Source organism: Bombina bombina, chromosome 1, assembly GCF_027579735.1.
Source record: "Bombina bombina isolate aBomBom1 chromosome 1, aBomBom1.pri, whole genome shotgun sequence".
NCBI classification, from domain to species: Eukaryota; Metazoa; Chordata; class Amphibia; order Anura; family Bombinatoridae; genus Bombina; species Bombina bombina.
The window spans coordinates 56,730,718-56,874,896 of NC_069499.1; the positions used below are offsets into that span (position 1 = coordinate 56,730,718).

At 40.0% G+C, this 144,179-nt stretch overlaps 1 protein-coding gene across 6 annotated transcripts; it reads right to left on the reverse strand.

Moving 5' to 3' along the window:
* Positions 1-14,290: 14,290 nt before the first annotated feature.
* Positions 14,291-87,875, reverse strand: CIPC (CLOCK interacting pacemaker). Of its 6 annotated transcripts, XM_053697382.1 has the most exons (7): positions 87,354-87,874; positions 84,240-84,291; positions 80,869-80,990; positions 77,292-77,389; positions 69,857-70,005; positions 53,126-53,271; positions 14,291-15,809 (listed from the first exon to the last, which is right to left on the reverse strand). In XM_053697382.1, exons 5-7 carry the CDS (start codon positions 69,963-69,965, stop codon positions 15,081-15,083), a joined length of 984 nt encoding a protein of 327 aa, XP_053553357.1. In that variant the 5' UTR covers positions 69,966-70,005; positions 77,292-77,389; positions 80,869-80,990; positions 84,240-84,291; positions 87,354-87,874; the 3' UTR covers positions 14,291-15,080. The 6 variants fall into 6 exon arrangements, 4 of the variants coding, with proteins under 4 accessions (XP_053553357.1, XP_053553358.1, XP_053553355.1 ...); XM_053697383.1 differs by lacking the exon at positions 77,292-77,389 and having other exon boundaries at positions 53,156-53,271; positions 87,354-87,875; XM_053697380.1 differs by lacking the exon at positions 77,292-77,389 and having other exon boundaries at positions 87,354-87,871.
* Between the last annotated feature and the right edge of the window lie 56,304 nt (positions 87,876-144,179).

Here is a 144,179-nt window from a genome sequence, read left to right on the forward strand (position 1 = left end):
GTGAATGCTTTTAAAGTAACAGAGAAAAGTTGCGTCTTGACTACATGGAGAGAATCGCAGATTAAACTATCCCTAATGACCTATTTAACACCGGCTAGACTATCTAGATGGTATAAGACAAGGAACGTATGCTCCAGATGTAGTGCAGCTAGTGCAGATCTGCTACATTGCTTCCGGGCCTGCCCAAAGATTGATCAGTTTTGGTCTAAAATATTATATTGGATGAAGGTAACCCTTAAATTAGACTATGATATTCAACCGATAGAAATATTTTTCCTAGTAAAACCACAGATTGCTCGGCAAAATCTTAAATTAATTAATATGATTATATTGCTGGGTCATACCTTAATACTAAGATCATGGAAGGCCAAAACAGCACCTAATCTGAAATAACTAAAGAAGGCGTTAGCCACACAATATACACTTGAACAATATAGTCTACAAAATCCAACTGATGAGCGGTTAGCACTGTTTTTTAGACATTGGAAAGTGTTTATATTATCGTGTCCACCCACGGTTCAAACTATGTTAGTTAAACCATTTAAGAAAACCTCATATGTCCAATTACAAGTATTTGCTGGCCACTTTCCAAGTGCATGGCTTGAGGAGAGAGGAGAGTTGGGAGAGGAGTAGGAGTAGGGGAGGAAGACGTTTCCCCCCCTCTTCCCTTTTTTTTTTTATTTTTTTATTTTGAGGTGTGTGCTATTTGGTTTTAGGAATTTTTTTTAAAAAAAAAGAGAAAAAAATTAATAAAAATAGCCAACAGCATAAGAAAACATTGAATGGAGCGAACGGCTCCTGATAGCTTTTAAGACCAAGAGGATGTCTTATATGCAGATTTCTTTTTTTCTTATTATGTGTTTTTGGTGGGAATTTGGTTAAGATGAAAAAGGAAATTACTATTTACTAGGTATAAACTCATCCTGTTAGCCGAATGGAATATGTGGAACCAATGTATCCTATTATTGTTTTTTGTCCTGATAAACATTGTTATGCTGTTAACTTATAAATAAATATTTAAAAAAAAAAATGATGTCAAAAATAGCTCAGAGAAAAGCGTTTGTTGATCTGACATGCTATGCAAAACTGTCTTTTTGAAGAAAGATCCAATTTGTATTCAAAGAGTCCTTTTTTTGTGCAAGAAAACCCTTCCACCCTTTAGAATAGAAGCAGGAAAAAAGCTTGGAAATGGCTAGGCCCGTTGTCACGTCCGTGCCCAGGATTGAACCTGGGACCTCTGTTGCTGGTTCTCTCTCAGCCTGGTACACTCTATCTTGATTTCAGCTGCAGAAAAGGCAGCTTCCTGTAGAGAGCCCAACCAGTGCTGTGCAAGCAACAGCAGAGGATTTCTGGGAGGCAAAGATAAGACTAGCATACCAGAGAGGTGGGAGGGATGAAGTGCTCTTGCCGTTTTGGGAATTTATCTTTGCCTCCTGCTAGTGGCCAGGAGTTGAACCTCAGGAGTAAAAGCTTGTGGATTCTCACCACCTTATGAAAGAAGAGGACGTCATACAATTTTGTCAGGGCTCAGATAACACTAAAATCCCTTTGAATATTATAACAGCAATTTCTCATTAGGTGCACTCTCCCCACCATGTTGATAGATGTCGAAAAGGCAGTTGAGTGAGGTGCTTTTGTAGTCATGTCCCAAGCAAAAGCCGCTGTTTATGCACTTACCCTTTGTTAAATATGACAATTGGGTTTCTGCTCATATGTATACCCTGTAACAAATGGAAAAAGGGAGGGATGTACCCTCTCCCCTTTAATGTTTGTCCACATAAGCTTGGTAATGAAATAAATTACTTATTCATGGTTTCCAAATCCATGGTTCTACATATAAAATTGCAATGTTTGCAAACTGTCACTATTTTACATACCAATCCACTTGCATATATTGTGCAGATAGCCGCCATTTACAGAGATTTCATTTATTATAAAATATTATTCATACATTTATAACAAATATTAAATTATGGAGCTCCCAAATTCTTTTCAGGAGGTCCCCACATGAGGCTACCAGGTGGGAAGAAAAAAAGAACATGGAATTTCCAACAGGATTGAACTTTGCAGATCTGTTTCATTGTGTGAGATAAACTTTAAAATTGGAAAACTATAGTTTCTCATCCATCCCCAGTCCACCCTCTTAGAAGTTTACTATTTAGATTAGCAGATATGGATTCTCAGATGTGCCAGCAGTATAGAATTTTGGTTGTGGAAGATATTTATTTGATGGCGCATTAGAACTTTCCTGAAGTATATCAGTCTGATCCCCCCTAACATGGTCAGTCCAGCCCCAAAATACCAGGCAATTCTCCTCTAAATAAGGGAAATGGTAACCCCAGATGATAGTTTCAGCCTCGTCAGTTAGGTGCAGCCATATCCTTCTAGGCACATTGGGAAAGGAGTCCATGTCTGGTTTCCCCCATGACCCTTAGGAAGACTTTCACAAGGGTCATAATACTAACACATAGAGAAAGAGAAGAAATCTGCAGGAAAGAACAGCTCAGTGGCTTGTTTTATGGATCAATTACTACCACATAGTAGCTTCTTTTAGCCAAATTGGGCTTTTCACAGAGGAGAACTTTCCTGGCGTATATCGTTTGATCCCACCTAACATGCTTAATCTAGCCCCAAAATACAAGGTTATTTTCCTCTGAACAAGGGAAATGGCAACCCTAGGCGATGAGTTCAGGCTCCTTTGGGCTTCGTCAGTAAGGCACATTGAACAAATAATCTACATCTGTTTTTCCCGTTGACTTTAGGGAGCCTTTCCCCAGGATCATAATACAAATACATACAGAAAGAGAAGCAATCTGCCAGGTTCCTAGTAGAGAGCTTGTCTTACTTTAGCATTTTTATTATGACCCTGGGGAAAGGCTCCATAAGGGTGATGGGGGAAAACAGATGTTGCCCAATGTGCTCATTGATGAGGCCCACAGAAGACCAAAACTATTTTCTGGGGTTGCCATGTTCCTTGTTCTGAGGAGGATATGTATAGATTCCTATACATATGTATATATGTTTAGTACGTGATAATCTGTATAGCTAAAGGGATCTGCAGGAGTCATTACCAGTACTGGTGTCTTTAAAATTGGGTTTTAAAAGTAGACTGTACAATTGTGACTCATAGGAACCAATCATAATTAATTTCCAGCAGCACAACTGCTAAACCATCTGAACTTTTTATGTTGTGATGATGGTAATGTTTGTTGAAGATGGATTCAGATTACAATAGTTTAATGTCACACATGCAAATGAGTATTTCCTTTGCCCTGTAAACAAAGGGCTACTGCATCAGTCAGTTTCAGGTGACCTCCCAGTTTTTATTTAAAAAAACTTTAACACAGTAAAAGGTCTTTTTGGGAATTTTCCAGTTGAAAACTTGTTCACTTTTAATAAACAAAATGATATTGTCTTGTAATCTCTCAAGAAACTCAACGACCAATTCGGTGGGAAATCCAAAAGCCTCTTGGAGAGCAAATTGACAATAGATTATGATCGACCCCATGGTGATTAAACTTTGTCAATGTTTATAAAAGTGAATAATTTTTTCTACATGTATGCTTAATTATCGTTGAGCGAACTTTATTATATGGAAAAATTATTATGTTTGAGTTTGTTTCATGATTCTGAGAGCGCATACAATTTAAAACATATTTTAAATTTAATTCTGTTATCAAATTTGCTTTATTTTCTTGGTATCCTTTGGTGAAGGAGCAGCAATGCACTACCAGAAGCTAGCTGAACAAATAATGTGATACCTTTGAAGGGACATAAAACACTAAAAAAATGCTGGAAAGAATGACGCATTCAAAGAAAAGATTAGTCTGACAATAACATGTAGATGTATTTTTTAAAGCTTCATTAGCTGTTTAAATATTGACAAAATAAGTGTAAAGTTTTAGTGTCTATAAAACAATAGGGACTGCCATGTTGTAACCAGGGCTGTTTCTAGAGAATCTGGCTCCCAGGGCAAAATTCCAAAATGCGCCCCCCTCACAGATTCTAAAGTCCCCCTCCCTTGCATGTCACTCTGTCATTTAGAGGTCAGCTACAAAGCAGCAGTGCACTACTGGGACCTAGCTGAACCCATCTGGTGAGCAAATGACAAGAGACAAATGTGTGTTGCGGCCAACCACCAGTTAGCTCCTAGCAGTGCATTGCTGCTGCTAAGGATATGTACATGTTTTTCAACAATGGATACAAAGAATAATAGAATTGTCTTAACATTTTTTGATCCTGAATTATGAAAGTTTAATTTTGACTTTCCTATCCCTTTAAATATGTCCTTTTTCTACTACAATGTTTTTTCTAAATATATTGATATTATCCAAAAATATCTTTATATCTTTTACTAATTGCCATTATATTTATACTTTTCTCATAGCTACGCATATTTATTTGTTTAATGCATATCAATCCCTTTAAATTCTTATCCAAAAACAGAATTTATGTTTACCTGATAAATTACTTTCTCCAACGGTGTGTCCGGTCCACGGCGTCATCCTTACTTGTGGGATATTCTCTTCCCCAACAGGAAATGGCAAAGAGCCCAGCAAAACTGGTCACATGATCCCTCCTAGGCTCCGCCTACCCCAGTCATTCGACCGACGTTAAGGAGGAATATTTGCATAGGAGAAACCATATGATACCGTGGTGACTGTAGTTAAAGAAAATAAATTATCAGACCTGATTAAAAAACCAGGGCGGGCCGTGGACCGGACACACCGTTGGAGAAAGTAATTTATCAGGTAAACATAAATTCTGTTTTCTCCAACATAGGTGTGTCCGGTCCACGGCGTCATCCTTACTTGTGGGAACCAATACCAAAGCTTTAGGACACGGATGATGGGAGGGAGCAAATCAGGTCACCTAGATGGAAGGCACCACGGCTTGCAAAACCTTTCTCCCAAAAATAGCCTCAGAAGAAGCAAAAGTATCAAACTTGTAAAATTTGGTAAAAGTGTGCAGTGAAGACCAAGTCGCTGCCCTACATATCTGATCAACAGAAGCCTCGTTCTTGAAGGCCCATGTGGAAGCCACAGCCCTAGTGGAATGAGCTGTGATTCTTTCGGGAGGCTGCCGTCCGGCAGTCTCGTAAGCCAATCTGATGATGCTTTTAATCCAAAAAGAGAGAGAGGAAGAAGTTGCTTTTTGACCTCTCCTTTTACCGGAATAAACAACAAACAAGAAAGATGTTTGTCTAAAATCCTTTGTAGCGTCTAAATAGAATTTTAGAGCGCGAACAACATCCAAATTGTGCAACAAACGTTCCTTCTTTGAAACTGGTTTCGGGCACAGAGAAGGTACGATAATCTCCTGGTTAATGTTTTTGTTAGAAACAACTTTTGGAAGAAAACCAGGTTTAGTACGTAAAACCACCTTATCTGCATGGAACACCAGATAAGGAGGAGAACACTGCAGAGCAGATAATTCTGAAACTCTTCTAGCAGAAGAAATTGCAACCAAAAACAAAACTTTCCAAGATAATAACTTAATATCAACGGAATGTAAGGGTTCAAACGGAACCCCCTGAAGAACTGAAAGAACTAAGTTGAGACTCCAAGGAGGAGTCAAAGGTTTGTAAACAGGCTTGATTCTAACCAGAGCCTGAACAAAGGCTTGAACATCTGGCACAGCTGCCAGCTTTTTGTGAAGTAACACAGACAAGGCAGAAATCTGTCCCTTCAGGGAACTTGCAGATAATCCTTTTTCCAATCCTTCTTGAAGGAAGGATAGAATCTTAGGAATCTTAACCTTGTCCCAAGGGAATCCTTTAGATTCACACCAACAGATATATTTTTTCCAAATTTTGTGGTAAATCTTTCTAGTTACAGGCTTTCTGGCCTGAACAAGAGTATCGATAACAGAATCTGAGAACCCTCGCTTCGATAAGATCAAGCGTTCAATCTCCAAGCAGTCAGCTGGAGTGAGACCAGATTCGGATGTTCGAACGGACCTTGAACAAGAAGGTCTCGTCTCAAAGGTAGCTTCCATGGTGGAGCCGATGACATATTCACCAGATCTGCATACCAAGTCCTGCGTGGCCACGCAGGAGCTATCAAGATCACAGACGCCCTCTCCTGATTGATCCTGGCTACCAGCCTGGGGATGAGAGGAAACGGCGGGAATACATAAGCTAGTTTGAAGGTCCAAGGTGCTACTAGTGCATCCACTAGAGCCGCCTTGGGATCCCTGGATCTGGACCCGTAGCAAGGAACTTTGAAGTTCTGACCAGAGGCCATCAGATCCATGTCTGGAATGCCCCACAGTTGAGTGATTTGGACAAAGATTTCCGGATGGAGTTCCCACTCCCCCGGATGCAATGTCTGACGACTCAGAAAATCCGCTTCCCAATTTTCCACTCCTGGGATGTGGATTGCAGACAGGTGGCAGGAGTGAGACTCCGCCCATTGAATGATTTTGGTCACTTCTTCCATCGCCAGGGAACTCCTTGTTCCCCCCTGATGGTTGATGTACGCAACAGTTGTCATGTTGTCTGATTGAAACCGTATGAACTTGGCCCTCGCTAGCTGAGGCCAAGCCTTGAGAGCATTGAATATCGCTCTCAGTTCCAGAATATTTATCGGTAGAAGAGATTCTTCCCGAGACCAAAGACCCTGAGCTTTCAGGGATCCCCAGACCGCGCCCCAGCCCATCAGACTGGCGTCGGTCGTGACAATGACCCACTCTGGTCTGCGGAAGGTCATCCCTTGTGACAGGTTGTCCAGGGACAGCCACCAACGGAGTGAGTCTCTGGTCCTCTGATTTACTTGTATCCTCGGAGACAAGTCTGTATAGTCCCCATTCCACTGACTGAGCATGCACAGTTGTAATGGTCTTAGATGAATGCGCGCAAAAGGAACTATGTCCATTGCCGCTACCATCAAACCTATCACTTCCATGTACTGCGCTATGGAAGGAAGAGGAACGGAATGAAGTATCCGACAAGAGTCTAGAAGTCTTGTTTTTCTGGCCTCTGTCAGAAAAATCCTCATTTCTAAGGAGTCTATTATTGTTCCCAAGAAGGGAACCCTTGTCGACGGAGATAGAGAACTCTTTTCCACGTTCACTTTCCATCCGTGAGATCTGAGAAAGGCCAGGACGATGTCCGTGTGAGAATGTCGTCCAAGTAAGGTACTACAGCAATGCCCCTTGGTCTTAGCACAGCTAGAAGGGACCCTAGTACCTTTGTGAAAATCCTTGGAGCAGTGGCTAATCCGAAAGGAAGCGCCACGAACTGGTAATGCTTGTCCAGGAATGCGAACCTTAGGAACCGATGATGTTCCTTGTGGATAGGAATATGTAGATACGCATCCTTTAAATCCACCGTGGTCATGAATTGACCTTCCTGGATGGAAGGAAGAATTGTTCGAATGGTTTCCATCTTGAACGATGGAACCTTGAGAAACTTGTTTAAGATCTTGAGATCTAAGATTGGTCTGAACGTTCCCTCTTTTTTGGGAACTATGAACAGATTGGAGTAGAACCCCATCCCTTGTTCTCCTAATGGAACAGGATGAATCACTCCCATTGTTAACAGGTCTTCTACACAATGTAAGAATGCCTGTCTTTTTATGTGGTCTGAAGACAACTGAGACCTGTGGAACCTCCCCCTTGGGGGAAGCCCCTTGAATTCCAGAAGATAACCTTGGGAGACTATTTCTAGTGTCCAAGGATCCAGAACATCTCTTGCCCAAGCCTGAGCGAAGAGAGAGAGTCTGCCCCCCACCAGATCCGGTCCCGGATCGGGGGCCAACCTTTCATGCTGTCTTGGTAGCAGTGGCAGGTTTCTTGGCCTGCTTTCCCTTGTTCCAGCCTTGCATTGGTCTCCAAGCTTGCTTGGCTTGAGAAGTATTACCCTCTTGCTTAGAGGACGTAGCACTTTGGGCTGGTCCGTTTCTACGAAAGGGACGAAAATTAGGTTTATTTTTGGCCTTGAAAGGCCGATCCTGAGGAAGGGCATGGCCCTTACCCCCAGTGATATCAGAGATAATCTCTTTCAAGTCAGGGCCAAACAGCGTTTTCCCCTTGAAAGGAATGTTAAGTAGCTTGTTCTTGGAAGACGCATCAGCTGACCAAGATTTCAACCAAAGCGCTCTGCGCGCCACAATAGCAAACCCAGAATTCTTAGCCGCTAACCTAGCCAATTGCAAAGTGGCGTCTAGGGTGAAAGAATTAGCCAATTTGAGAGCATTGATTCTGTCCATAATCTCCTCATAAGGAGGAGAATCACTATCGACCGCCTTTACCAGCTCATCGAACCAGAAACATGCGGCTGTAGCGACAGGGACAATGCATGAAATTGGTTGTAGAAGGTAACCCTGCTGAACAAACATCTTTTTAAGTAAACCTTCTAATTTTTTATCCATAGGATCTTTGAAAGCACAACTATCTTCTATGGGTATAGTGGTGCGTTTGTTTAAAGTGGAAACCGCTCCCTCGACCTTGGGGACTGTCTGCCATAAGTCCTTTCTGGGGTCGACCATAGGAAACAATTTTTTAAATATGGGGGGAGGGACGAAAGGAATACCGGGCCTTTCCCATTCTTTATTTACAATGTCCGCCACCCGCTTGGGTATAGGAAAAGCTTCTGGGAGCCCCGGGACCTCTAGGAACTTGTCCATTTTACATAGCTTCTCTGGGATGACCAAATTGTCACAATCATCCAGAGTGGATAATACCTCCTTAAGCAGAGCGCGGAGATGTTCCAACTTAAATTTAAACGTAATCACATCAGGTTCAGCTTGTTGAGAAATGTTCCCTGAATCTGTAATTTCTCCCTCAGACAAAACCTCCCTGGCCCCATCAGACTGGTTTAGGGGCCCTTCAGAACCATTATTATCAGCGTCGTCATGCTCTTCAGTATCTAAAACAGAGCAGTCGCGCTTACGCTGATAAGTGTGCATTTTGGCTAAAATGTTTTTGACAGAATTATCCATTACAGCCGTTAATTGTTGCATAGTAAGGAGTATTGGCGCGCTAGATGTACTAGGGGCCTCCTGAGTGGGCAAGACTCGTGTAGACGAAGGAGGGAATGATGCAGTACCATGCTTACTCCCCTCACTTGAGGAATCATCTTGGGCATCATTGTCATTGTCACATAAATCACATTTATTTAAATGAGAAGGAACTCTGGCTTCCCCACATTCAGAACACAGTCTATCTGGTAGTTCAGACATGTTAAACAGGCATAAACTTGATAACAAAGTACAAAAAACGTTTTAAAATAAAACCGTTACTGTCACTTTAAATTTTAAACTGAACACACTTTATTACTGCAATTGCGAAAAAATATGAAGGAATTGTTCAAAATTCACCAAAATTTCACCACAGTGTCTTAAAGCCTTAAAAGTATTGCACACCAAATTTGGAAGCTTTAACCCTTAAAATAACGGAACCGGAGCCGTTTTTAACTTTAACCCCTTTACAGTCCCTGGTATCTGCTTTGCTGAGACCCAACCAAGCCCAAAGGGGAATACGATACCAAATGACGCCTTCAGAAAGTCTTTTCTATGTATCAGAGCTCCTCACACATGCGACTGCATGTCATGCCTCTCAAAAACAAGTGCGCAACACCGGCGCGAAAATGAGGCTCTGCCTATGATTTGGGAAAGCCCCTAAAGAATAAGGTGTCTAAAAAAGTGCCTGCCGATATAATCTTATCAAAATACCCAGATTAAATGATTCCTCAAGGCTAAATATGTGTTAATAATGAATCGATTTAGCCCAGAAAAAGTCTACAGTCTTAATAAGCCCTTGTGAAGCCCTTATTTACTATCTTAATAAACATGGCTTACCGGATCCCATAGGGAAAATGACAGCTTCCAGCATTACATCGTCTTGTTAGAATGTGTCATACCTCAAGCAGCAAGAGACTGCTCACTGTTCCCCCAACTGAAGTTAATTCCTCTCAACAGTCCTGTGTGGAACAGCCATGGATTTTAGTAACGGTTGCTAAAATCATTTTCCTCATACAAACAGAAATCTTCATCTCTTTTCTGTTTCTGAGTAAATAGTACATACCAGCACTATTTTAAAATAACAAACTCTTGATTGAATAATAAAAACTACAGTTAAACACTAAAAAACTCTAAGCCATCTCCGTGGAGATGTTGCCTGTACAACGGCAAAGAGAATGACTGGGGTAGGCGGAGCCTAGGAGGGATCATGTGACCAGTTTTGCTGGGCTCTTTGCCATTTCCTGTTGGGGAAGAGAATATCCCACAAGTAAGGATGACGCCGTGGACCGGACACACCTATGTTGGAGAAATATATCTACGTCCAATATACTTTAAAGTAATCAGGTAAGATTTTCTAAAGGATTGCAATATGTCACTGGGTGTATTTGTAACATATTTAGGGATCTATTACAATTATTTAGAAAAGTTACAACAATTTTTTTTACATAAATTCACTATTAAAGTCTATGAGATTTTTGCACATAAATAATTTGATAAAGAACTGTAATAGCTGTTTATTTTTCAAATATATTATACACATAGGCAGTAATAGACAGAGATATGCACTCACAGACAGTAATAGACAGAGACATGCACTCACAGGCAGTAATAGACAGAGATATGCACTCACAGGCAGTAATAGACAGAGACATGCACTCACAGGCAGTAATAGACAGAGACATGCACATACAGGCAGTAATAGACAGAGACATTCACACACAGACAGTAATAGACAGGGACATGCACACACAGGCAGTAATAGACAGAGACATGCACTCACAGACAGTAATAGACAGAGACATGCACACACAGGCAGTAATAGACAGAGACATGCGCTCACAGACAGTAATAGACAGAGACATGCAATCACAGGCAGTAATAGACAGAGACATGCACACACAGGCAGTAATAGACAGAGACATGCACACACAGGCAGGGATAGATAGGCGCGCACACACACAGGCAGGGATAGATAGGCATACATACACTCAGACAGTAATAGGCAGATACACACAGGCAGGGATAGATAGGCATACACACACTCAGGCAGTAATAGCAGACACACACACACACAGGCAGGGATAGCTAGGCACACACACACACTCAGGCAGTAATAGCAGACACAAGCACTCACATGTCAGTTTGTGAAAACTTGCCATTGTCATTATGAAGTAAATGACACATACATGCACTCATCACTATTAAAGGGACATTTTACACTTATTTTTTCTTTGCATAAATGTTTTGTAGATGATCTATTTATATAGCTCATAAAGTTTTTTTTTAGTTTTTTTAAATGTATAGTTTTGCTTATTTTTAAATAACATTGCTCTGATTTTCAGACTCCAAACCAAGCCCCAAAGTTTTATGAGAATACCGTCAGATACCTACTCCAGCTTGCTCCTGTTTATGTAAAGGGTCTTTTCATATGCAAAAGAAGGGGGAGGGGGAGTGTCTTATTTCCCACTTGCAGTGGGCTTTCCAACTACCTTTTCAACAGAGCTAAACTAAGAGCTTCTAAGTAAGTTTTTAAAGTTTTATACTGGATTTTTATATCAGTATCTGTGCATCCTATTCTTTATAGTAGTGTCTATTACATGCAGTTATATGAAAATGAGTGTATACTGCAACTTTAACCTTTATTAAACAATAAGTAAATACATTTTTAAAAAAAGCATGTCAAAAAAGATATTTTTTTTTATTCAACAGTCCTTAACAGAAAACCTGTTCCTTAGTATGTGGAAACCCAAGTTTTTTAAAGCACCTTTTATAATTAGCTCAGTAAAACTAAAAAATATGTACATATCATTATGTAAAGACCATGTATAATTTGTCATATACATAAAACATCACCTCTTTAGTGACACAGATCAGTGAGATAGGAGACTGCTTTCCTCAGGGTGATTCCTCTCCTTTTTACTTTGTTTTAGCTCTAAGAAGTTATCTGGTCTTAACACACCGCCGTTGTGATCTTGTTGCTCCATTAGTATGTTTGATATCCAATACAGCCAATTAACATATCAGCTTCCTTTCAAATATATATATATATATATTTATTTATTAAATGTATATGCTTGCGATCTGTGTATTTTAACATTTGCTATACCAGTAGTTTATCAAGCAAGCACTGCCATTCTTTTTTTTTATTTTTTTTAAAGTGCTCCCCGGGCCACTGCACGGTCTGCCCGCCCCTAGTTGTAACTTAGGTTACCTTCTCGGCTGTGGCTAATTCGGGAATGTTACAAATGGGTCACTAGTGAGCAGCCAATGGCTGTGTAGAATATAACAGTGTTCTGCACTTCCATTTCTAACAGGAACTGAAAAACTCACAATTTTAGAATGGAATTGCAGGAAAAAGAGACAAAATAAATAATGAAAGTATATTGCATATATATATATATATATATATACATACACATATACAACACACAGAGAAAACCCAGCACTTGCAAGCTCTCAGCTAAGATTTAAAAGCAAAAATGGAAAGGTTAGTTACCGCATCTGGCCAAATGGGACAAGCCCAGGTACCTCGTCAAGGTCCTTTCCAATACCTGGGACACTAAAACAGCCACACAATGCAAGCTTTCAAATCCAAACAAACTGGGAACAAGGGAAGGGTGCACAGGAATATATAACCACCCTAGACATATACAAAACACGGAAGGGAACTGCACTCTCATACCGGACCGGGTACACATCCCATGACCCTGCAACATGCTCAGCCCTGGGTGCCACTGGCACTCACAGGAAGCTGTGCTGTCCCCAGTGCCACAAGCAGTTAACCCCAGACAGGTCTTTTGCTTTTAAATCTTAGCTGAGAGCTTGTAAGTGAGTGCTGGGTTTTCTCTGTGTGTTGTATTAATTTGTTTTGTAATTTTCCCTATGGTTCTTGCACCCAGACCTGTCTGGGATTAACTGCTTGTGGCACTGGGGACAGCACAGCTACCTGTGAGTGTCAGTGGCACCCAGGTCTGAGCATGTTGCAGGGTCATGGGATGTGTACCCGGTCCGGTATGAGAGTGCAGTTCCCTTCCGTGTTTTGTGTATATATATATATATATTATACATACATACACACACATATATATGTGTGTATATATATATATATATATACACATATACATACACACACATAATTTATTTTATATTACCATCACAAAGTGTTTAATGCCCCTTTCAGACTTAGGGATGTTGCAATAATGATTGCAACTCCATACAAGCACCACTCCCAGGCAGTTCTACAGAATATAGGGTTAGTGTGAGTAAATGAAAAGGTTAGTTCCAGGATTGTGATACTAGTATAAAATGCACAGCATCTTTTTAAAGCATAGCACAATTAAAACGTTGTTTATACTTTCCCCTATATCTGAAGAATTTCCAGTTTTTCACTGGCCCTGGAAAGCAAAATGCCAGTGTTGCCCCTAATTTGAAAAGTGTGGTCACCCCTGTTTGAAATGCATGTTAAAGGAATAGGAAAGTCAAAATGTGCTTTGTTCTCTTGGTATCCCTTGTTGAAAAAGAATATGCACATATCGTACACTAGACTAGTGAGAGCTAGTTGCTGATTTGTGCCTGCACACGTGTCTCTTTTGTGATTGACTAACTATAAGTGTTCAGCTAGCTACCAGTAATGCAATGCTGTTTCTTTAGCAAAAGGATAACACCATAACGACACAAATTTGATAATACAAGTAAATTAGAAAGTTTTTTGAAATTGTATGTTCTATCCAAATCATGAAAGAAAATGTTGGGGTTTCCTGTCCCTTTAAATCAGGAATCACATTGTTCTTAGACTATTGTGGCAAGACGAAATGCTGCCTAATAAATGCCAGAAGTAAACATCCCAGCATGTAAATACCATGTCAGACTGACCGCTTCCACTCAAAACTTCAGTTATTTGCTAAATGTAGAACTTCTATTGTTTTGTTTCATATCACAATTCTATACCAGAGTTCAAAAACATTTGTATAGTGCTGATAAAAGTGCTACGTTTTGTCCCAATGCAGACTATGCAAAGGTTCCACCAACTGCGCTTTACTAAGAGGTGAACCAATTAGGTGTGGCATACACATGTAGATGCCAATTACTGGCTATTTCAGGAGCTGCTATGTGTTGTTGCCCCAGAGTGGTTCTTTAGCCAGGTTAAATACAGTTTGCAAAGGACTCTTGCTAAAAAATAATAAAACTGCTCTAATGAACCAGAAATGTAATAATCTTGCAGTTCTTTCAGCCGAATTCCCAAGGCAGCTCCTTAGATGATGCTCTGAACTTTGCTGTACGCCTTAGTGAATAACTCGCATTAAAAGGGCAAAATAAATAAATATAGAAACAATTCAAATACTTTTATTTCTACATTTTAAATAGTGATAGAAACATTAATCAGTTTTCATGTTACTCAATATACCGTCATATTATGCCTTATTCTGATGTATGCTGCGTCTTCTTTGGTCGATACATGAGCTCTGACTTTTTTTATCTTTTCCATACATGAATTCCTGTATTCTAAACAGACTATTATGCATTTTCCTCCCTTTCTTTTTAGATATTGCTTTTGTCATACAAATCATTTTTAAGTTGTTATATGATTGTTCATACCCTGTTATCTGTTATAAAACCAATAAAAAGTATTTCGCTCAGAAGAAAAAAAAAAGAAGAATCTATTTGTACTTTTGGGCTTCAAATGCTAAGCTGCCATTACCCTCTGAGTGTATATAAACATGCACAAACATTTTATATATTGCTGAGAGTTCTGTTTACATTATCGTGTTTTCTCCTACATGCTTAGTTTCATACCTGCTAATTAAATCTCCTAACTTCTCTGCTGCAGTTGATACTATCTTGTTATTCCATATCACTTGGTCATGACTCAATTTTTTTTTTCTGTATCCTCATGGCTCCAACCATATATCTTTAATAAGCTCTTTCCCATCTTTAATACATTCTCTTACCTACGTTTACATCTCCATTTCCTGCTAATGTCACTTGTTCCTGCTCGGTAACACCAATGACATTTATCCCTCTTCTCTGTAGTATGTCCAATGATTCAATGATCATTTAGCTACACGTTAATGTATAGTTTCTACATTAGTGATACAAATGTAGGCAGAGGGATTAGCTTCACATTTCTTTGAATGTTGGATCAGCTGTGGTTCCCTGCTCTGCCCCTGCGAGAGAGTCTTGGAGTTTCTGCCAGTCCTGAGGATGGTTGCTTCCGACAGCCTTTACATAGAGCTGTACTTGTTCCTGCAGCCTCTCAAGCTGGTATTGAGTAGCTTGATTGAGCCGTGCCAGCTCTTTAGTCTTCATAGCAATGCCTAGCAGACCAGAGCTATGTAGAACATCTAGAGTGTTCTGGAAGCGACGAGTTTTACTCCGTTTCTCTGCCAGGACAACCGGCTGCTCTTTTGGCATGAGTTGTGGGTTATTAATATAGGATACCACCTTTGAGTCTCTATTAACATTATCTTGGATAGAAACATTATCGTTACAAGAACCAGCTGTTGCCTTAAAATCTGCTATTGTGTCTCTTTGTATCTCACCAAACCGGACTCTTGCCTCTGAGGCCTTGGAGGAATCTGAACCTGAAGCTTCAGGACATGGTCTCTTTGTCTGGCGTTGCTCTTTTTTGCTGGGAACTGGCAGTTTAGGAGAAAGCACAGATGGCTGTGGTGCAATCTTGGTGTAGGAATTCAAGATTGGCAGGTACTTCGTGTCCTTGTTACAAGGAGGCTGTGGCTTAGTAGCATTAGTAGCAGAGGGGAAGAGTAGTATTTGTGAAGAGGCAGGGAGTATCTGAAAGGAGGGATGTGCAGTCCAGGAATGAATATGAGGATCAGGGCAGGAATCCTGGAGAGAGAAAAAAAAAATTAAGTTGTCACAAACCGTTCTTTATTGGCACAAAGTCTACTGTAACAAGGACGCTGGTTACTGCCTGAAGGTCTCACCCTCTTTTGTCCTATGAGGCCATTAGTGACCATACTCTGCTGCTCACAGTCAGAGTGCCTGCCACAACAAGTATTTTCTCTGTGCCATTCAGCTAGAAATCATTACTCTTTTTGCATTCACCTTCTATGGGCACAGCACGATTTCTCTTGGCAGCTGCTCCTTCCTTTGTCCTTTCGCTCACCTCTGTGCATGCAGCTAGTACAGTGTTGCTCAGTGCAGTGTAACCTAATGAGAAGCTGAGTTTTCAAACCCTTAGACACTTTGTGAACAACAAAAGAACTTGGAACTAATTCTTACTGACATATTAGCCATGTATAATTGAGCACATCTATTGCATATGTATAACACAAACATCAGCACTTCTTTACTATAGCATGTTATTCACAACAGGTTCAAAGTTGTTTAAAAAAAAAATCAGATTTTTGAAGTCTGTTAGTTTCAATCAAAGGGACATTCTAAAAGCAAAATCACTGGAGCATTTTGCTTTACTGATACTAGCTATGTGTTTACCACAGAAAATATAGGTATAGTAATATAGGTAAGTTCTGCTTGGGAACTGCAAGCATTCCAACTACCAAGAAGAACACGAATGAAGAGTAGCGGCTACTTGAAAGTGTCACTCCTGATTGGCTCCTTGTCTTTCTTTCGCTTAGAAGCTTCAACCTTTATCTATACTTTTAGCTAGGGTTAGTAATACAACAATTACAACATTTTTGCACAAAATCTCCTTCATAATGAGAATCTAATGCTCAAAAAGCCACCAAAGAATTTGTGTGATTTCTCTCCATACCAGCGACTTTTTGATGATCAATTACAATAGAACTTCCATAATATTTACCCTTTATCCCAAGCACAAGGCACCAGGAACACGGTGCATGTGCTGAGATGAGAAACTTGTTCACAGTATTTAGTGCAGAATTTTCTTAACCCCAACACTACCAGCTCCAGGGACATGGAAAGTGAGGAATTAACTGGTGACTAAAAAAAAAAGTCAATCTGAGATTTATGCAGACACACAGAAATAAAGAATGCAGGATTAGTAACACTCAAAAGTAAATAACCCCTACAAAGCAGGTTTAAGTTTTTTGTTTTTTTTGTGCTTACATTTTAACACTATTGTAAGACATATTTTAGTGAGTGCCCCACATAACATATTGATTTTTTTTTTTAGCAGACCCAGCAGATTCAGAATATACATTATATTCATGTTTCATGGAATGTGAGATAGCTGAAAATGGTAAAATAAATAAATGTCTATTTTTTGTTAATATTTTAGTACATAATATTGATACAGGTGGTGAGAGTCCACAATCCATTACTACTGGAAACAAATACCCAAGCTGTGGAGTCCAAGTAATAACAAAGGGAGGGATTTAAAAACATAATATATGTAAGAACTTACCTGATAAATTCATTTCTTTCATATTGGCAAGAGTCCATGAGCTAGTGCCGTATGGGATATACAATCCTACCAGGAGGGGCAAAGTTTCCCAAACCTCAAAATGCCTATAAATACACCCCTCACTACACCCACAATTCAGTTTAACAAATAGCCAAGTAGTGGGGTGATAAGAAAGGAGTAAAAAGCATCTACAAAAGGAATTTGGAATAATTGTGCTTTATACAAAAAAATCATAACCACCATAAAAAGGGTGGGCCTCATGGACTCTTGCCAATATGAAAGAAATTAATTTATCAGGTAAGTTCTTACATAAATTATGTTTTCTTTCATGTAATTGGCAAGAGTCCATTAGCTAGTGACGTATGGGATAGCAATACCCAAGATGTGGAACTCCATGCAAGAGTCACTAGAGAGGGAGGGATAAAAATCAAAACAGCGATTTTCCGCTGAAAAAATTTAATCCACAACCCAAATCATAAGTTTAGTCTCATAATTTGAAAAGAAAAAATTAAATTAGAAGCAGAAGAATCAAACTGAAACAGCTGCCTGAAGAACTTTTCTACCAAAAACTGCTTCCGAAGAAGCAAATGCATCAAAATGATAGAATTTAGTAAATGGCGGGGCTTGACCTGACTCCAAATAAGCTTGATGAATCAAAAGCTTTAACCACGAAGCCAAGGAAATGGCAGAAACCTTCAGATCTTTCCAGGAACCAGAAAAGCTAACAAATATTTCAGAGCTCTCACCACATCCAAAGAATGTAAAGATCTCTCCAAAGAATTCTTAGGATTAGGACACAAAGAAGTGACAACAATTTCTCTATTAATGTTGTTAAAATTCACAACCTTAGGTAAGAGTTTAAATAAAGTCTGCAAAACTGCCTTATCCTGATGAAAAATCAGAAAAGGAGACTCACAAGAGAGAGCAGATAATTCAGAAACTCTTCTAGCAGAAGAGATGGCCAAAAGGAACAACACTTTCCAAGAAAGTAGTTCAATGTCCAAAAAATGCATAGGCTCAAATGGAGGAGCTTGTAAAGCTTGTAAACCAAATTAACACTCCAAGGAGGAGAGATTGATTCAATGACAGTCTTGATACGAACCAAAGCCTGTACAAAACAATGAATATCAGGAAGCTTAGCAATTTTTTCTGTGGAATAAAACAGAAAGAGCCAATATTTGTCCTTTCAAGGAACTTGCAGACAAACCTTTATCCAAACCATCCCAAGAAACTGTAAAATTCTAGGAATTGTAAAAGAATGCCAAGAAAATTTATGAGAACACCATGAAATGTAAGTCTTCCAAACTCGATAATAAATCTTTCTAGAAACAGATTTACGACCTTGTAACATAGTATTAATCAAGGAGTCAGAAAAACCTCTATGACTAAGTGTTCAATTTCCATACCTTCAAATTTAATGATTTGATATCCTGATGGAAAAATGGACCTTGAGATAGAAAATCTGGCCTTAATGGAAGTGGCCAAGGTTGGCAACTGGACATCCGGACAAGATCCGCATACCAAAACCTGTGAGGCCATGCTGGAGCCACTAGCAGCACAAACAATTGCTCCATGATCATTTTGGAGATCACTCTTGGCAGAAGAACTAGAGGCGGGAAAATTTAAGCAGGATGATAACACCAAGGAAGTGTCAACGCATCCACTGCTTCCGCCTGAGGATACCTGGACCTGGACAGGTACCTGGGAAGTTTCTTGTTTAGATGAGATGCCATCAGATCTATTTCTGGAAGACACCACATCTGAACAACTTGAGAAAACACCTCTGGGTGGAGAGACCACTCCCCTGGATGTAAAGTCTGACGACTGAGGTAATCCGCTTCCCAATTGTCTATACCTGGGATATGAACCGCAGAAATTAGACAGGAGCTGTATTCCGACCAAACAAGTATCCGAGATACTTCTTTCATAGCTTGAGGACTGAGTTCCACCCTGATGATTGACATAAGCTACAGTTGTTATATTGTCTGTCTGAAAAAAAACATAATTTATGCTTACCTGATAAATTTATTTCTCTTGTAGTGTATTCAGTCCACGGGTCATCCATTACTTATGGGATATATTCCCTTCCCAACAGGAAGTTGCAAGAGGATCACCCAAAGCAGAGCTGCTATATAGCTCCTCCCCTCACATGTCATATCCAGTCATTCGACCGAAACAAGACGAGAAAGGAGAAACCATAGGGTGCAGTGGTGACTGGAGTTTTAATTAAAATTTAGATCTGCCTTAAAAAAGACAGGGCGGGCCGTGGACTGGATACACTACAAGAGAAATAAATTTATCAGGTAAGCATAAATTATGTTTTCTCTTGTTAAGTGTATTCAGTCCACGGGTCATCCATTACTTATGGGATACCAATACCAAAGCTAAAGTACACGGATGATGGGAGGGACAAGGCAGGAACTTAAAACGGAAGGAACCACTGCCTGTAGAACCTTTCTCCCAAAAACAGCCTCCGAAGAAGCAAAAGTGTCAAATTTGTAAAATTTTGAAAAGGTGTGAAGCGAAGACCAAGTCGCAGCCTTGCAAATCTGTTCAACAGAGGCCTCATTCTTAAAGGCCCAGGTGGAAGCCACAGATCTAGTGGAATGAGCTGTAATTCTTTCAGTGGGCTGCTGTCCAGCAGTCTCATAGGCTAAACGTATTATGCTACGAAGCCAAAAGGAGAGAGAGGTTGCCGAAGCTTTTTGACCTCTCCTCTGTCCAGAGTAAACGACAAACAGGGAAGAAGTTTGACGAAAATCTTTAGTTGCCTGTAAATAGAATTTCAGGGCACGGACTACGTCCAGATTATGCAAAAGTCGTTCCTTCTTTGAAGAAGGATTAGGACATAATGATGGAACAACAATCTCTTGATTGATATTCCTGTTAGAGACTACCGTAGGTAAAAACCCAGGTTTAGTACGCAGAACTACCTTGTCTGAATGGAAAATCAGATAAGGAGAATCACAATGTAAGGCGGATAACTCCGAGACTCTTCGAGCCGAGGAAATAGCCATCAAAAACAGAACTTTCCAAGATAAAAGTTTAATATCAATCGAATGAAGGGGTTCAAACGGAACTCCTTGAAGAACTTTAAGAACCAATTTTAAGCTCCACGGAGGAGCAACAGTTTTAAACACAGGCTTGATCCTAGCCAAAGCCTGACAAAAAGCCTGGACGTCTGGAACTTCTGCCAGACGCTTGTGCAAAAGAATAGACAGAGCAGAAATCTGTCCCTTTAAAGAACGAGCTGATAAGCCTTTTTCCAAACCCTCTTGGAGAAAAGACAATATCCTAGGAATCCTAACCTTACTCCATGAGTAACTCTTGGATTCGCACCAATACAGGTATTTACGCCATATCTTATGGTAGATTTTCCTGGTAACAGGCTTTCGTGCCTGTATTAAGGTATCAATAACTGACTCGGAGAAGCCACGCTTTGATAGGATCAAGCGTTCAATCTCCATGCAGTCAGTCTCAGAGAAATTAGATTTGGATGATTGAAAGGACCTTGTATTAGAAGGTCTTGCCTCAGAGGTAGAGTCCATGGTGGACAGGACGACATGTCCACTAGGTCTGCAGCTATCAGAATCACTGATGCTCTTTCCTGTTTGATCTTGGCAATCAGTCGAGGGAGCAGAGGAAACGGTGGAAACACATAAGCCATGTTGAAGAACCAAGGAGCTGCTAGAGCATCTATCAGCGTCGCTCCCGGGTCCCTGGACTTGGATCCGTAACGAGGAAGCTTGGCGTTCTGGCGAGACGCCATGAGATCCAGTTCTGGTTTGCCCCAACGATGGACCAGTTGAGCAAACACCTCCGGATGGAGTTCCCACTCCCCCGGATGAAAAGTCTGACGACTTAGGAAATCCGCCTCCCAGTTCTCCACGCCTGGGATGTGGATCGCTGACAAGTGGCAAGAGTGAGACTCTGCCCAGCGAATTATCTTTGAGACTTCTAACATCGCTAGGGAACTCCTGGTTCCCCCTTGATGGTTGATGTAAGCCACAGTCGTGATGTTGTCCGACTGAAATCTGATGAACCTCAGTGTTGCTAACTGAGGCCAAGCTAGAAGAGCCCTGAATATTGCTCTTAACTCCAGAATATTTATTGGGAGGAGTTTCTCCTCCTGAGTCCACGATCCCTGAGCCTTCAGGGAGTTCCAGACTGCGCCCCAGCCTAGAAGGCTGGCATCTGTTGTTACAATCGTCCAATCTGGCCTGCGAAAGGGTATACCCTTGGACAGATGGACCCGAGATAGCCACCAGAGAAGAGAATCTCTGGTCTCCTGATCCAGATTTAGTAGAGGGGACAAATCTGAGTAATCCCCATTCCACTGACCTAGCATGCACAATTGCAGCGGTCTGAGATGCAGGCGCACAAATGGCACTATGTCCATTGCCGCTACCATTAAGCCGATTACTTCCATGCACTGAGCCACTGACGGGCGTGGAATGGAATGAAGGACACGGCAAGCATTTAAAAGTTTTGATAACCTGGCCTCCGTCAGGTAAATTTTCATTTCTACAGAATCTATCAGAGTCCCTAGGAAGGAGACCCTTGTGAGTGGTGATAGAGAACTCTTTTCCACGTTCACCTTCCACCCATGCGACCTCAGAAATGCCAGAACTATCCCTGTATGAGACTTGGCAATTTGAAAGCTTGACGCCTGTATCAGGATGTCGTCTAGATACGGAGCCACCGCTATGCCTTGCGGTCTTAGAACCGCCAGAAGTGAGCCCAGAACCTTTGTAAAGATTCTCGGGGCCGTAGCCAATCCGAAGGGAAGAGCTACAAATTGGTAATGCCTGTCTAGAAAGGCAAATCTTAGGAACTGATGATGATCTTTGTGAATTGGTATGTGAAGGTAGGCATCCTTTAAGTCCACTGTGGTCATGTACTGACCCTCTTGGATCATGGGTAGGATGGTCCGAATAGTTTCCATTTTGAATGATGGAACTCTTAGGAATTTGTTTAAGATCTTTAGGTCCAAGATTGGTCTGAAAGTTCCCTCTTTCTTGGGAACCACAAACAGATTTGAATAAAATCCCTGTCCTTGTTCCGTCCGCGGAACTGGGTGGATCACCCCCATTACTAGGAGGTCTTGTACACAGCGTAGGAATGCCTCTTTCTTTATCTGGTTTTCTGAAAAAATCTTGAAAGATGAAATCTCCCTTGAGGAGGAGAAGCTTTGAAGTCCAGAAGATATCCCTGAGATATGATCTCCAACACCCAGGGATCCTGGACATCTCTTGCCCACGCCTGGGCGAAGAGAGAAAGTCTGCCCCCCACTAGATCCGTTTCCGGATAGGGGGCCGTTCCTTCATGCTGTCTTGGGGGCAGTAGCAGGTTTTCTAGCCTGCTTGCCCTTGTTCCAGGACTGGTTAGGTTTCCAGGCCTGTCTGGAACGAGCAACAGTTCCTTCCTGTTTTGGAGCGGAGGAAGTTGATGCTGCTCCTGCCTTGAAATTTCGAAAGGCACGAAAATTAGACTGTTTGGCCTTTGATTTGGCCCTGTCCTGAGGAAGGGTATGACCCTTACCTCCAGTAATGTCAGCAATAATTTTTTTCAAGCCGGGCCCGAAAAAGGTCTGCCCATTGAAAGGAATATTAAGTAGTTTAGATTTAGAAGTCACGTCAGCTGACCAGGATTTAAGCCATAGCGCCCTCCGCGCCTGGATGGCGAATCCGGAGTTCTTAGCCGTTAGTTTAGTCAAATGTACAATGGCATCAGAAACAAATGAGTTAGCTAGCTTAAGTGATCTAAGCTTGTCCATAATTTCATCCAATGGAGCTGTGTGAATGGCCTCTTCCAGAGACTCAAACCAGAATGCTGCAGCAGCAGTGACAGGCGCAATGCATGCAAGGGGCTGCAGGATAAAACCTTGTTGAACAAACATTTTCTTAAGGTAACCTTCTAATTTTTTATCCATTGGATCCGAAAAAGCACAACTATCCTCAACCGGGATAGTGGTACGCTTTGCTAAAGTAGAAACTGCTCCCTCCACCTTAGGGACCATTTGCCATAAGTCCCATGTAGTGGCGTCTATAGGGAACATTTTTCTAAATATAGCCTTCCAAACTCGATAATAAATCTTTCTAGAAACAGATTTACGACCTTGTAACATAGTATTAATCAAGGAGTCAGAAAAACCTCTATGACTAAGCGTTCAATTTCCATACCTTCAAATTTAATGATTTGATATCCTGATGGAAAAATGGACCTTGAGATAGAAAATCTGGCCTTAATGGAAGTGGCCAAGGTTGGCAACTGGACATCCGGACAAGATCCGCATACCAAAACCTGTGAGGCCATGCTGGAGCCACTAGCAGCACAAACAATTGCTCCATGATCATTTTGGAGATCACTCTTGGCAGAAGAACTAGAGGCGGGAAAATTTAAGCAGGATGATAACACCAAGGAAGTGTCAACGCATCCACTGCTTCCGCCTGAGGATACCTGGACCTGGACAGGTACCTGGGAAGTTTCTTGTTTAGATGAGATGCCATCAGATCTATTTCTGGAAGACACCACATCTGAACAACTTGAGAAAACACCTCTGGGTGGAGAGACCACTCCCCTGGATGTAAAGTCTGACGACTGAGGTAATCCGCTTCCCAATTGTCTATACCTGGGATATGAACCGCAGAAATTAGACAGGAGCTGTATTCCGACCAAACAAGTATCCGAGATACTTCTTTCATAGCTTGAGGACTGAGTTCCACCCTGATGATTGACATAAGCTACAGTTGTTATATTGTCTGTCTGAAAAAAAACATAATTTATGCTAGGACATAATGATGGAACAACAATCTCTTGATTGATATTCCTGTTAGAGACTACCTTAGGTAAAAACCCAGGTTTAGTACGCAGAACTACCTTGTCTGAATGGAAAATCAGATAAGGAGAATCACAATGTAAGGCGGATAACTCAGAGACTCTTCGAGCCGAGGAAATAGCCATCAAAAACAGAACTTTCCAAGATAAAAGTTTAATATCAATCAAATGAAGGGGTTCAAACGGAACTCCTTGAAGAACTTTAAGAACCAAGTTTAAGCTCCACGGAGGAGCAACAGTTTTAAACACAGGCTTGATCCTAGCCAAAGCCTGACAAAAAGCCTGGACGTCTGGAACTTCTGCCAGACGCTTGTGCAAAAGAATAGACAGAGCAGAAATCTGTCCCTTTAAAGAACTAGCTGATAAGCCTTTTTCCAAACCCTCTTGGAGAAAAGACAATATCCTAGGAATCCTAACCTTACTCCATGAGTAACTCTTGGATTCGCACCAATACAGGTATTTACGCCATATCTTATGGTAGATTTTCCTGGTAACAGGCTTTCGTGCCTGTATTAAGGTATCAATAACTGACTCGGAGAAGCCACGCTTTGATAGGATCAAGCGTTCAATCTCCATGCAGTCAGTCTCAGAGAAATTAGATTTGGATGATTGAAAGGACCTTGTATTAGAAGGTCTTGCCTCAGAGGTAGAGTCCATGGTGGACAGGACGACATGTCCACTAGGTCTGCATACCAGGTCCTGCGTGGCCACGCAGGCGCTATCAGAATCACTGATGCTCTTTCCTGTTTGATCTTGGCAATCAGTCGAGGGAGCAGAGGAAACGGTGGAAACACATAAGCCATGTTGAAGAACCAAGGAGCTGCTAGAGCATCTATCAGCATCGCTCCCGGGTCCCTGGACTTGGATCCGTAACGAGGAAGCTTGGCGTTCTGGCGAGACGCCATGAGATCTAGTTCTGGTTTGCCCCAACGATGGACCAGTTGAGCAAACACCTCCGGATGGAGTTCCCACTCCCCCGGATGAAAAGTCCGCCTCCCAGTTCTCCACGCCTTGGATGTGGATCGCTGACAAGTGGCAAGAGTGAGACTCTGCCCAGCGAATTATCTTTGAGACTTCTAACATCGCTAGGGAACTCCTGGTTCCCCCTTGATGGTTGATGTAAGCCACAGTCGTGATGTTGTCCGACTGAAATCTGATGAACCTCAGTGTTGCTAACTGAGGCCAAGCTAGAAGAGCCCTGAATATTGCTCTTAACTCCAGAATATTTATTGGGAGGAGTTTCTCCTCCTGAGTCCACGATCCCTGAGCCTTCAGGGAGTTCCAGACTGCGCCCCAGCCTAGAAGGCTGGCATCTGTTGTTACAATCGTCCAATCTGGCCTGCGAAAGGGTATACCCTTGGACAGATGGACCCGAGATAGCCACCAGAGAAGAGAATCTCTGGTCTCCTGATCCAGATTTAGTAGAGGGGACAAATCTGAGTAATCCCCATTCCACTGACCTAGCATGCACAATTGCAGCGGTCTGAGATGCAGGCGCACAAATGGCACTATGTCCATTGCCGCTACCATTAAGCCGATTACTTCCATGCACTGAGCCACTGACGGGCGTGGAATGGAATGAAGGACACGGCAAGCATTTAAAAGTTTTTTTTTTTTTTTTATTACATCTGTTTATTGGAGAATGTACAACAATACAGATATTAAGTCAAGGTAAATTTTCAAAGTACAGTATTCCAAAGTCTGCATTATTATATTCAGTACAGATGATGATATTGAACAAACCTTTAAATAAAACCAAACAAAATAAAATAATACATAACATTCTCACAATATTTTCCTGTGCTCACAAGTGCAAAATAAATTATCTCAAGATCTACCATCTCACATGTTTTGTTAACTATCTTTAACCTTAAATAATGTATGAATGGAGTAACAGGTTACCTATATCATAAAGTATCTAGGTGGGGACCGCCGGCACTTCGTCTATTGCACTAATTGTCTCTGTGATGGCGGTAGTGATTCTTCCCAAATGAAGCGTATATCAGCTAATGTGTTTAATTTATGTCTTTTTAAATAGCCATATTCCTCTAAGGACAGGAGACTAGAGACTTTCAATCTCCATACTGGTATAGAGGGTATATCTGGCGATTTCCATTTATGCGCAATCAGGGCCTTGGCTCCGTTTAATCCCAGTTGTAGGAGCATAAGTCTCAGTGTACAGGTGGTATTTGGTTTGTCATTTAGTAGAGCTATGTTTTGTGTCAGTTTGAAGCTGTCTGTCAAAATTTTTCTGAAATGTATCTCTATACCCTCCCACAATGGCCTAACTCTGTCGCACCACATATGCAAATAACTTCCTCTATGCCCACACCCTCTCCAGCATCTATCACTCGTACCTGGATAAATTGAGTGTAACCTCGTTGGTGTCAGGTACCATCGCGTCAGAACCTTAATATTGAGCTCTATTATTTGTGGAGATGTGGAAGATTTTTTGGTATTTTTGAATATCTTTGTCCAGTCCTCTGTTCCTAATTCTAGGTTCAGATCGTTGTGCCATTTGGTGGTATATGTGGGGAGTCGTGCGTTTTGCGGTGTCTGCAGCATTTTTCTTGAGAGTGATAGAGAGTGTGGTGTTGTCTCTTCTTTGAGGCACAATTGCTCAAAGGCTGTCAAGTCTCTCAGGTAGTCAGCTCTATGAGGGGATGTGTGAATAAAGTGAACCAATTGATGGTACTTGAGCCATCTCGCATAGCTCCCATTTGCGATGTTTTTGATATCTTCCCTGGGTTTGATTTTCTTGTTCTGTGTAAAGTCTACTAATGGTGTTGTGAAGCCCCATTCCGTTAGGCGTTGTTGTCCACTATCTAAACCCCCTATTAACTCTGCATTAGTGGGAATAGGGAACAGGGGTGATCTAATCCCCGTAATATGCGGATTATTAGCTATTATTTTATCCCAGGAGTCGAACATCTGTTTGTGTAGTTCTAGGTTCATACATTGTGGGGGCCGCAGATGTTTCGGTATCCAACATAATGAACCCACCCTGGGAACTCTCAGTATGTGTGAGTCAATTGCTACCCAAGCCTTTGACTCCCTCGCTCCATGCCAATCTAAGACCCTCTGAAGCGTAACTGCTTCCAAGAATACCGATATACAGGGGACACCCAGACCTCCATTGACCAAAGTTCTGTACATTGTTTCTTTATTAATCCTGGGTTTACTCGCTCCCCATATAAAGGTATTGATATGTTTTTGTAGTCTGGTCTGATACCATTTTGGGAGGGTCATAGGGAGTGTCTGTAAAATATACAATATCCTTGGAAGAGTTGTCATCTTTATACATTGAATCCTCCCCCACCACGAGATGGGCTTGGACGTCCATTGTTGTAGGTCTCTCGATATGTTATGCAATAGGGGAGTATAATTATTCTCAAATAAAACTTTTTTATCCGGGGATAGCCGAATACCTAGGTATTTCAGAGTTTTGGTTTGGAGTTGAAGGGGGCAGATAGATGACAGATTCATAAATGCTGATTGAGGAAGGGAAATGTTGAGAATTTCTGACTTTTGTAAATTTATCTTAAAATTTGAATAGCGACCAAATTCAGTGATTTCGGACAAAGTAGCAGGAATCGACTGTAAGGGGGAAGTTATTGTAAAAAGGACATCGTCCGCGTATAGAGCAATCTTAAAGTCATGCGGGCCAATGGTTATTCCCTGAATGTTTGGGTTTGTTCTGACTCTAGCTGCTAGTACTTCCATCATTAATATAAATAAGGTGGGGGAAAGCGGGCAGCCCTGTCGTGTCCCATTGCCGATTGTAAACTTGTCTGATAAAACTCCATTAACTTTAATCTGGGCGGAGGGGTGGGCGTATAAACTAAATATTCGTGATATTGTTGTGGGACTTAAGCCTATCGTTAAAAGCGTCTCTTTTAAAAATCCCCAATTTATGCGGTCAAACGCTTTTTCAGCATCTGTCGCTATTAAAACCGCTGGTATTCTATTTTGTTTGGCATAGTTCATAAGGGACAACACTCTAATGGTGTTGTCCCTCGCCTCTCTTTTAGGAACAAATCCCACCTGATCCGTGTGAATTATGTCTTGTATGATGTCATTGAGTCTGTTTGACAGTATTTTCCCAAATATTTTTACATCTGTGTTTAAGAGCGATATTGGGCGGTAACTGCTTGGATCTGTTGGGATTTTGCCTGGTTTCGGTATCACAGTAATGTGTGCCAATAAGGAATTAGTGGGCATATTATTTGTCTCGTCAAGTGCGTGAAAAAATGATAAGAGATGGGGAGCTAGAATTTGTCTGAACTTCTTATAATATATATTGGTGAAGCCGTCTGGCCCTGGGCTTTTACCTGTGGGAAGCTCTTTTATAATTTTTAATATTTCTTGTTTTGTTATAGGGCTGTCCAGTTTGTCAATTTGGGTTTGTGTCAATTTAGGGAGGTTAGCCTGTTTAATATAATCTCTCATTCGAGTCTGGTGTTCTGGGGAGGGGTCGGAGTCCAAGTTATAAAGCTTAGCATAGTAGTCCCCAAAGAGGTTAGCTATTTCTTTACTGTCATAGATGGGTCTATTGTCTGTGGTATGAAGTTTATCTATTTGGGAGGCTCTAGTTTGAGCTTTTAGTAGTTTTGCTAAAAAAGGGCCAGCTCTATTACTCTCATAAAAGTATGTCTTTCTAAGTGAAAGAGCCTTCCTTTGAGATTCCTTCGTTAGAATGACATTCAGCTCCTGTCTGCTCTTCATTAGATGAGCGTATTCTGTTTGTCCCTTAGGGTTATTTTTATGTAGCAGCTCTAGGTGGTGTATTTGGGAAGTTAATCTGTTTATTGCAGTGTTATATGACCTCCTTCTGTGGGCCGACAATTTAATGCATTCCCCCCTGATCACTGCTTTGTGTGCCTCCCATAAGCAGTCTGGGGTCATCCCTGGTGTCTGATTAAACTGAAAATATTCCGTCAATGTTTGCCTGATGCATTTTTCAGAGGATGGGTAATGAAGTAGGGAGTCATCCATTCTCCATATAAATTGTGTATTCGGTTTGTTTGGCCAGGTCAGTTGCATAGAAACTGCCGAGTGATCTGACCAAACCGTGGGCATTATGTCTGCTTCTCTGAGTTGTGCCACATAAGCTCTGTCCAAATAAAGGTGGTCAATACGTGTATATACCGACCATGGGTGGGAATAGAACGTGTAATTCCTCTGGGTTGGGTGTAGAATACGCCATGTATCTAATAGTCCTAGGACCTCCAAACATTTAAGAACTGCATTCGGAGGTCTTGTGTCAGAAAGGGGTGATCCTGTCGATGTGTCTAGAGTGGAGTCAACTGTCACATTCATGTCTCCTCCCAGTATCAAAAGTCCCTTCTTGTGTTCTAGAACTAAGTCTAGAAGGTGTTTGTAAAATTTTTGCCTTCTGTTATTGGGGGCGTAAACATTTACAACTGTAATTGGGGTATTGTATAGAAGCCCTACTAAGAGCAGGATTCTGCCCTCCGTGTCAGTAATTTTGTTCTGTAATTGAAAATGTAAACTCTTATGAAATAAGATTCCTACCCCGTTTTTCTTGGTGCTATGAGAGTTAAAATAACCCATTGGGAAGTCTCTTGATTTAAATTTGGGTTCCACTCCACTAACAAAGTGAGTCTCTTGCAAAAATATTATAGAGTCTTTATGTTTCGATAAGGCTCTCAGGGCTATAGAGCGTTTTGTAGGAGAGTTTAACCCCTTGACGTTTTGTGTAACTATATTAATTAGGGGATCAGCCATTCTCTTGGTGTCTAATGTGTGTGCTGTAATGATTGCTTAGTCTTACCTGGACTGTCCCGGAGGTCCCCTCCCAAACACAAGGTGTTGCGTAGAAAGAGTAGATGCATGATAAGATAAGTAAAAGGCACAAGCTGCTGGCGATTGGTACACTAAAAAATGTGAGCACAATGTTAGAACATACATAAGAATAAATAAAATAAAAACAACATAATCTGAACTTTTTCCTAAGTAAGGGAATTGATCTATGAGACAACCACCAAGCCAACAAAATAACCTGGCTGATCATTGCACTCATATCCAACTCCGTGTAAATTGGGGGAGGGGGTAGTAGGCACCCAGCGATGCCGATCCTTCCAGGCGGGCTATTTGAAAAGTAAATCAAACATTTATAAAGTAACAACTAATTGAGATTAACAATTTTAAACTCAGTCCTATTGAGCAAGAAATAATACTTAGTCTTTCAGCATGATAACAAATGTCAATGTTCAGGGTGATTCTCGTGAGGGACCAGGTGTGTCTGCCTGTAGTGCAGATGGCTTTCTTCTCTTCTTCGCGACCGTGGACCATTCCTGACGCTGTGGCTTAGGGGCTGATGTATTTTGCAGGTGTTGAACATTTCTGTCATCTGTGAGTCTTGGTAGAGTGGGCTGGGGGATGTTCAATTGTGTGCAAAACTGCTCCAGATCTTCTGCATCTTTATATATGTAGGTCTTGTCTCCTTTATTGACTCTGATTGAGAAGGGAAATCCCCATCTATAGGGTATATTCAAATCTCTCAGGTGCAGTGTTAAGTATCTCGCTTCTTTTCTTTTTGCCAAAGTAATAGGGCTAAGGTCTGCAAAGATCTGGAGTGAATCTTCTCCAAAGGATATTGGTGTTTGCTTCCTAGCCGCTTGTATTATTCTTTCTTTGTCAGAATACTTGTGGCATCTGAGTATGATATCCCTGGGAGGTGCTGTAGCTGAGGGTTTAGGCCTTAACGCCCTATGTGCTCTGTCTAGGCTGATTCTTTCATCTCCTTCTGTTCTCAATAGGAACTTAAATAGGTTTTGAAGGTATGATGGGATCTGGGCAGATTGGATGTCCTCTGGGACCCCACGAATTCGCAGGTTTTGGCGGCGGCCTCTATTGTCCAGGTCCTCAACCTGTTCTTGTAGCTGTATTATGGTTGAGTTTTGATGTTGTAATTCTGTAGTCATAGACATAGCTGACTGTGTGTTTTCCTCCACCTGCTCTTCTATTTGTAGTATTCTGTTCCCCATATCTGCCACATCTTTTTTAATGTCTGCCAGTCCTTCTTTTATAACCCTGCTAACTTGCTTCATGAATGAGGAGAAATCCTCTTTAGAGGGTAGAGCCTTCAGATCTGCTCTAGTTATGCTGTTATTATTATCAGTTTCTCCTAAATGCTGTTCTGGTCTATCTTTGTCCCCTATTTCAGTCTGCGAGGAAGGGTCAGAATCTCCTGAGGAAGCTATCTCACAGGGTTTAAAAAAGTTGTTCAACTTTCCCCCATTTATGTTAGATCCTTTGGGGTGTTTATCAATGCGGTGTGGTCGCTTACTTGCCATAATGAGGGCTGGTGTCTGTAAATGATTTCCTCCTCTGATGTCTAAACTGCAAGCTGTGACGCAGTTGGTATTATTATCCCAAGGCCTTGTGTTTAACAATCAGTCTGTGTGTGTTAGCAATCGTATCAAACAGGCCAACTCAGTATTTTAGCAGGATCAATTTCATATACTATAATATATTATAATATAGTGGGGCCAAAAATATTTGCTTTTGGTGTTTGGGGTTCAGCAGCTGCTAACAGGTGTCGTTTGCAATATGTGTCTTAACTTTCTTTTTAATTGCTCTGTATCGGTCTCACCTCCGGTAAACTCTCTCTTGGAGATTAGCTGTCTCCTGTCCGGTCGGTATTGCCGCTACTACGGACTTCAATCCTCCCTCTGGTTCAGCCCTGTGATATAGGCCTACTCCTTGGGGACTCCTTCCTGACGTTTACCGCAGCTGATGGTAGCCCTGGGGTTAGCGGTATGAGGAGTGAAGTTGTCACTTCAATTTATCCCTCAGTTTGTTCTCCGGGTGTTCCGCTAGCTGTAGTTTGTCATATTCCTTGGTTTTGTTCGTTTTAGTTGCTTCTGTAGCGCCCGCCTGTTAGATCTTTCACGGAGCTTTAAGCTGTTGCGGCCATATTCATTGACGGCCGGCTCCGCCCCCCCAAGCATTTAAAAGTTTTGATAACCTGGCCTCCGTCAGGTAAATTTTCATTTCTACAGAATCTATCAGAGTCCCTAGGAAGGAGACCCTTGTGAGTGGTGATAGAGAACTCTTTTCCACGTTCACCTTCCACCCATGCGACCTCAGAAATGCCAGAACTATCCCTGTATGAGACTTGGCAATTTGAAAGCTTGACGCCTGTATCAGGATGTCGTCTAGATACGGAGCCACCGCTATGCCTCGCGGTCTTAGAACCGCCAGAAGTGAGCCCAGAACCTTTGTAAAGATTCTCGGGGCCGTAGCCAATCCGAAGGGAAGAGCTACAAATTGGTAATGCCTGTCTAGAAAGGCAAATCTTAGGAACTGATGATGATCTTTGTGAATCGGTATGTGAAGGTAGGCATCCTTTAAGTCCACTGTGGTCATGTACTGACCCTCTTGGATCATGGGTAGGATGGTCCGAATAGTTTCCATTTTGAATGATGGAACTCTTAGGAATTTGTTTAAGATCTTTAGGTCCAAGATTGGTCTGAAAGTTCCCTCTTTCTTGGGAACCACAAACAGATTTGAATAAAATCCCTGTCCTTGTTCCGTCCGCGGAACTGGGTGGATCACCCCCATTACTAGGAGGTCTTGTACACAGCGTAGGAATGCCTCTTTCTTTATCTGGTTTTCTGAAAAAATCTTGAAAGATGAAATCTCCCTTGAGGAGGAGAAGCTTTGAAGTCCAGAAGATATCCCTGAGATATGATCTCTAACGCCCAGGGATCCTGGACATCTCTTGCCCACGCCTGGGCGAAGAGAGAAAGTCTGCCCCCCACTAGATCCGTTTCCGGATAGGGGGCCGTTCCTTCATGCTGTCTTGGGGGCAGTAGCAGGTTTTCTAGCCTGCTTGCCCTTGTTCCAGGACTGGTTAGGTTTCCAGGCCTGTCTGGAACGAGCAACAGTTCCTTCCTGTTTTGGAAGTTGATGCTGCTCCTGCCTTGAAATTTCGAAAGGCACGAAAATTAGACTGTTTGATTTGGCCCTGTCCTGAGGAAGGGTATGACCCTTACCTCCAGTAATGTCAGCAATAATTTTTTTCAAGCCGGGCCCGAATAAGGTCTGCCCATTGAAAGGAATATTAAGTAGTTTAGATTTAGAAGTCACGTCAGCTGACCAGGATTTAAGCCATAGCGCCCTCCGCGCCTGGATGGCGAATCCGGAGTTCTTAGCCGTTAGTTTAGTCAAATGTACAATGGCATCAGAAACAAATGAGTTAGCTAGCTTAAGTGATCTAAGCTTGTCCATAATTTCATCCAATGGAGCTGTGTGAATGGCCTCTTCCAGAGACTCAAACCAGAATGCCGCAGCAGCAGTGACAGGCGCAATGCATGCAAGGGGCTGCAGGATAAAACCTTGTTGAACAAACATTTTCTTAAGGTAACCTTCTAATTTTTTTATCCATTGGATCCGAAAAAGCACAACTATCCTCAACCGGGATAGTGGTACGCTTTGCTAAAGTAGAAACTGCTCCCTCCACCTTAGGGACCATTTGCCATAAGTCCCATGTAGTGGTGTCTATAGGGAACATTTTTCTAAATATAGGAGGAGGGGAAAAGGGCACACCAGGTCTATCCCACTCCTTGCTAATAATTTCTGTAAGCCTTTTAGGTATAGGAAAAACGTCAGTACACACCGGTACCGCATAGTATCTATCCAGCCTACATAATTTCTCTGGAATTGCAACTGTGTTACAGTCATTCAGAGCCGCTAAAACCTCCCCTAGCAATACACGAAGGTTCTCAAGCTTAAATTTAAAATTAGAGATCTCTGAATCCGGTTTCCCTGGATCAGATCCGTCACCCACAGAATGAAGCTCTCCGTCCTCATGTTCTGCAAACTGTGACGCAGTATCGGACATGGCTCTCACAGCACCAGCGCGCTCTGTTCTTATCCCAGAGCAATCGCGCTTACCTCTTAATTCTGGCAATTTAGATAATACTTCTGTCAGGGTATTATTCATAATAGTAGCCATGTCTTGCAAAGTGATTTGTATGGGCGTTTCTGATGCACTTGGCGCCACAATATCACACGCCTCCTGAGCGGGAGGCGAAGGTACTGACACGTGAGGAGAGTTAGTCGGCATAACTTCCCCCTCGTTGTCTGGTGATAATTCCTTTATAGATAAAGACTGACCTTTATTATTTAAAGTGAAATCAATACATTTAGTACACATATTTCTATGGGGCTCCACACTGGCCTTTAAACATAGTGAACAAACAGATTCATCTGTGTCAGACATGTTTAAACAGACTAGCAATAAGACTAGCAGACTTGGAAAACACTTTAAATAATTTTACAAGCAATATAGAAAAACGCTACTGCGCCTTTAAGAAGCACAAAAAAACTGTCACAGTTGAAATAACAATGAACCAAATCAGTTATAGCAACCAAATTTTCACAGTAAATGTATTAAGTTAGCAGAGCATTACACCCACTTGCAAATGGATGATTAACCCCTTAATACCCAAAACGGATAAGAATCGAGAAAAAATGTTTTTTAACACAGTCAAACACACTGTCACAGGTCTGCTGTGACTGATTACCTCCCTTAAAATGACTTTTGAAGTCCCCTGAGCTCTCCAGAGACGTCCTGGGTCATGCAGGAAGAAGCAGGAAGACTGGGACTGAATTTTTACTGCGCAAAAAAGCGCTAAAATAGGCCCCTCCCACTCATTATTACAACATTGGGAGCTTCGGTTAACTGTTTCTATCAGAAATACAAGTCAGCCATGTGGAAAAAATTTATGCCCCAATAAGTTTTATCACCAATGTACCTCACAAAACGATTAAACATGCCAGCCAACGTTTTAAACATCTTTTTTAAAGAGTATGTATCTCTATTGATAAGCCTGATACCAGTCCTTCTACTGCATTTAAGGCTTATTACATCACTTAGTACCATTTTCTTAGTCAAATTCCATTCCTTAGAAAATATTTTACTGTATATATCTTAATCAGCCTGATACCAGTCGCTTTCACTGCATTTAAGGCTGTACTTACATGACATCGGTATCAGCAGTATTTTCTTAGTCAATTCCATTCCTTAGAAAAATATTTTACTGCACATACGTTATTTGCAGGAGACCCCGCACGCTATTCCCTTTCTGAAGTTACCCCACTCCTCAGAATGTGCGAGAACAGCCAGTGGATCTTAGTTACTTCTGCTAAGATCATAGAAAACGCAGGCAGATTCTTCTTCCAAATACTGCCTGAGAAAAAAACAGCACACTCCGGTGCCATTTAAAATAACAAACTTTTGATTGAAGAAATAAACTAAGTATAAAAACACCACAGTCCTCTCAAGACCTCCTATCTAGTTGAGGGTTGCAAGAGAATGACTGAATATGACATGTGAGGGGAGGAGCTATATAGCAGCTCTGTTTTGGGTGATCCTCTTGCAACTTCCTGTTGGGAAGGGAATATATCCCATAAGTAATGGATGACCCGTGGACTGAATACACTTAACAAGAGAAAAGTAACTGTTCTCTCTTCAACAGAGGCCAAAACTGAAGAGCCCTGAGAATCGCACGGAGATCCAAAATATTTATTGGTAATCTCGCCTCTTGAGATTTCCAAACCCCTTGTGCTGTCAGAGATCCCCAAACAGCCCCCCAACCTGAAAGACTTGCATCTGTTGTGATTACAGTCCAGGTTGGACGAACGAAAGAGTCCCCTAGAATCATACGATGGTGATCTAACCATCAAGTCAGAGAGAGTCGAACATTGGGATTTAAGGATATTAATTGTGATATCCTTGTATAATACCTGCACCATTGGTTCAGCATACAAAGCTGGAGAGGTCTCATATGAAAACGAGCAAAGGGGATCGCGTCCGATGCTGCAGTCATGAGACCTAAAACTTCCATGCACATAGCCACTGAAGGGAATGATTGAGACTGAAGGTTCCGACAAGCTGAAACCAATTTTAATAGTCTCTTGTCTGTTAGGGACAGAGTCATGGACACTGAATCTATCGGGAAACCTAAAAAGGTTACCCTTGTCTGAGGAATCAAAAAACTTTTTGGTAAATTGATCCTCCAACCATGTCTTTGAAGAAACAACACTAGTTGATTCGTGTAAGATTCTGCAGAACGTAAAGACTGAGCAAGTACCAAGATATCGTCCAAATAAGGAAACACTGCAATACCCCGCTCTCTGATTACAGAGAGTAGGGCACCGAGAACCTTTGAAAAGATTCTTGGAGCTGTCGCTAGGCCAAAAGGAAGAGCAACAAATTGGTAATGCTTGTCTACAAAAGAGAATCTCAGGAACTGATAGTTATCTCGATGAATCGGAATATGAAGATATGCATCCTGTAAGTCTATTGTGGACATATAATGCCCTTGCTGAACAAAATGCAGAATAGTCCTTATAGTCACCATTTTGAAAGTTGGTACTCTTACATATCGATTCAAAACCTTTAGATCCAAAACTGGTCTGAATGAATTTTCTTTCTTTGGGACAATGAACAGATTTGAATAAAACCCCAGACCCTGTTCCTGAAACGGAACTGGCATTATTACCCCTGATAACTCCAGGTCTGAAACAGACTTCAAGAAAGCCTGAGCCTTTACTGGGTTTGCTGGAATGAGTGAGAGAAGAAATCTTCTCACAGGCGGTCTTACTCTGAATCCTATTCTGTACCCATGAGAATACTCTGAATCCATTGATTTTAGACCGAATTGATGCAAACATCTTTGAAAAATCTTAATCTGCCCCCCACCAGCTGAGCTGGAATGAGGGTTGCACCTTCATGCGGACTTGGGGGCTGGCTTTGATCTCTTAAATGGCTTGGACTTATTCTAATTTCAGGAAGGCTTCCAATTGGAAACAGATTCCTTGGGGGAAGGACTACTACAGATGGATACATTTTCTGCATGTAAAAGTTTATCATGACAACTATTACAAACCACAGCTGGAGATATAACCTCCACAAGTTTACAACAAATGCACTTAGCTTTGGTAGAACCGTTATCCGGCAGCAGAGTTCCAACAGTGATTTCTGAGACAGGACCAGATTGAGACATCTTGCAAATGTAAGAGAAAAAAACAACATATAAAGCAAAATTATCAATTTCCTTATATGGCAGTTTCAGGAATGGGAAATAAATGCAAACAGCATAGCCCTCTGACATAGAGAAAAGGCAAGAGGCATATAGGAATGGGGTCTTAAATAATGAAAATATTTGGCGCCAAGTATGATGCACGGCACAAACAGAAGAATATTTATTGCCGCCAAAAACGTCCGGAAATGACACACTCGCGTCACAGAAGACGCAACCTTGTGAAGGACTCTGTGTCAACTAAGACGCCAGAAATGACGAAATTGCGTCAACGAACGTAACTTCATGCCAAAAAAAATCTTGCGCCAAGAATGACGCAATAAACTTTGGCATTTTGCGCCCTTGCAAGCCTAATTCTGCCCGCAAATTTAAAAGACAGTCAATTTGAAAAAGACTACACCCCAGGTAAGAAATACATTTTCCCTAAAAAAGCATTTCCCAGATATGAAACTGTCTGCAAAAGGAAATATACTGAAAACCTGAATCATGGCAAATATAAGTACAATACATATATTTAGAACTTTATAAAATAAATAAAGTGCCAAACCATAGCTGAGAGTGTCTTAAGTAATGAAAACATACTTACCAAAGACACCCATCCACATATAGCAGATAGCCAAACCAGTACTGAAACAGTTATCAGTAGAGGCAATGGAATATGAGAGTATATCGTCGATCTGAAAAGGGAGGTAGGAGATGAATCTCTACGACCTATAACAGAGAACCTAAGAAATAGATCTCCCATGAGGAAAACCATTGCATTCAAAAAGTTGATACTCCCTTCACATCCCTCTGACATTCACTGTACTCTGAGAGGAATCGGGCTTCAAAATGCTGAGAAGCGCATATCAACGTAGAAATCTTAGCACAAACTTACTTCACAACCCCCATAGGAGGCAAAGTTTGTAAAACTGAATTGTGGGTGTGGTGAGGGGTGTATTTATAGGCATTTTGAGGTTTGGGAAACTTTGCCCCTGTCAGACGATAACCTGATGCGTGCAATCGCGACAAGCTTAAATCTAAAAGCTAACTTGCAAAAATCAACTAAGCGCGCCATAAAAGCCAACGCGAGCAAAGCAGCAAAGGAATAGTGTAAAGGATTCTGTCCCAGGGTCAAATACTTACCAAAGACATTCGTTCACCAGCAAAATAGCCAGAACAGTATTGAAACATATCAGCAGAGGTTAAAGGGACAGTCTACTCCAAAATTGTTATTGTTTAAAAAAAATAGATCAAATTTATGCTTACCTGATAAATGTATTTATTTCTGGATATGGTGAGTCAACGGCTTGAGTAATTACTGTTGGGAATATCACTCCTGACCAGCAGGAGGAGGCAAAGAGCACCACAGTTAAACTGCTAAGTATCACTCCCTTACCCACAACCCCATGTCATTCGACCGAAGGGAAATAGAAAAAAAGGAGTAACACAAGGTGTAGAGGTGCCTGAGGTTATAGTCAAAAGAACAACTGTAGGGTGGGGCCGGAAATAAATTTATAAGGTAAGCATAAATTTTGCTTTTCTTTCCTAAGATATGGTGAGTCCACGGCTTGAGTAATTACTGTTGGGAACCAATACACACTAGAGGACACGGATAAATAGGGAGGAACAAGACAGGCAGTCCTAAACAGAAGGCACCACCGCTTGAAGAACCTTTCTCCCAAAAGAAGCCTCAGCCGAGGCAAAAATATCAAATTTGTAAAACGTATGTAGAAAAGACCAAGTTGCAGCTTTGAAAATTTGTTCTACAGAAGTTTCATTTTTGAAAGCCCAAGAAGAGGAAACAGCTCTTGTGGAATGAGCCGTAATTCTCTCAGTAGGGTGCTGTCCAGCAGTCTCATAAGCCAAACGAATTATACTTTGTAACCAAAAAGAAAGAGTAGTAGAAGTAGCTTTCTCACCATTACGTTTCGCCTGTAAGTAGACTTTAAGAGCACGTACAACATCCAAATTGTGTTACAAACGTTCTTTGGAAGAAGAAGGATTAGGACACAGAGAGGGAACAACAATTTCCTGATTGATATTTCTATTAGAAACAACCTTAGGAAGGAAACCTAACTTAGAACGAAGAACCGCCTTATCGGCAGGAAAAATAAGATAAGGGGAATCACACTGCATAGCTGAGAGTTCAGAGACTCTTCGAGCAGAAGAGATAGCAACAAGAAACAAAACCTTCCAAGATAACTACTTAATGTCTATGGAATGCAACGGCTCAAACGGAGCCAGCTGTAAAACTTTAAGAACAAGGTTAAGGCTCCAAGGAGGAACAACAGATTTAAAGACAGGCCTGATTTTGACCAAGGCCTGACAAAAAGATTGCCAAACGTTTATGTAGTAAAACTGATAAAGCAGAAATCTGACCCTTCAGGGTACTGACTGACAATCCCTTTTCCAGGACTTCCTGAAGAAAAGATAGAATTCTAATTCTACTCCAAGGAGTAGCCCTTGGGTTCAAACCAATAAAGATATTTATGCCATATCTTATGGTAAATCTTTCTAGTAACAGGCTTGCAAGTCTGAATCATGGTTTCAATGACAGACTCAGAAAAACCACGCTTAGACAGAATTAAGCATTCAATCTCCAAGCAGTCAGCTTTAGAGAAACAAGATTTGGATGAAGGCAGGGACCATGAATCAGGAGGTCCTTCCTCAGAGGTAGTCTCCAAGGTGGGAGATGACATCTCCACTAGGTCTGCAAACCAGATCCTGCGAGGCCACGCAGGGGCTATTAGAATCACTGATGCCCTCTCCTGTTTGATACGAGCAAAGAATCGTGGAAGGAGAGCAAATGGAGGAAACGGGTATGCCAACCTGAAAACCCAAGGAACCGCCAGAGTATCTATCAGAACGGCCTGCAGATCTCTTGACCTTGAACCGTACCTTGGAAGCTTGGCGTTCTGACAGGATGCCATCAGATCCAACTTCGGCACCCCCCCCCCCCATTTGAGGACTAAGCTGGAAAACACCTCCCAATGGAGTTCCCACTCCCCGGGATGAAAAGTCTGTCTGCTCAGAAAATCCGCTTCCCAGTTGTCTACTCCTGGAATGTGGATGGCAGATAGACAGCAATTGTGGGTCTCTGCCCACTGAAGAATCCGAGTAACCTTCTTCATGGCTAAGGAACTCCGAGTTCCTCCCTGGTGATTTATGTAAGCCACAGCGGTTATGTTGTCTGACTGGAACCTGATAAACTGGGCTGAGGACAACTGAGGCCAAGCCAATAGAGCATTGTAAATCGCCATCAACTCTAAGATGTTGATGGGAAGAGCAGACTCCTCCAGAGTCCAAAGGCCCTGAGCTTTTAACGAGTTCCAGACTGCTCCCCAGCCAAGCAGGCTGGCGTCTGTGGTCATGATCACCCAGGAAGGTCTCCGAAAGTGACGACTGATCTAACTATTCTCTGAGATAGATCCGCATGGTCGCCATTCCATTGTCTGAGCATGCACAACTGGAGAGCTCTCAAATGGAATCGAGCAAAAGGAATGATGTCCATGGAAGCCACCATCATACCGATTACCTCCATACATTGAGCCACTGAAGGATAAGCAGTAGCCTGAAGAGAGATGCAAGAGGAAATAATTTAGTTTTTCCTGACCTCTGTCAGAAAAATCTTCATCAATAGAGAATCTATTATGGTCCCTAAGAACACTACTCTTGTAGCAGGGGAAAGGGAGCTTTTTTCCAGATTCACATTCCATCTGTGGGAACGAAAGACAACAATATCTCTGTGTGAGATTTTGCTTGTTGAAAAGATGGCGCCTGAACCAGTATGTCGAACAGGTAGGGTGTCACAGCAATTCTTCGAGAACGGATCATTGCCAAAAGAGCCCCCAGAACCTTTGAAAAAATTATGGGAGCCGTGGCTAGACCAAATGGAAGGGCCACAAACTGGAAAGGTTTGTCCAATCTGTGATTGTCCCTGTGAATAGGAACATGAAGATACGCATCATTTAGGTCTATGGTTGTCATGAACGGACCCTCTTGTTCTAAAGGAAGAATGGAGCGTATAGTCTCCTTCTTGAGGGATGGAACTTTGAGAAACTTGTTTAGACACTTCAAGACAGAAAGTTCCCACTTTTTTGGGAACCACAAATAGGTTAGAGTAGAACGCGAGACCCTGTTCCTGCACTGGAACTATCACTCCCAGGGAGGAAAGAAGTTGTATACATTTCAAGAACGCCTCTCTCTTTATCTGGTCTGCAAATAATCTTGATAGAAGGAATCTGCCTCTGGGAGGAAAAGTCTTGAATTCCAATCTGTAACCCTGGGATACTATGTCCACAGTCCAGGGATCTGGGACATCTCGTATCCAGGCTTGAGAGAACTGAGAAAGTCTGCTCCCCACCTGATCTGATCCCGGATCTGGGGCAAACCCTCTATGCTGATTTGGAATCAGCTGCAGGTTTCTTTGATTGTTTCCCCTTGCTCCAAGACTGATTGGGTTTCCAAGAAGACTTGGATTGTTCCTGCTTGGAAGAAGAAGGGGAAGGCTTTCCTCTGAAGTTACGAAAGGAACGAAACTTACTCTGACATCCTTTAGGCCTATTCTTATCTTGAGGTAGAAAAGACCCTTTTCCACCCGTAATATCAGAGGTAATTCCTGCCAAACCGGGTCCAAACAAGGTTTTGCCCTTGCAAGGAATTGCCAGAAGCTTGACTTTAGAGGAAACCTCCACAAACTAGGATTTCAACCATAACGCCCTGCGGACTAGGACAGCAAAACTAGAAATTTTAGCTCCTAGTCCAACAACCTGTAAAATGACATCTGCAATAAAGGAATTGGCCAATTTAAGAGCTTTAATCCTATCTTGAATTTCATCCAAGGAAGTCTCTACTTGAAGAGAATCAGACAAGGCATCAAATCAATAAGATGCTGCACTAGTCACGGTGGCAATACACACCGTAGGTTGCCATTGGAGACCTTGATGAACATAAATTTTTGAAATAAGCCTCCAGCTTCTTGTCCATCGGATCCTTAAAAGAGCAGCTATCCTCAATAGGAATAGTGGTTCTCTTAGCCAGAGTGGAAATGGCTCCTTCAACTTTTGGTACAGTAAACCAAGGGTCTTTAATGGAGTCCTCGACAGGAAACATTTTCTTAAGAATGGGAGACGGGGAAAAAGAAACCCCTGCTTTCTCCCATTCCTGTGAGATAATCTCCCTAGCACGGTCCGGCACAGGAAAAACCTCCGAAGTGGAAGGTTCATCAAAGAAACTATTAAAGTTTACTACAGGGAGTGCAGAATTATTAGGCAAGTTGTATTTTTGAGGATTAATTTTATTATTGAACAACAACCATGTTCTCAATGAACCCAAAAAACTCATTAATATCAAAGCTGAATAGTTTTGGAAGTAGTTTTTAGTTTGTTTTTAGTTATAGCTATTTTAGGGGGATATCTGTGTGTGCAGGTGACTATTACTGTGCATAATTATTAGGCAACTTAACAAAAAACAAATATATACCCATTTCAATTATTTATTTTTACCAGTGAAACCAATATAACATCTCAACATTCACAAATATTCATTTCTGACATTCAAAAACAAAACAAAAACAAATCAGTGACCAATATAGCCACCTTTCTTTGCAAGGACACTCAAAAGCCTGCCATCCATGGATTCTGTCAGTGTTTTGATCTGTTCACCATCAACATTGCGTGCAGCAGCAACCACAGCCTCCCAGACACTGTTCAGAGAGGTGTACTGTTTTCCCTCCTTGTAAATCTCACATTTGATGATGGACCACAGGTTCTCAATGGGGTTCAGATCAGGTGAACAAGGAGGCCATGTCATTAGATTTTCTTCTTTTATACCCTTTCTTGCCAGCCACGCTGTGGAGTACTTGGACGCGTGTGATGGAGCATTGTCCTCCATGAAAATCATGTTTTTCTTGAAGGATGCAGACTTCTTCCTGTACCACTGCTTGAAGAAGGTGTCTTCCAGAAACTGGCAGTAGGACTGGGAGTTGAGCTTGACTCCATCCTCAACCCGAAAAGGCCCCACAAGCTCATCTTTTATGATACCAGCCCAAACCAGTACTCCACCTCCACCTTGCTGGCGTCTGAGTCGGGCTGGAGCTCTCTGCCCTTTACCAATCCAGCCACGGGCCCATCCATCTGGCCCATCAAGACTCACTCATTTCATCAGTCCATAAAACCTTAGAAAAATCAGTCTTGAGATATTTCTTGGCCCAGTCTTGTTTCAGCTTGTGTGTCTTGTTCAGTGGTGGTCGTCTTTCAGCCTTTCATACCTTGGCCATGTCTCTGAGTATTGCACACCTTGTGCTTTTGGGCACTCCAGTGATGTTGCAGCTCTGAAATATGGCCAAACTGGTGGCAAGTGGCATCTTGGCAGCTGCACGCTTGACTTTTCTCAGTTCATGGGCAGTTATTTTGCGCCTTGGTTTTTCCACACGCTTCTTGCGACCCTGTTGACTATTTTGAATGAAACACTTGATTGTTCAATGATCACGCTTCAGAAGCTTTGCAATTTTAAGAGTGCTGCATCCCTCTGCAAGATATCTCACTATTTTTGACTTTTCTGAGCCTGTCAAGTCCTTCTTTTGACCCATTTTGCCAAAGGAAAGGAAGTTGCCTAATAATTATGCACACCTGATATAGGGTGTTGATGTCATTAGACCACACCCCTTCTCATTACAGAGATGCACATCACCTAATATGCTTAATTGGTAGTAGGCTTTCAAGCCTATACAGCTTGGAGTAAGACAACATGCATAAAGAGGATGATGTGGTCAAAATACTCATTTGCCTAATAATTCTGCACACAGTGTAGATTTCTTAGGAGTGACAACGACAGGGGTATCAGCAGGGCCGCCACTAGAAATTTTGGGGCCCCTGACTTAACCATTGATCAGGGCCCCCCCCCTCCTTTGACACGTGCAATTTTTGACCAAGTGACTAAAATGTATATGCACTTTATTCTTAATTGTCTATTTAAACTTGGAAATGTTGTAAAGGTAGTAACATGCAAACACACAGACACACACACACACTTACAAATAAGGATTCACATATAGACACTCTAGCAGACACACAAAGAAACTCAGACACAGACACCCAAACAGACACTCAGCACTTGTTTACATTGACCTGACAAGTAATGAGGTAGACTACAGTTGTAAAAAAAGGAGATTTAGAAAACAAAATATGGAGTTCTGATTATCTTTTTGTAAAGGAAGATGCCAACTAAATGATGACAACAGCATGCAGTGGCTGAAAGGAAGGGCCCTGAACTGCCTAAACAATAATTTAAAGGTTAAATGGTAGATTGCTGACTTCCGGAAAGGTCTCATTAGTCTCAAAGTCTGTAGAAAGATGTGAATAATTAGTAGTTAGGTCAAAATGTCCTAAAAAGGAACAGACAATGGACACACACACACATAAACTCAAACTTGCACATACACCCAAGGAAACACCGACAGAGACAGCCTCAGAAAACACACAAAGACATACACACACACACAGAGACACCCACAGAAAACACAGAAAGACATACATACACACCCTCACTGAGACATCCACAGAAAACACACAAAGACATACACACACCCTCACAGAGACACCCACAGAAAATACACACCCTCACAGAGACATCCACAGAAAACACAGACATACATACACACACACACACACACACACACACCCTCACAGAGACATCCACAGAAAACACAGACATACACACCCACCCTCACAGAGGCATCCAGAAAAAATACACAAAGACAAATACACTCCCACCCTCACAGAGACACCCATAGAAAAAGCTCAAAGACATATGCACACACCCTCACAGACATCCACAGAAAATGCACAAAGACATACACACCCAACCTCACAGAGACCAACAGAAAAAAATACATACACACTCATAGAGACACAAACCAAAGCACAAAGACATAAACACAAACACCCACAGAAACACTCACAGGAGGAAACATTTATGCACCTTGCATCCCCTTAATCAACAGTGTGTGACATGCATGATAAAAAAAATGCCGAAATTAAGAGATCACTTTTTAAAGAATCATATTTGTAAATGTGCAAACAAAAATAATTCTGTGAATTCAAAATTGTACATTAATGATCTGGGTAGATGGCTAGATGAAGAAAAGTACTTTTAAAAGGTTGACATATGTTTGTTTGATATTTTCCCCAACCAAGAGCACCACTTCAAATATAGTGTACAAATGTTCCCATCTGTCAGCTGTACTTGTGGATTTTGAAAATGCTGTATTCTATATGGTCTTGGTGGAACCATAAGCTGTGGTACTCATACCATTAGATCTGGTTAAATGCAGGATTTAAGCTTGTTGGTATGCATTTCAAAATTAAGTCAGCTGTAGAGTAAACTGAACAGTTTTAAGTTAACCTGTCTCATTCCAACACTGAGCAATCTTAGTCTGAGAGTATAACATGTTATGCAGATGTAAAAATCTTAGATAAAATGCCTCCTTGTATCTGGAAAGTCCTTGCATAAAGGGGCAGTAAACTGGAATGTAATATATCATTTGTGTATTGAGGAGGAAACATTTCTGCATGGTTTTAAATATAGAATTTCTACAGCATTGTCAAATAATCATAAATACACTGCTGCTAAAAAAATTTGTTTTTATGAACCCCTGGCCCACCATACAACTACTACCACACTGAAGTTACAATCTTAAATTGCACAAAGAAATAAAAAACATTTGCTAAGTAATTCCTACCTCCTCTGCAAATGAAAGTGATCAGCCGTCTGACTCAGGCACACGCTCTACAAACAAAGTGCCAAGTCTGTCTCACACTGTGCATAGTGGTTTAGTGCACACTCTGAAATCCTCTCAAATGCTAATACTTTACTCCTTGTAATAACATTCCCCATGCTCAATTAGCACTCTGCTGTAGTACCCACTGGTGGCTGCCAAAATGTAAAAAAAAAAAAAAAAAAAAAAAAAAAAAAAATTTTTTTTTTTTTTTTAGTTCTTCCCTCCTGGGGCCCCCCTAGCCCATTGGGCCCCTGACAGGAGTCACCCCTGTCACCCCCTGATGGCGGCCCTGGGTATCAGAGTCATCTAAACGAGCTAAAACCTCCTTTAACAATACACAAAGGTGTTAAAGCTTAAATCTGAAGGATTTAAGCTTGATTTTATTTTAAAGCAAAGGGAAAATGAATAAGCTGCTGAAATAGAAAATTCAGCCTTACTTTCAGTTTAATCTTGTAATGTTTTATCAAGTAAATATGTGTCAGAAAATAAGCCTAATAAAAACATTTTACCCTTTCTTTTTAAAAGAGTTTAAATGTTAGTCTCACACATGCTACAGTTCCTGCTTCATGCCCCAGTGTAACCCATAAAACAGGGTTATCTATGCCCCAATAAAAAAGCAGTGTCTTTTAATTTGTTAAGTGCATGGTCTCCCCAAATGGAAGAAAAAGCACTTACCTGCTCCGCTGTCCGGCATGTAAACAGTTACAAGGTATGAGAGGACACAGTTCCTCAAAGAAACCTTTGAAAAAGAAATAACAGAGTAGCCAACTCTGGCTTTCTAAACTAGGGCAGCAATTGTTAGGAACTTGTGAAGAGGTACTTACTGCGTTTTCCTAACTGCTTTAAAGCCACCACTACCCGACTGCAAGGAATGACGTGGAATACTGCTATACCCCAAAACTTGCTTGTAGTTTAAATCAAAAAATTTCTTCAGACACCTTAACTTCACCTCCTCCATGCACCGAAGGCAAAGATAATGACTGGGGGTTGTGGGTAAGGGATTGATACTTAGCAGTTTAACTGTGGTGCCCTTTGCCTCCTCCTGCTGGCCAGGAGTGATATTCCCAATAGTAATTACTCAAGCCGTGGACTCACCATATCTTAGGGAAAAAAAATCCCTTTATTACCGGTTTTGCACAGTCAACATGGTTATATTAATACAGGGCGTGCAGAATAATTAGGCAAGTTGTATTTTTGAGGATTAATTTTATTATTGAACAACAACCATGTTCTCAATGAACCCAAAAAACTCATTAATATCAAAGCTGAATATTTTTGGAAGTAGTTTTTAGTTTGTTTTTAGTTTTAGCTATTTTAGGGGGATATCTGTGTGTGCAGGTGACTATTACTGTGCATAATTATTAGGCAACTTAACAAAAAACAAATATATACCCATTTCAATTATTTATTTTTACCAGTGAAACCAATATAACATCTCAACATTCACAAATATACATTTCTGACAATCAAAAACAAAACAAAAACAAATCAGTGACCAATATAGCCACCTTTCTTTGCAAGGACACTCAAAAGCCTGCCATCCATGGATTCTGTCAGTGTTTTGATCTGTTCACCATCAACATTGCGTGCAGCAGCAACCACAGCCTCCCAGACACTGTTCAGAGAGGTGTACTGTTTTCCCTCCTTGTAAATCTCACATTTGATGATGGACCACAGGTTCTCAATGGGGTTCAGATCAGGTGAACAAGGAGGCCATGTCATTAGATTTTCTTCTTTTATACCCTTTCTTGCCAGCCACGCTGTGGAGTACTTGGACACGTGTGATGGAGCATTGTCCTGCATGAAAATCATGTTTTTCTTGAAGGATGCAGACTTCTTCCTGTACCACTGCTTGAAGAAGGTGTCTTCCAGAAACTGGCAGTAGGACTGGGAGTTGAGCTTGACTCCATCCTCAACCCGAAAAGGCCCCACAAGCTCATCTTTGATGATACCAGCCCAAACCAGTACTCCACCTCCACCTTGCTGGCGTCTGAGTCGGACTGGAGCTCTCTGCCCTTTACCAATCCAGCCACGGGCCCATCCATCTGGCCCATCAAGACTCACTCTCATTTCATCAGTCCATAAAACCTTAGAAAAATCAGTCTTGAGATATTTCTTGGCCCAGTCTTGACGTTTCAGCTTGTGTGTCTTGTTCAGAGGTGGTCGTCTTTCAGCCTTTCTTACCTTGGCCATGTTTCTGAGTATTGCACACCTTGTGCTTTTGGGCACTCCAGTGATGTTGCAGCTCTGAAATATGGCCAAACTGGTGGCAAGTGGCATCTTGGCAGCTGCACGCTTGACTTTTCTCAGTTCATGGGCAGTTATTTTGCGCCTTGGATTTTCCACACGCTTCTTGCGACCCTGTTGACTATTTTGAATGAAATGCTTGATTGTTCGATGATCACGCTTCAGAAGCTTTGCAATTTTAAGAGTGCTGCATCCCTCTGCAAGATATCTCACTATTTTTGACTTTTCTGAGCCTGTCAAGTCCTTCTTTTGACCCATTTTGCCAAAGGAAAGGAAGTTGCCTAATAATTATGCACACCTGATATAGGGTGTTGATGTCATTAGACCACACCCCTTCTCATTACAGAGATGCACATCACCCAATATGCTTAATTGGTAGTAGGCTTTTGAGCCTATACAGCTTGGAGTAAGACAACATGCATAAAGAGGATGATGTGGTCAAAATACTCATTTGCCTAATAATTCTGCACTCCCTGTATACTTTTAACCTCTGTGATTACCTTGTAGCTAAGCCGCTTTTGACAGTCCCCTGATCACATGGATATTTATGTATGATCTATTGACTTGCATTTTAGCCAATTAGTGCAGTGTCATCCACAACTCCATGGGTGTGAGCACAATGTTATCTATATGTTCCAGATACATTAGCAGTCTCTTGTTGTGAAATGCTAATAAAAAGCATGTAATAAGAGGCTGTCTGTAGTGGCTTAGAAACAGGCAGAAATTTTGAGGTTTAGATGTTATAAAGTATATAAATATAACAATGTTGGTTGTGCAAAGCTGGGGAATGGGTAGTAAAGGCGTTATCTATCTTTTTAAAACAATAACAATTTTGGTGTAGACTGTCCCTTTAAGAAATAGGAGTATATTGTAAATCCATAAAGGGAGGCAAAAGACAAGTGCCTGCAACCAATTAGGGAGAGTGTATTAAAAACTTCCCATGAGGTGAAAAAGAAATAATCCCAAACCATACCCCATATACATACCTCTGACAAGCACTGTACTCTGAGGGGTACCTGGGCCTTAATATTGAATGAAAACCTCTCTCTCTAAAGAATCAAATGCAAATCTTTATTCTTCAACTACCTCCAGCGGAGGCAAAGTAAAGACTGAGGTATGTGTGAGGTGGGAGGGGTTTTATAGGGCTCTGGGGGTTTGGAAATGTTAGCCTCCTCCTAGTGGCAGAGAAGAGTAATTCCCAGGAGTTATGGATCATAGACTCTCACCACCTGTATGAAAGAAAACTGTATGCTCTATCTAAATAATTAAAGATTTTTTTGGGGGGGGGTTCATGTTTCCTTAACATGAAAGCCCATTCTCATCATGTACATGGAAAACAAAGTGCTCAGAATGTAAAGTAAATATATATGTAATGTAAAGTAAAAATAAACATGAAGTGCACACACACATACATATATAATTATTTTTGCACCAAACTGCACTTCATATATATGAATATTATATATATATATATATATATATATATATATATATATATATATATATATATATATATATATATATATATATTATACATACATATATATATATATATATATATATATATATTATACATACATTGGATATAAAAAGTCTACACACCCCTGTTAAAATGTCAGGTTTATGTGATGTAAAAAAATGAGACAAAGATAAATCATTTCAGAACTTTTTCCACATTTAATGTGACCTATAAACTGTACAACTCAATTGAAAACCAAACTGAAATCTTTTAGGTAAAGGGAAATAAAAATAAAATAATATGGTTGCATAAGTGTGAACACCCTTAAACTAATACTTTATTGAAGCACCTTTTGATTTTATTACAGCACTCAGTCTTTTTGGGTATGAGTTTTTCAGCATGGCACATCTTGACTTGGCAAGATTTGCCCACTCTTCTTTGCAAAAACACTCTAAATCTGTCAGAATGCGAGGGCATCTCCTGTGCACAGTCCTCTTCAGATCACCCCACAGATTTTGAATTGGATTCAGGTCTGGGCTCTGGCTGGGCCATCCCAAAACTTTAATCTCCTTCTGGTGAAGCCATTCCTTTGTCAATTTGTTTGTATGCTTTGGGTCGTTGTCATGCTGAAAGATGAAGTTCCTCTTCATGTTCAGCTTTCTAGCAGAAGCCTGAAGGTTTTGTGCCAATATTGTCTGGTATTTGGAACTGTTCATTATTCCCTCTACCTTGACTAAGGCCCCAGTTCCAGCTGAAGAAAAACAGCCCCAAAGCATGATGCTGACACCAAAATGCTTCACTGTGGGTATGGTGTTCTTTTGGTGATATGCAGTGTTGTTTTTGCGCCAAACATATCTTTTGGAATTATGGCCAAAAAGTTCAACTTTGGTTTCATCAGACCAGAACACCTTTTGCGACATGCTTTTGGGAAACTTCAGATGTGTTTTTGCAAAACTTAGCTGGGCTTGGATGGTTTTTTTTTTTTGTAAGAAAAGACTTCCGTCTTGCCACTCTACACCCATAGCCCAGACATATGAAGAATATGGGGCAGTACTTGCCAGATATTCCTGCAGCTCCTTTAATGTTGCTGTAGGCTTCTTGGCAGCCTCCCAGACCAGTTTTCTTCTCGTCTTTTCATCAATTTTGGAGGGACGTCCAGTTCTTGGTAATGTCACTGTTGCACCATATTTTCTTCACTTGATGATGACTGTCTTCACTGTGTTCCATGGTATATTTAATGCCTTGGAAATTCTTTTGTACCGTTCTCCTGACTGATACCTTTTAACAATGAGATCCCTCTGATGCTTTAGAAGCTCTCTGCAGACCATGGCTTTTGCTGTAGGATGTGACTAACAAAATGTCAGGAAAGACCTACTAGAGCAGCTGAACTTTATTTTGGATTAATCAGAGGCACTTTAAATGATGACAGGTGTGTACTGACTCCTATTTAACATGATTTTGAATGTGATTGCTTAATTCTGAACACAGCTACATCCCCAGTTATAAAATGGTGTTCACACTTATGCAACAACATTATTTTAGTTTTTTATTTTTATTTCCCTTTACCTAAAAGATTTCAGTTTGTTTTTCAATTGAGTTGTACAGTTTATAGGTCACATTAAAAGGTGGGAAAAGTTCTGAAATGATTTATCTTTGTCTCATTTTTTTACATCACAGAAACATGACATTTTAGCAGGTTTCTGTGATGTAAGGGCTGAATATCAGGCAGCACATGCATAGAGGGAAGCAGCTCTGAAGCTCCAAAGGAGGCAGCAGCCCTCAGGTAGCTGCCTTGCAGTTATAGAGGCTGATCTTTTTCAATATTAATCCACATGCCAACCTGGTATTTACTTGAAGGGATAGATGCATTAAATATAGTACCAGATATTACATTTTTGTACATTTTAGAATGCATTTTATTTTGCATGATATGCAGCATGAATCTTGCTTTATAAGTTAGGTTAAAGGGACAGTCAACACCAAAATTGTTATGGTTTAAAAAGATAGATAACGTCTTTAGTACCCATTCCCCAGCTTTACACAGCCAACATTGTTCGATTAATATACTTTATAACATTTAAACCTCTAAATTTCTGCCTGTTTCTAAGCCACTATAGACAGCCTCTAAATCACATACTTTTTTATTTGCTTTTCACAACAGGGGACTGCTAGTTCATGTGGGCCACATAGATAACATTGTGCTCACGCCTGGGAAGTTTTGGCAGACACAGCACTAATTGGCTAAAAAGCAAGTCAATAGATAACAAATAGCCATGTGATCAGGGGGCAGTCTGATGAGGCTTAGATACAAGGTAATCACAGAGGTAAAAAGTATTTTAATATAACCATGTTGGTTATGCAAAACTAGTGAATGGGTAATAAAGGGCTTATCTATTTTTTTTAAACACTAACAATTTTGGAGTTGACTGTCCCTTTAAGATGTTCCCTACATGTGTTAGAAGCGCACACAGCAGTCAGTGTATTTAGCTCATTACCTCAGCAAGAATTCACAGTATTCTCCCCAGGACCTTTTTAATGGGTGCACCACCCTGCTGATCTTACTGACCACCAGCTAAACTTTTTGCCAAAAAAAGATTAGCTAATATTAACTTTTTCAATATTTATTGCTCAAATTATAATTAAATACATTTATGCTAAAGTATGCAATTTATTTGAGCTTTGGATAGCAGAAAATGTTATAAATATTAGAAAAGTATTATACTGCCCTCAACTGGCTACTTCATAGTGCCACACTGACTGACATACATTTTTGTAAAGAACACGGATTTGTCTAAAACGCAAAGTGAAACAGCACTAACATGTTACATTTTGTTTTGGACAAACACATTTTTAAAGGGACATTAAAAAACACATTGAGATTATACTATAAAAAAGTTTAATTATATGTAGTAAGACACCTTTGCAATATACTTTCATGATTTATTTGGTCCCCTAGTCCAGTAATTTAATTCTGTGATAATTGTGAGCTTTCCAATTGCTGGAAGTGCAGTCTCCAGACTTAAAGGGACAGAAAACCCAATTTTTTTTCTTTCATGATTCAGATAGAGCATATAATTTTAAATAACTTCTATTATCTAGTTTGCTTCATTATGTATTTATCCTTTGTTGAAAAGCACAGCTAGGTAGGCTCAGCACCTGGGTGCCCAAATAGAACACAATATACCTAAATATTGAAGCAAATTAGATAATAGAAGTAAATTGGAAAGTTATTTAAGATTGTATAATCTATCTGAATCATGAATTCCTCAGGACCATTTCAGGTTGGCTGTATTGGTAAATCAAATGTACAAAATAGAGAATGTAACATGTTAGTGGGTGTATTTAAATTGTTTTTTTGCTAGACTGACCCTAAGTAGGTGTCTAAATTGCCTAATGAGACGTCCACCCTGATAGTGCTTTAGCAACATACCGTACCTGCCCAACAAGCAGGTTTTTCAAGATTACCAGTGGATGTGGCTGCGGATTGCCAGAGGGGGTTTCTGCCGCAGTCCAGAGTAAAGCTGAGCCACATTCCTCTGAATCTGTCTGTTCTACAGAACTCAGGCACTCAGAGGTGACATCTGAAAGAGAGTAATAAAGGATCATTTGGAACAAGTTTCTACTGCAGCGCTCTCATATTAAAAGGGAAAGGTCATGGATGCATTTCAATTTTAAATAGAAGGATTTTTGTAATATACGTCCATTAACAAAAATGCTTTTTAGCAAAAGTTATTACTGGTTTTCCCAGTGGCATATGCTGTGAGGGCACGTGCACCAGTATTCAAGCTCAGAGAGCTGGCGGTGGTGTGTATAGTGCCTGTAAAGACTTCATTTGTGTCATATAAGCCACTGGTGACCCTCTGAAAGGGTGTGGTATTTGAATACTGGTGCACGGACCCTTATAGCATATGTACGTATGCTGCTTAAAAAAAAAATACAGTAATAACTTTTTTAGAAGTATTTTTGATAAAGGAAGTATACTGCAAAAATGCTCCTATTTAAAACTGAAATGCACCCATGCACATTTTGACCTTTCCATACCTTTAACACTGTCACTTCAAATCACACCACCGAGGGTGATACTCTCTGTGCCTAATCATAATAGTCACTTAACCCCTTAGTGACCAGGCCACTTTTCAATTTGTTGACCATCTGGGACCAAGGCTATTTTTGCATTTCTGCGATGTTTGTGTTTAACTGTTATTTTCCTCTTACTCATTTACTGTACCCACACATATTATATACCGTTTTTCTCGCCATTAAATGGACTTTCTAAAGATACCATTATTTTCATCATATCTTATAATTTACTATAAAAAAATTATAAAATATTAGGAAAAAATGAAAAAAAACACACTTTTTCTAACTGTGAGCCCCAAAATCTCTAACACATCTACAACCACCATAAAATACCAATGCTAAACAGTTTCTAAATTTTGTCCTGAGTTTAGAAATACCCAATGTTTACATGTTCTTTGCTTTTTTGCAAGTTATAGGGCAATAAGTACAAGTAGCACTTTGCTATTTCAAAACCATGTTTTTTCAAAATTGGCGATAGTTACATTGTAACACCAATATCTGTCAGGAATCCCTGAATAACCCTTCAAATGTATATATTTTTTAAAAGACAACCTAAGGTATTAAACTTGGGGTATTTTGACTTTTTTCATGCAACCATTTTACCACCAATCTATGCCAAAGTTTGGGGGGGAAAAAAAATAATTTGATTTTTTGACAAATAGCAATTTAAGAATACATTTACTGATAAAATGGTAAGGGTTACTGCCAAATAACACCCTGATATGTCTTCAGTAGCATCTCCTGGGTACAGTGATACCACCCATGTATAGGTGTGTCGGGTTCTCTGTGGGCTAAAAGCCCTTATTTTTAGAGAGCGCATTCCAGTTTTTCAACTTGGAATTTTCACATCGGTCATCATGCACCCATGTCCTATTTGGGACATTTCTGAAGCTGGCCAATGGAATTTACCCCCATCAAACCATATATTTTTGAAAAGTAGACACCCTAGGGCAGGGGTGTCCAAACTTTGCTCTCCAGAGGTTTTGGAACTACATTTCCCATGATGCTCAGCTAGATAAAATGCTGGCTGAGCATCATCGGAAATGTAGTTCCAAAACCTCTGGAGAGCAAAGTTTGGACACCCCTGCCCTAGGGTATTTCAAATGCTGAAATTTTAACACTTTCCATGCACTAATTCAACCACCAGTCTTTGTCAAACTTTTGGGTAGTCATTTTTTTGTTTTATTTTTCACACACATTGTACTTTAGGCATGGATTTACAGTTCCTGTTATGTGTTACTGCCACAAACCACCTCAATATGTGTTCAACAACATCTCCTGAGTACAGTGATACCACCTATGTATAGGTGTGTCGGGTTCTCTGGGGGCTAAATGGCCTTATTTTTAGGTAGCGCATTCCAGTTTTTCAACTTGGAATTTTCACATTGGTCATCATGCACCCATGTCCTATTTGGGACATTTCTGAAGCTGGCCAATGGAATTTACCCCCATCAAACCATATATTTTTGAAAAGTAGACACCCTAGGGTTTTTCAAATGCTGATATTTTAACACTTTCCATTCACTAATTCAACCACCAGTCTTTGTCAAACATTTGGGTAGTCATTTTTTTGTGTTATTTTTCACACACATTGTACTTTAGGCATGTATTTTCAGTTCCTGTTATGTGTTACTGCCAAAAACCACCTCAATATGTGTTCAACAATATCTCCTGAGTACAGTGATACCACCTATGTATAGGTGTGTCGGGTTCTCTGGGGGCTAAATGGCCTTATTTTTAGGTAGCGCATTCCAGTTTTTCAACTTGGAATTTTCACATCGGTCATCATGCACCCATGTCCTATTTGGGACATTTCTGAAGATGGCCAATGGAATTTACCCCCATCAAACCAGATATTTTTGAAAAGTAGACACCCTAGGGTATTTCAAATGCTGGTATTTTAACACTTTCCATGCACTAATTCAACCACTAGTCTTTGTCAAACTTTTGGGTAGTCATTTTTTTGTGTTATTTTTCAGACACATTGTACTTTAGGCATGTATTTTCAGTTCCTGTTATGTGTTACTGCCAAAAACCACCTCAATATGTGTTCAACAACATCTCCTGAGTACAGTGATACCACCTATGTATAGGTGTGTCGGGTTCTCTGGGGGCTAAATGGCCTTATTTTTAGGTAGCGCATTCCAGTTTTTCAACTTGGAATTTTCACATCGGTCATCATGCACCCATATCCTATTTGGGACATTTCTGAAGCTGGCCAATGGAATTTACCCCCATCAAACCATATATTTTTGAAAAGTAGACACCCTAGGGTTTTTCAAATGCTGATATTTTAACACTTTCCATGCACTAATTCAACCACCAGTCTTTGTCAAACTTTTGGGTAGTCATTTTTTTGTGTTATTTTTCACACACATTGTACTGTAGGCATGGATTTTCAGTTCCTGTTATGTGTTACTGCCAAAAACCACCTCAATATGTGTTCAACAACATCTCCTGAGTACAGTGATACCACCTATGTATAGGTGTGTCGGGTTCTCTGGGGGCTAAATGGCCTTATATTTAGGTAGCACATTCCAGTTTTTCAACTTGGAATTTTCACATTGGTCATCATGCACCCATGTCCTATTTGGGACATTTCTGAAGCTGGCCAATGGAATTTACCCCCATCAAACCATATATTTTTGAAAAGTAGACACCCTAGGGTTTTTCAAATGCTGATGTTTTAACACTTTCCATGCACTAATTCAACCACCAGTCTTTGTCAAACTTTTGGGTAGTCATTTTTTTGTGTTATTTTTCACACACATTGTACTTTAGGCATGGATTTTCAGTTCCTGTTATGTGTTACTGCCAAAAAAACACCTCAATATGTGTTCAACAACCTCTCCTGAGTACAGTGATACCACCCATGTATAGGTGTGTTGGGTTCTCTGGGGGCTAAAAGGCCTTATTTTTAGGAAGCCCATTCCATTTTTTCCACTTTGAATTTTCACATCCCATGCACCCATGTCCTATTTAAGACATTTCTGAAGCCGGCCAATGTAATTTACCTCAATCAAACCATATATTTTTGAAAAGTAGACTTCCTAGGGTATTTCAAATGCAGGTATTTTAACACTTTCCATGCACTAATTCAACCACTAGTCTTTGTCAAACTATTGGGCATTCATATTTTTGTGTTATTGTTCACATACATTGTACTTTAGACATGGATTCACAGCTCCTGTTATGTGTTACTACCAAAGAAGACACCAATATGTGGTCACCAACATCTCCTGAGTTCAGTGATACCACCTATGCATAGGTTTGGTGGCTTGTTTAGGGGGTGCAATGCCAAATGTCTGACATGCGTTTGTGATTTTTTTTCACATTTAACATTTTCTTTGCCTATCGTCTTTTTGGGGGGTCTTTTAACATACCCCAATTTATTTGTTTTCCATGAATGTGCATATATTTGAAAAGTTGACACCCCAATGTATTGTATATGGTGTGCTTTGATGCCTTTGAAGCAACCGTTTTAGCCCAAAAAATTGGAGAAAGTGTATGGTGGTTATTTTTCAATTTTCATTTTTACAGACACATTGCTTTTTGACTATGATTTAGGAGAGACTGTTGTAAGTTATTGCAAAAGAATACTTCAGGTTGTTTTCTGCAAGGCACCCTGAGTACACCTATGCCCCCCATGCATAGGTTTGCCAGGATTTTGGGAAGGTTATGTTACAATTTTATGACTTGTGATTTTAGTTATTAACAATGAGAGTATTTCTTCTGATAGGCCTATCTTTAGTTTGTGGCCTATTGCATACCCCACTTTTATTTATTGCCATGAAAGTGTATATTTTTTAAATGTTGACACCCCAAGGTATTGTATATGGTGTGCTTTGATGCCTTTGAAGCATCCGTTTTAGCCCAAAAAATTGGAGAAAGTGTATGGTGGTTATTTTTCAATTTTCATTTTTACAGACACATTGCTTTTTGACTATGATTTAGGAGAGACTGTTGTAAGTTATTACAAAAACATACTTCAGGTTGTTTTTTGCAAGGCACCCTGAGAACACCTATGTCCCCTATGCATAGGTTTGACAGGGGTTTTGGTTAAAAAAAAATAACAGGCCCAATTTTAGAAAAAAATAGAGTAGTGAAATGTAAAAATCTGGCACAGTAAAAGTAAAAAACCAAACAAAAAACCATCTAACAGTAAACATAACCAAAAAAAAATATTTATACATATATATAACACCAAATGTATTTATTTTTTTAAAAATTGACCATTGTATGGTACCGCTTGAAGCAGTCCCCAATGCAGAGTGCAGGCTGTCCAGGGCAATCAGGACAGTGATATATGGTGTCCCTTCTCTTCCCCCTCTTGGTACAGACTCTGCATTTTTTTTGTGGTTTCTGCTTTGCGGCAGTAGGGGGGATTTTAAAAATAAAATGAGTAGCCCCAACTCTGCTCTCTCCCATCACCGCCCGGGGAGCAGGTGCATCATGGTACAAAATCCCAGTAATAATCTGGAGCTGAAACTGTAAAAAAGTTTTTTTTAACTCTGGGGTTTGCTTTTTTGAACAACAAAAAAGCGTTGTTGGTTGCAATCTGCATTAGGTAAATTGCAACCTTTTTGTACCAGGCCCTTGTCTTCCGCATAATTAGGTAGGGCTGCAGCAGCTGATCAGCCAGATCAACCCCACCCATATGCCGGTTATAAGACTTGATGCACACTGGCTTCCTTATGATCTCAGCTCTGCCACGTACAGAAACCGCCACCGTCCTCTCTGTGTGGATGGTGGTAAGAAGGTATACATCCTTCTTGTCTCTGTACTTAAGTGCCAACAGCTCCTCTTGGCGCAGAGCTGAGGTCTCCCCCCTTTGTAGCCGGGTGCGTACAAGTTGTCCTGGGAAACCTGCGCGGTTCTTTTTAATTGTACCTCAAGCTACTGTATCAAAGCAATACAGTAGCTTGAACAAAAGGACACTTGTATAAAAATTGTCTAAGTACAAGTGATACCCTTTGTTCATTAGGGGTAATATCAGGTCCCAGACAATCTTGCCAGTGGTTCCCATATGTTCTGGGCAACCTGGAGGGTCAAGGTGGCTATCCTTTCCCTCATACACCCGGAAGGCCTGAGTATACCCAGTCTCGCTGTCACAGAGCTTATACACCTTTACCCCATATCTGGAGCGTTTGGAAGGAATATACTGCTTGAATCCCAGCCTTCCCTTATACTTCATTAGGGATTCATCAACGCATATATTCCTTCCAGGTGTATAAGCCTCTGCAAACCTGGCAGAAAAGTGGGTTATCAGGGGGCGGATTTTATACAGCCTGTCAAATTGGGGATGCTCCCTAGGGGGGCACAGGCTGTTGTCGCTGAAGTGCATGAAATGCAGAATCATTTCATACCTCTTCCTCGACATAGTCTGGGAGAAAATGAGAAAATGGGGGTAGAGCAGATGGGGCTACTACTCCAGTAGGAGCGAATGGAGGGTTTCTTTATGATGCCCATCAGCATAGTCAATGCCCAGAATTTTTTAAATTCTGGCACATTGATGGGGGCCCATTGCTGCTTTGCCAAATATGTTCCAGGCTTTGCAGCACAGAACTGATGGGCATATAAATTAGTTTGGGCGACAATGTTCCCCAATATATCATCGTCCAGAAACACTTCCAGAAACTGCTGTGGGCTAAAACCTGCCACATCTATATTTATGCCAGCATTCGCTGTGAAGGGTGGGATATCTGGCCTCTGGAGATGAGGCGTTACCCACTCTTCAGCAGCAATGGCAGCAACACGCCTCCTTCTGGCAGGGGGGCTAGCAGCCACAGATACATCACTATCAGTTGAGACTGCATCTAGTGATGTATCTGAGCACATGGCAGGGTCAAAATTGGGGTCTGAGTCAGAAATAGAGGCATCTGACTCTGACGCAAGGATGACATACGCCTCCTCAGCACTATATCTTTACTGTGACATTTTTGTATCTGTCACAGAAAACAATTACTAAAAAAAATTAAATTAACTAGCAAAAAAGTACAGCTATGCTACTGCCAGTGATTTATAGCGATCACTGGCAAGCTAGGGGTTAATGGCTCTGAAAATTAAATTAACTAAATGTTTCTGAAAAGAGCCTTTGGGTTTTTAAAATATTACAACAACAAAATTAACCCCTAAAAAAATGCACAGACAGCAAAAAAGTACAGCTATGCAACTGCCAGTGATTTATAGCGATCACTGGCAAGCTAGGGGTTAATGGCTCTGAAAATTAAATTAACTAAATGTTTCTGAAAAGAGCCTTTGGGGTTTTTAAAAAATTACAACAACAAAATTAACCCCTAAAAAAATGCACAGACAGCAAAATGCAGCAAAAAAAAAAGTGCACCTATGCTACTGCCAGTGATATATAGTGATCACTGGCAAGCTAGGGGTTAATGGCTCTGAAAAGAGCCTTTGGTTCTATATTTTTTAACAAATAAAAGAAATAAATCTCTCTCTCTGCTAAATACAGGTCTCTCTCTCTCTCCAACAAAATGGCAAGTGAGGAGAGGGAGGGAGATCCACACTGATCATAGTCAATATTTACAAATATTGACATGATCAGACAAATGGGGTATTTTATTATTATTATTTTTTTTAGGGTGGGAGGCTCAGATTGGGTGACCCTAGCTTGCCTCTATGATGATGCAGGCTAGGGACACCCCCAGAGGCCCCATGATGCACTGGGCATCACCATCTTGGATGCCTAGTGAAGGGGGAGGGGGGGGCTATTTTAGGCTTTTTTTTATTTTATACGTTTTTTTTTTTTAAAACATTTTTACTTTTATTTTATAACTAACTAAGTGCCTCGACCCACCGAGACACTTAGCACACAAGCAGAGCATCGGAAGCGTGTCCGATCGCTTCCGATGCTCTGAAACACTGCCGGGCTCCACGTGGAGCGAAACCGGAAGTGATCACTCGTGGGGGAGTGATCAATCCGGTCCCGGCACTCGGGAACAGTATTGCAGGATGCCTAGACCTCAAGGCAAGCCTGCAATACTGTTAGAGCAGCTGGAAGCGATTTCGATCGCTTCCAGTGCTCTGTTTAACCGACGACGTATGCCATACGTCCTCGGTAGTTAAGTGCTTTTTTTTTTTTTTGAGGACGTATGGCATACGTCGTCGGTCGTTAAGGGGTTAAACTGTATTGCTCCCATACACAGATAAAAGCATATCAACCCCAATGTAACCAAAAATATTAAAAAGGTAAATTCAAGTTCAAGGCAACAACTAGTTAACTTGAGAACAGTTAAGTGAGAAGTAGATTCATGGGACTGTATAATGTTTTACTCTAATAAAATAAATTATAAGTTTATAAAGGACATAGAGAATGGTACTCGCTTTATATTTTACATTTATTACTTTATTTTTGGTTTTTGGTTTAACATAAAAGCTAGATTGGCTATTTGTTAACTATACATTGTATGATATGCACTATTGTATTGTCTGATTGTTAACATCTGACCACTGTATTATTTTCTGAAGTTTTCTCAATAACGTCCATTTTGGAAATATTCGAACGAATATTAAATTCAATAAATTTCTAATCATGCATATGAAAGAGCACTAGTTGAACACACTAGAAATAACATAATTTATGCTTACCTGATAAATTCCTTTCTTCTGTAGTGTGATCAGTCCACGGGTCATCATTACTTCTGGGATATTACTCCTCCCCAACAGGAAGTGCAAGAGGATTCACCCAGCAGAGCTGCATATAGCTCCTCCCCTCTACGTCACTCCCAGTCATTCGACCAAGGACCAACGAGAAAGGAGAAACCAAGGGTGAAGTGGTGACTGGAGTATAAATTAAAAAATATTTACCTGCCTTAAAAACAGGGCGGGCCGTGGACTGATCACACTACAGAAGAAAGGAATTTATCAGGTAAGCATAAATTATGTTTTCTTCTGTTAAGTGTGATCAGTCCACGGGTCATCATTACTTCTGGGATACCAATACCAAAGCAAAAGTACACGGATGACGGGAGGGATAGGCAGGCTCTTTATACAGAAGGAACCACTGCCTGAAGAACCTTTCTCCCAAAAATAGCCTCCGATGAAGCAAAAGTGTCAAATTTGTAAAATTTGGAAAAAGTATGAAGCGAAGACCAAGTTGCAGCCTTGCAAATCTGTTCAACAGAGGCCTCATTCTTGAAGGCCCAAGTGGAAGCCACAGCTCTAGTAGAATGAGCTGTAATTCTTTCAGGAGGCTGCTGTCCAGCAGTCTCATAAGCTAAACGAATTATGCTACGAAGCCAAAAAGAAAGAGAGGTAGCAGAAGCTTTTTGACCTCTCCTCTGACCAGAGTAAATGACAAACAGAGAAGACGTTTGTCGAAATTCCTTAGTTGCCTGTAAGTAAAATTTTAGAGCACGGACTACATCCAGGTTGTGCAGTAGACGTTCCTTCTTCGAAGAAGGATTTGGGCACAAAGAAGGAACAACAATCTCTTGATTGATATTCCTGTTAGTCACTACCTTAGGTAAGAACCCAGGTTTAGTACGCAGAACTACCTTATCCGAATGAAAAATCAAATAAGGAGAATCACAATGTAAGGCTGATAATTCAGAGACTCTTCGAGCCGAGGAAATAGCCATTAAAAATAGAACTTTCCAAGATAACAACTTTATATCAATGGAATGAAGGGGTTCAAACGGAACGCCCTGTAAAACATTAAGAACAAGGTTTAAACTCCATGGTGGAGCAACAGTTTTAAACACAGGCTTAATCCTGGCCAAAGCCTGACAAAAAGCCTGGACGTCAGGAACTTCTGACAGACGTTTGTGTAACAGAATGGACAGAGCTGAGATCTGTCCCTTTAATGAACTAGCGGATAAACCCTTTTCTAAACCTTCTTGTAGAAAAGACAATATCCTAGGAATCCTAACCTTACTCCAAGAGTAACCTTTGGATTCACACCAATATAGGTATTTACGCCATATCTTATGGTAAATCTTTCTGGTAACAGGTTTCCTAGCCTGTATTAAGGTATCAATAACTGACTCAGAAAACCCACGTCTTGATAAAATCAAGCGTTCAATTTCCAAGCAGTCAGCTTCAGAGAAGTTAGATTTTGATGTTTGAAAGGACCCTGAATCAGAAGGTCCTGTTTCAGAGGTAGAGACCAAGGTGGACAGGATGACATGTCCACCAGGTCTGCATACCAAGTCCTGCGTGGCCATGCAGGTGCTATTAGAATCACTGATGCTCTCTCCTGTTTGATTCTGGCAATCAATCGAGGAAGCATCGGGAAGGGTGGAAACACGTAAGCCATCCTGAAGTCCCAAGGTGCTGTCAGGGCATCTGTCAGGACTGCTCCTGGATCCCTGGATCTGGACCCGTAACGAGGAAGCTTGGCGTTCTGTCGAGACGCCATGAGATCTATCTCTGGTTTGCCCCAACGTCGAAGTATTTGGGCAAAGACCTCCGGATGAAGTTCCCACTCCCCCGGATGAAAAGTCTGACGACTTAAGAAATCCGCTTCCCAGTTCTCCACTCCCGGGATGTGGATTGCTGACAGGTGGCAAGAGTGAGACTCTGCCCAGCGAATTATCTTTGATACTTCCATCATAGCTAGGGAGCTTCTTGTCCCTCCCTGATGGTTGATGTAAGCTACGGTCGTGATGTTGTCCGACTGAAACCTGATGAACCCCCGAGTTGTCAACTGGGGCCAAGCCAGGAGTGCATTGAGAACTGCTCTCAATTCCAGAATGTTTATTGGCAGGAGACTCTCCTCCTGACTCCATTGTCCCTGAGCCTTCAGAGAATTCCAGACGGCACCCCAACCTAGAAGGCTGGCGTCTGTTGTTACAATTGTCCAGTCTGGTCTGCTGAATGGCATCCCCCTGGACAGATGTGGCCGAGAAAGCCACCATAGAAGAGAATTTCTGGTCTCTTGATCCAGATTCAGAGAAGGGGATAAGTCTGAGTAATCCCCATTCCACTGACTTAGCATGCACAGTTGCAGTGGTCTGAGGTGTAAGCGTGCAAAGGGTACTATGTCCATTGCCGCTACCATTAAGCCGATTACCTCCATGCATTGAGCCACTGACGGGTGTTGAATGGAATGAAGGGTGCGGCAAGCACTTTGAAGTCTTGTTAGCCTGTCCTCTGTCAGGTAAATCTTCATTTCTACAGAATCTATAAGAGTCCCCAGGAAGGGAACTCTTGTGAGTGGAACGAGTGAACTTTTCTTTTCGTTCACCTTCCATCCATGTGACCTTAGAAATGCCAGTACTAACTCTGTATGAAACTTGGCAGTTTGAAAGCTTGAAGCTTGTATCAGAATGTCGTCTAGGTATGGAGCTACCGAGATTCCCCGCGGTCTTAGTACCGCCAGAAGAGCACCCAGAACCTTTGTGAAGATTCTTGGAGCTGTAGCCAATCCGAATGGAAGAGCCACAAACTGGTAATGCCTGTCTAGGAAGGCAAACCTTAGGTACCGGTAATGATCTTTGTGAATCGGTATGTGAAGGTAAGCATCTTTTAAATCTACAGTGGTCATGTACTGACCCTCTTGGATCATAGGTAAAATTGTCCGAATAGTCTCCATCTTGAACGATGGAACTCTTAGGAATTTGTTTAGGATCTTTAAGTCCAGGATTGGTCTGAAAGTTCCCTCTTTTTTGGGAACCACAAACAGATTTGAGTAAAACCCCTGTCCCTGTTCCGACCGTGGAACTGGATGGATTACTCCCATTAACAAGAGCTCTTGTACGCAGCGTAGAAACACCTCTTTCTTTGTCTGGATTGTTGACAACCTTGACAGATGAAATCTCTCTCTTGGAGGAGAGTATTTGAAGTCCAGAAGGTATCCCTGAGATATTATCTCTAGTGCCCAGGGATCCTGGACATCTCTTGCCCAAGCCTGGGCGAAGAGAGAAAGTCTGCCCCCCACTAGATCCGATCCCGGATCGGGGGCCCTCAATTCATGCTGTTTTAGGGGCAGCAGCCGGTTTCCTGGCCTGCTTGCCCTTGTTCCAGGACTGGTTAGGTTTCCAGCCTTGTCTGTAGCGAGCAACAGCTCCTTCCTGTTTTGGTGCAGAGGAAGTTGATGCTGCTCCTGCTTTGAAATTACGAAAGGAACGAAAATTAGACTGTCTAGCCTTAACTTTGGCTTTGTCCTGAGGCAGGGCATGGCCTTTACCTCCTGTAATGTCAGCGATAATCTCTTTCAACCCGGGCCCGAATAAGGTCTGCCCTTTGAAAGGTATATTAAGCAATTTAGACTTAGAAGTAACATCAGCTGACCAGGATTTTAGTCACAGCGCCCTGCGTGCCTGAATGGCGAATCCTGAATTCTTCGCCGTAAGTTTAGTTAAATGTACTACGGCCTCCGAAATGAATGAATTAGCTAGTTTAAGGACTCTAAGCCTGTCCGTAATGTCGTCCAGAGTAGCTGAACTAATGTTCTCTTCCAGAGACTCAATCCAGAATGCCGCTGCAGCCGTGATCGGCGCAATGCATGCAAGGGGTTGCAATATAAAACCTTGTTGAACAAACATTTTCTTAAGGTAACCCTCTAATTTTTTATCCATTGGATCTGAAAAAGCACAGCTATCCTCCACCGGGATAGTGGTACGCTTAGCTAAAGTAGAAACTGCTCCCTCCACCTTAGGAACCGTTTGCCATAAGTCCCGTGTGGTGGCGTCTATTGGAAACATTTTTCTAAATATCGGAGGGGGTGAGAACGGCACACCGGGTCTATCCCACTCCTTAGTAACAATTTCAGTAAGTCTCTTAGGTATAGGAAAAACCTCAGTACTCGTCGGTACCGCAAAATATTTATCCAACCTACACATTTTCTCTGGTATTGCAACTGTGTTACAATCATTCAGAGCCGCTAACACCTCCCCTAGTAATACACGGAGGTTTTCCAGCTTAAATTTAAAATTTGAAATATCTGAGTCCAGTCTGTTTGGATCAGAACCGTCACCCACAGAATGAAGTTCTCCGACCTCATGTTCTGCCACCTGTGACGCAGTGTCTGACATGGCCCTAATATTAACAGCGCACTCTGTTCTCACCCCAGAGTGATCACGCTTACCTCTTAGTTCTGGTAATTTAGCCAAAACTTCAGTCATAACAGTAGCCATATCTTGTAATGTGATTTGTAATGGCCGCCCAGATGTACTCGGCGCTACAATATCACGCACCTCCCGAGCGGGAGATGCAGGTACTGACACGTGAGGCGAGTTAGTCGGCATAACTCTCCCCTCGTTGTTTGGTGAAATTTGTTCAATTTGTACAGATTGACTTTTATTTAAAGTAGCATCAATACAGTTAGTACATAAATTTCTATTGGGCTCCACTTTGGCATTGCAACAAATGACACAGGTATCTTCCTCTGAATCAGACATGTTTAACACACTAGCAAATAAACTTGCAACTTGGAATACAATTCAATTAGAATATTATTAAAAACGTACTGTGCCTTTAAGAAGCACAGAAGATCTATGACAGTTGAAAATTAATAAATTGAAACAGTTATAGCCTCAATCCTTGTAAACAACACAACTTTAGCAAAGGTTTAATCCCATTAGCAAAGATAACTAATTCTGAAAGCAGGAAAAAAATTACAGAAAAAACGTTTTTTATCTCAGTTAACTATAATTCTCACAGCTCTGCTGAGAGAAATTACCTCCCTCAAAATAAGTTTTGAAGACCCCTGAGTTCTGTAGAGATGAACCGGATCATGCAGGAAATACAATGAGCTGCTGACTGAAATTTCTGATGCGTAGCAAAAGCGCCAAAAAAAACGGCACCTCCCCCTCACACACAGCAGTGAGAGAGAACAGAAACTGTCAGAAAAAAGATTAAGCAACTGCCAAGTGGAAAAATAATGCCCAAACATTTATTCACTCAGTACCTCAGCAAATGAAAACGATTTTACATTCCAGCAAAAACGTTAAACATAATTTCTAGTTATTAAACAGCTTTATGTACTTCTTACAGTGTAATTATAGTGAAGTACCATTCCCCAGAATACTGAAGTGTAAAGTATACATACATGACATTATATCGGTATGGCAGGATTTTCTCATCAATTCCATTGTCAGAAAATAAAAGCTGCTACATACCTCTATGCAGATTCATCTGCCCGCTGTCCCCTGATCTGAAGTTTACCTCTCCTCAGATGGCCGAGAAACAGCAATATGATCTTAACTACTCCGGCTAAAATCATAGCAAAACTCTGGTAGATTCTTCTTCAAACTCTGCCAGAGAGGTAATAACACACTCCGGTGCTATTTTAAAATAACAAACTCTTGATTGAAGATATAAAACTAAGTATAATCACCATAGTCCTCTCACACATCCTATCTAGTCGTTGGGTGCAAGAGAATGACTGGGAGTGACGTAGAGGGGAGGAGCTATATGCAGCTCTGCTGGGTGAATCCTCTTGCACTTCCTGTTGGGGAGGAGTAATATCCCAGAAGTAATGATGACCCGTGGACTGATCACACTTAACAGAAGAAATATTTTGTTTTAGATGAAAATGTTAAATTAAAGCAGTTTAGTTTGGTTTTAAAGCTTATTACCAGACATTTTGTTTCACAATTCAGATAGATCACTGGTTTTCAAACCTATCCTTAGGCCTCCCAAACAGGCCAGGTTTTCAGGATTACCATGGATGAGAGGAGGTAAAATAACTATGTTTATTAATCACCTGATTATTTCACCTGTGTTCCAGTTCAGATATCCTCAATATTTGACCTGTTAGGGAGGCCTGAGGACAGGTTTGAAAACAAGTCAGATAGATGAAAGAATTTTAAACAACTTTCCCATTTACTTATATTATCAAATTTGCTTCATTCTCTTGGTATCCTTTGTTGAATGAGCAGCAATGCATTACTAGGAGCTAGCTGAACACACCAGGTTAGTCAACAACAACTCATATGTGCAGCCACCAATCAGCAGTTAGCTCCCAGTAGTACATGGCAGCGCCCAGTAGTTCATTGCTGCCCCTGCGCCTACCTGGGAATGCTTTTTAACAAAAGATACCAAGAGAATGAAGCAAATTAGATAATAGAAATTAACTAGAAAATTGTTTAAGATCTGAATATTAAATTTTGGGTTTTATGTCCCTTTAAATGTAGAACAGTACATATATTAAACATAAGTTTTCTCTGCTTTGATGGTGAAAGATTTTTACCAGTCGTGTGAAATGAGAATATAAAGTTATTTAAACTTAGAATTGTAAGTTGTTTTCTAAAATCAAAATTACTTGTCAGAAACACCGTCTGAGCCCTTTTGTCATTCTAGAGAGCTATTACTTTTAATATGCATTTATAAACACGCACACTGTGCTGCAGTTATTTTCACTGACCGCAACTAGCTGTACTTTCATTTTGTACGTCTCTTGTCATTTAATTTTACTCTAATTTGTAGGAGTCTGTTTGTAGCCACAATATTGAAGATTTTTGTCTGTTTCTCTTTAGCTCAGGGCTAATGCCTGAACGTCAGATCCGCTCCATGTTTGTAAATGTGTGAAAATAACAAGCATTTGTATGGGTATCCAAATCATTAAATTTAGTAGTGCATACAAATAAATCAAATGATTTAATTGCAACTCATTTCTTGTGAAGTAAAATGTGATAACAACCCAATTTTATTTCAAGGCATTATCTTTAGCAAGAGTCTAAGTATTAATGCAATTTAGTCCATGGCAAATCCCACCATTAGTGACTTGCTTGCCATATTAAACATTTTGACTGACACAGCTTTAGTGATTTAGCAATTAAGATGTACCCCCTGTATGTTGTGTGTCCTTAAAGGGACATTCCAGTCAAAATTTAAATGCACATAGATTAATTACATCTTTGAATAGAAACATATTTGCAATATACTTGCATTGGCAAAAATGCATCTAGTAAAAGTTATCACTGTTTTAATGTTAGCATTTGTTTCTGCACGTGCATGTGAAGCATAGCTAGATATTCTCACTGCACCTACATTTTAAATATTGCAGCTGCTCAGATCATCAGTGGGGCTTATATCATGCCAGCAATTAACAAATTGAGTCATTACCAGATGGTACAAGCACATTAGGCTCTCTGAGCAAGTCCGGTGTTTAAAATGCTGGTGCACGGTGCATACTTAAATACTCTTTTGAAACAGCTATAGCTTTTATTAGAAGCATTTTTGCTAATGCACGTATATTACAAAAATGCTTCTGTTCAATACCGAAAATGCATCCACGTGGTTTCCCATTTTGGCTGTAATATCCCTTTAAGTGGTTTTTAGCTCTGTAATAGCATGGGTATTGCCAAAAGCCATGAAATGCATATTACTACATACCTCCCTCCAGTGAAAACAGTTGACTTAAAGGGACAGTCTATACCTTGGTCATCTTAAAGTCTTAAAAATTAAGCTGTAAATAGCCTCCTTTCTATATCATGCAGCATGAACGGTAAAAAAGTTATTTTAGAATGAATATTGTTTCTGGACACTTTGAGATGACTGCCAAGCTCCACCCACTGATGACATCACAATCTAGGCTGCATATGGCATCCAATCACAAAAGGCTCACTAATTGGAATCAACAGACTGGCAATACTATTCAGCAGAGTGCCTAGATGCAGCTCAAATCCTAATAGGCTTTAGCAGATAACAGTAAAACAATGCATCTTAAACTAACATTATGACTGTGGCTAGCCTTATTGTCTGCAGACTCAAGTCCGGATTGGCTCTTCCAAAGAAGATAAGTGGTGGTTTGGCTATTAACCCCTTCATGCCGGGGCAAGAGTTTAAAAACAGAGCGAAGTTCCGATGTAAATCACATGATTTCAAGACCAAGATCAGATCATGGGAGACTGCCTACGATGCTGATTACACCCCCCAATCCCATTTCCCATTAAATAAAAAAGGAGATTGCAGGACGCCAAAAAAGGTAAGACTTTCCATGCTGTCCTAGCGGCATTAATGCCCAGTGCTGTTAGGATAACATGGAACATCCAACGGCGTTAAGTGGTTAAAAAACAATTGCGTAAACAACATTTAGACACGACTGATATTTTATAGCAAGACAATAAAAAAAAAGTATTTTAATTGCAAATAAATATGCAAGTGGGAGATCATTTTATTGACCTGAATATCCGGAGTCAGATTCTGGTGCCACTCCAGTATTTTGTAACTGTTGCTTTGGTCTCGACTGTCGTCTATCCTGAAAGGGCCCATAGTGTGGCCTCTTCTCCATGGCTGGTCAATGCTCCTTTGGAGAGCTCTTCATGAAAACACTGGGAAGAGAAATTAAAATTAAAATCTGCATGCAGAAAAAACAAACAAAAAAAAACAACTTAACATGTAAAACTAATATTGTTAGCAAAATTTGCAGGGCTTTCATACTGCCAAGAAGTCCAGGTATACACCCACTAAAACTCCTGGTGGTTTCAATGTAGCTGGTCTCCTGAGGCCAATCATAAGCTGCTTGTATGTAAAATGTGAGACACAATGTAGCATTATCCTAGACAGACAATCTCAGGATAACTTCAGTATGCACAAATGTGTTCAGCAATATTTTACTATACATAATATCAAGTTTGTGTTTAATGTGCCTTTAAAGTGCCAGTTTTCTACAGATACAAAACAAACAACATTAAGGACTCTAAACAAATCCTTTTGCAGAGACAGGTTCCAGAATGTGTGCAGAATGTGACTAATACTAAAATATAATCCTTTATTAATATACCAAGCCTAATACAGTTTTTAATTATGCACGCTCTCTTACATTACCTTACTACTGGCCCCTAATAAAATGCCACCCTAAATACTATCCTCTAACAATTAATACACTCTCTCAAATTAAGACTTTTGTAACCTTGCACCAATACTCACACAGCTTCAAGCAGTACATCCATGCCGACACTGTCCTCTAATGACTTGTGAGAACTCAACAACAAAGTGTGTAAAACTAAAAAAAAGTATATATATATTTGATTTATTTTTTACTTTATTGAGAAATGTTCAGGTATACAACACGAAGGAGATTAGTCTAGTGACTCATCCATTTATACCCAACTGCATCAGAAAATGAGTGTAGACCCTGCAGGTATTGGAAGCATAGATCGAGAGCGGTGTGAACGCTTCCCTGTACCCGCATCCATCCGCATTAGGGGTAAATCACTCACAGTTAATATTGACTGTTCCTAGAAAGGACTCTGATCACACATATGTATGTTGGTGTATTGGATGTTTTATTGCATTTTATATGTATATTTTAATAAATTGTTCTTCTTGAAGCCCTTGGGAGACTGTTTGCCAGTATAAAAGCAGGTGTGCACAGTGAATGAGCTTATTATAAGTCCATCTCATGCGAGTAGGATACATTCTCTTTACCATTTGGTACATCACTGAGTTGCACTATATATCGTTCTCTTTTTTTTTTTTTCCAAGACCATCGGATTTGATCACATCACTCACTGGACATATCCTTTCTATTTGAATATATTATAGATCTTTGGATCTCTTATTGAAAACTTAATTATACTTGTCTTTTTTGACATCCACCATCACATTTATTTTCACATTTTTGTGATTGGTTTACACATACATATATATATATATATATATATATATATATATATATATATATATATATATATATATATATATATATATATATATATATATATATATATATATATATATATATATATATATATATATATATATATATATATATATACACACACACACACACACACACACACATATACATATATACACACACACACACACTACACTTTCCAAAAATATGTCTGATAAAAGTAATATTATAGTAGTCCCCCAGGAAATATGATTGATATATACAGAAATATAGGCTACTTAAGATATCAAGACAAATATGGGTGCAAACTCCTGTGAATGGACGTACGTGGTAATTGTCTCATATTCCCATTGTGTCTTTTCAGTGTGTGCATTTGAGCGCTGCAGTTGTATGCATTTGCTTTCAACCCTTTTAATTCTCATTTAAAAATATTTTGAAAAGAAATTTGTTATTTTCTATTTTGTCCATTTATATTTTGACTCATTTATATTTTGATTGTGAGGAGTGATAACACCTGAGTACCTGTGCGCTTTCATTATTTACCAACTCCCTGAACATAGAGGGTCTAGGTGGTGGTTATGATTATTATTATTATTTAACTTTATTTATGAAGCGCCAACATATTCCGCAGCGCTGTCCATGGATACAATTAATTTAAATAAAACAATGATATAAAACTTGTAAGAGACAGGAGGAATTGAGGGCCCTATTCCCGTGGGAACTTACAATCTAGAAGGGTAGGACGTTGAGAAAGGAGATGAGGACTGCAAGATTGAGAAAGATGTTAATGCAGAGTTAGATAAGGGAAATGTTAGGTAAGTGAAATTAATTTATTATTGAGTTGGGTGGTAGGCTTCTCTGAACAGAAAAGTCTTCAGGGAGCATTTAAAGGAAGAAAGATTAGGGCAAAGCCTGACAGCACGAGGGAGAGTGTTCTGCACGACAGAAGTCCTGTAGTCTAGCATGAGAAGGTGTAATAGTCGCGGATGCAAGGAGCAAGTCATTGTTGTATCTTAGTGGGCGGGCTGGAGTATACTTGTTTATTAGAGAGGATAGGTAGAGGGGAGCTGTGTTGGTGAGAGCTTTGTATGTAAGGGTGAGAATTTTGAATATAATTCTGCTGTGAATGGGGAGCCAATGAAGGGACTCGCAGAGAGGTGCAGGTCTCCTGAAACTGCAATCCTCTTATGGTGCATGTTTTATATGTACCATTTTTTTTTTTAAAAGTCTAGAGTTGGTCCTGAAAGTAGTTAAGAACATAAACTAATGTTAAAGAACCCCAGGAAAGCAAGTCACATTTAGACAATTTGATAGACTCTTCAAAACATGTTTGCCTGTGTACAATATGTTTATTATAAATTAATTTAAAAAGTTGGTGTTTTTAAATCTCTAACCCTGATGTAGAATACATTATGTGAGTGGCATGCCAGAGTGCTTGCCCCAGAATGCCAGTCATTTTTATTTGGAAAAGACCTCATTTTAGTCTCCTGTGCCAGCCCTATACCCAAATCAGACCTGTCCGAACAAATATCCCTGTCTCCCCCCGTCTCCCCTGTCCCTCTGCTAGAACATAATGCAAAGCGATGTGCTTCTAATAGTACTCCAGTACCGGAATAATGACATAGTTCAATGCTTATATATAAGCAACATGGATTAAACATTAAAGAAACTAGACACCAAAAAAAAAAGAAAATATCAAGTATTGTCATAAAATCAAAGAATATGATAACTTAACTATTGCTTTGAGTATTATGTAATGTAAACCAAATTTACAAACTGAGATGCATTGCATGAGCTGTACTGAATAGACATTAGAAACCTTAGTTCAGTTGGCAAATGGCTTACATACATTTGTTCAGTTCAAAAGATCATTATAGTCTGTGGTAATCTGGTTGCTAGAGAGAAGAAATTATCTGGTACCAAATACAGACTCAAGTTCAACATCCTTTTGGGACAGCATGATTAAAAAATAAACTATTCAGTCCATGCCTTTTCTTACTTTATCTAGTCCAGCGAGAAAAGATGAATGTTGTTCCGATGTGTCTGTGGACACTTTAGAACTGGAATCTGTAGAATGACTTGCGATGCTGCAGTGCCAAAACCTGCTCTGGCAAAACGCTCCTGTGCAGAACGGGTTAACCACTAAGCCAACTGAGTGAAGGGTATGCTTTTGATGCTGCAGGCTTAAAAAAAAAACAGAGTTAGCTGATATGGATTCCTTATCTTGAGGGACAGCCTTGTTGTATGATTTCGTGTTTGACGTAGGCGTTGAGGGCTGCCATGATCTGTCTGGGCTTGAGGGCACAGAGCTTGAAGCATAACTTTCAACTGGTGCACTTACTGTGTCATCATCTGCGCGCCATGCTTGTCCCGCATGTTCAGAAGGTTTGTGGTCTTTTCAAGTTTTTTAAAAGATGGCATCAAAGCAGCTTGCAGCGACGAAACGATTCTTCTAACAATATTGTCATTCTTTATACTGATATTATTAATTTTGTCCCGTGCTTCAGTGTTATTAATCATTGGTTATATACCACAGAGCACAATCAGTAGGATTCAGCGTTCAATAGTATAATTAAACAGCGCACATCTTATGCACAACTATATAAAGCATAGCGACACTGGGTCTCGCCCACATCGCCAATCGGCTTCTATCAGTAAAGACTGCTTCTCGGTGGCCAAGAGGTGGTAATCCTTGATCCTAAAGAGTTCCCAAGCACAAATATTGCCATGGGTTGTATGGATGGCAAAAGATGTGACCACTTTACAACTTGAGGAATAGCAACTTAGAACGCCACCCACCGGAAGTCTCAAAATGTATATTTTTATTAAATTTTTAATAAACAAGAATGCCCAGTGGTAGAACTTTTTTTCACTTTCTGCAATGAGATTCTTTTAGTGGAACATTTTCTGCAGATCATTTTGAAATAAAATGTTAAATTAGGCAGTTACACTAAAGCACCAGTTCAATTGCAATGTGTTGATTAACTGGAGAATAAAGCAATTTTTTAAGTTTTATATTATAGTGCAGCAGTTGAAAATTGCATTGCAAATAAGCTGCAGACAAAAAAATAAATTTTGTTAAGTTTTTAAATATCTTGTGAAAAAATCCCTGAGAGCCAGTCAACAATAAATGCACTGCTGCTTTGCAGCCCTGCTCCATATTTGACTGTTCTCTTCAAACAGCACTTTGTTCTGGATACATTGTGCTAAGGAAAACTTATCCAGTGCAGCCAGAGCACAGTGCTGTTTTAGGACAGAGCAGCGCTGCAAAGCAAAAGAGCCAATAGTTCCTGCATGTGTCCAATTCTCTCTGCAGACGTGCTGCATTTTCTGCAATGACATCTCAGATCACAGCATGTTCTGCTTTGGGGTAAGAATGTAAAAAATAGTTTATATGTGTTTTATTTTCTAAACTCTGTTGTAAAAAGAAGGGGTTATCCACATATAAAAAAGGCTCTTTAGGTATATGTACAGGGAGTGCAGAATTAGGCAAATGAGTATTTTGACCACATCATCCTCTTTATGCATGTTGTCTTACTCCAAGCTGTATAGGCTTGAAAGCCTACTACCAATTAAGCATATTAGGTGATGTGCATCTCTGTAATGAGAAGGGGTGTGGTCTAATGACATCAACACCCTATATCAGGTGTGCATAATTATTAGGCAACTTCCTTTCCTTTGGCAAAATGGGTCAAAAGAAGGACTTGACAGGCTCAGAAAAGTCAAAAATAGTGAGATATCTTGCAGAGGGATGCAGCACTCTTAAAATTGCAAAGCTTCTGAAGCGTGATCATCGAACAATCAAGCGTTTCATTCAAAATAGTCAACAGGGTCGCAAGAAGCGTGTGGAAAAACCAAGGCGCAAAATAACTGCCCATGAACTGAGAAAAGTCAAGCGTGCAGCTGCCAAGATGCCACTTGCCACCAGTTTGGCCATATTTCAGAGCTGCAACATCACTGGAGTGCCCAAAAGCACAAGGTGTGCAATACTCAGAGACATGGCCAAGGTAAGAAAGGCTGAAAGACGACCACCACTGAACAAGACACACAAGCTGAAACGTCAAGACTGGGCCAAGAAATATCTCAAGACTGATTTTTCTAAGGTTTTATGGACTGATGAAATGAGAGTGAGTCTTGATGGGCCAGATGGATGGGCCCGTGGCTGGATTGGTAAAGGGCAGAGAGCTCCAGTCTGACTCAGACGCCAGCAAGGTGGAGTTCTGGTTTGGGCTGGTATCATCAAAGATGAGCTTGTGGGGCCTTTTCGGGTTGAGGATGGAGTCAAGCTCAACTCCCAGTCCTACTGCCAGTTTCTGGAAGACACCTTCTTCAAACAGTGGTACAGGAATAAGTCTGCATCCTTCAAGAAAAACATGATTTTCATGCAGGACAATGCTCCATCACACGCGTCCAAGTACTCCACAGCGTGGCTGGCAAGAAAGGGTATAAAAGAAGAAAATCTAATGACATGGCCTCCTTGTTCACCTGATCTGAACCCCATTGAGAACCTGTGGTCCATCATCAAATGTGAGATTTACAAGGAGGGAAAACAGTACACCTCTCTGAACAGTGTCTGGGAGGCTGTGGTTGCTGCTGCACGCAATGTTGATGGTGAACAGATGAAAACACTGACAGAATCCATGGATGGCAGGCTTTTGAGTGTCCTTGCAAAGAAAGGTGGCTATATTGGTCACTGATTTGTTTTTGTTTTGTTTTTGAATGTCAGAAATGTATATTTGTGAATGTTGAGATGTTATATTGGTTTCACTGGTAAAAATAAATAATTGAAATGGGTATATATTTGTTTTTTGTTAAGTTGCCTAATAATTATGCACAGTAATAGTCACCTGCACACACAGATATCCCCCTAAAATAGCTATAACTAAAAACAAACTAAAAACTACTTCCAAAACTATTCAGCTTTGATATTAATGAGTTTTTTGGGTTCATTGAGAACATGGTTGTTCAATAATAAAATTAATCCTCAAAAATACAACTTGCCTAATAATTCTGCACTCCCTGTGTGTGTGTATATATATATATATATATATACATACACACACTTTTTATTATTAATACCATTAATAATGTAGCCATGCTAAAGCTGCCGTAATATCCTAAACCACTCCAAAAAACTAGAAATTTTCACCCAAAATATAGTAATTTCTATATCTTGTCCCATATCCCTGGGTAATACCTTCCAGTGAGAACCCCTCCCCGATGGGGCATGGACATCACTGCCCACTCTCCAGTTACCTGTATAACTACCAAACAGTACCCCCTCCTACCCCCCCTAGAAATGTCCAGCACAACAAGTGATCTAGGGAAAAAAATGGGAGGGAGCCAAGTAGGTATTACCCAGTGATATGGGCCAAGTTATAGAAATGAATTCTCACTAGTAGGTATTACTGCCAGGGAGGGTTAAGATATATGTAATAGTATTTTTATCTTTCACACGTTCAAGGCCACACCACCTCTAGGCATACCATGGATATAATATTTTAAACTTAAAAATGTCATATAATATCACACAAAAATATAACACATACAGTTGAGGTTTCAATCCAAAAATGACAAACCAATACCACTCTTTATAAATTGTGCAGATATTTTTGCACCATCAATTTTGGGCTAAGAAGGGATATCTGTATGACGCAGAGGCTCCATCTATAGGGAACACCCTAGGGGTCATAGAGTATAGGACCCTTATAATATTGAGTTCATATACTTAAGAGAAATTTTCAATTAATCCATGCTTGTGATTGCTGAAATATCTTCTAGAATACTGATTGAACAGTCCCTGCAATATTAATGAATATCAGCGGCCATTATGAGTGCTTAAAGTGATTGTAAAGTTTAATGAATTACTGCCCAGTATGTAAAAATAATCTTAAAAACAGGGGCACTTTAATACATTAAACTTTACAAAGACGTTTCCTTTTTAAAATATTTATCATTGCATTATGGTAAACATACCGCCATTCCTCCGCCCGCATATCCTACTGTATTTAGCATATCAATGACGAATCCATCTTCCTCCAATCGTTGTGTGCCCCATTTGGCATCCAGCTGCTCTATCAAAACAATATCTCTGTTGTGTAACAGGAATGATTTGTATATACAACATATAGGTTTAACAGAGAACAAAAGAAAGTTCTTAATAAAAAAATACATTAACTCTGAATGACAGAGAACTGCTGTCAATGTAAGAACATATGAGCAAACCATTGTTTTGAGTAAATGAATGTATCTGAAAAATAAATTGTGTAGTAATCAAAGTGTATCTACATCATGGCTCGACAAACACATGAGTCTGCTAGCCATTGGCTCCTAGAATTTTACCCCTGGCTCCTAACTTTTTGGGTTATTCTCCATATATCTATATACAATGGTCTCCTAAAAGTATGTGTGGTTCCTAAATATTTTTACTGTCTCCTAAATTTTTAAAAAAATTGTCGAACTCTGATCTACATGTCTACAGTAAGTAATGGGATCCCCAGATTTAAGTCTGCTCTTTTTTACTCAGCTACAGCTGTATACAATTTAAACATAATCATACTAATACTGAATGTAATACAACATATATATCAGAATTAGATATGCAGGAATTGAAATATGGTATGAGCTTGAAAACAAAAACACACAACTGCCATACAGTTGTGGTAATACAGGATTGGCAGACTTGCACATAATACACCATCTTGAGTCAAAGAGACACTTATTGCTGTTAAACACACAAACGGCGTATGAGCCGAGAAATGCGTTGCATTTACAGGGGGCTTGACTGTATGCCCCTAGTTCACTCCTTTGTACATGTATTTTAATTTGTTTTTAATAAATAGTATTTTTTAATTTGTAAAAATACTCTTGTGAGTGATTTTACCTGCCTGCACCTGCTTGGTGTGGAACCTAACACACAGAAGTCTGCCACTTTTGGATATTGCATCCTAAGGAAAAGTCCCTTGGTGGTGAGCTGACACACCCTACCATAATATGCCAGCTTGCTCCTACTAGCACATATGTGTGATCATCTAACATGTGAGTACCCAATCTTCCTTTGTGCTAAGTCAAACACCATATCCTTTGTGATCTGCACAATTTGGTGCTTTTCCTGCATTTTATCTTTCTACTACAGTTAATGACCGATATCCTCTGTGGGTGAGCTGTCACACCTGATAAAATCTGCAGCCTGTCCCTACAAGCACATAGGTGTGCTCCAGAGCCTTGTGAGTACCCATTTTGCTTATTTGATGATACTACACGAGGCGCCCCTTTGTTTTGTCTTTTATATAGTGTCCACTGCTATAGACTAGAACAGTATCACTACTCAAAACAGATGATTTCTTGTCAATCCGCCTTATTTGGGATGAATATCTACATTCCTTGCAGCCCTTCGCTGCCGTAACCGCTCAATCAACGAGGCCTCCCCTTCCCCCCCAAGCAATAACGGTTTAGAGACACATACAACATCTTAGACCTCTTTGTGAATCTACATTCACCAATATTCATACCCCCTTCTCCTATAACCTGCACATGGAATTACTGACTACTGGACCTACAGTACCTTTTTACCCTTCATGGCTGTATAAAAGTTTTGGAATTTATTACTTGTTTGAATGTTTATATGTTTGTATCAAGTTGTATATACACCGCAGAGCGACTCCCAGGTTGGAGTCCTGATTGATGATCAATGGAGAGCACTACTACCATTTACAAACTGTGAGAGGTAATTTAACCTTCCCTTGAACTTTGCCCACCATTATTCGCTCTTTAACGAGACAGTTTTATGTATTGTTCATTGTACCTGTTTAACAAGGCTCTGCTACTGTGTAATGTAAGCTTCAACTTGATATAATAAAGCAAACCTACTTCTCTTCTCTCATATCTACTCTTTCCTTAAACCCTAAACGAATCTTCTCTACCTTTAACTCTCTCCTCTATCCACCTGCTCCCCCCCCCGTCTGTTTTAGTGCTAAAGTCCTGGCAGACTACTTTTTAAACAAAGCACATACTATCCGAAGCAACATCACACCAACCTGCAAACTTCTAACAACAGGCCCAGTTACTCCCTCTGTCACCCTCTGCATCTTCCATCCAGCCACTGAGAATGAAGTTTCTTCCTCACGCCTCACTACCTGTCCGCTCGACCCCATGCATTTCCATCTAATACCCTCCGTCTTCCACCCTCACTCCTGCTCTTACTCACATCTTCAACCTCTCTCTCTCTCTCTCTACCGGTTCATTCCCATCTTCTTTCAAACACGCAAAAGTCACTCCCATACTCAAAAAAACCCTCCCTTGACCCAAATGCTCCTGAAAGCTACCGCCCCATATCACGGCTTCCACTAACATTAGCTCAGTGGATCTCACTACAATAAGCAGCTCATCTAAATAAGGATTGCATTAAGTGCAAGAGTTATTTCAGGAGTTATTCAGAGTTAGTAAGTGAGGAGGTTAAATATTGTAGTCATTTAATAGAGTATCTACATATTTATTTAAAAATGTCTCAGATTCAGTGCAATGGATGCCTTGCCCTGTTTGAGCGTGCAGTATTCTGGAGATTCAGAGGCTGCCCAGTCTGTAAGCAGTTTTCTCTCTTATGGAAAGAAATAGCTTATCTTAAAGATACAATAAATAACATGTCTGTTTGCTAAAAGCAGCCTCCTAAGGAAGCTTCACCTCTACCCCAGAGACTAAGAAAAAAGAGATGGACAACTGTTACTTCAGCCCGCCCACTAAGATCCAACAATAACCTGCTCCTTGCATCTTCGACTATCACCTCTTCCCATGCTAGACTGCAGGACTTCAGTCATACAGCACCTACCCTCTGGAACACTCTCCCTCGTGCTGTCAGACTTTGCCCTAATCTTTCTTCCTTTAAATGCTCCCTGAAGACTTTTTTGTTCAGAGAAGCCTACCACCTAACTCAATAATAAATGAATTTCACTTACCTAACATTTCCCTTATTTAACTCTGCATTAACATTTTTCTCAATCTTGCAGTCCTCACCTCCTGTTTCTCAACCTCCTACCCTTCTAGATTGTAAGTTCCAACGGGAATAGGGCCCTCAATTCCTCCTATATGTGTTTGTAAATGTTGTCCTGTCTCCTACAAGTCTTATATCATTGTTTTATTTAAATGAATTGTACCCATGGACAGCACTGCGGAATATGTTGGCGCTCCATAAATAAAGTATAATAATAATATTCCCGCTCCGATGAAGCGCATGTACGCATGCGCGAAACGCGTCAGGCGTTCCTAACTGTGACCCTGTATACCTGTACCTGTACTTATTTGGTCTTCAAATAAATTCATGATTTCCAGCAATTCCACTGTGAGCAAGCGTACCTCTCTCTTTGCCTGTTTTAATAATAAACATAGTTCACATCCCACTACTGACTATAAGAATACAACAATATGCCCAGTATCACTAATAATGCACTCTTCCTAATAGGGTCTTATCATAATTATTATATAATAAGCAAGACTTGACAAATGTACAGATTACAACAAGAAATATCAGCCTGATCTCCAGAAAACATCCCTGACTTACCTTGCTTTGAAGAAAGACGTAATTGCTGCTGTTAACAATGTGGCAGCTAGGTGTCATCAAACTACTGCTCAGGCAAAAGTCATCTTCAGTTTTCTCGATTGCCACAAGGCTACAGTTGAGAGCTGCAGGAGTGGAAAAAAAAAGGAAGAGTAACTAGAGGCCCTAATCTCTAAAGCTCTCTGGTCTGGTGAGATTCTATAAGATGTATTGTCAGTATAACGGGGTCCCTCAGGGATTGTTTTAAAGGCAATTTCACCAATATAATTTATGTGAAGGAGAAACACTTACTTTACAATATAAAGCTCAATAAAAAGCTGAAAAGTAATCTCCATGTTGGTGAGTATTTAAGAATGGGGTCCTAGCAGACAGGGAGTGATATTGCTGAGGTGAAGACCTGCATTAGGCATGAGAGACATGCTGATTGAAGACTTAAAGGGATATTAAACCCAACTTATTTTATTTCACGTTCCAGATAGAGCATGCAATTTTAAGCAGCTTTCTAATTGACTCCTATTATCAATTTTCCGTTGTTCTCTTGGTATCTTTATTTGAAAAAGCAGTAATGTAAGCTTAGGGGACAGAGCATTTTTGGTTCAGCACCCTTGGTAGAGCTTGCTCATTGGAGGATAAATTTAGCACCAAGAGAATGAAGAAAAATTGATAATAGGAGTAAATTAGAAAGTTGCCTTATTTTGCATGCTCTATCTGAATCATGTTTTGCTGAACTCTCCCCTACTCTTCTCTGTAGAACATAAGTAACTTTGTGTATAGTGCATGAGCAATAGAGTAAACATTTTTGTTGTTTGCCTTGCGTACATCTTTTTTAAAGGGTCATTAAAGTGGAAAAATGACACTCTCTCATTTGTAATTTTTTTAAGTCACCCTGTACTAAAAGTGTGACTAATAGTGTACCATAAAAACAATGTAGATGAGGTTGAAAAAAAGACCGAAGTCCATTGAGTTCAACCTATACAAATCTAAAATACTTACAAAAAGCTCCAGTTAAGATTAAATAATCCCACTAAAAGGTGACCCATTTAATACTAGCAATCATATCTATGAATTTTATTTGTAGACCGAAATGTATCCAAACCATTTTTAAATTTATTTAGGGTATTGGCATTCACCACCTCCTTTGGTAATGAGTTCCACAATTTTATTGCTCTTACAGTAAAAAAACATTTCCGTTGCAGGAGATTAAATCTCCTTTCCTCCAACCTTAAATTGTGACCTCTTGTCACAAACAATTTTCTTGGAATAAACAGAGCATCTGCCATCTCTATATATGGGCCTTGAATATATTTATATAAAGTAATCATGTCACCTCTCAAGCGCCTTTTTTCTAAAGAAAACATTCCCAGTTTGGCTAGCCTCTCCTCATAGCTTAAATTCTCCAATCCTCTTATTAGCTTTGTGGCCCTTCTCTGAACTTTTTCTAGTTCTGCAATATCTTTTTTTGCGATCGGTCCCCAGAACTGCACTCCATACTCAAGGTGAGGTCTTACCAGGGCTTTATATAGCGACAGAATTATGCTTTCCTCCCTTGAATCAATGCCTCTTAATACATGCTAGTATCTTATTAGCCTTTGAAGCTGCTGCCCTGCATTGTGCACCTATCTTTAGCTTGTTATCTATTACTACACCCAAATCCCTTTCCTCCTGTGTTTGGCTAAGTCTTGTCCCATTTAAATAATACGCTACCTGCTTAATTTTACTTCCAAAATGTAGAACCTTTAATTTTCCCGTATTAAATCTCATTTTCCATTTACATGCCTATACTTCTAACTTTTGCAGGTTCTTTTGTAACGAAAGTTCATCCTGCTCTGACCTAATGTCCTTACTTAACTTAGTATCATCTGCAAAAATAGAGATGTCGCTATTTAATCCTTGCTCCAATCATTAATAAAAATATTAAAAAGAAAAGGGCCCAGTACTGATCCCTCCACCGATTACCTTTGTCCAATCTGAGTATGATTAATTTACTACTACTCATTGCTCCCTATCTTTTATCCAGTTTTTTATCCATGAGCTAACATTTTCAGCTATTCCCAGTCCCTTAATGTTGTGCATTAATCTCTCATGTGGCACTGTATCAAACGCCTTTTGCAAAATCTGAGTATATCACATCAACAGATTCCCCTGTATCTATATTTTTACTTACTTCCTCATAGAATCTAATTAGATTAGTTTGACATGATCAATTTCTCATAAAACCATGCTGATTAGAACTCACAATCTTGTTTACACGAATATGCTCATCAATATAATCCCTTCAAATATCTTCCCCACTATTGATGTCAGACTAACTAGTCTATAGCTTCCTGGATCATCCCTACTTTCCTTTTTGAAGAGTGGCACCACATCAGCTTTACGCCAATCCTTGGGTACTATGCCTGAGGATAATGAGTCCTGAAAAATTAAAAGTAGTGGTTTGTTTATAACAGTGCTAAATTCCCCTAACACCCTTGGGTGTATTCCATCTTGGCCTGGAGTTTTATTTACCTTAATATTATCCAATTGGTTCCTGATATCCTCTATACATAACCCAGTTAATGGTAAGGGCTGGCATGTTCTATTTTGTTCCAAAGTATCATCCAATGGTTCCTCTCTTCTCTATAGGGTTGCCACCCGCCCCGGTATCACCGGGACAGTCCCGGTCTGGGACTGTATGTCCCGTGTACCGAAACTACCCTCAAATGCCCCGGGCTAAGAGTTCCCCTGGTAGCAAGCAGTTAACACAGATTAAAAAAAATAGCTGGCCAGGGGAGCTCTTAGCCCGGGGGCGGGCACAATCTACATTTACTGTCCCTTTTTTGACCCTGAATTTACGCCACGCAAAACATGTCGTATTTTGCATTGCCAGACTCACGTTGTACTACGACTATACCACATTCAACATGGCGTCCCCATAGACAGTGTATACTGTCAAATCTCAGGCCAATGAACGTTCTATTTCCATGGCAATCGCTAAAGATTGGGGAGGTACCACCCGCGGAAGTTTCCTTTGGCGGGAGAGGATACAGTTTGCCTCAACGGGAAGTTAAGCATTTTTATAACGTGAGCGCTAGAGTTGTTTTGTTCTGGTAAATCAATTGTGCTGAGGGGCATCATATATGTGGGTGACAGACATCAGGGCCCTACTTTTATATGTTCTATCTCATAACATATACTTTAAAATGCTATATTCTGTTTTCTGCCAAGATGTTAAAATGTTGTTGCACTTTTTTTGTTTGCTTAGATTTAACGTCATTCTTGTGCAAGTATGTGTCCGATTAAAGGCATTTACATAATGTACGCTGCTATCACACAAACTGCACCTTTTGTATAACACGTGACAGTTGAATAAGCGGTGTTTACCGTTTATCTCTTACCTATGTTTTATACTGCATGCTGTAGAGTGTATGTATGTACTAGTCCTGACTCCTGTAAAATAAAACAGACAGAGAACTGGGTAGCAGATATGTTGGTCAATTACATTTTTGGTATAAATTTTATATATATATATATATAAATTTTATATATATATATATATATATATATATATATATATATATATATATATATATATATATATATATATATATATATATATATATATATATATATATATATATATATATATATATCGTAATGAATTTGAGGCTGTGAGAAGCCACGCCCCAAGCCACACCCTCTCCACGCCCACATAAAGGTCCAGGAATTTTCTGGGCAATAGGTGGCAACCCTGCTTGTGTATACTGAAGAAAAAAACTGGTTTAGTACCTCAGCTTTCTCCCTGTCACTGTTAATCATGCTACCCTCCCCGCATTTGAATGTACCTGTATTGCCTTTCTTAGTTTTTTGCCATTGAAGTACTTAAAGATTTTTTTAGGGTTAGACTTAGAATCCTTTGCAATTAATTATTCATGCTTTTTTGCATGCTTTGTTTTATAAATATGGAATGTTGAGTCTGTACTATTTTCTTTGAATAATTTAAATGCCCTAGGTGTCACTTTGAAAATATACCTATACTAATAAACTATAATAAATATTAAATACATCTATACTAATATTGCGAGGAATAAAAGAAAATAGAGGGGTGCCCCTCTATTTTCTTTTATTCCTCTTAGTTATACCCGGACCAGTTGGCGAGGAGGAGGCAGCCACCACAGGGCATTCTACTTGGCTTTGGAAAAGGACTTTTTTTTTGCCTTGACTTTGCAACTTTTCTCTCATTTAGAGAGGATCTTAGTTATTTGTATTGAATACACAATTACTAATACGACAAGGAAGTTGGTTTCTTATTCGTGAAATTCTGTTTCTTATTCATGGAAGTTGGTTTCTTATTCATTTTTTTTTGTCAGACTGCTTTAAAAATTGACTTTAAAATAAAAACTATAGGTTTTATTTATATATGATTCATATAATGTAGTTACACAGAGGTGGAATCCCTTTATACAACAATTGAATATACAAACTTGAAAAAAAGGCATACGTTGGCACCAATACAAATACAGTATTACTATTTTGAATAAGTAACAGATATTTTTAAAGGGTTAATAACCATTGGGCCACTGATTTCACTATGAATACATACAGGGAAGATCTCCCTCCATGACATGCAATTATTTTTAGCCTAGCCCAATAGTGTTTTGGGCACATAAATTGATGTCAACATTGGCATTGGTGCTTTAATTACCATTTTTAAATAAGTAACATTTTTTCAAAGGGTTAATAACCATTGGGCCACTGATTTCACTATGAATATATACAAGGTAGACCCCCCCCCCCCCCTTCATGACATGCAATTATTTTAGCCTGGCCCAATTGTGTTTTGGGCACAACAATTGATGCCAACACTGGCATAGGGCTCCAATTTTCATTTTTGAATAAGTAAATCATATTTATTTTCAAAGGGTTAATGACCATTGGGCCACTTATTTTACTATGAATATATACAGGGTAGATCCCCCTCCATGCCATGCAATTGTTTTTAGCCTGGCTTAATGGTGTTTTGGGCACAGAAATTTATGCCAACACTGGCATAGGTACTCTAATTCTCATTTTTTAATAAGTAACAGATATTTTCAAAGGGTTAATAACCATTGGGCCACTGATTTCACTATGAATAAATACCCTGTATATATTCATAGTGAAACCAGAGGCCCAATGGTTATAAACCCTTCGCAAATATCTGTTACTTATTCAAAAATGAGAATTATGTCACCTATGCCAGGGTTTGCATCAATTTCTGTGCCAAAACAACAATGGGCCAGGCTAAAAACAAATGCATGGCATGGAGGGGGATCTACCCTGTATATATCCATAGTGAAATCAGTGGCCCAATGGTTATTAACCCTTTGAAAATATCTGTTACTTATTCAAAAATGAGAGTTATGTCACCTATGCCAGTGTTGGCAACAATTTATGTGCCCAAAACACCATTGAGCCAGGCTAAAAACAAATGCATGGCATGGAGGGGGGTCTACCCTGTATATATTCATAGTGAAATCAGTGGCCCAATGGTTATTAACCCTTTGAAAATATCTGTTACTTATTCAAAAATGAGAATTATGTCACCTATGCCAGGGTTGGCAACAATTTCTGTGCCCAAAACACCATTGGGCCAGGCTAAAAACAAATGCATGGCATGGAGGGGGGTCTACCCTGTATATATTCATAGTGAAATCAGTGGCCCAATGGTTATTAACCCTTTGAAAATATCTGTTACTTATTCAAAAATGAGAATTATGTCACCTATGCCAGGATTGGAATCAATTTCTGTGCCAAAAATACCATTGGGCCAGGCTAAAAACATTTGCATGGCATGGAGGGGGATCTACCCTGTATACATTCATAGTGAAATCAGTGGCCCAATGGTTATTAACCCTTTGAAAATATCTGTTACTTATTCATAATAGTAATATTTGTATTGGTGCCAACGTATGCCCTTTTTTCAAGTTTGTATATTCAATTGTTGTATAAAGGGATTCCACCTCTGTGTAACTACATTATATGAATCATATTATTATATAAATAAAACCTATAGTTTTTATTTTAAAGTCAATTTTTAAAGCAGTCTGACAAAAAAAAAAATGAATAAGAAACCAACTGCCATGAATAAGAAACAGAATTTCACGAATAAGAAACAGCTTGAATAAGAAACCAACTTCCTTGTCGTATTACTAATTGTATTGTCTAATAGAGTATATAGATTTACATTATTACCTCCATTATCATTAGCGCCCCCTTATTTTGCTGTAAGGCTACATATACACATATACTAATATTGCGCCTCATACCAGTCATGATAATAAGAATGTAGTTTCTTCAGTAATAAATAAATGATCTAGTAACAAACTACAATAGCTCCTAATAAACTCTGTTACTATAGCAGTACATCCATTCTAACACCTAGGCACTAATACTGTATTAATACACCGCCCTCATGAGTTACACTCCCCTCCCTGAACCGCCCTCGTGCAGCAGGTACACCCAGGTCTTACCGACTCTTCCTTCTGACTGAGTTCCTTAGGCCACAGTCTTGCGACGGCGCTATAGCAACGGCGGCACAGTTACGTCATTGTCGTAAAAAACTTGTAACTCGCTTGCCGACAGGTTGCGTTGACGTAAGTTTTTAATTACAAGCAAAAGCAGACTGCCTCAAGTAAGATGGCCGCTACCGCTGCCTCACATAAGGTATACCTCTTGAAGTTGAAAGATGGCCTCAAGTAAAGTGGCTGCTGACACTGTAAGAGACATTTTACTGTAGTGCTTATAGCGAGATGATTGATAGCCAATAAACAACAACCAACTAAACATAACTAGTATGCATTTTGGTACAGTGGCACTGTATCGATACGTAGTTCGTATGTTGTCTGATGTCTATCATAAGATTGGCCATAACACCGCTGTTGTATCATAAATGGTTCCCCTGTAGAATTTAGGGACTTCGGCTTCTCGGCAAGAATCGGAACTCCGCCCCCACCGCAGCCACTCCCATTCTCCTCCCATCTCTTAAATTTCAATATCCCGTCTTGAAAGCTCAGTCTCCATGCTCGTGCATGAGAAACATCTCCTCCCCCGCCACCCTGCTATCGGCACTGCTTCTTCTGCTGATGTAATGCAGCTTGTCACACGCTCCCTGCTCCCTTCTAGTCTTCATTACACAGCTCGAATACCTATTGCTCTTCTCAAATACCACAATACATATTGTGCTGCAATGTTTTTTTTTATTGTTTAAAGAAACAGTAAAATCATCCAATAAAGATTATTAACAATAATGTGCAGGGTTCTTTACTACTTTTATTCTCTGGAAATCCTTTGTTGAAAAGACTTAATTTAAATACTAAAATACATATTGTGCTGCAATGTTTTTTTTTATTGTTTAAAGAAACAGTAAAATCATCCAATAAAGACTATTAACAATAATGTGCAGGGTTCTTTACTACTTTTATTCTTTGGAAATCCTTTGTTGAAAATACTTAATTTAAATACCACAATACATATTGTGCTGCAATGTTTTTTTTTATTGTTTAAAGAAACAGTAAAATCATCCAATAAAGACTATTAACAATAATGTGCAGGGTTCTTTACTACTTTTATTCTTTGGAAATCCTTTGTTGAAAATACTTAATTTAAATACCACAATACATATTGTGCTGCAATGTTTTTTTTATTGTTTAAAGAATAAAATCATCCAATAAAGACTATTAACAATAATGCGCAGGGTTCTTTACTACTTTTGTTCCTTGGAAATCCTTTGTTGAAAAGACTTAATTTAAATACTAAAATACATATTCTGCTTCAATTTTTTTTATTGTTTAAAGAAACAGTTTGTAAAATCATCCAATAAAGATTATTAACAATAATGTGCCTAGTTCTTTACTACTTTTGTTCTCTGGAAATCCTTTGTTGAAAAGACTTTTCTCAAATACCAGAATACATATTCTGCTGCAATTTTTTTTTATTGTTTAAAGAAACAGTTTGTAAAATCATCCAATAAAGACTATTAACAATAATGTGCAGGGTTCTTTACTACTTTTGTTCCTTGGAAATCCTTTGTTGAAAACACTTTTCTCAAATACCACAATACATATTCTGCTGCAATTTTTTTATTGTTTAAAGAAACAGTTTGTAAAATCATCCAATAAAGACTATTAACAATAATGTGCCTAGTTCTTTACTACTTTTGTTCTCTGGATATCATTTTTTTTAAATACTTAATTTAAACACTCAAGTACACAAAGAAACAGTTTTTAAAATTCATCCAATAAAGATAAATAACAGTAATGTTAATGATTCTATCACAGTTATTTAATCCTCTTTATATCCTTTGTTTAAAAATATATAAATTAATGTAATAGTGTGAGCTAGCGGAGCACATTTGGTGAGTCAATGACAATGCTTATACAGCTAGATTTAGAGTTTGGCGGTAGCCGTGAAAACCAGCGTTAGAGGCTCCTAACGCTGGTTTTGGGCTACCGCTGGTATTTAGAGTCAGTCAGGAAAGGGTCTAACGCTCACTTTCCAGCCGCGACTTTTCCATACCGCAGATCCTCTTACGTCAATTGCGTATCCTATCTGTTCAATGGGATCTTTCTAACGCCGGTATTTAGAGTCGTGGCTGAAGTGAGCGTTAGAAATCTAACGACAAAACGCCAGCCGCTGAAAAAAGTCAGTAGTTAAGAGCTTTCTGGGCTAACGCCGGTTCATAAAGCTCTTAACTACTGTGCTTTAAAGTACACTAACACCCATAAACTACCTATGTACCCCTAAACCGAGGTCCCCCCACATCGCCGCCACTCTAATAAATATTTTTAACCCCTAATCTGCCGACCGCACACCGCCGCAACCTACATTATCCCTATGTACCCCTAATCTGCTGCCCCTAATACCGCCGACACCTACATAATATTTATTAACCCCTAATCTGCCGCCCCCAACGTCCCGCCACCTACCTACACTTATTAGCCCCTAATCTGCCGACCGGACCGAACCGCTACTATAATAAATGTATTAACCCCTAATCCGCCTCACTCCCACCTCAATAACCCTATAATAAATAGTATTAACCCCTAATCTGCCCTCCCTAACATCGCTGACACCTAACTTCAAGCATTAACCCCTAATCTGCCGACCGGAGCTCACCGCTACTCTAATAAATTTTTTAACCCCTAAAGCTAATTCTAATCCTAACCCTAACACCCCCTAAGTTAAATATAATTTTTATCTAACAAAATAAATTAACTCTTATTAAATAAATTATTCCTATTTAAAGCTAAATACTTACCTGTAAAATAAACCCTAATATAGCTACAATATAAATAATAATTATATTGTAGCTATTTTAGGATTAATATTTATTTTACAGGCAACTTTGTATTTATTTTAACCAGGTACAATAGCTATTAAATAGTTAATAACTATTTAATATCTACCTAGTTAAAATAATTACAAAATTACCTGAAAAATAAATCCTAACCTAAGTTACAATTAAACCTAACACTACACTATCAATAAATTAATTAAATAAAATACCTACAATTATCTACAATTAAACCTAACACTACACTATCAATAAATTAATTAAATACAATACCTACAAATAAATACAATGAAATAAACTAACTAAAGTACAAAAATAAAAAAGAACTAAGTTACAAAAAATAAAAAAATATTTACAAACATTAGAAAAATATTACAACAATTTTAAACTAATTACACCTACTCTAAGCCCCCTAATAAAATAAGAAAGACCCCCAAAATAAAAAAATGCCCTACCCTATTCTAAAATTAAAATAGAAAAGCTCTTTTACCTTACCAGCCCTGAAAAAGGCCCTTTGCGGGGCATGCCCCAAAGAATTCAGCTCTTTTGCCTGTAAAAAAAAAACATACAATTACCCCCCCCAACATTACAACCCACCACCCACATACCCCTAATCTAACCCAAACCCCCCTTAAATAAACCTAACACTAAGCCCCTGAAGATCTTCCTACCTTATCTTCACCACGCCGGGTTCACCGATCGATCCAGAAGAGCTCCTCCGATGTCTTGATCCAAGCCCAAGCGGGGGGCTGAAGATGTCCATGATCCGGCTGAAGTCTTCATCCAAGCGGGAGCTGAAGAGGTCCATGATCTGACTGAAGTCTTCTATCAAGCGGCATCTTCAATCTTCTTTTTTCCGGATCCATGTAGTTCATCCCGCCAACGCGTAACATCCATCTTCACCAACGACTTCCCGACGAATGACGGTTCCTTTAAGGGACGTCATCCAAGATGGCGTCCCTCGAATTCCGATTGGCGGATAGGATTCTATCAGCCAATCAGAATTAAGGTAGATTGAGAGCTCAATCTGATTGGCTGATCGGATCAGCCAAGCGGATTGAACTTGATTCTGATTGGCTGATTCCATCAGCCAATCAGAATTTTCTTACCTTAATTCCGATTGGCTGATAGAATCCTATCAGCCAATCGGAATTCGAGGGACGCCATCTTGGATGACGTCCCTTAAAGGAACCGTCATTCGTCGGGAAGTCGTCGGTGAAGATGGATGTTCCACATTGGCGGGATGACCATGGATCCGGAAGAAAGAAGATTGAAGATGCCGCTTGATAGAAGACTTCAGCCCGATCATGGACCTCTTCAGCTCCCGCTTGGATGAAGACTTCAGCCCGATCATGGACCTCTTCAGCTCCCGCTTGGATGAAGACTTCAGTCGGATCATGGACATCTTCAGCCCCCCGCTTGGGCTTGGATCAAGACATCGGAGGAGCTCTTCTGGATCGATCGGTGAACCCGGAGTGGTGAAGACAAGGTAGGGAGATCTTCAGGGGCTTACTGTTAGGTTTATTTAAGGGGGGTTTGGGTTAGATTAGGGGTATGTGGGTGGTGGGTTGTAATGTTGGGGGGGTATTGTATGTTTTTTTTTTACAGGCAAAAGAGCTGAATTCTTTGGGGCATGCCCCGCAAAGGGCCCTTTTCAGGGCTGGTAAGGTAAAAGAGCTTTTCTATTTTAATTTTAGAATAGGGTAGAGCATTATTTTATTTTGGGGGTCTTTCTTATTTTATTAGGGGGCTTAGAGTAGGTGTAATTAGTTTAAAATTGTTGTAATATTTTTCTAATGTTTGTAAATATTTTTTTATTTTTTGTAACTTAGTTCTTTTTTATTTTTGTACTTTAGTTAGTTTATTTAATTGTATTTATTTGTAGGTATTGTATTTAATTAATTTATTGATAGTGTAGTGTTAGGTTTAATTGTAGATAATTGTAGGTATTTTATTTAATTAATTTATTGATAGTGTAGTGTTAGGTTTAATTGTACCTTAGGTTAGGATTTATTTTACAGGTAATTTTGTAATTATTTTAACTACGTAGATATTAAATAGCTATTAACTATTTAATAGCTATTGTACCTGGTTAAAATAAATACAAAGTTGCCTGTAAAATAAATATTAATCCTAAAATAGCTACAATATAATTATTATTTATATTGTAGCTATATTAGGGTTTATTTTACAGGTAAGTATTTAGCTTTAAATAGGAATAATTTATTTAATAAGAGTTAATTTATTTCGTTAGATAAAAATTATATTTAACTTAGGGGGTGTTAGGGTTAGGATTAGAATTAGCTTTAGGGGTTAAAAAATTTATTAGAGTAGCTGTGAGCTCCGGTCGGCAGATTAGGGGTTAATGCTTGAAGTTAGGTGTCAGCGATGTTAGGGAGGGCAGATTAGGGGTTAATACTATTTATTATAGGGTTATTGAGGTGGGAGTGAGGCGGATTAGGGGTTAATACATTTATTATAGTAGCGGTGCGGTCCGGTCGGCAGATTAGGGGTTAATAAGTGTAGGTAGGTGGCGGCGACGTTGGGGGCGGCAGATTAGGGGTTAATAAATATTATGTAGGTGTCGGCGGTATTAGGGGCAGCAGATTAGGGGTACATAGGGATAATGTAGGTTGCGGCGGTGTGCGGTCGGCAGATTAGGGGTTAAAAATATTTATTAGAGTGGCGGCGATGTGGGGGGATCTCGGTTTAGGGGTACATAGGTAGTTTATGGGTGTTAGTGTACTTTAGAGCACAGTAGTTAAGAGCTTTATGAACCGGCGTTAGCCCAGAAAGCTCTTAACTACTGACTTTTTTCTGCGGCTGGAGTTTTGTCGTTAGATTTCTAACGCTCACTTCAGCCACGACTCTAAATACCGGCGTTAGAAAGATCCCATTGAAAAGATAGGATACGCAATTGGCGTAAGGGGATCTGCGGTATGGAAAAGTCGCGGCTGGAAAGTGAGCGTTAGACCCTTTCCTGACTGACTCTAAATACCAGCGGTAGCCCAAAACCAGCGTTAGGAGCCTCTAACGCTGGTTTTCACGGCTACCGCCAAACTCTAAATCTAGCTGTATAAGCATTGTCATTGACTCACCAAATGTGCTCCGCTAGCTCACACTATTACATTAATTTATATATTTTTAAACAAAGGATATAAAGAGGATTAAATAACTGTGATAGAATCATTAACATTACTGTTATTTATCTTTATTGGATGAATTTTAAAAACTGTTTCTTTGTGTACTTGAGTGTTTAAATTAAGTATTTAAAAAAAATGATATCCAGAGAACAAAAGTAGTAAAGAACTAGGCACATTATTGTTAATAGTCTTTATTGGATGATTTTACAAACTGTTTCTTTAAACAATAAAAAAATTGCAGCAGAATATGTATTGTGGTATTTGAGAAAAGTGTTTTCAACAAAGGATTTCCAAGGAACAAAAGTAGTAAAGAACCCTGCACATTATTGTTAATAGTCTTTATTGGATGATTTTACAAACTGTTTCTTTAAACAATAAAAAAAATTGCAGCAGAATATGTATTGTGGTATTTGAGAAAAGTCTTTTCAAAAAAGGATTTCCAGAGAATAAAAGTAGTAAAGAACCCTGCGCATTATTGTTAATAGTCTTTATTGGATGATTTTACTGTTTCTTTAAACAATAAAAAAAAAACATTGCAGCACAATATGTATTGTGGTATTTGAGAAGAGCAATAGGTATTCGAGCTGTGTAATGAAGACTAGAAGGGAGCAGGGAGCGTGTGACAAGCTGCATTACATCAGCAGAAGAAGCAGTGCCGATAGCAGGGTGGCGGGGGAGGAGATGTTTCTCATGCACGAGCATGGAGACTGAGCTTTCAAGACGGAATATTGAAATTTAAGAGATGGGAGGAGAATGGGAGTGGCTGCGGTGGGGGCGGAGTTCCGATTCTTGCCGAGAAGCCGAAGTCCCTAAATTCCAGCCATTTTGCTGTAATGGGACACTGTTGCAGACCTGAGATTTTATTACAAGACAGGATGCTTCATATTTTGCTTGAATTGATACTAAACCCACATGCAATTTTAAGCAACTTTCTAATTTACTCCTATTATCAATAACCTGGGTTATGCTTGCTTATTGGTTTGCTAAATGTAGCCACCAGTAAGCAAGCGCTCTCCAGGTTGCTGAATCTAAAATGGGCTGGCTCCTTTTTAAATAAAGATAGCAAGAGAATGAAGAAAAAATTAATAAGAGGAGTAAATTAGAAAGTTGCTTAAAATTGCACTTAATCATTAAAGGGACAGTCTACACCAGAATTTTTATTATTTAAAAAGATAGATAATCCCTTTATTTTTTTATTTTTTTTATTAACAACCAGTACCAAGTACAAACAATACAATTGTAGTCCACTACACATCACGCTGGATGCAAAAGTAGCGGATTGATTTATCAGTGGTATATAAAAAAGAAACAATAAACAATTTTGTTTATGAAATGGGTACCAATATTCAAACTAAAGGTTACAAAAATCAACATTTTGTTGAAATACCCTCTAACCAACAACCTCGTACCTTGGTACGGGTTTTTAAAGATTTATACTGTTACAACATTAAACTAACCATCTTTGACAAAAAGCGCCATAGAGAACAAAAACCAAACAAAACGGGACAACATAAAAGGGGAATAAGAAAAAAATCCCTTTATTACCCATTCCCTAGTTTTGCATAACCAACACTGTTATATTAATATATGTATTACCTCTGTGATTACCTTGTATCTACGCCTCTGCAGACTGCCCCCTTTTCGCAATGCTTATGACAGACATGCAGTTTAGCCAATCAGTGCAGGCTTCTAAATAACTCCACGGGAATGAGCACAATGTTATCTATTTTACACACATGAACTAGTACTGTCTAACTGTTAAAAAACTTTCAAAATACTCTGAGCTAAGAGGCGGTTTTCAACAATTTATAAGTCAGTTTGAGCCTACCTAGATTTAGCTTTTCAAAAATACCACCAAGGGAACAAAGCAAATTTGATGATAAAAGTTAATTGGAAAGTTGTTTAAAATTGCATGATCTATCTGAATCATGAATGTTTAATTTTGACTTGACTGTCCCTTTATATAAAAAATGTGAGTTTAATATCCCTTTAACAATCTTTACTCATCAGCACAGCAGCACTACACAGTGAAAAGTTTAACTAATCAGAATACAGCAAAGGGTATATAAGCCTCTGAGTCCAAGCACCTCTTCACTTTCTTTGCTGCCCAGCACTGCAGATGAGTATCATTATTGTCTAGTGATCTCTTGTTATCCTTTTTTTCCTATATTTCTGTAATATCACTTGTCTTCCTAAGTGTTCATTTTTTAGGTTTATCATTATTATTGCTTTTCTTTCCTGCACGTTTTGTGTGCTTTGTCATCCCGCTTTCAGATTTCTCCTGTGTTTCTGTTATCCTTTTATGATGTTTTTATACTGCCTGTCATGGAAGTGAGCTTGTGTTTCGCTTGTGCTTTTTTCTCCCTTACGAGAACTCTATGTGTTAGGGCCACTGCTCTCAGCCCTTCTCTTGGTCTAGTCATTCTTCACACATGCGCAGGCGTCTCTGCCATCTTTGAGACTCCCGTGCATACGCATTAAGCGATATTGGGAGCAGTGGCCATCTTTGTATGTCCCCTTTTTCTTCTGTGAATTCAGAAGTGGGTTTTCTTACTCACCATCACCGCTAGAGCTACACATTAGTATAATTAGCAGAAGAGGTACACACATTGCTTTGTATACTGTCACTCTGTAAATGCATAAGATCCTCTTTATCCATGATTGCAAGTCAGGTATTACAGATTTCATTTGCATCTAGATGACCATAGGGACAGGCAGCTAAGAGTTTTAAAACTATGTTTCAGGAGTCTAAATGAGGACTCCTTTTCTTCAGACGATGGCCCTCTGGGAAGAGGTCCAAGGACAAGGTACCCCTTAAGCGGCATAAACCTTCTCACCCTGAGGTTTCTCACATGGTTGCTGGAACCGCTGCCCTGGAGGTCACTAGGGGTAAAGAATCCACTGGGTCTGCTACTTTTGACTTGTAACAAGCTCCTCCTGTTCACCTTGACTCTGAATATAATTGTCAGAATTATGACCTTCAGGATTTTAATTCTGATACTAAGTCGTAAACCACTCACCCCATGTTTCCTGTTCTCGCTGATCCAGATGTGGTTTGGGGTCGCATTAACTTGAGGGCTGAGTGTCCCCATCCCTCCCACCCTGGAAATGAATGACAGACTCCAGAATTTTGATCAGGTTATGGTTCATTTCCTTTTCAGCACGGGTAGGGACCCACGTACATTCCTGGAAAACTCCTTGAGGGTGGTTAACAACAAACTCCTTTATGTCATCAGTCCTTTGGCCCAGATTTTGTTATTAGCTGATTATGCTTTTATATCAGTGACTCCTATGGACCCCAAGACAATTAGGGAATGGGCACAGAGAACTGTGCCTCATAGGAAACGCCAATACTGCTGTTGAGCGGCGCAGAACTGCTCTTCTGAAACTTGACCCCAACTTGGGAAATTAATGCGATTAATGAGTTGGGGATGGCAGCTAAGTGCATGGATAGCACACTGAAAGGGAAATAACCCAAGAAGCCGAGGTCCCAGTTTTGATCCCAGGGTGTGACAAATGTATACACAGAAGTTAAAGGTTTTGAGTTTGAATCTAGCTGTTGCTGTATGGTGTTAATTTAACAAGATTGGTCTTCGTCAGGAGACTGGTTGGTTTTGATTTGTGGCAGAAGCAGGCATTCATATAAATTATTTAGAACTTCTAGCTGGTAGCTCTTACTACTCCATTCTTTTGCAGATGGACAATTTGATGGCAGTCCAATATGTCAACAAGTTTGGCAGAACTCGATCAAGGCTCTTGTCAGACCACTCTGGACCTTTACCAGTTTTGTTTAAGTAGAGACATTACTCTGCAGGCAAGGTCTGTCCAACTCGGTGGTGGATTGTTTCTCCCGTTAGTGGAAGGATTTCAGCACCTGGAGACTGAATCTATAATTTGTTCGCCTGTAGCAGATGTGGGGTCCGTTCCTCATCAACCTCTTTGTGTCTCAGAATAATTTTCAGATCTTATTCAGCTGACTTCCAGACCCTTTCAGTCTGGCTGCAGACGTCTTTCTGCAACAATAGCCTTAATCTATATCATTACACGTTACAGTTTCTGTACTGGATTGGTTGACGTCGTCCTTTGAATAGGTAGCTTGTTGTGTTATCACTTTAATGGCAATTTTCCCCCTCGTTGGCACTGATGATCTGATTTGTTTGAGGTCGCTTAAAGTGACTTAGTCCTAAAGTAAATCTGCCGTGTGTAGCAAACAGTTTACATATATCATCCCTGTGGCTATTTTCCATGATTGACAATTGTGTTAACCCCTTAAGGACCACAGCACTTTTCCATTTTCTGACCGTTTGGGACCAGGGCTATTTTTACATTTCTGCCGTGTTTGTGTTTAGCTGTAATTTTCCTCTTACTCATTTACTGTACCCACACATATTATATATACTGTTTTCTAGCTATTAAATTGAATTTCTAAAGATAAAATTATTTTAATCATATCTTATAATTTATTATAAAAAAAATTGTGAAATATGATGAAAAAAAACACTTTTTATAACTTTAACCCCCAAAATCTGTTACACATCTACATTCACCAAAAAACACCCATTCTCAATAGTTTCTAAATTTTGTCCTGAGTTTAGAAATACTTACGCCTAGATTTAGAGTTCTGCTTTAGCCGTCAAAACCAGCGTTAGGGGGTCCTAACGCTGGTTTTGGCCGGCCGCTGGTATTTAGAGTCAGTCAGGAAAGGGTCTAACGCTCACTTCCAAGCCGCGACTTTTCCATACCGCAGATCCCCCTACGCCAATTGCGTATCCTATCTTTTCAATGGGATCTTTCTAACGCCGGTATTTAGAGCCTTGGCTGAAGTGAGCGTTAGAAATCTAACGACAATACTCCAGCCGCAGAGAAAAGCCAGGAGTTAAGAGCTTTCTGGGCTAACGCCGGTTCATAAAGCTCTTAACTACTGTGCTCTAAAGTACACTAACACCCATAAACTACCTATGTACCCCTAAACCGAGGCCCCCCCACATCGCCGCCACTCTATTAAATTTTTTTAACCCCTAATCTGCACACCGCCGCAACCTACATTATCCCTATGTACCCCTAATCTGCTGCCCCTAACATCGCCGACCCCTACATGATATTTATTAACCCCTAATCTGCCCCCCCCAACGTCGCCGCTACCTTACCTACAATTATTAACCCCTAATCTGCTGACCGGACCTCACCGCTACTCTAATAAATGTATTAACCCCTAAAGCTAAGTCTAACCCTAACACCCCCCTAAGTTAAATATAATTTTTATCTAACTAAATAAAATAAATCTTATTAAATAAATTATTCCTATTTAAAGCTAAATACTTACCTGTAAAATAAACCCTAATATAGCTACAATATAAATACTAATTATATTGTAGCTATTTTAGGATTAATATTTTTTTTACAGGCAACTTTGTATTTATTTTAACAAGGTACAATAGCTATTAAATAGTTAATAACTATTTAATAGCTACCTAGTTAAAATAATTACAAAATTACCTGTAAAATAAATCCTAACCTAAGTTACAATTAAACCTAACACTACACTATCAATAAATAAATTAAATACAAATACCTACAAATAAATACACTTACTAAAGTACAAAAAATAAAAAAAGAACTAAGTTACAAAAAATAAAAAAATAATTTACAAACATTATAAAAATATTACAACAATTTTAAGCTAATTACACCTACTCTAAGCCCCCTAATAAAATAACAAAGCCCCCCAAAATAAAAAAATGCCCTACCCTATTCTAAAATAAAAATTGAAAAGCTCTTTTACCTTACCAGCCCTTAAAAGGGCCTTTTGAGGGGCATGCCCCAAAGAATTCTGCTTTTTTGCCCGTAAAAAAAAACATACAATACCCGCACCGCAACATTACAACCCACCACCCACATACCCCTAATCTAACCCAAACCCCCCTTAAATAAACCTAACACTAAACCCCTGAAGATCTTCCTACCTTATCTTCACCACGCCGGGTATCACCGATCCGTCCAGAAGAGGGTCCGAAGTCTTCCTCCTATCCGGGCGATGTCTTCATCCAAGCGGGGGCTGAAGAGGTCCATCATCCGGCTGAAGTCTTTATCCAAGCGGGGGCTGAAGAGGTCCATCATCCGGCTGAAGTCTTCATCCAAGCGGGGGCTGAAGAGGTCCATCATCCGGCTGAAGTCTTCTATCAAGCGGCATCTTCAATCTTCTTCCGGCTCCATCTTCATCCCGCCGACGCGGAACATCCTTCCTCCACTACGAACTCCCGACGAATGAAGGTTCCTTTAAGGGACGTCATCCAAGATGGCATCCCTCGAATTCCGATTGGCTGATAGGATTCTATCAGCCAATCGGAATTAAGGTAGGAAAATTCTGATTGGCTGATGGAATCAGCCAATCAGATTCAAGTTCAATCCGATTGGCTGATTGGATCAGCCAATCAGATTGAGCTCACATTCTATTGGCTGATCGGAACAGACAATAGAATGCAAGCTCAATCTGATTGGCTGATTGGATCAGCCAATCAAATTGAACTTGAATCTGATTGGCTGATTCCATCAGCCAATCAGAATTTTCCTACCTTAATTCCGATTGGCTGATAGAATCCTATCAGCCAATCGGAATTCGAGGGACGCCATCTTGGACGCCATCCTTAAAGGAACCTTCATTCGTCGGGAGTTCGTCGTGGAGGAAGGATGTTCCGCCCCCGCTTGGATGAAGACTTCAGCCGGATGATGGACCTCTTCAGCCCCCGCTTGGATGAAGACTTCAGCCGGATGATGGCCCTCTTCAGCCCCCGCTTGGATGAAGACTTCAGCCGGATGATGGACCTCTTCAGCCCCGCTTGGATGAAGACATCGGCCGGATAGGAGGAAGACTTCGGACCCTCTTCTGGACGGATCGGTGATACCCGGCGTGGTGAAGATAAGGTAGGAAGATCTTCAGGGGCTTAGTGTTAGGTTTATTTAAGGGGGGTTTGGGTTAGATTAGGGGTATGTGGGTGGTGGGTTGTAATGTTGGGGGGGGTATTGTATGTTTTTTTTTACAGGCAAAAGAACAGAATTCTTTGGGGCATGCCCCGCAAAAGGCCCTTTTAAGGGCTGGTAAGGTAAAAGAGCTTTTCAATTTTTATTTTAGAATAGGGTAGGGCATTTTTTTATTTTGGGGGGCTTTGTTATTTTATTAGGGGGCTTAGAGTAGATGTAATTAGCTTAACCCCTTAATAACCACAGCACTTTTCCATTTTTTGTCCGTTTGGGACCAAGGCTATTTTTACATTTCTGCGGTGTTTGTGTTTAGCTGTAATTTTCCTCTTACTCATTTACTGTACCCACACATATTATATACCATTTTTCTCGCCATTAAATGGACGTTCTAAAAATACCATTATTTTCATCATATCTTATAATTTACTATAAAAAAAATTATAAAATATGAGGAAAATATTGAAAAAAACACACTTTTTCTAACTTTGACCCCCAAAATCTGTTACACATCTACAACCACCAAAAAACACCCATGCTAAATAGTTTCTAAATTTTGTCCTGAGTTTAGAAATACCGAATGTTTACATCTTCTTTGCTTTTTTTTATAAGTTATAGGGCCATAAATACAAGTAGCACTTTGCTATTTCCAAACCATTATTTTTCAAAATTAGCGCTAGTTACATTAGAACACTAATATCTTTCAGGAATCTCTGAATATCCATTGACATGTATATATTTTTTTTTAGTAGACATCCCAAAGTATTGATCTAGGCCCATTTTGGTATATTTCATGCCACCATTTCACCGCCAAATGCAATTAAATACAAAAAAATGTTCACTTTTTCACTAATTTTTTCATAAACTTTTGGTTTCTCACTGAAATTATTTACAAACAGCTTGTGCAATTATGGCTTAAATTATTTTAAATTAATCTCTGGGATCCCCTTTGTTCAGAAATAGCAGACATATATGGCTTTGGCGTTGCTTTTTGGTAATTAGAAGGCTGCTAAATGCCACTGCGCACTACACGTGTATTATGCCCAGCAGTGAAGGGGTTAATTAGGGAGCATGTAGGGAGCTTTTAGGGGCAATTTTAGCTTTAGTATAGTGTAGTAGACAACCCCAAGTATTGATCTAGGCCCATTTTGGTATATTTCATGCCACCATTTCACCGCCAAATGCGATCAAATTAAAAAAAACGTTACATTTTTCACAATTTTAGGTTTCTCACTGAAATCATTTACAAACAGCTTGTTCAATTATGGCACAAATGGTTGTAAATGCTTCTCTGGGATCCCCTTTATTCAGAAATAGCAGACATATATGGCTTTGGCATTGCTTTGTTGTAATCAGAAGGCCGCCAAATGCCGCTGCGCATCACACGTGTATTATGGCTAGCAGTGATGGGGTTAATTATGTAGCTTGTAGGGAGCTTGCAGGGTTAATTTTAGCTTTAGTTTAGAGCTCAGCCTCCCACATAAAACATCAGACCCCCTGATCCCTCCCAAACAGCTCTCTTCCCTCCCCCACCCCACAATTGTCCCCGCCATCTTAAGTACTGGCAGAAACTCTGCCAGTACTAAAATAAAAGCTATATTTGGGCTTTTTTTGGGGGCATATTTACATATGCTGCTGTGTAGGATCCCCCCTTAGCCCCCAACCTCACTGATCCCCCACCAAACAGCTTTCTAACCCACCCCCTCTGCCTTAATGGGCGCCATCTTGGGTACTGGCAGCTGTCTGCCAGTACCCAGTTTAGTAACAAAAGTATGTTTATTGGTTTTTTCATAGCCCTTTTCTGTAGTGTAGCTTCCCCCCCCCCCCCAGACCAACCCCCCACCCCTTCCAGAACCCTTAGATCATCATTTATTTTGTTACATTTATTTTTTTTACTTTTCTTAACTTTTTTTTTTCTGCAGTGTAGTGGTTCCCTCCCGCTCCCACCCCGTGCGCGCCCCCGCCTGTCCCGCCCCCGATCCCGCCCCCCTCCCCTTCATCCGGCACACCAATGGCCGCCCACCCGCCTCCCAGACTTGCTCCCACCCACCAACGATACCGGCCACCGATGTCCGGTGCAGAGAGGGACACAGAGTGGCTCTCTCTGCATCGGATGGCCAAGGGGGGTTATTGCAGGATGCCTCGATATCGAGGCATCACTGCAATAACCGGAAAGCAGCTGGAAGCGAGCAGGATCGCTTCCAGCTGCTTTCCAGACCAAGGACGTATGCCACACGTCCTCGGTCATTAACTGTATTTTTTTTGAGGACGTGTGGCATACGTCCTTGGTCGTTAAGGGGTTAAAATTGTAATATTTTTATAATGTTTGTAAATTATTTTTTTATTTTTTGTAACTTAGTTCTTTTTTTATTTTTTGTACTTTACTTAGTGTATTTATTTGTATTTATTTGTAGGTATTTGTATTTAATTTATGTATTGACAGTGTAGTGTTAGGTTTAATTGTAACTTAGGTTAGGATTTATTTTACAGGTAATTTTGTAATTATTTTAACTAGGTAGCTATTAAATAGTTATTAACTATTTAATAGCTATTGTACCTGGTTAAAATAAATACAAAGTTGCCTGTAAAATAAATATTAATCCTAAAATAGCTACATTATAATTATTATTTATATTGTAGCTATATTAGGGTTTATTTTACAGGTAAGTATTTAGCTTTAAATAGGAATAATTTATTTAATAAGATTTATTTTATTTCGTTAGATAAAATTATATTTAACTTAGGGGGTTGTTAGGGTTAGGGTTAGACTTAGCTTTAGGGGTTAATACATTTATTAGAGTAGCGGTGAGGTCCGGTCGGCAGATTAGGGGTTAATAATTGTAGGTAGGTAGCGGCGACGTTGGGGGGGGCAGATTAGGGGGTAATAAATATAATATAGGGGTCGGCGGGGGTTAGGGGCAGCAGATTAGGGGTTCATAGGGATAACGTAGGTTGCGGCGGTGTACGGAGTGGCAGATTAGGGGTTAATAATAATATGCAGGGGTCAGCGATAGCGGGGACGGCAGATTAGGGGTTAATAAGTGTAAGGTTAGGGGTGTTTAGACTCGGGGTACATGTTAGGGTGTTAGGTGCAGACATAGGAAGTGTTTCCCCATAGGAAACAATGGGGCTGCGTTAGGAGCTGAACGCTGCTTTTTTGCAGGTGTTAGGTTTTTTTTAGCTCAAACGACCCCATTGTTTCCTATGGAGGAATCGTACACGAGCACGTTTTTGAAGCTGGCCACGTCCGTAAGCACCGCTGGTATTTAGAGTTGCAGTGGCGGTAAATATGCCTGTACGCTCCCTTTTTGGAGCCTAACGCAGCCCTTCTGTGAACTCTAAATACCAGCGGTATTTAAAAGGTGCGGGGGGGAAAAAGCATGCGTAGCTAACGCACCCCTTTGGCCGCAGAACTGTAAATCTAGCCGTTAATGTTTACATGTTCTTTTTTTCCAAGTTATAGGGCAATAAATACAAGTAGCACATTCCTATTTCAAAACCATTTTTTTTTTCAAAATTAGCGATAGTTACATTGGAACACTGATATCTGTCAGGAATCCCTGAATATCCCTTGACATGTATATATTTTTTAAAAAGACAACCCAAAGTATTGGCTAGGCCCATTTTGGTATATTTCATGCCACCGTTTCACCACCAAATGCGATCAAATAAAAAAAATCGTTCACTTTTTCACTAACTTTAGGTTTCTCACTGAAATGTTTTACAAACAGCTTGTGAAATTATGGCACCAATGGTTGTAAATGCTTCTCTGGGATCCCCTTTGTTCAGAATTAGCAGACTTATATGGCTTTGGCGTTGCTTTTTGGTAATTAGAAGGCCGCTAAATGCCGCTGTGCACCACACGTTTATTATGCCCAGCAGTGAAGGGGTTAATTAGGGGGCTTTTAGGGTTAATTTTAGCTTTAGTTTAGTGAAGTAGACAACCAAAAGTATTGATCTAGGCCCATTTTGGTATATTTCATGCCACCATTTCACCGCCAAATGCGATCAAATAAAAAAATCGTTCACTTTTTCACAAACTTTAGGTTTCTCACTGAAATTATTTACAAACAGCTTGTGCAATTATGGCACAAATGATTGTAAATGCTTCTCTGGGATCCCCTTTATTCAGAAATAGCAGACATATATGGCTTTGGCATTGCTTTTTGGCAATTAGAAGGCCGCTAAATGCCGCTGCGCACCACACTTGTATTATGCCCAGCAGTGAAGGGGTTAATTAGGGAGCTTGCCGGTTTAATTTTAGCTTTAGTGTAGAGATCAGCCTCCCACCTGACACTTCCCACCTCTGATCCCTCCCAAACAGCTCTCTTCCCTCCCCACCCCACAATTGTCCCTGCCATCATAACTACTGGCAGAAAGTCTGCCAGTACTAAAATAAAAGTTGGTTTTTTTTTTGTTTGTTTTTTTAAATATTCTGCTGTGTAGGATCCCCCTTAGCCCCCAACCTCCCTGACCCCCCCCCCAAACAGCTCTTTAACCTCCCCCATCTACCTTATTGTGCGCCATCTTGGGTACTGGCAGCTGTTTGCCAGTACCCAGTTTGCCATAAAATATGTTTGTTTTTAAAAAAAAAAATATTTTTCTGTAGTGTAGCTGCCCCCCTCAATAACCAACCCCCCACCCCTCCGAGATCCCTTAGATAAAAATTCCCCCCCTCCTCTCTCCCACCTTATCCTAAGCAAAATCAAATTATGCCATAGTGTAGCGTTCCCATCCGCTCCAGCCCCCGTGCTCGCGCCCGCCCCCTGTGCACGCGCTCTCTCCCGGCGCCCCTGTACGTGATCCTGCCCCCCTCTGACTTCCCCTATCGATGGCCGCCCATCCGCATCCCTGCAACGGCTCCCACCCACCAACAATTGTGACCATCGATGTCCGATGCAGAGAGGGCCACAGAGTGGCTCTCTCTGCATCGGATGGCTAAAAGTGTTATTGCAGGATGCCTAAATATCGAGGCATCACTGCAATAACATGAAAGCATCTGGAAGCGATCAGGGTATCGACCGTTTTTTGTATTTTTGTAGGACGTACCCTTTACGTCGTTAAGGAGTTAACAAACCTATGATCACAGACCCCTGATCTGTTATATTGGAAGTCACAAGGTTAACTTACATCCAAGATTGTATAAGTGACTAGATTTAGGGTCAGTATGTCTATATGTCTATACTACTTAGGGCAAGATTCATCATTGCTATTCTCCAATATGTGCGGCAAAAATGTGCACACAAATAAAATGTCCCTATTAATCATTCTTTCAGTTTTCATTCTTTTATTTTTTCATTATTTCCATGATAAATTATTTTTTTTTTAAATTAATTAGACAGGACAGGCGCTACATTTCGCATTTGTAAAAGCGTGAAAAAAATACTACCATTTTTATGATAAATGCACCAGTTGCTTAAAATTGCAAAGAAAAGAAAAAATTTGGGTTTAGCATCCCTTTAAAATTGCATGTACTATCCGAATCATGAAAGAAAACATTTGGGTTTACTATCCCTTTAATCTGTCACACTCCCCTCTGGGTGTTTTGTCATATGCAATTATTGGTCACTAGTATTCCTGCCTAATGGGACGGTACTGTAGAGTGAGTACCCTGTGAGTTTAATAGAGCTTTGGACCATGCCCTTGGGGCGGACCATGGTGGCACTCTACCGCACAAATTGCGCTCTGGTGATTTAACATTTAACTTGTACGTTTGCACAGCAATATGCAATGGTGCTAATGCTGTATGGGTCAGATAATGCTTGCTAAAATGAGCGGTAAATTATGGCCAATCTTATGATAGACATTAAACAACTTATAAACTCACCAAGCCCTCCACCCCCTCACAATTAATATTGTTTTATTTACACACACTGTATGTATAAGTATATAATCTATACACTCTGATTAATGAAAGCAAATAAATAAAAACAATGAAGGGCTGAATGGTTGTCTTTGGACCTGAGGATGGACACCAATGGTTACATTTTTACACTAAGGAAAGTAAGTTTTGAAGGGAGAGGGAGGTATGGGTCACTACACTACAGAAAAAGGGGAAATCAGAGGGGGGGGGGCTACATAACGATCTCTGTGAGGGAGAGGTGGGGTGGGTGAGAGGGCACTACACTACAGAAAAAAACAATTAAATAATAAATTATTAAATAAAATTAAAAAATAAATATAAACTGGGTACTGGCAGAATCTGCTAGTATATAAGATGGCTTCTACTAGGTGGGCAGAAGGGTAGAGAGCTCTTTGGGAGGGATCACGGAGGTAGGAGAAGAGATCCCTGCACTGCACAAAAGATTTATTAGAAAAAAAAACTAAACTGCATACTGGCAGACTGTCTGCCAGTACCTAAGATGACGGTGAGGTGTGTGAGCCGGGGGGAGAGCTGTTTGGGAGGGATCAGGTAGGGATCAGAGAGGTGTCAGGTGGGAGGGTAATCCCTACACTACAGTACTATTTCCTTTACCAGCTAACTATTTAACCTATTCACTGCCAGCAATCTCAGAAGTGTTGTGCACAGCTGCAGTTAGTGGCCTTCTAATTACCAAATGGCAAAGCCAAACATTCCAGAGAAGCATTTACAACCATTTGTGTCAAAACTGCACAAGCGGTATGCAAATAATTTCAATGAGAAACCCAAAGTTTGTGAAAAAGTTACCAATTTTTTTTAATATAATCTTATTTGGCAGCAAAATGGGCCTAGTTCAATGGCTTTATATATAGTTTTTATAGGTCAATATAAAAAACTAAAGGTTCTATTTAATAGCAAAAATGGTAAAAATTCTCTGGTATTTTGGGCAACTTTTTTCTCTGAAATTCCCGGTAGCTAAGGGGTGAAGATCTTTTTTTTAAAACTATATTTATTTTTATTGAAAATAGAAATCCAGGTTACAGAGTATAGTATACAGTATAATTCAAGTATGTACTAGTTGTAGCTGATTCCATGTTTACAATGATCCAATTTAAGCAATGTCCTTGATGTTCATTTTATATATCCTAGTAGGAAATAACTTGAGTAATATGCACTCACAATATTACTAAGTAACAAGCCTTCTGAGAACACCGTATGGGGGCGATTGGAAGAAGAGAGGGGTAAATGGAGAAGAGGAGAGATAGGAAGAAGAAGAGAGGAGGAGAGAGGGTACTGTGATGGATTTACAGTGATCCGGAAAATGGCAATCAGTGGTGGTGTAATGTTAAGTGTGAATGTGCACTGTCAGGTTTAAGATCTTTTTTTTTTATTATTTGCATAGCAAAGATATTATGCAAAATTGGACAAAACGAGAAGCACATGGTTTGACCGTGCAATTAATAGAAACAGGAAATATTTAGTGTCGGTATATACCAGGTTTACAATATCATTAATATCATAGCAGTTGCCAACCAATAAAATGTATATCCATAACAATATATCTATTAAAATCAATATTTATTCCTTAATTCTAGATTAGTTATCATTTATAGACACTTTGAATTATATTTATGTAGAAACTAGATTATGAATCAATTATGCACTTTTATTCCGTTACAATATTCTATACAACAGATCATATAATGCACCTCTAAAAATTAACCTTACTCACAATGGAATGCATTAAAATATCACAAATTAAAATACCAGAATATGGACGGCTAATTTAACAGTGCTTAGTTAATAACTACCAGAGATTTAACCACAATAACCAATTTATGTACAGTTCAGAAAGAGTTCAGAATAATAACTGACCTATAAATCTGGAGTGCAAAATCCTGTCTAACAAATAAATTAGCACTAAATATGACTGGTTCTAATTTACGCAGTACTATGGATATAAACTTAAAATACCAAATATGCTCTTTAAATTACCAGCTGCTTCAATGTTTACACATTTAACAAGATATAGAGGGGAGATATTTAATACTAGTGTGTAAATTGAATGACTCTCTTTTTACCTTGGCTAATATATATGTTCCTAACCAAGGTCAATTCAAATTTCTTAGTAAAATCCTAGACTTAATTTTCAAAATCAAACAGGGTACCCTCCTTATAGGAGGAGACTTTAATCTTGTTTGGGACTCTGAACTAGATAAGAAATTTTCCAAAACGGGCTTTTGTGATGTACATACTAACTCATCAGCCCTGAAGTTTCGGGATCTAATGTGCCAGTACCAACTCTTTGACATTTGGCGTTCTCTCCACCCCACAGACAGAGACTATTCATATTTATCCCTGACACACCGATCTTATTCTCGCATAGATTATTTTTTTACTGATTCGTGGACTTTAAATGGCATCCGTACTGCAAAAAGTTTGGTATGCGCGTGGTCTGATCACGATGGAGTCACTATTGCTATACCTGGGAATACGTCCCTGTCCTCCAGGCCGAGCTGGAAACTTCCTCAGTCTCTTTGGGCTGACCCACTTTTTCTTGGATCCTTACAAGAAACAACCGTCGATTTCCTTCCAGAATAACCCTGAGGGGGGTACCTCCCATCAAATTAGATGGGCCGCCTTCAAAGCTTACATTCTGGGATTTTGCATTACTAAGTTAGCCAAGATTAAAAAAGATAGGGGGGCACCACTAGGTAAATTGATGTGTGACCTAAGGGAAATAGATAAGTTAAATAAATCTAATCCTTCACAGACACTTTCAGATCAGTTGCTCCAGCTTAAGGCCCTCATTAAAGAGAGAGAAATTGAAAGGGTTCAAGAGGCTGCTCTACGATTCAAACAGCTCATGTATTCAAAAAGTAATAGAGCAGATGCACTTTTAGCAAAGAAATTGAAGCAACGAGCAGCGGCCGCAAGAATCCCATTTCTGACTTATAAGGGACAGACAGCATATACTCCAGCTGATATTGGAATGCTGTTTGCAAAATTTTATTCAGAACTTTACAATATTGCAGAGCATGAACGCCCAGAGACATTGTCACTCCCGGATGTTAGACACTTCCTATCAACCCTCAATTTACCACAGATACCAGAGGAGTCTAGGGAATTGCTTACACAGCCATTTTCCTTACAAGAGGTTGAGAAAGTCTTGAAGCAAATCCAAAATAACAAAGCTCCTGGACCAGATGGTTTCACAGGTACATTTTACAAGAAATTGAAGCCACAAATAGTTTTAGCGCTAAGAAATCTCTTTAATGAGATTCAAGAGAGCGGGGAAATACATAGGGAATTTTTAGAGGCCACCATCATTCCTATACTCAAACCAGGGAAAGACCAGACTGATTGCGGGAACTACCGCCCCATTTCTCTTATCAATTTGGACACTAAACTATATTCCAAACTCATAGCGAACAGTATTGTCCATTTACTACCAGGGGTTTTACATCACGACCAGGTGGGGTTCACAATGGGAAGACAGGGCCCGGATAATAGTAGAAGGTTGATTTCAGTATTTACGGAAGCACAATGCCTAAGTATCCCAATGGTGGCCCTGTTGCTAGATGCCGAAAAGGCCTTCGACAGGGTCAGATGGGAATACATTTGGGAGGTTCTCCGATCTTTTAAGTTCCCTGAACTCTTCATCCTAGCAATCAGAGCTTTATATTCAATACCCCATGCAAGAGTCAAGGGAATGGGATTTTGTTCCTCGGAATTCCCTATGTCTAACGGCACCAGGCAAGGTTGCCCACTGTCCCCGCTCATTTTTGCACTTACAATGGAGCCCTTTGCTCAGAAAATCAGACAATCCAATGAGATTTTTGGGGTGCCTCTGCGGAGCCCCCCGGAAAAAATAGTTCTTTTTGCAGGTGATGTGACTGTACTATTATCGGAACCAATGACCTCAATTCCAGCAGTTTTCGATGTGATCCGTTACTTTGGGGCCTTGAGCTACTACAAAATTAACTATAAAAAGATGGAGGGATATCCTATACAGATTGAACTACCTACTTTAACACAACTCAAATCTACCTTTCCGTTCCCCTGGTCAACCCAACACCTGAAACATCTAGGTATATACCTTAGTTCTAAACCAGATCAGATTATCAGAGATAATTATGACCGCCTTATCCCCGACCTTAAACAATTATTAACGAAATGGGATTTTAAGGAACTTTCCTGGCTGGGAAGAATTTCTTCAGTTAAAATGTCACTGGTGTTATATTTGTTTCGCTGTATCCCGCTTAATGTTCTGCACTCTACTCTATTTACTATACACAAACTGTTGTTAGATTACATATGGCAAAATAAAACGCATAGAATAGCACATAATACATTACATCAACCTTTTCCCAGGGGTGGTATTGCGGCTCCCAATATCCTCACCTACTATGAAGCTGCACGATTATCACATGTCACTGATTGGGGATTATCAGATGATAAACCAGGTTGGTACCATCTGGAAGAGTCCAGATTATTGGGAAAGTTAGAACTCTCAGATTTAATTTGGATCCCAAACATGGGAAAACTACTCACCTCACTCCACAATATCATTATACAACACAACCTGTTAATTTGGAAATCTCTGAGGAGTAGAATTATGATTGCCCCCCATCCGTCGCCGGTACATCAAATTGCGGGCCTATTCTGGGATTTTCCAAACATCCACTCGGACGAATGGAAATTGAAGGGATTCCTTGCCATAGCAGATTTCTTTGACCAAAACCTGTCACTTGATCTGTCCCTAGTACCCACTAAATTCGAACCAGCCCCACCGTGGTTTTTGTTTGAGTCCATGAGGGTCCTTGGTTTTCTGAGGGCATGTGGATTTTTTGCAGATCCCATGAGGAAGCCCACTCCATGGGAGATAAGATGGAATAATGAGTTTAAAGGTCCCAAACCTCTTACAACACATTATAACCTCCTTCTATCGGAGCTTATTCCAGGGATTCCGTAGCAATATAAAGCATGGAGCAGAGAGATTGGTGTCAATTTCTCGGATCATGACTGGGAAAATGCTATTAAACTCACCAAAAAAAACATACACTGTGTCACCATACTAGAGGTGTATATCAAATTGCTCCTGAAATGGCACAGAACTCCTGCGAGATTAGCTAAAATGTATCCTACAGCTTTGCCGCTGTGCTGGAGGGGATGTGGTATAGTTGGCTCTGATTTGCATGTTTGGTGGGAGTGCCCAAAAATAGCCCCATTATGGAGAGAGATCCAGAGATTATGCGAATCGTTGAATCTTATCCCTGAGATTTCATCTGCCAATGCCTTATTGCACATTATAGACAGTAATACACCACAGATGTCAAAGAGATTGCTGATATATATATTTACTGCAGTCAAGTTTTGCATTGCAAGAGCCTGGAAATCACCTGAACCTCCTAGTTTACTAGAAATACACACAGTAATAGACTACATGTCTAGCATGTAGAGATTCTTTTTCAATTTGGTAGACCGAATGGACACTTATTGGTTGATATGGGATACCTGGTTACACAAATGAAGAAATTCCCTGTAACTCACCTGATTCCCCCCCCTTTTTTTTCTCTCCCCAACCCTATTTCCAAACTCTTCCTTTCTGTCTAGCCCAAACTCTCCAGACTATCTATTTCTAGAGGATGATCTGAAATTTTACCTGTTCCTCCCCCTTCTAATTTCACAAAGACAGACCGGACACTACAGCTAAGTTTATCTTATTTTGATGGACACATTTTCAAATTTATTTGGATCATATGGTATACCATATGGAAATGTCATATATGTTTGACAATATCTGGACTAGATTTGTAAGATTGATATTTTAGATATGTCAAGAATACATGTGACCGTTGAAAATACTTTTGTGACTATTTAAAATCTGTGGTCAAGTAGTTTAACTATTATCAATATTTTGAAAGTTATCATGTATTTTCATATATGAGCAAGTTATGTTACTTTTATTTGTTTTTCACTGATACTATATATATTATTGTTTATATTGGTGTATTGTATGACATTGAAAATATTATATATGTCTAGTGTTATATACTATACCAAGCCCAAAAGTGGCTATAGAACCAATCTACCTACCTCCGGCAAGTCTTTATATTATACCAAGGTCCAAGAGTGACCTACTATTTTCAGAGGAGGTATACATCAGTATAAAAATTAGGATATCATTATTTTTGCCTATTGCATTCTGAACCTATATTCACCTGATTATACACTGGGTTTTTTATTATTATTGTGAATGATATCCCAATGTTTGTAATACTTCAGTGTTGGCATTTTTCATATGCTGTATATCAGTGATTTGCAACCTTTTTTTTGCCGTGGCACAATTTTTTACATTAAAAATCCTGTGGCACACCACCATCCCAAAATTTTTAAAAATCACACATTGTAGCCTAATACAGGATATATATATATTGGAAGCTATGTAAAAGGTGAGATATTATTGGAAACTATGTGCATACATTAATTCATCTATGTATGTGTAATTTCTATACTATAAATTACAGTAAATCTTGAAATCAGAAATTTATTTCAGACTACTGACTATGCAAAATTACACTTCACAGACAGAGTAACCTCATTTCAAAGGACCTTTTATATCACCACTGACCCCCATAGCTGCTCAATACATCTAAGAGAGAGCAAAAGGGAAACATTTGTTTCAATTAGTGAAGTTGACGAACCCCTGCAATGAGGTAGTCAGTCTACAATATTCAACTCTTTTGAAGCCCAAGTGGATGAAAAAAAAAACAGGTTTGCATAGTCAGTAATCTGAAATTAATTTCTGATTTCAGGATTTACTATAATTTATAGTATAGAAATTACACATACATTGATAAATAAATATATGCACATAGCTTCCAATAATATCTGACCTTTTACATAGCTTCCAATAATATCTCACCTTTTACATGACAGTAGAAACATGTTAAAATGAACAGAAGCAATTGAACAGAAGATTCATCCATAAATCCATGTCCTACATATAAAGAAAATTGTAAGCATAAGTCTGATTTACTGAAAAAAATGGTATCAATACACCTTAAAAACAAAACATTAATACAAAATATTTATTTACTATTATAAATACATTGCAAAGGCTCCTAAATGAACCAATTTTTAAAAACCAAACCTAGATTAGAAATATGTTAAATAAAATGATAAAATTCACATATAAATTAACAGAGGGAGGATCCGATTTGTATATTACCTTAAAAACATCTCTAAAATTAGATATTTCCTTACACAAAACACAACTAAGATCTTAATCTACTCTCTCATCCTTTCCCGTCTCGACTACTGCAACTCCTTCCTCTCTGGTTTCCTTAGCTGCCATCTAGCTTCTTTGCAATCCATAATGAATGCTCCTGCTAGGCTCATCTTCCTTACACGTCGCTCTTCATCTGCTGCACCTCTCCGCCAATCCCTTCACTGGCTTCCTCTTGCCTCCAGGATTAAAGGGAAGTCTACACCAGAATTTTTATAGTTTTAAAAGATAGATAATCCCTTTATTACCCATTCCCCAGTTTTGCATAACCAACACTGTTATATTAATATACTTTTAACCTCTGTGATTATCTTGTATCTAAGCCTCTGCAAACTGCCCCTTTATTTCAGTTCTTTTGACAGACTTGCAGTTTAGCCAATCAGTGCCTGCTCCCAGATAACTTCACGTGCACAAGCACAGTGTTAGCTATATGAAATACATGAACTAACACCCTTTAGTGGTGAAAAACTGTTAAAATGCATTCTGAAAAGAGGTAGCCTTCAAGGTCTAAAAAATTAGCATATGAACCTCCTAGGTTAAGCTTTCAAATAAGAATATCAAGAGAACAAAGCAAAATTGGTGATAAAAGTATATTGGAAAATTGTTTAAAATTGCATGCTCTATCTGAATCATGAAAGTTTATTTTGGCCTGGACTGTCTCTTTAAATAAAAAATGATGACTCTGACATACAAGGCCCTCAGCTGCACTGCTCCCCACTATGTCTCAGACCTTGTTTCCAGATACATAGGGCCGGTGCAAGGATTTTTATCTACACAGGTGAAGGTGCATTTTGACACCCCCCTGCACCAAACCCCCACCACGACACCATAAACCCCCTGACAAAAAAAACAAAAGAAGGAGTTTTAGTATATACCTCACGGCCCCTGGGACCTATGTATATAACAGCAGCACCAGCAAGCCAGTTCTATTCTTATAAAAGAAAATGTCAATATATTTAAATAAAGTGAGACATGACTGAGACTGTGTGAGTGACAGTGACTGTTTAATAAGTACTTGTGTAAGGTTAATGCAGCTGTACTGTCAGCCACTGCACTCACCGTCCTCCTCTCTGCTCTGTCTCAAGTTGAACTTCACTTGACTTACTCCTCAGTCACAACAGCCACCGGTGGCCCCTGGCCTGTCTGTGTCACTCACACAACACTTCATGTGTGTCACATTCACAGCCCCAGGCCGCGCAGCTACCCCTCTGCACTTAGTCTATGCCCCCCCCTAGACCCTTGCCCTCCTACCTGAGCTCTACAGTGTGCACTTCAATCAGTGTACCGGTCTGGGGTTGGCGTCACAGCCGTCACTCATGTGGCTCCTTCACTTAGAGTCACTCTCTCTTGGCCACAAAGCTAAATTAAGTAACAAGTTGCGGTAGAAGCGCTGCAGATTAATGAATTCTGTGTGCCCAGCACACAATAGTAGTCTACACTGTCACACAGGCAGCCACTGTTGCAACGCATTACCAGATTTTTGCTCACAACACCACACTGCAATTTAGGCAGATTAACCTCCCGCTCTCGTGGGAGGCGCCCTAAGGTGGCTGCCTATTCTGCCTTATGCAAGCGCCATCCTTGAGTCTCTCCCTTCCGTCCCCTTCGCTCTGCTCATGACCTCCTTCTCTTCTCCTCTCGTTACCTCCTCACATTCACATTTACAGGACTTCTCCAGGCTGGCTCCCATCTTGTGGAACTCACTGCCTTGCTCCACAAGACTCCTAGTTTTATAAGCTTCAAGCACTCCCTAAAGACTATACTATTCAGGGATGCATACAACCTACACTAACCTTTCCTAAATCCAGTTCCTCTACTCCATTGCTATCCCCTTGAAGCATATAAGCCTATATATGCTAAGCATATTAGCATATAAGCCTATGAGCTCAGCTGTTTGCACAATCACCTTCATATGATCTGACTACACCAGTGCAACTCCCAGCAGGGCCCTCTACCCATTTGATCTCTATAAATGTTATTTTGTTACCCTGAGTTCTATAAAGTAATGATTACTACTATACTTAAACCTGGTTTTTCCTTTTCTAATCACTTGTGCTGAGGATGATTGGGGGGACATATAAAGTGTGAAAACAATGGTTGTGTGGAATATAGCAATGTTAAAGGGACAGTCGACTCAAACATTTTTATTGTTTAAAAAGATAGATAATCCCTTTATTAAAAAATTTAACTCTCATGATTTAGATAGGGAATGCAATTTTAAAGAACTTTACAATTCACTTTTATCCTCAAATTTGCTTTGTTCTCTTGGTATTATTTGTTAAAAGCTAAACCAATATAGGCTCATATGCTAATTTCTAAGACCTTGAAGGCCGCCCCTTTTTTCAATGCATTTGGCAGTTTTCACAGCTAGAGGATGTTAGTTCATGTGTGTCATATAGATAACACTGTAACCATGCCCTTGGAGTTACACATGAGAGGGCACTGATTAACTAAATGCAAGCCTGTCAAAATAACTGAAATAAGGCGGCAGTCTGCAAAGGCTTAGATACAAGGTTATCAAAGAGGTAAAAAGTATATTTCTATAACCCTGTATGTTCTGCAAAACAGGGGAATGGGTAATAAATATATTAATATAACAAAGTTGGTTGTGCAAAGCTGGAGAATGGGTAGTAAATCTAACTTTTTAAACAATAACAATTTTAGTGTTGACTGTTAAATAGTCGTTGTATATATGTTTTCATGTGTGTACATATGTATTTATATGTGTACATATGTTTATGTATATATATAGTATCTCACAAGTAAATATTCCCCTCACATTTTTGTAAATATTTTATTATATCTTTACATGTGACAACACTGAAGAAATGACACTTTGCTACAATGTAAAGTAGTGAGTGTACAGCCTGTATAACAGTGTAAATTTGCTGTTCCCTCTAACTTAACACACAGCCATTCATTTCTAAACCGTTGGCAACAAAAGTGAGTACACCCCTAAGTGGAAATGTCCAAATTGGGCCCAATTAACCATTTTCCATCCCCAGTGTCAGTGTTACAAGGTATCAGGTGTGAATGGGGAGCAGGTGTGTTAAATTTGGTGTTATCGCTCTCACACTCTCATACTGGTCACTGCAAGTTCAACATGGCACCTCATGGCAAAGAACTCATGGCAAAGAAAAAAGAATTGTTGCTCTACATAAACATGGCCTAGGCTATAAGATGATTGCCAAGACCCTGAAACTAAGCTTCAGCACGGTGGGCAAGACCATACAGCGGTTTCACAGGACATGTTCCACTCAGAACAGGCTTTCGCCATGGCCAACCAAAGAAGTTGAGTGCACATGCTCAGCGTCATATCCAGAGGTTTCCTTTGGGAAATATACATATGAGTGCTGCCAGCATTGCTGCAGAGGTTTAAGGGGTTGGGGTAAGCCTGTCAGTGCTCAGACCATACGCCGCACACTGCATCAAATTGGTCTGCATGGATGTCGTCCCAGAAGGAAGCCTCTTCTAAAGATGAAGCACAAGAAAGCCCGCAAACAGTTTGCTGAAGACAAACAGACTAAGGACATGGATTACTGGAACCATGTCCTATGGTCCGATAAGACCAAGATAAACTTATTTGGTTCAGATGGTGTCAAGCATGTGTGGCGGCAACCAGGTGAGGATTACAAAGACAAGTGTGTCTTGCCTATAGTCAAGCATGGTGGTGGGAGTGTTATGGTCTGGGCCTGCATGAGTGCTTCCAGCACTGGGGAGCACTTGAGGGAACCATGAATGCCAACGTGTACTGTGACATACTGAAGCAGAGCATGATCCCCTCCATTCCAGCATAATAACGACCCCAAACACACTTCCTAACATCCACCAGCTCCTTGATGTCGTCATGGAGGAGTGGAAGAGGACTCCAGTGACAACCTGTGAAGCTCTGGTGAACTCCATGCCCAAGAGGGTTAAGGCAGTGCTAGAAAATAATGGTGGCCACACAAAATATTGACACTTTGGGCCCAATTTGGACATTTCCACTTATGGGTGTACTCACTTTTGTTGCCAACGGTTTAGACATTAATCGCTGTATGTTGAGTTATTTTGAGGGGACAGCAAATTTACACTGTTATACAGGCTGTACACTCACTACTTTATATTGTAGCAAAGTGTAATTTCTTCAGTGTTCTCACACGAAAAGATATAATAAAATATTTACAAAAATGTGAGGAGTGTACTCACTTTTGTGAGATACTATATATATATATATATATATATTAAAAACATCAGATATATATAGAAATATGTATTTATGAATAAATAGAACATATTCTGATGTGTGAAGAACATTGTAATGTGAAATATTAATATTTTCATGTCGAGTTAGTGCACTTGAGAAAATGCAGTCGGGTTTGCGCTTGAGTAGGGTGTTATTTCTTCCCCCACTTTTTGTGCTCCATTGAAGTCTATTGTGGAATACGTTAATGTGGTCATGATATCCTAAATTCAGTGTTTGTGCTTGTTGTGTTAGTGTGCATGGTGTGTATATTTGCATTAAAAAGGGCAATTCAGTTTGCCAGTCTGTGAGACAATTTGACACATTATTGTACAGTCTGTTCTCCAGATCACACCAGATCACTAGAATGGCCCTTTAAATTTTCACATAGAACATTTGCAACTTGTTATTATTAAATAATTGTAACAGCTATAAAAAGATCTTTGTTAAAAGGAATAATACCTATATGTTAAAGTTATTGTAAAGTTTCCAATGGAAACAATATTGTAGATGGATTTAAATTCGTCCCTTCTAATGAAGGTATGCTCTAACTTTTTAATATAGCAATTAAATTCATATACCCCGCGCTCTGGCCACCCACTTCAAAAGTAATTTTTTTTGTGAGCTAATGGTTTGAACTGTTCTCCAATTGTCACTCAAGCTACAAAAAAAACCTGTGTGAGTGTTCTATGGCTAGAGCGCTGATTGGATAACAGTTTATACCATTAGCTCACCAAAAAATATAACTTTTGAAGTAGACAGCCGGAGCATGGGGTAATAGATTTTCATTGCTATATTAAAAAGTAAGTTATAGCGTATCTTCATTAAAATGGATGTATCAAAGTCCATCTAAAATACTGTTTCCATTCCGGATATGATTATATGAATTGGAAACTTTACCAAACTCTCCCTCTGTTTGCAACAAGCTCACTTCTATCCACAACCTCTTTCTCACTTATTTCCTCAATCTTCTGTCTGTCACAGAAACCTAGCTCTCTCCTTCAAATACAACCTCCCCTCCAGCATTGTCATATGGGGGTCTCCACTTCTGCCACACCCCTAGATCTGGAAACAGACAAGGAGGTGATGTAGGTATTTTACTTTCCTCTCATTGCCAGGGTCGGATTTACATCTCAGGTGCCTGTAGGCACAAAAACCTGAAGCGCCCCCCCCCCCCCAAAAAAAAAAGTGGGAAAAAAATGAGGACTTTTTTATTATTATTTAGGACAACTAAAATAAATATTAGATGTAAAATTACATTTTCCCTTTTATGGAGATACGCAAACCAATTGCAATATTTGTTGTAATGGAAGCTGCACCAAAAATCAATATTCACTTGACTCAAATGGCCATACAATTTCTATTATGTATAACATAAACAAATCATGTTAAACTTTTAATGCAAAATATTCTAAAGAAAACCCTATTTAAAGGGACATAACATGTGACAGTTTGCTAGGGCATTTTATTATTGCACTAGTGCTTGCACAGAAGTGTGTTAGCCTCTTGCAAAAGAGTTAAACACATAGTCAATGTCAGTTCTGAGACAGCAATACACATCTGTGCAGACCCAAATGGGCTCATAGCACATGTTTACTTACAAGCCATTCGTGTATTGCTTTTCTGGAGATGACTTTGACTATGTGCTTAACATTTTGTTGGAGTTAAACACAGTTTTGTGTAAACAATAGCAATATTAAAACTAGCAGCATGCAAGCTCATCAACAACCTTTGCAGCCAGTGGAAGAAAATTTAAAATGTAGGTATTTTTTCCACTACATGAAAAAAATCTTGTGATCTCTGATATTTTTAGTACAAATACACACAGATGTTACATTTATTTTGTTCTGAAATATAAATATAATATGATGTTGCTCTTAAAGGTAAAAATGGAATGTTGTAGATTATATGTAATCCAGGGGTCAACAAATGTGTTTAAAATTAGAAATTAGAAATTTAATTTACCACAAAACACAAACATACCACACTTACTTGATAAAATAACAGATTAACAATTTTTAATGTGATGTATGTGTGTGTGTGTATATATATATATATATATATATATATATATATATATATATATATATATATACATACATACAAAAACAAATATGCCATGTGAGTGGTTTACACACCATACACATTTTACAGCCTTACAGTCTACAAACTTTGTTGTCAAAGGGCCCTAAAGGCTGTAAATCAGCAGCTTGTAATAAAGAGCAGAGCAGCTAGTCCCACATAACCTCCACACCTCAAATGCCTTTATAGAACAAAAACATTAATCCTGAAGCAGAATGTAACCCCCTGGCTATCAAAATGCACTACAGCACATAACAAGTGAATACACTGCAACCCTCTCTGGTAGCCAAGGGGTTAAAGTGCTCTGCTTGTTATGTTGTCATTCTAGGCAGCATTAGAAGCCTTGTACAGTCCTAACCTGTTGTTCTGATTCTGAAGCTTTCATTCCTCAACAAAAGTATCTGCTACACATCAGCATGGAGCTTGGCTGTGTGAGGCAACAGAAGTACAGAAAATAAAAGTGAAACTAAACATGCCTGGCTAAAATGGGAGGGGTTTAGTTTTAATCTTTGCCCTTCTCTCCTTCATGGCTCCCTCAACTGCTGTAACATATTCCCAATGAAACACTCGACTCTGTAAGCACCTGGCAGCACAATTCTTACTAAAATTAATGCCCTCACAAAAAAAAAATATATTTTTTTTTTTTTACAGGCAGGCGCCCCTCACTGCAAGGCGCCTGTAGGCACATGCCTACTGTGCCTAATGGGAAATCCGGCCCTGCTCATTGCACCTTTCAACAAATACAACCCATTCCTGACATCTTCTTCCTTTGAAATCCACATGACTCGCTTAGTCTCTCCCCTCTCTCTACGTGTAGCAGTTATATATCGCAACCCCCCCCCCCCCCCCGTAGCTCCTCAACTCAATTTCTATACCATTATCGTCCTAGCTACCTTATTTCATCTCCTCAGATATCCTTGCACTCATTCTTGGGGTTTTCAACCTTCCTATTGACAATCCCACCGCCACTGGAGCAACAAAACGTCTCCAGCTCATTTCTTCTCATGGTCTGTCACAATAGATTGAATCTCCCACTCACTAAGAGGGTCACTCCCTGATTTTCATCTATTGATGCACTCTCTCAAACTTCACAAATTCCCCTTTTTCCATTTCTGAACATGATCTCCTCACTTGCAACAACACAACACTTTTCCTCCTTCCATCCCTCACACCAAACTCTCTGAAACTTCTGCTTTCTTCCATTTACTCCTTTTGCTGCCCTGACAAATCTGTCACTACAACTCCACGCTTACATCGGCCCTTGACAATTTGGTACCTCCTACCATAGCTCTAAAATCATGCACTCATCCTCAGCCCTGGCATACTCATCTGACACGCTACCTACACAGATGTTTCTGCACTGCTGAGCGACATTGGGGAAAATCTCTGTGTTAAGCTGACAATCTTTACAACATGTTCATCTTGAACTCCTATAATTCCACCACAGAGTATGTGATTTTAAAAAAACTTTCTAATTTACTTCTATTATCAATTTTTCTTTGTTCTCTTGGTATCTGTTGTTGAAATACAGGGACGAATGCTTAGGAGCCGGCCCATTTCTGGGGCACTATTTGGCAATTTTGCAAGAATGGTATCCATTTGCAAATGCACTAGGTGGCAGCACTATTTACTGCCATGTAGTGCTCCAGATGCCTACCTAGGGGTCTTTTCAACAAAGAACATCATGGGAACGAAGCAAATTTGATAATAGAAGTAATTTTGAAACTTTTTAAAAATGGTCGGCTCTGTCTGATATGGGTTTCATATCTCTTTATCCTCTCTAAGCAGGATTACTTCTCTACTCTTATCACTACTCTACTTTCTTCAAACCCAAAACATCTGTTCTGCACTTTTGCCAGTCACTTCTACAAGAAAATCAGTTCCATCAGAAATAAATCATCTCTAAAAATACTACAAGTCTCCAACCCCCTCAACTATTTGCAAACATCCAAAACTCACTAAGCCACAAATTCAGCTCTTCTGCCCCTGTAACTGTGGAAGAAGCTTCTGCTCTTATATCTCTATCTCTCTTACTCTCAGCTCACAAACTATCCCCTGCATTCCATCCCATCACAACTGCTTCCCTCTCTCCTACTTTTACTCCAATACAGGTAGCCCTCAGTTTACGCCGGGGTTAGGTTCCAAAAGGAATGGTTGTAAATCGAAACCGTTGTAAATTGAAACCCAGGTTATAATGTAAGTCAATGGGAAGTGAGGGAGATAGGTTCCAGGCCCCTCTCAAAATTGTCATAAGTAACACCTAATACATTATTTTTAAAGCTTTGAAATTAAGACTTTAAATGTTAAACAGCATTATAAACCTAATAAAATATTCACACAACACAGAATATATAATTAAACTAAGTAAAATGAACAAAAAAAAACATTTGCTAAACAGCATTATAAACCTAATAAAATAATCACACAACACAGACTTTTCTGCAAACAGTTCTTTCTATGCATTCCAATCTGGACTGATTTATAGACAGGAAGATCTTGTTCCTTTGAAATCTGCTTGATAGCTCAGGTCTGGTTAAACTGATTAATTTCAGCTTGCTTGGCTGCAACACAAGCGGACAGCTCCACCTACTGGTTATTTTAATCAATGCACTGCTTCTCAATGCTTTTCAATAACAGTCACATGACTGGGAAAAAAGGTTGTTATTCTGAAACGGTGTAAATTGAACCGTTGTAAAACGAGGGCCACCTGTACTCACACGTATTTTTAATTTCTCACTCAGCAATGGTATATTTCCCTCATCCCTTAAGTATGCATTAGTCACACCTATCTTCAAAAAAACTTCTCTCGATTCAACATCCCCATCCAACTATCGCCCTATTTGCCTACTTTCCCTTGGCTCAAAACTTCTGGAAAGGCTTGTATATACACATTTATCACATTTCCTCACATTAAGCTCCCTCCTTGATCCATTGAAATCTGGATTTTGTCCCACAACACTCCATAGCGACAACAATTATTGTCTACTAATAACCTCATTGCAGCAAAATCAAATGCACCTCTCTCTGTTAATCCTTCTTGATCTGTTTGCAACCTTTGATACTGTTGACCACCTTCTCTTGCTCCAAACCCTCCAATCCTTTGGCATCTATGACGCAGCCCTCTCGTGGTTCTCCTTCTACCTGTCTATCCATACCTTAAGTGTAGCTTTCTCTGGCGCATTCTCTGCTCCATTACTACTTTCTGTCTGGGTACACCAAGGCTCTATCCTTGGTCCCCTTCCCTTCTCAATTTATACGTAATCCTTAGGTTCCTTAATAAAGTCCCATGGCTATCAATTTAATTTGTATGCTGATAACACCCAAATCTACCTCTCTGCACCAGACGGACCATCTCCTTCCTTGCTAACTCATGTCACTAACTGTCTTTCTCATATCTCATCCTGCCCTCTCACTACCTTAAGCTAAATCTCTCCTTAACTGAGCTCCTTATTTTCTCCCCTTTTTTTCAAAATCTATCCCCCCCTCTATCTATCTCTTTCTGTAACTGTTGATAATAATAGCATGCCCTTCTTTCTTTAACTCCCCACATAGGGGCCTATCTATCAAGCTTGAAACACAGAGCTTGAAGCCCTGTGTTTCTGGTGAGCCTTCAGACCGCTGCTCCATAACCTGTCTGCCTGCTCTGAGGAGGCGGACAGACATCGCCTCAATTCAACCCAATCGAATACGATCGGGTGGATTGACACCCCCTGCTAGCGGCCGATTGGCCGTGAATCTGCAGGGGGCGGTGTTGTACTAGCAGTTCACAAGAGCTGCTGGTGCAATGCTGAATTAGGATAAGATCATGACGGACAGACACATAATAAATAGGCCCCATAGTGTCTTTGGCTAATTACGTTTCTGCCATTAAAATTATCTCCAAAATTCACCACCTCCTTACACAACTTACAACATTTTCGGCCTTGACAATTGCAACTCCATCCTCTCTGGTCTTCATATCTGCCGTCTATCTCTTTACAATTCATAATGAATGCCTCTATCAGGCTAATCTTCCTTACATGTCGCTCCTCATCTGCTGCACCTCTCTGCCAAACCTTTTACTTGCTTCCTCTAACCTCAGGCTTCATCTACAGATACTCTCTCCCCCATTCCCTTCGCTTTGCTCATGGCCTCCTTCTCTCCTTCTCTTTTTTGTTACCTCTTCACATTTCCGTCTACAGGACTTCTCCAGTTTGGCCCCAATCTTGTGGAACTCTCTGCCTCACTCCACAAGATTCTCCCCTAGTTTTCAAAGTTTCAAGCACTCCTTAAAGAATCTACTGTTCAGGGTTGCATATAATATACACTAACATTTTCTTAGATCAGATCCTCTTCTTCGTTTTTCATCCCTTGAATCCAGTGATGGAATTCTGAAATTTTAGGAACAGGTTCTTGTGGGATTCCAAAATTTTAGCAACAGGTTCTCTAACTTCTCTATAGTGCAGAACCTATACGCTTTCTAAATTACAGAAACAGGTTCTATATACTTTCTAAATTTTAGGAACAGGTTCTGGTGCCGATGAAGCTGGTGCAGATCTGTTGGTGATCTACAAATAACTAATAATAATAATAACTGTAAAAAGCTAATAAGAAAATATCACCTGAACATCTCCTATGTAAAAAGAAAAGATATTTTACTTCAAAATTTCTTCAGCTCACCATGGTAAGTGTTCTGTGACCCAGAGCTGCTCTTTTTACTGTTATCTACATCTGTGCTCAGTTCACACATTACTGTGATCTCATAGGATATCACCTAAATCTTGCAAGACTTCATAGTAAACTTCATTTAACAGAGGAGGGAAATAAAGTGACTGTGCCTGCACATACCAGGTGCAAGCTCCCTTGCAATTTCTGAGAGAAGCATCCAGATTTGATATAATGAGGACATTTTGAGGTAAAATATCTCCCCTTTTTACACAGAGATCTTTAAGTTTTTCTAGCCATCTTACTTTTTCTGAGAAATGATTGTATCCCCTTGGATGCCAGTGACACACAAATAAATATTTTTTACCTTTTTTTTTCTCGCTACTTCTCTTTTTCACTTCTTTCTCTCTCACCCTCCCTTCTTTCCTTATCTTCCTTGCCCACTTAGATGAATATAGGCTTCATACTCTTCATCCTCCTCTTGTTGAAGAGTGGAACATCTCAAGGGTCTGCCAATTTTGCCTACTGCAAGTAATACAGTTAAGTGTTGTCTACCATATTCTCTTCAGACTTACCTGGTATGTTGCTCAATAAGACAAATGTGGACAAAATTCTGTTTCATTGTATTGTTTGTCTAGTTCAAGTTTAAAGTTGGAAATGTGTGAGACTCTAGTAGTGGGTCAACTCCTGTGTGCACTACCAGTTGAAGTATTTTTCCTCAAAATAAGGACTCACAAGTTAATCTCTGGAATAAGAGTTGGCAATTCAGAACACAATATTACTTTGTATGCGGACGACATACTATTAACTGTATTAAACCATAGTTTATCTTTACCAGAGACTTTAAGGGAATTCGCCTTTTATGAAGAAGCGTCAAACTTCCATTAAAACTTGTCCAAATCTGAGTTGCTGAATATTCCGATAGGCAGATTTGGTTCATATTTTGCATAAATGTCCACTCTCTATCCAGAGCCAATAATGGAAATATTCATGGATATATCTCACATCTTCTATGTCCACTTTATTTGGCATTACTTATAAAAAAAATTAATGTCAGATATTATTTGAGACCTTTCTTCCTGGAAGAACAAACCAGTGTTATGATAGGGATAATAAAAATGAATGTATTACCTAGACTTTTATACTATTTGTAGACCCTTCCTATTCCCTTATACATTACCTATATCCAGTGATTGCAAAGAGAAGTAGAAAAATGTATATGGAAAGGTATCCAACCCAGAGTTAGCAGCGACAGCTTGTATTTTCCTAAAGAATGGGGTGGCCTAGGCCTACCCAACTTAGATTTATACAAAAAGGCAATTACTTTACAACAGAAAAGAAATGTATAATAAGCGCAGGGTGGGGCCACCAAACTCCTGAAAAACCTAGGAGTCTCTATCATAGGTATATAGGAGAAAATAAATTAAAATAAGCAGGAGCGCTAAAGCTGAAGGTGGATAGATACAATTAGTGATTTACTAAGTGATAGGATCCTTATAATGTAGAAACCTAATATGTGTATACCAAAGTATAAAGTGAACATACAATAGGACTATAATATATATATAGGTCACATAAATTGACGTGACTGTGAAAAAATATAGATAGTTCCAAAACACTAAATAGTGAACATACCGTGTATCTGTGATATAAAAATGTTAACGTGTAAAAATGAATCAATACTAAATAATCAGTTATAAGGCTCTGTCTAAATTTAATCAGCAAATAAAATCAAACAGTAATATCAATACAATGTATATGTTAAAAACGGATGCCTCCGTATATAAAAGGTTGCCACCACAAAGAAGGAAAAATAGTCACTGAATGTCTTTCCTTAAATTGGAGTAGCTAAAAAATCTGGATAAATAATCTTTCTGGGAGATCTTGAAAAAGCTCTGTATAGGGAGAAACGCGTTGATGTCAGTTGCTATGTATGGACATTACATACTCTATCCATAGTTAAAGCTACAACTTGTGTTTTACGATTGTCACTGTGGTGCGTTGTGGGTTCCTGGTCAATACCACAAACTCTGGGACCAATCACCGGATTAACCAGTACAATCAAATGATCCAGGACGAACCTACCATATATTTGTGCTTATTGGTGCACTATATACTGCTTATTTTGATCTGAAGTGAGACCAAGGATCATTCACTAGCTTCATTATCTACATTTCCAACACCTTCTTGCTATAGAGTACCCTGCGTGCCTTTGGACACTAAAGAGCGGATACTCTGTGTTGGAGAATACGGTAGCTATCACTTCAAGTTGACCGCACAAGGACCAATCAAATTGTGCACTGAGGACAGCGCCCATATAGGTGACGTCATTCCGCACGGCGGTAATTTCACTCAACGGAATCGAGTGCCAAAGTGTTTGGGGTAAGCTTGAGCTCTTTGCTCCTAGAAAGACTATTTATCCGGATTTTTTAGCTACTCCAATTTAAGGAAAGACATTCAGTGACTATTTTTCCTTCTTTGTGGTGGCAACCTTTTATATACGGAGACGTCCGTTTTTAACATATACATTGTATTGATATTGCTGTTTGTTTTTATTTGCTGATTAAATTTAGGCAGAGCCTTATAACTGATTATTTAGTATTGATTCATTTTTACACGTTAACATATTTATATCACAGATACACGGTATGTTCACTGTTTAGTGTTTTGGAACTATCTATATTTTTTCACAGTCACGTCAGTTTATGTGACCTATATATATTATAGTCCTATTGTATGTTCACTTTATACTTTGGTATACACATATTAGGTTTCTACATTATTAGGATCCTATCACTTAGTAAATCACTAATTGTATCTATCCACCTTCAGCTTTAGCGCTCTTGCTTATTTTCATTTAATTACTTTACAACACCAAGCTGAATGATGTGTAAATGACAAATCAGCAGAGATATCCTTCAAGTGGATAATGTGGGGTTTCAAATAATATCCTGTCCTAGATTAATTTTATGCCCAATGGGATAAAATAATAAGAATTTACCTGCAGGTTTCATCGGTATACTCTACCCTAACTTAATTTTAATTACATTTCTAAATTACCACTTCATAAACCGAGAATAGATACCCAGAATATATTAGATTTAAGTCAGGTGACGTAACACTATGTATTATCAGGTACTGACTTACTGGTACTGATCTAGGCTTTAGTTTTTCTTGGTATTCATATGCTCAACTATACCATAAGCAGAAACAGCACCTTACCAGATCCCCAACAACATATGAGAAACTATACCTTATGCCAGTGCTTTCCAAACTGTGTGTCGTGACACGTTAGTGTGTCGGCGGCAGTGTGTAGGTGTGTCCCTGCTTCAGCACAATTTTTTTTAAATTTATAACTATTTTTACTTTTTTTTTTTTTGGTTTCCAACTTTCCGTCTGCCTGCTATGCATATCACGTGGTTGACATGTGATTGATACCTAGTGGGTTACAGATCATCTTAACCTATTGGTGCAGCTCAGCCGGAACTGAAACTATTCCCATTGGCGGTTTATTGGCTCCTGACTGCACTTGTAATATCCTCAATCGGCTCGTGACTGCACATGTAGTTAGTGAGTGGGACAGCAGTGTGTTTGCAGCGCAGGCAGTAGTCAGTCGGACTTGCAGAGCTCTGAGGGCAGCAGCTTAAACGCTGAGCTGAAGTCAAAGTGTTGTTTTTTTTTTGCAGCTAGCTCCCAGTAGTGCGTTGCTGCTCTTGATATATGGATAGGAAGTGGAAGCTTAAAAATGCTTGATGATGTAATGCGAGTGTCTTTATCTAATATTCCACTAAATATTCAGAAACTGTGTTCATCCCATCAACCTCATACATCCCATTAAAATAGTAAGAAGCTATTGGTGTTATTAAACTTTTTTTAATTCTTGCACATACATACTGTTACTTGTAAATACATTTCGTTATTATATCATTTATGTGTCCGTATCTCTTAAAACAAGATAGTTTAACCTCCTGTTTGCTAGTACAACTGAATTACTGTGTCGCGAAATGATGTAGGTCTAAAAAGTGTGTCACCAACATGAAAAGTTTGGAAAGCTCTGCCTTATGCACTCACTCCCCAAGCACCTTGTTTCACTGACATATCATCTTCTCTTGGTTCCAGAGGGAGGTTCCCTTCCCACATATGTCCATAAATGCAACAATGATTTAGGCAACACCTTGATAAAAAAAAAATACTGGCAAAAAAACTTTTTACATCACACTAAGGCCCTGATATTTAAAATCTCTCTGCTCAGGTGAGATATTCTGAAAATTTCCTCAAGCACCATGAGATCCCTAGTAACATTTTGAAAAGGCAGATTTTGCTTTATTTCTCAAGGGGCGTTCTCTGCATTTCTGTGTATGTGAAGGAGAGACAAGCCCAGTGCAATATAGCACTGCATGACATGGCAGTTCTGCTGCATTTACACTTTGTGCTAAATTTCTCAAATTTAGATAAGAGGGGGGTAGGGAGGAGGATGGAGAAGTAAGAAAGACAAGAACATAGTCTGTATAAAGGGTGATTTTATAGCCACTGAGGTAAAGTCAAATTCTTTTGATATCTTGGTTATTCTTAATATGTGATGCCAATACTTCCATGGTTAGTTTGAAAAGAAGCAGGGACAATGAGCATCCCTGCCTAGTACCATTTTTATTACTGAAGCTATCTGATAGGATACCATTAGTTTTGACCCTTGCTGAAAGGCACGAGTACAGTCTAAGGTTTCTTTGTAGAGTCATTACTTTCTATGGGCCCGATAATCAAACATTCTCTAGTTTGGAGAGAGAATATAGTGCTGACTTCACAGGGGCAGAACTCGCAGAGAGATGAGATATGCCTTCCATAGAAAGCAATGAAGCTCTCTAGGATACAGCATTTCACATGGGAGAGAGAGGGTAACTGCAGAACCCCTGGGGATGATATAAAGGCTCTGTTTTCATCAATTTAAAATTAAGCTGAAAGGTTTTCACTACAATGTAACTTGCCTTTGTCTATATTTTAGTATATTTTACCTTTCTGTTAGTTAAAATAGGTGTATTGTGAATTTTGAGCAAACTTCACCTGCATACAGCTCGCGAGACAAATCAGTGAAACCAGCTTGTTTAAAATGCTTAGAAAATTCACAAGACTTGTGAGGAGGCTTCAGATATACCCTGGGAACTCCCCTGTTCAGCCCAAAGAACCACCCTGTCCCTCCCACATTCTGAAGTTGTCAGTTTAAAAGATACACAGAAATATACAAAGTATTATCCTAATTTATTAAAGTAATACAGAAACTTTCAAAACATAAGGGATTAAATGCCATGCACTCCTCTGTGGGAAACTTAAATAATACTTAACTATTTACATAATAACATTTAATATAAACCTTAACTTTATTTCTAATGTACAAATAACACAACACAACATTTTCTTGGTTATAAAACCCGCAGGTCATGTTAATGCCCAGGGTACAAACCCACCGCTCTAAACCATCAGGACCAGGGTCAATAAGGTTCAAACCACATTGAACACCTGGGGAGCTGAAACATAACGTCCTTGGACTTGTAGAAATAGGCTGGCTAGCCCTCATCATGCCTCAGACTCCCCTCACACTAAAAGGATCACCTTAGTGATGAATCCCCTAATGATTGCCACCTAGAAAATGAAACAGGGAGGGATAGGGTGGGGAAAACTTCAAAGAAACAAGCAGAAAGAGGATTTGGACTTCCTGTACAGGTCTTAAAAAGGTAAGCCAAACCCTCCTCTCTAACTGCAACATTTGTTTCACACACACAGACACTCCCACTGGCCTTAACCCTTATGTGCATTCCAAGCAATTTGCCTTACATTACCTTAAGGAATTAAATGCCTTACACTCCTCTGTGGGAAACGTAAATAATACTTAACTATTTACATAATAACGTTTAATATAAATCTTAACCTTATTTCTAACGTACAAATAACAACACAGCAGCTTCTTGGTTATAAAACCTGTTGGTCATGTTTATTGTGGCAACACAAGGAACCCAATGAACAGCACAAATAACATGGACCAGGGGGTCGGCAATCAGGTACTAGCTAATGCGTAGTAACCCATGCTTACAAGATGGGCAGTACCAGGGATGCAGGAGAGTAAGCAGAGCATAGCTCAATACTAGAATGGCTTAGAGAGTTCTTGGCTTCAGAACTCACAGACAGGGGACCCCAAGACGCGTGTCTGAGGACTTCACCCCTGTCTGGAAGTAGCCGTCACTCTACCTCGATCACATCCTGTCCCCTGATACTGTCCAACCGCCACAAGATCGCCCACATATTCAGGGCGACTCTCGCCGCCACCCACAACTCACACAAATAGGAGTAGGGACTGCCTCAAATCCTCAATAAACAGGTCCATGCCATGGTCAGATAAATGCCCCCCGTCGCCTCAGCTGCCGTAATGTTCCTGTGCTCCACAACAAAGCCTCTAAACTTGAACATTAACTTTTTAACATCCCTGTTCAGCTTTTTCCTGACCTGGAAAGCAGCCCTGTGGTTGGCCATATGCCTCCACGTCAATCTGGGGATAATGTTAGATCACCCTATTCTCACACCAGGCATCCAATTGATCCAAGGTCATTTCTCCCCAAGTGGAGGATCAAAACATGGGGTTTCTCCCAGCGCCTCATGGCATCCTACAGTAATCCATGTAAACCTGCCCAGCAAAGGCCTCTCCCCCCTAACCGTCTAAGCACCACCCTTGATGAAGAAAAGCCTAGCTGCTGTCCTCCAGGTCGCATTGACGCTCGGATGGCTGCCCAGTGCAGGAACGAGTGCCCCACTATCCATAAATAAAAATAAAAAAGTGTTAAATTCACACCAAAACAGGGAACCATCACAACATAAATACACCATACTAACTTAGCAGTGGGATAAAAGGGGTCTCACCTATAGCTGATACCTTTTGGATTTCCACCCCCACAGTGCCTTTATATGGTTAGCCGACCAGCCTAAAGCAGCCATTGATGTAGCAACCCCAACAAAAAATGAATAAGGGGCTATCATATTTTGACTCAACCCTGCCTTTTTAGCAGCCCATCCTAGGACCCTACGGAATAAAAATCTCATGAGAGGGGTACCATCTTGGTGAAATAGAAATCTGTGAAAACCCATTGGACGCATGTCTGAGAAGGCCTTCAGCAAAGCATAAGGGCAACTTAAAGTTCCCTGGTTTGTAGGGAGCAACAATCACACCCCCTTACTTTCCTGATCCACTTTGGATCGAGGGATAAATAGCAATACCCCATTTTCACCAAATCTCACAAGCTTGCACAATACCCCTCCAACTTTTGCATTATTTGACTGTGATACTAGTTCTCCCACTCTAAAGGTCCCATGAAATTCCATAGCAAATGCTGCACAAAAGAGCTGCACCTCATAAACTGAGGTGCAGACCTCAGGCAGAACCTGGAGTAAATTGAGTAACTTATCAGCAGTTATGGGTTCACGTATGTCCTGTCGTCATACCTCCAAACTCCCCCAGCCCTGAAGAGTTTGGCGAACCAAAAACGTCTTGGAAGAGTCTGTCAGGGTAAAGAACTTACAGACGAAGGATACTGCCACTAACCTCTTGTTACCGCCTCCTTTTTTTACCTGTCTACCTCTGAGCTCCGCTAACCATTGCAACAACCAATCTTGCTCACCTGCCCAGGATGAAAATCCCTGAACCTCACAGAAGAAAACCCATTCTTCCCAATACCTCATGTATGATTTCCAAGTGGAAGGTGCCAGGGAAGCCTTCAGTAGTGGTATCAGTGATTGCTATCCAGGGCCACCTGCCAAAGGAAAGGAGGACAGGGAACACTGTGAGTCGCGAGTGAGTATCCCATTGAAAACGGGAAAGCGTATCAGCTATAATACACTGTGTGCAGAATTATTAGGCAAATGAGTATTTTGACCACATCATCCTCTTTATGCATGTTGTCTTACTCCAAGCTGTATAGGCTCGAAAGCCTGCTACCAATTAAGCATATTAGGTGATGTGCATCTCTGTAATGAGAAGGGGTGTGGTCTAATGACATCAACACCCTATATCAGGTGTGCATAATTATTAGGCAACTTCCTTTCCTTTGGCAAAATGGATCAAAAGAAGGACTTGACAGGCTCAGAAAAGTAAAAAATAGTGAGATATCTTGCAGAGGGATGCAGCACTCTTAAAATTGCAAAGCTTCTGAAGCGTGATCATCGAACAATCAAGCGTTTCATTCAAAATAGTCAACAGGGTCGCAAGAAGCGTGTGGAAAAACCAAGGCGCAAAATAACTGTCCATGAACTGAGAAAAGTCAAGCGTGCAGCTGCCAAGATGCCACTTGCCACCAGTTTGGCCATATTTCAGAGCTGCAACATCACTGGAGTGCCCAAAAGCACAAGGTGTGCAATACTCAGAGACATGGCCAAGGTAAAAAAGGCTGAAAGATGACCACCACTGAACAAGACACACAAGCTGAAACGTCAAGACTGGGCCAAGAAATATCTCAAGACTGATTTTTCTAAGGTTTTATGGACTGATGAAATGAGAGTGAGTCTTGATGGGCCAGATGGATGGGCCCGTGGCTGGATTGGTAAAGGGCAGAGAGCTCCAGTCTGACTCAGATGCCAGCAAGGTGGAGGTGGAGTACTGGTTTGGGCTGGTATCATCAAAGATGAGCTTGTGGGGCCTTTTCGGGTTGAGGATGGAGTCAAGCTCAACTCCCAGTCCTACTGCCAGTTTCTGGAAGACACCTTCTTCAAGCAGTGGTACAGGAAGAAGTCTGCATCCTTCAAGAAAAACATGATTTTCATGCAGGACAATGCTCCATCACACGCGTCCAAGTACTCCACAGCGTGGCTGGCAAGAAAGGGTATAAAAGAAGAAAATCTAATGACATGGCCTCCTTGTTCACCTGATCTGAACCCCATTGAGAACCTGTGGTCCATCATCAAATGTGAGATTTACAAGGAGGGAAAACAGTACACCTCTCTGAACAGTGTCTGGGAGGCTGTGGTTGCTGCTGCACGCAATGTTGATGGTGAACAGATCAAAACACTGACAGAATCCATGGATGGCAGGCTTTTGAGTGTCCTTGCAAAGAAAAGTGGCTATATTGTCACTGATTTGTTTTTGTTTTGTTTTTGAATGTCAGAAATGTATATTTGTGAATGTTGAGATGTTATATTGGTTTCACTGGTAAAAATAAATAATTGAAATGGGTATATATTTGTTTTTTGTTAAGTTGCCTAATAATTATGCACAGTAATAGTCACCTGCACACACAGATATCCCCCTAAAATAGCTATAACTAAAAACAAACTAAAAACTACTTCCAAAACTATTCAGCTTTGATATTAATTAGTTTTTTGGGTTCATTGAGAACATGGTTGTTGTTCAATAATAAAATTAATCCTCAAAAATACAACTTGCCTAATAATTCTGCACTCCCTGTATTAGAAACCCTAGGGACATGCCTCGCCTGAAACTCAATATTCCACTTAAGGCATCCCAAGACCAGCATCCTGAGATATCTTACCACTGCTGGGGACGATGAAGAGAGTCTATTGATGGCAAAGACCACACTCCTGTTGTCTGTCCAAAAAACAACTGATCTGTCCCTCAGTTTGTCACCCCATATCTCCAATGCAACCAATATGGGGAAGAGCTCCAGGAGGCAAAGGTTCCTGGTAAGCCCTCTGACTGTCCATTCAACAGGCCATGGCTCCACACTCCACTTACCATTTAGGTAAGCTCCATAGCCAAAGGATCCTGCAGCATCCGTAAATAAATAAATTTAATGAGTGGACATCTGAGGTTTGCGCCAAATGCAAACCTCATTGAAATTCCTCAGAAACTGATCCCATATCTGGAGATCATCCCTCCATTATTTTTAGAAAAATTCTGCCCATAGGGATAACTCGCCCCGCAAAGTTGAGCAGGCCCAAAAGGGATTGCAACTTTTTCAGCGTGCAGAAGGCGGAAGAAGCAATTCTTCTAACCTCTGCCAGCAACTTACGAATTGTATCCACAGGGAATCTACATTCCTCCATCACAGAGTCAATTTCTATCCCTAAGAATGTAAGACATGTACATGGGCCTTCAGTTTTCTCTTCTGCCAGGGGACACCAAATAAATTCATCAGAATCCTCATGGTGATTAGGAGCAGCTTGCATTCCCTGGAACCTGGTCTTCCTACTAATAAAAAAATAATCTAAATAATGAGTAATTCGGTCTTTCCCCGCCACCTCGGTCACAGCCCAATGCAAGAAGGTGCTGAAGGCCTCAAAGTAAGCGCAGGAGATCGAACACCCCATTGGGAGACAACAATCAACATAGTAGGATCCGTTGAAAAAACAACCCATTAAGTAAAAAGAAGTTGGGTGAATTGGCAGTAATCAGAAAGCTGACTCCACATCTAACTTTGCCAGCAGGGTGCCTCGTCCTGCCTTTCACGCTATCATTAGTGCGTTGTTGAATGATTGATAGTACACCATGCTCAGCTCAGCCGGGATAGCATCATTCACAGACTTACCCTTGGAAAAGGAAAGGTGTTCAATCATCCTAAATTTCCCTGGATCCTTCTTTGGCACCACTCCTAATTGGGAAATAACCAACCCCCGGTATTGTTTTTTTCCTAAAGGGGCCTGCCATACGACCCAGCGAAACCTCCTTACCAGTGTTCCCTCAAAGGCAAGATTTTGTGAGCAGACCAGCAGGAAAACAGTTAATTAGTGAGCCACACCGTGCAGATAGCAAACACTGCACAATGCAGACAGCAAGGCATTGTTACCTTATTAACTGTTTCATTGCTCACAAAATCTGGCCTTAGAGGGAACACTGCTCCTTACCCAACTTCTCCTTCAATGCACCAGGGAACTGGTAAGCAGATTTCAAGTTCCTGGGCTTTGTGGAGGCTGTAACCTTACCCTGAACTGGAATGATGAAGCCCTCCTGAAGGCCTTCCCTCAGTAAGGCCGCCGCACCCTTATCAGGGTACAAGCAAGCCATGAATTTCAAGAAACTCCAGCCACCAATTTCTTTAAAAGACCTTTATTCTTTTGTTTTGGGTCCCATTGATAATACAACGTTTCAAGCCAGCATTAGGCTCTTAGTCATGTACACTTTAGCTATACAGGTTTCTGCTACTTATACCTTCACCTGTTAATCATTCACCTGATGTTAATTAACCCATTTCATAAGGAATGTGATGGTGTTTATCCATTCCATGAAAGAGCACTGAAAAATTTAGAATGAAAACAGTGATGTACTATATTTTTCATCCACAAGATGTCACTGTTGCAATAGCAATGATTGTGTTCCTTATGGAATGGGTTAATTAACATCAGGTGAATGATTAACAGGTGAAGGTATAAGTAGCAGAAACCTGTATAGCTAAAGTGTACATGACTAAGAGCCTAATGCTGGCTTGAAACATTGTATTATCAATGGGACCCAAAACAAAAGAATAAAGGTCTTTTAAAGAAATTGGTGGCTGGAGTTTCTTGAAATTCATGGATTTTAGTGAGACTTGGCAAGTCTGTTGCTCCGTGCCCCACTGAAAGAGGAAATTTGGTGTGCTGTTTCCACTATTTTGATTCTACTGCATGTTGCCTTGGGATTAACATGCACACCAATATGGCTGAAGGTACTGCCTCTAACACAATTACTAATATGCAATTGGGACCCACTGTGTTTGGGTATGATGAGGAGACTGCCCAGCATATTAATGCCACAGTAGTGGGGAATAGAGATTTTCTAAACATCACTCCCTCAGAAACCACAGGGAGATTTTTGGAGAAAGAGAGTAAGAAAAAAATGGTTCTTGAACTACATGCTATAACCTTGTCTGAGTACCATAAAGTCCAGCGCATACCCAGGGGGTTAAGAATGTCCACATGTCCAACATTATTTGCTGACAGAAAGGAATACACTGACAAATTTGAAAGTATATTGAACAAGTGTTCCTTTGATATCATCACTTGGACAGTGGAGTTTGCACAGCAGGAAATAAATGCATACAAGGAGAAAATCAACTCACAGAAAGAACAACTTGTAAAAAGCTTACCCCTGGATGAATACAAAAAGCTGGTCATGGACGTGGAGAAATTTGTAAATGACTATAGAAAACAATTGGAAAGCCGAAAACGCCAGAAGTTCATAAGAGATGAGCAGGATTACTGCCATGGAGTTGTCTATAGATGGCGCCAGAACACAGGATTGAACAAAAACCCAAATGGCGGTATGCGAAGCCAGAGAAGATTAATGAGACAGACCGCAACTCAAGGAGATGTCCACAGTGGGTCCGAGTCCTCTGCTAGTTTTTTAACCGAGGATTCGGATATCGATATCACCGGGCCGGGAGGAAGCATAGGAAACAGCGGAGCGGGCCCAGTGATGACGTCACAACGTCAGCGACCATGCCGTACGCGCGGCGCACAGAGAGGCAGCTATCGCTACTGAACGCACACAGACCGGAGGGAATGGGAGAGCTGCCCAGCACAGGTGTCAGGTATGAAGGGGCCAAAGATACTCCGATTGAGAGACCGACACAATGTGAGGATATGTGGGCCGATACCCCGGACCGGCTGTTGGTAAGAAATGTGACAAGGGGGACTGTTGAAAGAACTGTGTCTGATAATGTTTTGAGAGAGCATGAAACAAACGTTGACTCTGGTGATGTTTGCGGTGATGAGAATTTATCCAGGCATATACAGAAATCTCCCGTTGGGGTAAAGACTGATACTGTCATTTATTCTAACAGTGACTCTCTAAACGATCAAATGTTGGGACATGTTATCCATAATTTTAATACAAATAATAATCACGTTTTTTCACAGGAGATTAATTCACAAGCAGCATTTATGAATGTGCACAATAATGTTACTTATGACACTGATAATTTGGTATATAATCTGTCTGATTATGTCCTCAGTGATGAGGAACACTTAGCATTAAATAAGGGGTTATCGTATTGTTTAGATGATTCTTTTAATAATTTAAAAAATTTTCAAGATTTGCACAGGTTTTTTAGGAAACTTAAATTGAAGATATATTTTTCTTTGCAAAAAGACACTAATTTCACACACACAAAGGTCACTGATAAGAATGTTAGATTTAATAACATTAAAGATTTTGGAATAACCAAAAAAAGTAAATTTACACCTTCGACTACCCACAGTGTTACAACTTATATGAATTTGGTTCAGAGAGAAATTAAAAACTTACTTAAGAAAGAAACAAAAAGGAAGTTGGTACAAAAGAATAAGAAAGATAAATTGGCAGTTCAGTCATTAAAAAACAATAATGATATAATCATTAAGGAGGCGGACAAGGGCGGGGCTGTAGTCATCCTTAATAGATCTGACTACATACAAGAGATTGAACGCCAGTTAGCAGATAGTCAGGTATATGAAAAACTACCTAGGGACCCTACTGGCCAGATCAATAAGGAGATAGAGAACATATTACAACTAGCGGTTAGGAGGGGGATCATTTCAGAAAAATTTAGAGATGCCTTGTTTGAAAAAAATCCTATTAGACCTGTCATTTATGTGTTACCTAAGATCCATAAAACCATGACTAAGCCACCTGGGCGCCCTATTGTGGCTGGAATAGGCTCTGTATTTTCAAATATTTCAGTTTTTTTGGATAACTTTTTACAACCCTTAATACAGAAGTCCACTTCATACATAAGAGATACAAATGATTTTTTTGTCTAAACTTAACCCCTTAATGACCACAGCACTTTTCCATTTTCTGTCCATTTGGGACCAAGGCTATTTTTACATTTCTGCTGTGTTTGTGTTTAGCTGTAATTTTCTTCTTACTCATTTACTGTACCCACACATATTATATATCGTTTTTCTCGCCATTAAATGGACTTTCTAAAGATACCATTATTTTCATCATATCTTATAATTTACTATAAAAATTTTTATAAAATATGAGGAAAAAATGGAAAAAAACACACTTTTTCTAACTTTGACCACCAAAATCTGTTACACATCTACAACCACCAAAAAACACCCGTGCTAAATAGTTTGTAAATTTTGTCCTGAGTTTAGAAATACCAAATGTTTACATCTTCTTTGCTTTTTTTGCAAGTTATAGGGGAATAAGTACAAGTAGCAATTTGCTATTTCCAAACGATTATTTTTCAAAATTAGCGCTAGTTACATTAGAACACTAATGTCTTTCAGGAATCTCTGAATATCCATTGACATGTATATATTTTTTTTAGTAGACATCCCAAAGTATTGATCTAGGCCCATTTTGGTATATTTCATGCCATCATTTCGCCGCCAAATGCGATTAAATACAAAAAATCGTTCACTTTTTCACTAATTTTTTCACAAACTTTTGGTTTCTCACTGAAATTATTTACAAACAGCTTGTGCAATTATGGCATAAATGGTTGTAAATTCTTCTCTGGGATCCCCTTTGTTCAGAAATAGCAGACATATATGGCTTTGGCATTGCTTTTTAGCAATTAGAAGGCTGCTAAATGCCACTGCGCACTACACGTGTATTATGTCCAGTAGTGAAGGGGTTAATTAGGGAGCATGTAGGGAACTTTTAGAGGTAATTTTAGCTTTAGTGTAGTGTAGTACACAACCCCAAGTATTGATCTAGGCCAATTTTGGTATATTTCATGCCACCATTTCACAGCCAAATGCGATCAAATTAAAAAAAACGTTAAATTTTTCACAATTTTAGGTTTTTCACTGAAATCATTTACAAACAGCTTGTGCAATTATGGCACAAATGGTTGTAAATGCTTCTCTGGGATCCCCTTTGTTCAGAAATAGCAGACATATATGGCTTTGGCATTGCTTTTTGGTAATTAGAAGGCCGCCAAATGCCGCTGCGCATCACACGTGTATTATGGCTAGCAGTGATGGGGTTAATTATGTAGCTTGTAGGGTTAATTTTAGCTTTAGTGTAGAGCTCAGCCTCCCACCTGAAACATCAGACCCCCTGATCCCTCCCAAACAGCTCTCTTCCCTCCCCCACCCCACAATTGTCCCCGCCATCTTAAGTACTGGCAGACACTCTGCCAGTACTAAAATAAAAGCTATATATTTTTTTTTTTTCTTAGCATATTTACATATGCTACTGTGTAGGATCCCCCCCTTAGCCCCCAACCTCACTGATCCCCCACCAAACAGATCTCTAACCCTCCCCCTCTGCCTTAATGGGCGCCATCTTGGGTACTGGCAGCTGTCTGCCAGTACCCAGTTTAGTAAAAAAAGTGTTTGTTTTTTTAATTTACTTGCCCTTTTCTGTAGTGTAGCTTCCCCCCCCCCAGACCAACCCCCCACCCCTTCCAGATACCTTAGATTGTTTATTTATTTATTTAAATGTGTTTTTTTTTCTTTTATTACCATTTATTTTTCTGCAGTGTAGCGGTTCCCTCCCGCCCCGTGCACACGCCCGCCTGCCGCCCCCCGTGCACGCGTGCGCTCCCGTGCGCGCTCCCGCCCCCGATCCCGCCCCCCTCCACTTCATCCGGCACACCGATGGCCGCCCACCCGCCTCCCAGACTTGCTCCCACCCACCAACGATACCGGCCACCGATGCCCGGTGCAGAGAGGGCCACAGAGTGGCTCTCTCTGCATCGGATGGCCAAGGGGGGTTATTGCAGGATGCCTCGATATCGAGGCATCACTGCAATAACCGGAAAGCAGCTGGAAGCGAGTAGGATCGCTTCCAGCTGCTTTCCAGACCAAGGACGTACGCCACACGTCCTCGGTCATTAACTGTATTTTTTTTTTGAGGACGTGTGGCGTACGTCCTTGGTCCTTAAGGGGTTAAAGATTTGGGCCAGGTTGGTGAGAAATGCATATTATTTACATTAGATGTTTCCAGCTTGTACACTTCAATTAAGCACACAAGTGGAATAGCAGCAGTTGAGAATATCTTAAAAACTGACAGCAATTACACCCTTATAGAAATTGGCTTTTTGATAGATCTATTAACCTTAATATTACATCAGAATTATTTTTTGTTCATGGATACTTATTACATTCAGAAACAGGGGACAGCAATGGGCTCCAACGTCGCCCCCACATACGCCAACATATTCATGAATAGTTTTGAGGAACACTTCGTGTACTCTAACTCACTTTTCCAACTTCATGGGGTCTCCTGGTGGAGATTTATCGATGATGTGTTTGGCGTGTGGGGGGGCGACGTTGGGAGCCTATTAACGTTCATAGAGGATTTAAATTGCTCAGTAAAAGGATTGAAATTTAGTATGAATATGAGTGAAGTAGGTATAGAATATTTGGACACTTATGTTTATAAAGAAAAAGGTTTTTTGGAAACTGATCTATACACAAAAAAGACTGATAAGAATAATTTGCTACAATATGGCAGCTGCCACCCAGAGAGTGTGTTTAAAGCAATACCTAAGAGCCAGTTCACTAGGGTTAAGAGAATTGTGTCAGACAGCAACAAATGCAAACAAAGATTGGGAGAAATGGCTGAAAAATTCATTGCGAGGAAATACCCTAGGAACTTAATAATAGAACAATTGGCAAATGCAGAAGTTGGTTTTAAACGAAATCAGAAAAAAGGCAATCTAGGTAAGAAAGGAGAGAACAATATAATATTTGTCACCCAACATAACAGGTTCAGTCGAAAAATAACCGGTGTCTTGAAAAAACACTGGCACATATTAAGGGAATGTAATCCACAAGTGGAAGAATTCAAACAGGTGCCCATGGTAGCATATAAGAAAAATAAAAGTATCAAGGACTTGATTGTACACACTGACATAGGTTCTGCTAAGAGAAATATCCAATTAACAATTGGTAGCAAGAATAATGGTTGTTATCCGTGCTTTAACTGCAGTCACTGCAGTTCTATGATAAAAGGAAACATTTTTTATCATCCAACTAGCGGACGGAAATACACAATAAACAAATATTTCACATGTAGAACTACTTTTGCTAATTATATGATCAAGTGTCCATGTGGACTTATCTATATAGGCGAGACCTGCAGAGAGGTAAGGGAGAGGATAACAGAACATAAATCAAACATAAGATGTAAAAATATGGAGGCTCCTGTGTCCTCTCACTTCCTCTCTGTAGGTCACAATATCAGTCAACTTAGATTCCTGATTATAGATCAGGTAATGAAACCAAGGAGGGGTGGTGATAGAGAACATCTCCTTAAAATGAGGGAGATGTTCTGGATTCATAAATTAGATTGCCTGACCCCTAGGGGTTTAAACAAAGACTTTGATTGGAGTCTGTTTTGTTGACTTCTAATTATTTATCTAGTATACCATATGGATAAGTTAAAGAAAAAAGAAAAAATATATCATGAGTATAGACACCAATATTTAAGGATAATAACAATTGGTCATATATTGGCGAAAAAGATTGTAGATATTTCTATAAATTTATGATGATGAGAATGTATTATGTACATTGATCCCTATTACTGTGGCTCTATAGATATTGGGATTTTATGCTCCTCTTTTTAAATTGTATATAGGTTTTATGTTGTTTTAATTAAATGTGATGGTGTTTATCCATTCCATGAAAGAGCACTGAAAAATTTAGAATGAAAACAGTGATGTACTATATTTTTCATCCACAAGATGTCACTGTTGCAATAGCAATGATTGTGTTCCTTATGGAATGGGTTAATTAACATCAGGTGAATGATTAACAGGTGAAGGTATAAGTAGCAGAAACCTGTATAGCTAAAGTGTACATGACTAAGAGCCTAATGCTGGCTTGAAACGTTGTATTATCAATGGGACCCAAAACAAAAGAATAAAGGTCTTTTAAAGAAATTGGTGGCTGGAGTTTCTTGAAATTCATGGACTTTGGTGAGACTTGGCAAGTCTGTTGCTCCGTGCCCCACTGAAAGAGGAAATTTGGTGTGCTGTTTCCACTATTTTGATTCTACTACAAGCAAGCCATGACCTAATTGCGGCCACCTTCAGCGGAGTGACCGCCCTTACCAGCAGCAGCGCCTCCCTGTCCTGCCCTATTCTATTTCTCAAAATTTTTAACGCAATCTCCGGCTGGATGAGGTCCCCCGCACTTGCAGCATGCATGCTGAAAGGAACACGAAGTTCCCAGTGTGTAATGCTTGTCCTGGAGTTTCTAGCAGACCCCAGTGGGACACCTCCGAAATCTGTTAGCTGGACGTACCTGCGGTGTAACTGCCGGAGGAGCAGAAGTCCCAGGAACCCTTTCTGGACCCAGCCAGGCCCAGAGCTGGATCTCCACACACCCAAAGTCCAGGAGAGGGTTACCTACCATTTTCCTACAAAAGGCCTCATCGTAATCACGCCAGGCTCCTTTGCGATAGTTCTCCTCAATAATCTCCATGTTTTGCATATATTTTAATATGGCCAGATTCTGATCAGGTCTCTTCTCCAAATAGCAAGACGAGCAGACCCTGAAACCCCTAAACCCCACTGAAACTGAAGACTCACGGGCCTGTGTCCCCGTCCTGGTTGGTATAGGCACCACACCGATGTCGATGGACGCTCATCTTCCGACACAATGGAATCAGCACCGCTCTCTCTACCTCTATCCAGGCCATTCCCTGAGTCTCCAGTAGTTGCCATATCACTATCCTGAAAAACAGAATTCAAGACTGGAATACCACGCGGGAGAAGTTCAGCTCTCCCCCTCCCTCTATTCACACTCTGATCAGCCCTCCCTTTAAGCACTCTTGACACACATGGGCGCTTGCCCGCCCTTCTTTAACTTGCACGCTCTGATCATCCTCATAAAAATCCTCAATTTCGTCACTAAAGTACACTGTCTTAGGGGCCTAGGGTGAAGGCTTTCTACAACTTCTAGTTGATGCCATTTCCATATCTAGACTATGGAAATGGGATGTGTAACCCTGCTTAAATTTGGATCTAGTGACCACTTTCCTAGTGTTAGCCTGTGCTGCCAAAACATGCTGGGGCCTAGTGTCCCTAGACGTGCCCTCAATACTATCCATCCTGCCATCATCCATACCGAAAGCCATGCCTGTGGAATCCGAGTTCACATAATCTGCCACATTTATACTAGGCATTTGAGGTGCCTCCACACCTTTATTTCAGCCTGTAGTGGCCTTTGCCGCCGATCGCGCACTTGCTCCTTTATTGGCCCCTTTTTGCCTGCTTCTTGACCCCATTCCGGTCCCAGCTTGCCCCAAAGTAGCTCCGTTGCCTCCCTTCTTATCAGCACTAAGCCTCTGTGCCCCCTGTGATAGCTGCAAGCCTACCGCCCCTTGAGGCCTAACCCCCCTAACCACGCTGCACTCCTTTCTTACCTATGAAACTATATGCGCTCCTCTTCACGGTCAGGCGTCAAATGGCGATTCCCAAAGTGATGTCACCGGAAGTACTTCCGCTGGAGGCACAAGAAAGAATGATCTGTCACACCCAGGAGCACACAAAGTAACACCTATACTTGGCAGTGACAGATCGTTATACAAGGATTTAAATAGGTGCAGATTCACGCAACTGAGGTCCTACCGGCATCCACAGCGTGCGGCAATGACGTCAGCGCCGCACGCATCAAGAGCCGACACTGCCCCTGACAACGAGCAGGGAAGGAGACTCTGTGCCCCTAGCAACGGCTAGAGCGGTGCAGCGTGACATAGCCCCCCTCTCAAGGGTTCCCTCCGGGAACCAGAGTCGGCCTCAGTCGGCCTCAAAGGATGAGCAGCATGGAATCTGGAGACCAGAGATGGAGCACGCACATCACAGGCAGGAACGATCTGCCACGGAGGAACTCTTCCAATGTATCAGATACTGCAGTTGTCTGCGCCTGTA

What these genes read in the sequence shown, in the direction of transcription:
- CIPC (XM_053697382.1), bottom strand. Translation starts at nt 69,965, where the DNA reads ATGGAGAAGAGGCCACACTATGGGCCCTTTCAGGATAGACGACAGTCG. An exon ending in ATCTGACTCCGGATATTCAG is followed by an intron (nt 53,272 to 69,856) that starts GTCAATAAAATG and finishes ACTCTCTTTCAG; the next exon opens with ATGTCACCTCTGAGTGCCTG. An exon ending in AAAACCTGCTTGTTGGGCAG is followed by an intron (nt 15,810 to 53,125) that starts GTACGGTATGTT and finishes TTCTCTCTCCAG; the next exon opens with GATTCCTGCCCTGATCCTCA.